Source organism: Pongo abelii, chromosome 13 (assembly GCF_028885655.2).
Source record: "Pongo abelii isolate AG06213 chromosome 13, NHGRI_mPonAbe1-v2.0_pri, whole genome shotgun sequence".
NCBI lineage: Eukaryota > Metazoa > Chordata > Mammalia > Primates > Hominidae > Pongo > Pongo abelii.
Window position 1 is genome coordinate 20,259,632 of NC_071998.2, and position 104,624 is coordinate 20,364,255.

A 104,624-nucleotide genomic window follows, 5' to 3' on the forward strand; every position below is an offset into this window, starting at 1 on the left:
ATACAGAATTTACTTTGTGGCAGGCATTATGCTAAGCGCCATACATACAACTAATTTAATACGTACTCCTAGTACATTGTCTGGCGGGTAGCCAATGGTCAGTTTGTTCAGTGAATGAACCCAGCCCCTACATGCTCATCTACAGGGTGCCTAGCACCCCAGGAAACTGCTCCTTACACTGTTAGATAACTGGTGCTCGCAGGAATCTTATTTACACTGTATTGGCCTTAGCATGCCTCCCTGCAGTTTCCACCCACTGGTTCTATTTCTGCCCCTTCTGGGGCCACGCAACACGAGCCTGAATCGTCCTTCCGCAAGCTCGCCTTTGCAGTACCCGAAGCCCCACGCGCCCCCTCCTCGTCTCCCTTCCTCCCGCCTCCCGGTGCCCCTAGTGCAGATACAGCTTTTCTGCGCGGTGGTCGGGAAGCCCAGCCCCGGCCAGCCAGCTGCTCCCGGCATCCTTCGCCGCCTTGCGCGTCACATGACGGCGGCGGCTCCGCACGATCCCCAGGCAGCTGTCCGCCCCTGGGCGGGGCTGGCCGCACGCCGCAATCCTACCGGTTGCTGCGGCTGCAGCGGGGGCGGTGGGTGGCTTCCAGGGCACCGGCGGCCGCGGCCCGGACTCCGCGGTGGGCGAGCGCCCTGCGAGGTAAGCGGCCGGTGCGCAGAGGCTGCGGGCGAACTTGCGCGGCCGGGGGAGGGGACCCGGGGCGCTTCCCCAGGCGACCGACCCAGGAGGCGCCGCTCGGTCCCGGCCGAGGCTGAGCGTCTGGTCGGGCTTCGGGCATCAGGGGTCTGGCAGGACCATGAGGCGTACCTCAGGCCGCCCGCGGCTCCGCGGTCTCCCGGCACCCTAGGCTCAGGCGCGCCGACGGAGAGCTGTGCCTTGGTTTACCCTCCCGTAAAACTACCGGACGCGGAGGATGTATCTCCGCGGTGCCGCGGTGCCTCCAGCCCTGAGATTTTTGAGTGTGTAAGTAAAGTCGAAGAAGAAGAAGCTGACTCTTGGGATGGGAAGAGCCTTCACCTAGGAACGTAGGGGCAAATATGGGGCTGGGCACCCACTGTGTATTTTATGCAAATCTCAAGCCTCTCAGACGGTTTTTTCACCTTTAAACGAAACGTGATAACCCCTGTCCTGCCTCGCTCTCAGGACTACAGTGAAGAGCAGAGGGAAAAGTCATTTGAGGAGCCAGAACTCTGGAGTCAGTTAGCTCTGGTTCAGATCCCAGTCCTGCCACTTACTGGCTTTGTGACCTTCAGCCAGATTGATTCCTCATCTGTGAAAAGGAGGTAATAAGCTCATGGGTTGCTGGGAGGATTAATTGTAAAGGGTTTAGCACACAGTGTCTGGCACAAAAGCCTCAGTAGATAATGCTGTTAATATAAGCATTATTAGTAAGCTAGAGATTGCCCCACGTGAAGGGTTTTTTTTTAGCAGAATAATCGCATTTGTTTCTATATTTTTAGTCCTGAAAACTGCCGTTTTGGTTTGTAAGACCTTCCCTTTTTCTCATTCTGGGCCCCCTTTGCCTTCTCTTTTACGATTGGCATATGAACCTGTTGTTCCTACCATGAGTCAGGCTGGATGGGAACATCAATTTACTTGAGCAGATGGGTATCAGATTCCCTCTGAGGGGAGAGAAAAGTGCCAGGCATGTGTAGCCACCAAAAAAAAACACAGTACGGTGATTGACTGTCAGAGCTGGAGGATGCCTGGGAAACCATCTAATCCAGCTGTCTCCTTTGCAAATGGAGAGACTGGACCCAGAAGGACGACAGGACTTTGATTTTGCTCAGGACCCAACAGAGTACTGGCAGTGGGTAGTGGAGAGGACGGACCTTTTACCAGGCACTGTGCTTTCCCTCAGTTCTAATCTCATTCTGCATTTATTCAGCAGCTATATGGAACCCCTACTCTGTCTTGTACACCTATTAGGATCTGGACATAGAGCTGTGAACAAGATACACATGGTCCCTGTCCTCAAGGGGCTTTTTCCAGAGCTAGCTATGTTAGTTTGAGGTTATATAATTATATATATATATATCCATCTCCCTGCCCGTTCTCAGTACATTTTTAAATAATAAGCTGCAGCTCCCAGTGAGCTTACCTCATAGCAGCTGGCCTCCAGGGATAGGAGCACACAGAGAGGCCTGAATTGTTTCATGATTCCCTCACACCAGTTCCAGAGCCTTCGCTGGAGCCTGGTGATATTTGAGAGACTGGAGAAAAAGCTGCTTTGTCAGGGCTTTTAAGAAAGGATTTCCTTCTGCCCTGGAGCACTTGGATTTCTTTGTCTTTCTGGTTTTAGGCCTCTTATTGTTTTTAGATTTCTGAGAAGAGCCGCCTTCACCGTAGTGCCATCATTTTGGTTGCCGTGGTTGTCAGGGGAATTGTATTTTTATGATCGCACAAGTAGCTGTTAAGCAATAAATGGTCAAGCAGTCACCAGGTCACCATGAGTTTCCATTCTCTGGTTTGTTTCAGTTGCAGTGCAGTTACTATCCCTTCCTTCCGTCCCTCCTTTTTTCCTTCAATAAACGTGCATTGGTGGCAGTGCCAAGAGGAGTGGGAGTGAGTAGAAATAGATAAAAACATACGTAGACTCTGGCCTTAGGGACCTCAGATTCTTTGGCAGGGATAAAACTGAGGGCAGATTAGTGGGGGCTCTGATGATGTAGATAGGGAGTCAGCAAGAGCTCTCAGAGATGGGAGGGATGGTGTCCTGGGCAACCAAGAAGACATCACTTGCTTTTCACAGGAAGATGTGAAGTAAACAAATTCCTTTTACCTGCTTCAGTCAGGAAATACATGGAACAAGTATTTTGTTCTTTCAGTTTGCCTTAATGAATGAACCTATTCTTGAGTTACCTGTCATGGGTTTTGTTTGAAATATCTGCTAATTTCTCTCATTACCCTCTTTCTGTTAGTTTAGTGATTATTAGTTTCCCACTCGTCTAAAATGTTTGATTCTGTATACATAAAGGAATGTATACAAAGAGACATTTGATTAAGGTTTTGTCTATTTCAGTTTAGATGTTTAACATATATGTCTCATTTCACAAGTTGGGTTTAAATTCACTCTTGTATTTCCTTATTTTTTTCTAAGTAGACTCCCAAGTCCTCTCTAATGCCCTTATTAGTGAGAATTCCAGTGTCTCCTTCTCCAACCTCTCTGGGGGCTTATACATTCCAATGGGGTCAGTCTTACTGTCACTCTCCAGAGGAGAGAGAACTGCATTGTCTGAGCAGTCCACACACGTTGTCATTCCTGACACAGCTATATGGCATCACTGTTGAAGAGCTGTCCTACACAGTCCACGGATGTGTGATCACTGCTGCTCAATGCCCTTATTGGACCAAATCTCTGCCAGCATGATTCCATGCTTGGTTTCCAAGGTTAGAGCTTGTTTCATTTATGCTTGCGTGCTCAGCCATTCTCCCCAAAGCACCTCACTCTGGGCTTTTGTTGAGCTTTTCACCAGGCTGGGTTCCCCTGGTCTCCTAGAGAGTTCTCTTTTAGGGCATTTGGGGCCCTTCCTGCTAGCAACCTTGGTCATGGCCATCTAGACCACCCAAGAGATGTCTCTGTTTTCAAACTTCTTATCAGAGTTTGTGGGTTCAGTCCCTTCTCTTCCCAACCTTAACCCAAATCGCTTTGGCAAATTGGTTCCGCATACTCTCCAGGGTTCTGCCTACCGAGGATTCTCAGGAATGACAGCCTTCAACAAGATAGCTACCCCAGGACTTTGGGTGCCTACTCACCTTACTTTTCCATATGTAAAGAGGGGTCCTCAGGTCACCCTGAGCCACATAGATTTAGGCATTCTGGAAAATTTACTTGGCATGTACCTTGTTAGGGATTTTGCAGGCAAGGTTTTAATTTAAAAATAAAGGATTTTAGTTTTCTCAATTTTTCTAAGAAACAATAATCAGTATATTTATTTCATTTATTTGTTTTAACTTTTTGAATATGAAATACAGCAAATATGCATGGTAAAAAACACAAATATATAGTTTAACAAATAACTCTAAAGGAAATACACATGTAATCACCAACATGTCAAGAACTGGAACATTGCCAATACTCAGTACCTGCTTCCAAGTCATAATTTCCTACCCCAGAAGAAATCATCTTGTGATAATCATTTTTTTGCTTCTCTTTGTAATTATATCACCTATGTATATATCCCTAAACAATATAGTTTTAAGGTTTTTAACTTCATACATATAGAATCATACTTTTGCATTTTGTGTTTTACTTCTTTTGCTCAACTTGTTTGTGAGATGCATCTATGTGGCAGCCTCACTTATTTTCGTTGCTAACAGTGTTTCATGGTATGACTGTGTCACAATAGATGTCAATAGATGTATTCATCCTGTGGCTGATGGATACTTGAGTTGCTTATAGTTTCTGACTGCCAAGTACGTCCTTAGATATTTTCTGCTGTATTTGAATAAGTTTTTTTAGAATAAGTTTTTTTAGAGACATATATGTTAAACATCTAAACTGAAATAGACAAAACCTTAATCAAATGTCTCTTTGTATACATTCCTTTATGTATACAGAATCAAATAATAAGTTTTTTTAGATATATGTTAGAAAACAATTGCTTTACTAGATAGTGTCAAACAGTTTACTTTCCTACCGGGAGTATATGAGAGTTGCAGTTGCTTCTTATCCTGGCAAATAGTTGGTTTTATTGGTTTTAATATTTTAACTATTTTCATGTGTGTGTCATGATATTTCTTGTGGTTTTAACTTGCTCTCCTTGGTTACTCTTGAGGTTGAGCACTTTTTTCTTTTTTTTTTTTTTGGAAACAGGGTCTTGCTTTGTCACCTAGGCTGGAGTGCAGTGGCATGATCATGGCTTACTGTAGCCTCAACCTGCTAGGCTCAAAAGATCTCTCCCACCTCAGCCCCCTGAGTAGCTGGGACAGCCGGATAATTATTTTAAGTCTTTTTGTAGAGACCAGGTCTTGCCATGTTTCCCAGGCTGGTCTCAAACTCTTGGACTCAAACTGTTCTCCCACGTCAGCCTCCCCAAGTGCTAGGATTACAGGTGTGAGCTACCATGCCCAGCCCTTGAGCAGTTTTTTGTTGGTTAATTGGATTGCCTCTTTTGTGAACTGCCTATTCATGTCTCTTGCCATTTTTAATTTTTTTTTTTTTTTTGAGACAGCATCTCACTCTGTTGCCCCAGCTAGAGTACAGTGGTGCGATCTCGGCTCACTGCAACCTCCGTCTCCCGGGTTCAAGCGATTCTCTTGCTTCAGCCTCCTGAGTAGCTGGGACTACAGGCACGCGCCACCACGCCTGGCTAATTTTTGTATTTATAGTAGAGATGGGGTTTCACCATATTGGCCAGGCTGGTCTCGAACTCCTGACCTCGTGATCCGCCCACCTCAGCCTCCCAAAGTGCTGGGATTACAGGCGTGAGCCACCGCACCTGGCTGATTATTAAATTTTTTAAACTGATTTTTCAATAAGGAAATATATAAAGGAAATATATATATATGGCTCTCTTTTCACCCTCTTAAATGGTGATATCTTAGATCCCATTCTGTAGAAGCAGGGCATAATATAGGGATTCTTGTATAAGTGAGACTGTGGGAGAAGCCCTCAGGAAGAGGAGTATGAGGAAAGCTGTACTGGGGGAGGAGAGGCACAGCTTGATGAGGGGGCAGTTGCAGTTTTCTGGAGAAAGGGACATCTGTGAGTTGTTCTCAGCTGACACCACATCTCAGTGACAGGTGTGCTAGCCAGTAGAGAGGATCTGGGTGGAACCAGTAGTATTCTCTACAGTCCACTTCTTGCACCGTACAGATAGGCTTGCTTCTTACATTAAGTTCATTCTATCCAGGTACAGCTTCTCCAGGATTCTGGTTAGTCACAAATCCTGGGAAAACTTATAAGAGGAAGATTAGTGAGACAAATTACAACCCTTGCTGCAGCAGTTGGTCCAGAAATCTAACAAATACCCATATCATCCTCTTCCACCATCCATTTTAGTTTCCCCTTCTTTGTCCCTTGAATGTATGATAGAACTTGGTGATGAAGCCACCTGGGCTTGGAGGTGTGTTTTCTTTGCAATCTTATTTTTGACCACAGATTCAATGTCTTTAATGGTTCTAGGGTGATTTTGTTTTTATAATTTCTTAGCTAAGTAATATTTTCCTAGGAGTTTATCCCTTCATATTTATTTGTATAAAGTTGTTTATAATTTTTTTTTTTTTTTTTTGAGATGGAGTCTTGCCTTGTCACCAAGCTGGACTGCAGTGGCACAATCTCAGCTCACTGCAACCTCCGCCTTCCGGTTTCAAGCAGTTCTCCTGCCTCAGCCTCCTGAGTAGCTGGGATTACAGGCACGCACCACCACGCCCAGCTAATTTTTGGTATTTTTAGTAGAGACGGGGTTTCACCACATTGGCCTGGATGGTCTCGATCTCTTGACCTCGTGATTCACCCGCCTCAGCCTCCCAAAGTGCTGGGATTACAGGCGTGAGCCACCGCACCCGGCCGTTTATAATATTTTCTTATCCTTTGGTGTACAACATCTGTAGAGATATCCACTCTTTCATTCTCATTTCATTTTAATGCTTTTTTTTCCTTCTTCTTTGGTTTTAGCAGAGATTCTTTTCAGAGAACCTGCTTTTATCATCAGTGATAGTCTTCATAATAAATTTGTTTTCTGTTTCATAAGTTCTGTTCTGTTCTTTATTTTTCTCTTCTATTTTCTTTGGATTTATTTTGTTCTTTTTCTGACTTCTTGAAATTGATGTTTAGTTTCATTAATTTTTATCTTTTTGATTCTTTCTATTTAAGGTTATACATTTTTTTCCAAATTCTGTTTCAGCAGGAGTTCACAAGTTTTGATATGTGGTATCTCTGTTGTTTATTTCTTTTCTTCTTTTTTTCCGAGATGGACTTTCACTCTTGTTGCCCAGGCTGGAGTGCAATGGCACAATCTCGGCTCACTGCACCCTCCGCCTCCCGGGTTCAAGGGATTCTCCTGCCTCCTCAGCCTCCCAAATAGCTGGGATTGCAGGCATGCGCCACTACGCCCAGCTAATGTTTTTGTATTTTAGTAGAGACAGAGTTTTACCATGTTGCTCAGGCAGGTCTCGAACTCCTGACCTCAGGTGATCCACCTGCCTTGGCCTCCCAAAGTGCTGGGATTACAGGCATGAGCCACTGTGCCCAGCCTTCTTTGTTGTTTATTTCTAAAAATATTCTAATTTCTATTGTAATTATTTCTTTAACCAGTAGATATTATATTCGAGAAATGTGTTTTGTAATATCCAAACATACTAACATTTTCTAATTATCCTTTATTTATGACTAATTATGACTGTGGTCAGTGAGCTTGTTCTGTTTTTGGTTTGTTTGTTTGTTTTTACAGTCTCACTGTCTCCCACATTGGAGTACAGTGGTGTGATCATAGCTAACTGCAGCCTTGAACTCCTGGCTCAAGCAGTCCTCCTGCCTCAGCCTCCCCAGGTAGCTGGAAAGACTACAGGTGTGAGCCACGGTGCTTGAAGCTGTATAATTTTAATCCTTTGAAATTTCTTGATACTTCTGTTAGAGCTCTGTTTATGGTCAGTTTTTATAAATGTTCCATGTGTGTTTGAAAGTAAAGTGTATTCTACAGTTATTGGATTAAATGTCCAATGAAATGCCATTAGATCAAGTTTATTAATGGTGTTCAAATCTTCTTTATCTTTACTGGGTGTTTTTTTTTTTCCTGTGAATTACAGAGGGATGTGTTTAAATATCCAAATCTACACAAGGTGTATTTTTTTCCATTAGTTGCATCTTTTCTGTAACTGTTTTAGGTAAGTCTCTTACGAATAGCATATAATTGGGTTTTGGTTTTTTAAACCCTGGGAAAACTTATAAGGAAGTTTTAAAGTCAGGGAAAACCCTGACTTTGTCTTTTAATTAGAACATTTAGTCCATTTTCATTAATAGCACCACTGATGTATTTTTGTTTAGGTCTGCCTTATTTTATGCTTTCAATCTGTTTGTCCTGACAGTTCTCCATTTCATTGTAGCTGTCTTCCCTTCTTTGGAGCTATTTTTCATCGTTCACCTTTTTTTTTTCTACTAATGTGGATGTTGAACACTTTTTCTTAATGGTTATGCTTGAAATTTCAATTTGACCAAAGTTGATAGATTTCCTTTATAAGTGGTGAATATCCTTACTCTTTTGGACAGACAGTACAGCAACCTTAGACCACATGAACTCCATTTATCCTTTTTCCACCTTAGGGTAGGGGAGGTGTAAATACAATGTATCAACTTTGATTGGAGTCTTACTAGCCTACAGAGAGAAAAAGGAAGAGAGTAAAGAATTTGCCTGAGAAAACAAAGTAAATTGTTTTCTTGAAAACAGGAAATTGCGGGGGTGGGGGTGTGTGCCAGTGGCTCACACCTGTAATCCCAGCACTTTAGGAGGCTGAGGTGGGCGGATCACCTGAGGTCAGGAGTTGAAGACCAGCCTGGCCAGCATGGTGAAACCCCATCTCTACTAAAAATACAAAAATTAGCCAGGCTTGGTGGCAGGCGGCTGTAATCCCAGCTACCCGAGAAGCTAAGGCAGGAGAATCACTTGAATCCAGGAGGCGGCAGTTGCAGTGAGCCGAGATCGTGCCATTGTACTCCAGCTTGGGCAACAGAGCAAGACTCCATCTCAAAAATAATATAATAATAATAATTTACTTGAGAAAACTGTGTATTTGTCAGGATTTGTTTGCTTGTAGGTGATCAGCTTAAACTATCTGAACTTGAAAAAGAACATCAGTTGGCTTTAAAAAGAAAATGTTAGTGTGTCCCTGGCCCTTTGATCTCTTGCAGTCTCTCACCTTGATTGTCTGAGTTTGGCTTCATTGCTCATATGGACTCTTTTGAGTTGCCCCATTCCTTGCAAGGGAATGGGGGATTCTTACTGTCTTCTTTGGGTCAAGTATCCATCCTATGAGGTAGAGGACTGCAACATTCTCAGTGGCAGCCCCAGCAGGACTAAATAGAGTAGAAGCAAGGTTCCCCTGAGGACGCAGAAGAGGGAAGGTGCTGGGCAGACATGGCTAAGGCCAGGTGCAGTGGCTCGTGCCTGGAATCCTAGCACTTTGGGAGGCCGAGGCGGGCGGATCACCTGAGGTCAGGAGTTCAAGACCAGCCTGGCCAACATGGTGAAACCCCGTCTCTACTAAAAAATACAAAAATTAGCCAGGCATGGTGCCTCCTAGTTCCTTTCTTGGAGTACTGGGGTTCCTAACTTGTGAAGTGATGATATAGGAACTTCTAGCCTCACCATCACATATATATAAACTCATAGATCATGAAATAAAAATGAATTTGATCCTGCAATTGTTATGCACTAAAATATCACCACACAATAAATGTTTACTCATAGGAATTGAGGATAAGCATACTACATTTTGGTTGTTATAAGTGCTCATTAAGATGATATGTAAGGCTGGGCATGGTGGCTCACGCCTATAATCCCATCACTTTGGGAGGCTGAGGCAGGAGGATTGCTTGAGCCCAGGACTTTGAGACCAGCCTGGACAACATAGTGAGACCTCATCTCTAAAAAAATAAAAAATAAAAATTTAGCTAGGTGTGGTAGTGTGTGCCCAAAGTCCCAGCTACTCAGGAGGCTGAGGCTGGAAGATCACTTGAGCCCAGGAGTTTGAGGCTGTAGTGAGCCAAGATCACATCACTGCACTCCAATCTGGGTGACAAAGCAAGACCTTGTCTCAAAAAAAAAAGAAAAAAAAAAAACAAAAACAACAACAACATATAAAAAGCACCTGGCATTTAGTACGCCCTCAAAACACCCTTGCCTGCCCCTTCAAGGACACGCAATAAATTTATGTGAGAATCAGTACTAAAACCCAGATCTGGGGACCCCCCTGCAACTCCCCTTCTGTCTCCTAGGTAAACCAAAATGAACAGGCAGTGCATTGAAAGGAGAGGGGGTCCTTATGGCTCCAAACCCACTCAGAAAGCACCATCAGAACAGAGCTTTCTGGTTTATGTCATCAAATTTCAAAGCTGAAAATAAGAAACAGATGGTTATTTCTCACGCTAAAGAGAGCTACAGTTTGAAGAAATGATGAAAAGCCCAGCTGAAGTTTTTCTCATCTTCAAATTTAAGTTTCGTCTCATTTCCAGGGCTCTTTGGGGTTATAATATTTTACTATTACTTTAGAACCGTTTACTCCACAAAACTAGGGACATTTACTTTGATTTGAAGAAAGATTTTAAATCATTAATCCATTACAGTTGCTCAGTTAATACAGTTTGTAGTTATTTACGTTGTGCCTATGAGGCTTGTGTGCCTCATAATGTTGGAAGAGAAATTTTTTCTTTTCCTGTCAATACTAAATAGAGTTCTGAGCAGCCCTTGATTTTTTTTTTTCACTTTTTTTTTTTTTTTTGTGACAGAGTCTCACTTTGTTGTCCAAGCTGGAGTGCAGTGGTGTGATCTCAGCTCACTGCAGCCTTCAGCTCACTGCAGCCTCCACCTCCCAGGTTCAAGCGATTCTCTGCCTCAGCCTCCCAAGGAGCTGGGATTACAGGTGCCCACCACTATGCCTGGCTAATCTTACTTTTTTATTAGAAACTAAATTCCAACACTTTGATACTAATGTGGCCCTCTGTAAGTAGAAAGTGTGTTTCCCTTGTTATACAAACGTGAAACAAGAGTTAAGTCACCTGCCCTCATGATGAGTCTGCAAGGGAGAGGCAGAGCCCAAACTAGAGTGTGAATGAAGCCTGCTGGGTCCCTTTTGTCAGAGTCATTTCAGCACGCATAGGGCCTTTTGTGCTGGGACTCACGGCAGCTCCCCATGGTCCCCCAAATTAACTAGAAACTGTTTACCTTTGGCTAAGGGTGTTCCATGTGAACTAATACAGGTGGCCTTTCTCAGTGATCCCTTCAGACTCCTGGAGCTGCAGCCAGACTGAACCTCCCAACATGTCCTAAGCCCAGCTGAAGATTTTCTACCTCAGGGGCTTTTGCTGATGCTGTTTCTTCTGCTACAGCCTCCTTTCTTCCTCCTCTGAATGTCCCAGTCCTATGCAAATTTCAGAGTCCAGTTCAGATACCAGCTCCTCCATGAAGCTTGGCTTAGTGGTTAAAACAGAGTCTTTGGGGACAGGCTGGGCTTTAGTGGTTCTGCACCTCTCTAACAAGTGATTGGGGCAAGTCATTTGTCACATAAAGTTTAGTTTCTTGAACTGAAAAATGAAGACAGTATTAATTTCAGTCATTGCTTCTCAAATTTAGGGTGCACATAGGTTCCCTGGTGATGTTGTTAAAGTGCCAAATCTGATCCAGGAAGTACAAGGTGGTGCTCAATGTGTGTCACTTCTGACAAGCTCCTAGGTCCTGGGAGCACATTTTGAGTTGTAAGGCTTGCAGAGATCTTCAGGGAATAAGATGAAATAATGCATGAAAAGCATTTAATATTATGCCCCTCAAATAGCAGTACTTAGTAAAAGCTACCTGCTGCTGTTTTTGTTGTCTTCCATTATTATTGGTTTGTTTCCCTAGCTGGAGGTCACATTTTTGTTCTTTAAACAAGGGCTTTCCCTTTTTTATGGCAGTGTATTAGTCTGTGCTCACGCTGCCATGAAGAAATACCTGAGACTAATTTATAAAGAAAAGAGGTTTGACTCACAGTTCCATGTGGCTGGGGAGGCCTCAGGAAACTTACAATCATGGTGAAAGGCACCTCTTCACAGGGTGGCAGGAGAGAGAATGAGTGCAAGCAGGGGAAATTCCAGAGACTTATAAAAGCATCAGATCTCATGAGACTCAATATCATGAGAACAGCATGGGGGAAACCGTGCCCCATGATCCAGTTACCTCTAGTTGTCCCTCCCCTGACAAATGGGGATTGTGGGAATTATAATTCAAGATGATATTTTTGGTGGGGACACAGCCAAACCATATCATTCTGCCTCTGGCCTCTCCCAAATTTCATGTCTTCATATTTCAAAACACAATCATTCCTTTCCAACAATCCCCCAAAGTCTTAACTCATTCCAGCATTAACCCAAAAGTCCAGGTCCAAAGTCTTATCCGAGACAAGGCAGGTCCCTTCTGCCTATGAGCCTGTAAAATCAAAAGCAGGCTAATTACCTCCTAAATACAGTGGGGGTACAGACATTGGGTAAATATACCCATTCCAAATGGGAGAAATTGGCCAAAGGGGCTACAGGCCCTTTGCAAATCCAAAATCTAATAGGTTAGTTATTAAACCTTAAAGTTCCAAAATGTTCTCCTTTGACTGCATGTCTCATATCCAGGTTATGCTGATGCAAGAGGTGGGCTCCCAGCCTTGGGCAGCTCCACCCCTGTGGCTTTGCAGGGTATAAACCGCCTCCTGGCTGCTTTCACAGGCTGGTGTTGAGTGTCTGCAGCTTTTCCAGGCACATGATGCAAGCTCTCGGTGGATCTGCCATTGTGAGGTCTGGAGGATGGTGGCCTTCTTCTCACAGTTCCACTGGGCAGTGCCCCCGTGGAGACTCTGTGTGGGGGCCCCAACCCCACATTTCCCTTCTATACTGCCCAAGTAGGTGTTCTCCATGAGGGCTCCGCCCCTGCAGCAAACTTCTTCCTGGACATCTAGGTGTTTCCATACATGCTCTAAAATCTAAGTCGAGGTTTCTATACCTCAGTTCTTGACTTCTGTGCACCCACAGGCTCAACACCACGTGGAAGCTGCCAATGAGTAGGGCTTGTACCCTCTGAAGCAATGGCCCGAGCTGTACCTTGGCCCCTTTTAGCCACGGCTGCAGCTGAAGCAGCTGGGATGCAGGGTACCATGTCCCAAGGCTGCACAGAGCAGAGGGTCCCTGTGCCTGGCCCAGGCCCATGAAGCCATTTTTCCCTCCTAGGCCTTGGGCCTGTGATGGGAGGGGCTGCCTTGAAGTTCTCTGACATGCCCTGCAGACATTTTCCCCATTATCTTGGTGATTAACATTCCTCGTTACTTGTGCAAATTTCTGCATTGGGCTTAAATTTCTCCCCAGAAAATGGGGTTTTCTTTTCTGTCACATCCAGTAGGCCAGTCATTAAACCTTAAAGTTCCAAAATGATCTCCTGCAAATTTTCCAAACTTTTATGCTCTGCTTCCTCTTGAATGCTTTGCCATTTAGAAGTTTCATCTGCCAGATACTCTAAATCATTTCTCTCAAGTTCAAAGTTCCACAGATCTCTAGGGGAGGGACAAAATGCTGCGAGTCTCTTTGCATAGCAAGAGTTACCTTTACTCCAGTTCCCAAGAAGTTCCTTATCTCCATCTGAGACCACCTCAGCCTGGACTTCATTGTCCATATCACTATCAGCATTTTGATCAAAGCCATTCAACAAGTCCCTAAGAAGCTCCAAACTTTCCCACATCTTCTTGTTTTCTGAGCCCTCTAAGTCTCTAGGAAGTTCCAGACTTTTCCACATTTTCCTGTCTTCTTCTGAGCCCTTCAAACCATTCCAGCCTCTGCCTATTACCCAGTTCCAAAGTTGCTTCCACATTTCAGGTATCTTTACAGCAGCACGCCACTCTCTGTGGTATCAATTTACTGTATTTGTCTGTTCTCATGCTGCCGTTAAGAAATACCCACAACTAGGTAATTTATAAACAAAAGAGGTTTAATTGACTCACAGTTCTGCATGGCTGGGGAGGCCTCAGAAAACTTACAATCATGGCAGAAGGCACCTCTTCACAGGGTGGCAGGAGAGACAATGAGTGCAAGCAGGGGAAATGCCAGATGGCTTATAAAACCATCAGATCTCGTGAGACTCACTATCATGAGAACAGCATGGGGAACCGCCTTCATGATCCAATTACCTCTACTTGGTCACACCCCTGACACGGGGATTATGGGGAGTATAATTCTAGATGAGATTTTGGGTGGGGACACAGCCAAACCATATCAGGCACTAAGCATTTTTCCCCTTGAATTGTGGGATTTCTTTGGTTTTCTTTTTGTCTTTCGGTTGTTTTTTGGTAGACATATCTTTGTTCTGCCAGACTTGAGAGCAGGGTCTTTATCTGATTCCCACTGACTCACAAGGTGCTAACCACTTGGTCTTACACACAGCAAGTGTTGAATACATACTTGGATTCTTATTTACTTCTTGTTTTATTCCACAGGGATCTGTGTGGCAGCAGGGAATCTATAGCTAATGATTTGAGTAGTCTCAGCTATGCTAATATACCAGATAATGATGAGGGTGATTATTTATTCAGTAAATGATTGTTGAGCACCTGCTATGCGCCAGGTATAGTTCTGGGCCTAGTACAAGCCAGTGATGCAAAGTTTCTGCCCTTCAGGAGCTTACGTTTTACTCAGGAGAGACAGACAATAAATGAAGAAAAACATTTAATTCCACAGTGAATTTCCTCCTAAAGGTGCCCAGCTCTGTCACCTGGCGCTCTGGGTCCACAGGTGTGTTTCCCTTTTCCCGTGGTTCATCCCTGTGGAATAACTCAGCACTTCCTGTGTCCCCTCTGCCCCCTCACAGATCCACTCACATAAAGGAATTTGTGAGTGACGGAGACATTATTAGAGAGCTTACAGGGAGCCAAAGCAAGGGCTTCACTTTATACTCAACTGTTAATACCAAAGCGTTCCCTGTTGCCACTTCCTCCCACCACACAGCTCCCAAGTGCAGATCCCTGAGGGATGTTTTTATTCCTGACCCCAGCCTGCCTGCCCATCTTGGTGCTTGGTGAACGGGCACATGGAGCCCACCCTTCCCAGAAGCAGTGGAGTACAGACAGCAAATGAACAAAGCAGCAGCCTTCCTTCCAGTGCCTCACAGGCGCAGAGCTCTGGACAGTGCTGTGAGGGAGGTTGTTCCCACTTTCCCCTTTACAGATGTGTTTCCATTTCATGCCGTTTAGATGTTAGACTGGCCAAGGGCTTGTTCATCAGATTGCTTCTCTCTCTTAACTCCTTCACTAGTGATCTCAGCCCATGCCATGGCTTTAAATGTCATTCAGGTCTCTATTCAAATGTCATTGCCTCAGAGACCTTCCTTGACAACCCTGTCTGAAATAGCACATGCATGCACATATACCCCTTAACCTGCTTTATTTCTCTTCATAGCATTTATGTTAATGTCTTCGTTTATTGTCTGTCTCAGAAGGTAGGGACTTTGTCTCATTTACTGCTTTTCAGTTCTTGGAACAATGCTTGGCACATAGTAGGCAATCAATGAATGTTTGTTGAATAAATGATTTTTTTCTCTGGAAATTCTCAAAATCTTCATGAGGTGTATCAGGCCAGCCATTGTCAGCCTCAGTTTAGAGGCAAGGAAATAGGTTCAGAAAGGTTCAAGGACGTGCTGAAGTCACAGGGCGAGGCAGCAGCAGAGGCTGCTTGTTGAGAGCCGAGTCTTATGGGACTTGCCTCCTGAGAGGGTGGCCTCCTCCTCTCCCACTGAGGCTGGGGACACCAGGTGGCCCAGAGGCATGTGGATACCTCCAGTGGGAGGTTAGGAGAGTGCTACACAGAAACTCTGAGTTCTAACACTCTTGGGACCATAAAAAAAGGAACAAGGCTGGGCATGGTAACTCACGCCTGTAATCACAGTATTTTGAGAGGCTAAGGTGGGAGGATCACTTGTGGCCAGGAGTTCGAGGCTGCAGTGAGCTATGATCCTGCCACTGTTTTGTTTTGTTTTGTTCTGTTTTTTTGAGACGGAGTCTTGCTGTTTCGCCCTGGCTGGAGTGCAGTGGCACGATCTCGGCTCAGTGCAAGCCCCGCCTCCTGGATTCACGCCATTCTTCTGTCTCAGCCTCCCGAGTAGCTGGGACTACAGGCGCCCACCACCGTGCCCGGCTAATTTTTTGTATTTTTAGTAGAGACGGGGTTTCACCGTGTTAGCCTGGATGGTCTCAATCTCCTGACCTCGTGATCTGCCTGCCTCGGCCTCCCAAAGTGCTGGGATTACAGGCATGAGCCACCGCGCCCGGCAAAATAAAAAGTTTTTTTAATCAAAAAATGGAACCACTTGGGGCCTACTTCAGGCCATACTCCCTCCATCCCAGACAGGCTTCCATCATTGTTTTTCCAGTTCTTTACAGGCATCACACTCCAGGTGCACAGGCTCTGGGGACATTTGTTACTTTTAATTCCACATGCAGAGGCCCCAGTGGTAAAAAGGAAAGGCAAAACTTGAATGCATTAAAAAAAATAAAATAAAATAAAAAGTATTACCTTGTTCTAAGAAATCCCTGTTGTTTCATGACTCTCCATGGATTAGTGTAAAGATATAGTAAATAAAGCCAAATGGAATGATAGGAAATGTGCATGTGTGCTTGGAGTCAAGAGGGAGCAATTGTTGGCTTCATTCTAGATACAGAGCCCTGGAGTTGGGTACACAGGCAAGTTTGGGGGAAAACAAGTGCTGAAGGGTTGACAGTAACCTGCTAGGAAATCCCCCTTCCCCTGAGAGGCCAGTGACTAAACCATGTGCTTCCTACTATAGGTGGGCTTCTTGGAACCCCAAGAAACCGAAGCTCCAGTAGTTTCTACGTCAGGTGGCTTGGCCCAAAATCCCCCAGACACCCTCACATCATCCTAAGGGAAAGAAATTATAATTAATATTTGCAAAATTGTGAGTTCGTGCCCTCACTGTTCCACCTAAATACCTCTCCTGGATGGATCTCCTTAAAATATAGCTCTGATCAGGCCACTTCCCTTCTGAGGAATCTATAATAGAGAAGTACAAGCTTCTTAGTCTGGCGTTCAAGGCCTTTCCCATCATGCAACTTGTGAAAGAGGGTCAAGCACCAGTGGCTCCAAGGGGTCAGAACTGACACCACCTGGGGAAGAGTAGTGAAGTCAATCTCAAGGTGTCCGAGGGCTTTAGAATAATGCCCTTTAGAGTTTCATATGCTCTTTCAGCCAGAAATGGCTGGGCTCTGCTATGGTAACAAACAATCTGCAAGTTCTTAGTGCCTTAACCCAAACAAAGGTGTATTTTTCATGCATGGTGTTTGTCCATCTTGGCTTGGTCGGGATCTCTGCTTACTCTAATCATGTAAGGATCCAGGTTCCTAGAGTAACCGTCATCTCAAATGTTGCCAGTTGCTGTGCCACAGAGAAAAGCAAGCTCTGGATGATCTTGCATAGGCAATGAAGTGCTCTAGTCGAGAAGTAACGCACATCTCTTCTACTCAAAACCCATTGGTTAGTACTAGTCTTGTGGCCCCATTTGACCTCAGGAGGGGTCAGATGTACAATGTTGTCACGTGCCCAGAAGGAAGGAAAACTGGAAGTAGTTGATGAAGAGCATTGATTCCCAATACAATGTGCATTCAATTTTTTAATCATCACAGCAAGCCTTTGGGGTGCTATCAAGGTCCCCAATTTATATATGAGGAACCTGAGGCCCAGAGAGGTTAAGTGACTTGTTCAAGGTCACCTGCAACTTGATCCCAGGTCTTCTGGCTTTGAAATGATTGGTCTTTGCATGATACAGAGACAGCTGCTTCACTGAAAGGGTTGAAGCTGAGGAAGAAGGATGCTGCATCAAAGTGTGGGTGGGGCCCTTTATCACAATCACCAGGGAGCTTGTTAAAAATGCACATAATTGGTTCCACTCCAGATATTCTGATTCTGGAGGTCTGAGATGGAGCTAGGAATAGGCCCCAGGTGATTCTTAGGTGATGATTGAAGAGCCACGATTAAAGAATCACTGCTATGGGAGGTCCTACTAAGTCTGGCTTAAAGATTTTCTTTTCTCGGCCAGGCGCGGTGGCTCATGCCTGTAATCCCAGCACTCTGGGAGGCCGAGGCGGGCAGATCACCTGAGGTCAGGAGTTCAAAACAAGCCTGACCATGGTGAAACCCCGTCTCTACTAAAAATACAAAAAATTAGCCGGGCGTGGTGGTGCGCGTCTGTAATCCCAGCTACTTGGGAGGCTGAGGCAGGAGAATCACTTGAACCTGGGAGGTGGAAGTTGCGGTGAGCTGAGGTCACACCATTGCACTCCAGCCTGGGCAACAAGAGCGAAACTCCATCTCAAAAAAAAAAAAAGATTTTCTTTCTTCTTGATCTCTATAAGCTGCAGTAGTGCTTAATTCTTTCTATCTCACATTGTTATTAGCTATGACAGTAAATGGTTGCTATCACCTAATGGGTGATACATTAATTATTCACCTAAAATTTGAGGTGGGGGCATGATGGGGGCTCATTTCTGCTTATTCATTTACTTAAAAACACTGTTATTAAGCGTGTACTTTGTGCTGCATATTGGATAGTATGTGGGGTTCTTGCTGTATTCTCTGTAAGTGAATTATGATAGCCTAGGGTATTCATTATTGATGAGCTACTATGGGAAACGGGGGATACCCATCTGGGACAGAAATTGTCAGTGCTGGGTACTATGGGATGTCACATGGGGCACACAACGCATTGACTGGGTTGAACACTTATATAGTAAAGTAAACTAGGCTCGAGTTGACAGAGAAGCAGAGAGGCATTTATGAGGGTTGGTGGTTGCAATTTGGGTCTCTCTTATAATCCCTCCTGAGACTTGGAATACTGACCATTAGCAATAGGTCCCAGGAGAACCCTAATGGAAAGTCCTGCAAAAGACCATATGGAAGCCTCTCACCTGGAAGGTTGTATAGGTTAGGTTCCTTTAGTGTTAGCTGATTCACTCTTGAACACCTGTCAGAGTTGCCCCTTGTAGAAGGAAAGAACATCATGGATAAAGCATCTCAGAAAGTGCACAGTATATGGTGCTCCCTGAAAGAAGAGTATACGGTTATACTCAGAGGAGCTCAGAAATCAAAAGCAGACTGTGGGGACGATGAGAACACAGATTCTAACAAGTAGGTCAAAGCTCTTAGCAACGATTAAAGATACTCCTTTCAGATGCAGCAGTTGGTCCTGGTTAAGATGAGATCGCCCACTGGGAGGAAATGTTTGGGTAGTTGATGGTTAGCATGCTTTCATATGGAAGGTTATGAAAATGGGGATAATGATGTCCTTCTGGTGGTTTTCAATTGAAGTGGCTAAATAATAAGGAAAAAAGAAACCAGGACAGCTAGAAAAGTATTATAGATGAGCCCCTCTTTATAGGGAGATAGATAAGAAATGTAGAAAGATAAATGTAAACCGTGTGGGGACATCGTATGTAAGCTGTTATGTGGGAGGGAGATTATCTGAGCTAGCTGGAAATGGACTGTGTGAATGGTCAAGGCCAGCTAGATGAAATGTAATATGTGAAGTCATTGAATTCAGAGAACCACATATAGGTCACCAAAACTTTATGGAAAGACAGCAAAATAACATTTTAAAACTACTTCTCAAGTGAGGCAAGCCAAGAACATGGTTGGAGGAGAGGGCCTAACTGAGGCTGAACTGCATCTACCCCACTCAGGGGTCCTGGCAGAGCTCCTTCCTCATGAGAATGACTTTGTGAAGAGAAAAGCAACATTCAAATTAAGAAAAGAATAATTAGAGGCAGAGCCATCCAAGGCCTCCGAGGGGGTAAAGAGGTCTGGGGTAAGGTTCAGAAGGGATGTAGAGTGCAAGGATATGAAGTTGTGAAGGAAAGAGTTGAGTTACGTGAGAGTTCAATATAAAAGGGTTCATTTGAGCTTCCAGAGGTACTACTGTCTTGTGATGATGGTCAGGTCAATTGTAAGTAATCATAAATCATCACTTATTGGCATCATTGCCTGAAAGAACCCATAGCCTGGGAAAAATCAGAATCCTATTCTCACAGTGCATGGACACGTAGACCCAGTGTTGGAATAATGTAGGCATCCTGTAGCTAAGAATGCTCTCCTTATCTTTTCTGTTGCCCTGAATAGTTGTAATAGAGAAAGGAGTCAACACCAGGTATTGAGTCTTCAGAGAGAAAAGTACCCAGTACCTATCATAAACAATCCAGTGGAGGATGCAAAAGGCTTAGAAACAATGACCAAGCCAGTAGAAAAAGCATCTCTAATATCCAGATTGTGGTTTTGACATATTCCATGAAAGAATACAGAACAGGCCGGGTGTGGTGGCTCACACCCGTAATCCCAGCACTTTGGGAGGCCAAGACAGACGGATCACCTGATGTCAGGAGTTCAAAACCAGCCTGGCCAACATGGTGAAACCCCTGTATCTACTAAAAATACAAAAATTAGCCGGGCGTGGTGGCACACACCTGTAATCCCAGCTAATCAGGAGGCTGAGGTAGGAGAATGGCTTGAACTCGGGAGACAGAGGTTGCAGTGAGCCGAGATTGTGCCACTGCACTCCAGACTGGGCAAAAGAGAGAGACTCTGTCTCAAAAAAAAAAAAAAAAAAAAAAGAATCCAGAACAAAAATATCCTCAACCAATTTATCATTTTTTGACAAAAGTACAAAAGCAATTCAATGGAGAAAGGATAACCTTTTTAACAAATGGTCCTGGGACAGTTGGATAACCATAGGCTAAAAAGAAAAACTTCAACTTACACTTCAATAAGAAATTAACTCAAGATGGACCATAGGCTTAAGTATAAAGTGTAAACTATAAAACTTTTAGAAAAAAACACAGGAAAAAATCTTCAGGATCTAGAGCTAGGTAAAAAGTTCTTAGACTTGATACCAAAAGCATAATGCATAAAAGGAAAAAAAAGTGTCAAAAATGTGGTGATACTGTGGTGCTGGTGTAAGGATTGACAAGTAGATCAATGAAACAATAAATAGTCCAGAAATAATCCCACACTACCATTGTTTGTTTTTTTTGAAAAAGGCACCAAAGCAACCCAGTAAGGAAAGGAGACTGTTTTCAACAAATGGTGCTAGAATAACTTGATATCCACATAGAAAAAGAATGAACCTCAACCACTACCTCATACCATAACAAAAATTAATTCATGGTGGATCATAGAACAGTATGCGAAAGTCAAAACCACAAAGCTTTTAGACAAGAGGTTATATCCATGACTTAGGAATTAACAAAGCTTTCTCAGACAGATAGAAGAAAATAATTATAAAAAGAAAGAAATGGTAAGTTAGACTTCATCAAAATTAAAAACTTCTCATCAAAAGATTCCATTAAGACAATGAAAAGGCAAACCACAGATTGAGAGAAAATATTCAAAGAACATGTATCTGGCAAAGGACATATAAAGAAGTCCTGTAATTAAATTAAAAAAAAAAAAAACAATTAAAAACAGACAAAAGGACCGGGCACAGTGGCTCATGCCTGTAATCCCAGCACTTTGGGAGGCCAAGGTGGGTGGATCACCTGAGGTCAGGAGTTTGAGACCAGCCTGACCAACATGATGAAATCCCATCTCTACTAAAAATACAAAAATTAGCTGGGCATGGTGGCGAGTGCCTGTAATCCCAGCTACTCAGGAGGCTGAGGCAGGAGAATCACTTGAACCTGGGAGGCAGAGGTTGGAGGTTGTGGTGAGCTGAGATTGCACCACTGCGCTCCAGCCAGGGTGACAAGAGCAAAACTCCGTCTTAAAAAAAAAAAAAAAAAAAGACAAAAGATTTGAACAAGTACTTCAAAAAGGTGATATATGAATAGCCAATAAACACATGCAAAAAATCTCAACATCGTGTATTATGAAGAAAATGCAAATTAAAACCAAAATGATATACCATTACGTACCCACCAGAATGATAAAATTTTAAAAACCAGCAACAGGCTGGGCATGGTGGTTTACTCCTATAGTCCCAGCACTTTGGGAGGCCGAGGCAGCAGGATCACTTGAGGCTGGGAATTCGAGGTTGCAATGAACTATGATCACACCACAGCACTCCAGCCTGGGTGACAAAGTGTGACTCTGCAAAAAAAAAACAAAAAACACCACAACAAATGTGGAGCAACTGTGTTTCTTATTCTTTCTTGGTAGGAGTGTAAAATAGTATAGCCTCTCTGGGAAAAGAACCTAGGAATTCCACTCCTAAGTATTGACTCAAGAAAAATTAAAACATGTCCACAAAAACACTTATATAAGAATATTCACAGCAGCATTATCCATAATAGCCCCAAACTGAAAGTAATTCAGGTTTCCATCGAGGAGAATTAATTTTTTTAAAATTGTGATATATTAACACTTAACACAATGAAATACTACTGAGCAGTTAAAAAGTAAACTACATGCAATGAAATGAATGAATCTCAAAATATTATGCTGAATGAAAGAAGCCTTACACAGAAGAATACATACTGCATGATCCCATTTATATGCAATTGTAGAACAGACAAAACTAATCTGTAGTAGAAAATCATGATAATAGGAATTTGAGGAGATAAGAGAAAAAAAACAGTGGTTGCCTCTTGTGGTCGGAGGTGGAACTTGATGGAAGAGTCATGAGAGAACTTTCTGGGGTATTCCATTTCTTGGTAGGGGGTTGTATTGCACATATGAATGCTATCTGTCAATTCTGCAAATACACACTACTGGATATGGTACATCCATAGCACGAAATAGTCCTCAGCATCATAAACAAACTATTGATGCACACCACAAGTAGGATGAGCCTCCACCGAATTACACTGAATGAAAAAAAGCCAGTCTCAATAGGTGACACACTGTATAATTCCACTTATATAACATTTTCAAAATGATACAATTTGAGAACTGGAGGACAGATTAATGGTTGCCAGTGGTTAGGGACAGGAGAGAGGAGGCAGAATTGAGAGGTGTGTAGTTACAAAAGGGCAACACAAGGGATCCATATGATGTTGGAACTGTTCACCGTCTTTACTGGTCATAGATACACAAAGTCACACAAGTGATAAAATTGTATAGAACTTAATACACATACACAAGTGAGTACAAGTAAAACTGGAGAAATCTAAATTAGACCTTGGACTATATCAATGTCACCATGCTAGTGTGATATTATACTATAGTTTCACAAAAGGTTACCATTGGGGTAAACCAAGCAAAGGATCTCTATTATTTCTTTTTTTTTTTGAGGCAGAGTTTCGCTCTTTTTGCCCGGGCTGGAGTGCAATGCCATGATCTCGGCTCACTGCAACCTCTGCCTCCCAGGTTCAAGCGATTCTCCTGCCTCAGCCTCCCTAAGTAGCTGGGATTACAGGCATGTGCCACCACGCCTGGCTAATTTTTTTTTTTTTTTTTTTTTTTTGTATTTTTAGTAGAGACGGGGTTTCTCCATGTTGGTCAGGCTGGTCTCAAATTTCCGACCTCCGGTGATCCGCCCGCCTCGGCCTCCCAAAGTGCTGGGATTACAGGCATGAGCCACCGCACCCGGCCAGGATGTCTATTATTTCTTATAACTGCATGTGAATCTACAATTTTCTCAATGAACATTTACTGCATGTGAATCTACAATTTTCTCAATGAACATTTTTTAAAGACAGCTTCTTAAAGAAAGAAGCTGTTATGGTATCTTGACATACCACATAGCAAGGAAGCTATCAAAGGGTACAGGGGTTGTGCCAGAAGGACTGAGGAACCAATGTGGGACCAAAGATAGCTTAATTTGAACTTTAATAAAAGTAGAGATTTCAAAGACTTGAAACCCATAAAATACGTTTCAGTCCATGACTTCATAACAATAGTTTAAAAACATACATGTGGCCGGGCGCGGTGGCTCACGCCTGTAATCCCAGCACTTTGGGAGGCTGAGGCAGGTGGATCATGAGGTCAAGAGATCGAGACCATCTGGCCAACATGGTGAAACCCTGTCTCTATTAAAAATACAAAAATTAGCTGGGCATGGTGGCACGTGCCTGTAGTCCCAGCTACTCGGGAGGCTGAGGCAGGAGAATTGCTTGAACCCGAGAGGCAGAGGTTGCAGTGAGCTGAGATTGCGCCACTGCACTCCAGCCTGGTGACAGACCGAGACTCCATCTCAAAAAAAAAAAAAAAAATATATATATATATATATATATATATATATATATATATATTCACACACACACACACACACACACAAAACCTGAATTGGTCACTGCTGTGGTCTGAATATGTCCCCCCCAAAATGTGTGTATTGGAAACCTAATCCCCAATGCAACAGTGTTGGGTGGTAAAAGGTCATAAGGGCTCTTCCTCATGAATGGAAGGGTTTGTGGGGATGCATTCTCCATCCTTCTGCAGTGTGCAGACACATATTTTCATCCCTCTTGCTTCTCTACCTTCCACCATCTAAGAACAGAGCAAGGACGTCCTCACCAGGTGCCAGCACCTTGATCTTGGACTTCCCAGGCTCCAGAACTGTGAAAAATAAATGTCTGTTCTTTTTTTTTTTTTTTTTTTTTGAGATGGATTCTCGCTCTGTCACCCAGACTGGAGTGCAGTGGCGCAATCTCGGCTCACTGCCAGCTCTGCCTCCTGGGTTCATGCCGGTCTCCTGCCTCAGCCTCCCAACTAGCTGGGACTACAGGCGCCCACCACCATGCCCGGCCAATTTTTGTGTGTGTGTGTTTTTAGTAGAGACGGGAATCACCGTGTCAGCCAGGATGGTCTCGATCTCCTGACCTCATGATCCTCCTGCCTTGGCCTCCCAAAGTGCTGGGATTACAGGCGTGAGCCACCGCGCCCAGCCATAAGTGTCTGTTCTTTACAGATTAGTCAGATTCAAGAATTCCGACATAGTTGCACTAAACAGACTAAGACATAAATTGGTACTGGAGGAGTGGGGTGTTGCTGTAACAAATACCTAAAAATGTAGAAGCAACTTGGAAACGGATAATGCATAGAGGCTGGAACAGTTTTGAAGCAAATGCTGGAAAATCCTTCACTGACATGAATGCCACATTAAGGGTGGTTCTGGCCAGGGCCTGGGGAAAGAAGGGATATAGGAGAAGCCTTGTTCTTCTTACAGATTGCTTGAGTAGTTGCAACAGTGAAGACTAGTCTGATGAGGTCTCAGACAGAAATGAGGAACAAGGTATTGGAAACTGGAAGAAAGGTTATCTTTCTTATAAAGTGGCAAAGAACTTGGCTGAATCAATGTCTGTGTCCTAGGACTCTGTAGAAGGCAGAAAAGAGAGAAAGCTAGAAAAGCTAGGTGATTTGGCAGAAGAAATCTCTAAGCAGCAGAGCATTCACGATGTTGCGTGGCTGCTTCTAACTGCTTATAGTAAAATGGGAAAAGAAAGAAGGATTTAAAGACAATTTATAATTAAAAGGGAAGCAGAACACAAAGATTTGAAAAACTCTCAGTCTGGTTATGTAAAGAATTTTTTAAATGGTTTAGAAGAGAAAACCAAGGGTGTGACCAAGTGACCATTTGATTTTCAAGGCTGCTTGTGCCGTCATAGGCCTTCAGTGCTAGTGCTATGAGGGCAAACCAGCTTAAAGGGCCAGGCCCGGGGCACTCTTGGAACCTTGGAGCTCATTGCTCAGGGACACTTCAGGCCTCTGTACCCTGGTCACCCCGTCTGTGGCTCAAGCAGGCCCAGGTGTGGCTGGGCTACAGATCCCAGGGCACAAGCAGTCTACCTTGGTGCTATCCCCGTGGGGCTAACTGTAGACTTGCAGAGTACAAGAGCTGTGGAGGCTTGTGTGCCTCTACCTAGATTTCAAAGGATGCTGCAGGGAGCCCCTATTTGGGCATTACCTGGTGGAGTCTTGGAAGCAGGGCTGCCCCCAAGACTCCAGACCTGTAGAGCCACCAGCACACAGCATCAGCCTGGGAAAGCCACAGGTATTGACTGCAACCCTTCAGAGCTGTGTGGGCTATGTCCAGCAATGCTGTGGAGGCAGGGCCTTCCAGGGCCTTGGAGACCCAGCCCCCAACCCATTGTGTCCAGAAAGTTAGACATGGAGTCAAAGAAGATTATTCTCCAGCCTTAAGATTTAGTGTTTGCTCTGTTCTGGACTTACTTCAGGCCAGTGACTTTTTTCTTCTTGTCTGTTTCTCTCTTGCAGTGGAAATATCTGTTCTGTGCTATCCCACCACTGTATTTTGGAAGCACATAGCTTGTTTGATTTTACAGGCTCACAGCTGGAGGGGAATTTGCCTCAGGATGAATCATGCCTTGACTGTCATCCGTATCTGATTTAGATGAGACTGTGGACTTAGACTTTAAAATTGATGCTGGAACAAGTTAAGACTTTTTGGGGCTATTGGGATGGATGCACTTTGCATGTGAGAAGAACATGAATTTTGAGAGCCAATCACCTTCAGAGAACAACAGGGAACCCATTCATTATCTTGAAAACTGAGAAATAGGCTGGGTGCAGTGCCCATAATCGCGGCACTTTGAGAGGCCGAGGTAGGTGGATCACTTGAGGCCAGGAGTTCAAGACCAGCCTGGCCAACATGGGTAAACCCCATCTCTACAAAAACTGCAAAAATTAGCCAGGTGTGTGGCGCAGGCCTATAGTCCCAGCAACTTGGGAGGCTGAGGCAGAGAATCGCTTGAACCTGGGAGGCTGAGGTTACAGTGAGCCAAGATTGTGCCACTGCACTCCAGCCTGGGCAACAGAGCGAGACTCTGTCTCAAAAAAAAAAAAAAAAAAAGGCCGGGCACAGTAGCTCATGCCTGTAATCCCAGCACTTTAGGAGGCTGAGGCGGGCTGATCACTTGAGGTCAGGAGTTTGAGACCAGCCTGGCCAACACAATGAAACCTCGTCTCCCTACTAAAAATACAAAAATTAGCCAGGCATTGTGGCGGGTGCCTGTAATACCAGCTACTCAGGAGGTTGAGGCGGAACAATCACTTGAACCTGGGAGGTGGAGGTTGCAGTGAGCCAAGATCATGCCACTACACTCCAGCCTGGGCAGTAGAGCGAGACTCCGTCTCAAAAAAAAAAAAAAAAAAAAAACCTGAAACAACAAAAAAAGAAAACTGAGAAATAAAATGAAAGCATTAAGCTGGCTCTTCCTGTATGTACTGTGCCACTGGATAACCAAATAGTGGATGAATAGAATTATAAAATCTCCTTGTAAAATTATTTCAGCTAATCAAAGCCAAATGAGTTTTGATTGGGGTTGGTTTTTGTTTTGTTTTGTACTGTTTTTAGTGTTCTTTGGTGAATTAAGAGTATTAACATTTCGTTACCACCAGTGAATTGCTGGATAGAGGCATTGAGCACCACTGGCTGCTAACATCAAAAAACAGACAACCAGAAATATGGCTCCTAATAAAAAGGTGCAATGCCACTTGTAGTATTGCTAAAGGGGTTGAACCTGAGTTTGAGCAAGCCTCTGGATCCAGCTGCCAGCATGCAGGAAGTGCAGGTGACAGGAACAAGTGAACTCTCCTTCAAGTAATGCGTGCAGTCAGCAAAATTCAGACCATGAGAAACTGATGAGTCAGATGAGTCAGGGTTTTCAACAAATAAATTGTAAAGAAAAGATAGAGGGGAACCGGCAGATGAAATGAGAATCAAAAGACCTATCAAGCCAAAAACTTAAGGACAAAACTAAAAACTATGGCCTCTAAGGATGCATACTGAGGTGATAAAACCATAAAGAAATGCTCAGATGTGATTTCTACACAAATCAAGACTGAACTTACTTTTTGAGGAAGGGTTGGAATGGGGGACACAGAGAGGATTTTAGGGGGCTGGCAAGGTTTTATGTTTGATCCAGGTGGTGGTGAACAGGATACTTGCCTTGTAAAATGATTCTCTAAACTACACATTTGCTTTCTGTGCTCTGTGTTTTGTTTCACACGTTTAAAATGTTGGCTAGAGCTGTTCTCCGGGTGCTATAGGAGCCCAGGGGGGGCACTTAATTTCTGAGGGGAGAGGATAAGGAAAGGTCCTCTGAAAGGTTATTATTGGGAGGGCGAGGGTAGGTCGGGAGGAATGTCAGAGATGAGGCTAGAGAAAAAGACAAGCTCACAACTGATCTTCTGTACTAGGCTTGACCCAGGACTCCATGGGGAACCACTGAGGAATTTTAAGCCAACAATTGACAAGATTAGAGGTGTATTTTAGAAAGATCCCCAGGTGCGGTGGCTCACACCTATAACCCCAGCACTTTGGGAGGCCGAGGCGGGTGGATCATGAGGTCAGGAGATTGAGACCATCCTGGCTAATACAGTGAAACCCCATCTCTACTAAAAATACAAAAAATGAGCAGGGCCTGGTGGCGGGCACCGTGTAGTCCCAGCTACCTGGGAGGCTGAGGCAGGAGTATCGCTTGAACCCAGGAGGAAGAGGTTGCAGTGAGCCAAGATGGCGCCACTGCACTTCAGCCTGAGCAACAGAGGGAGACTCCGTCTCAAAAGAAAAAAAAAAGGATCTGTCATAGTCATCCAAACCAAACAAGTAATGCAGGGACAGGGAGGATAGTGAAGAAAGTACTGATAGGAGAGATTGCTTAAGGAGGCAGAAACACAGGACTTCAGAGAGTATCTGGGGTAGAGAGGGAGGGAAGGAGGGATAAAAGAAATCAAGGAGGTTTCTCTAGTTCTGACTTGGGCAGCTAGGTGGAAAATGATGGTGTTATTAACCAAGGAATACAGTACAGGTGGTGGAGCAGGGATGGGAAGAGATGATAATATATACTATTTAAAAAATGGAGATGATGTTTACATGCAATGATATGCACAGAGCTGAAGCATACAATCCAGTAAGGTTTCTATTTTTTTATTTTTTATTTTTTGAGATGGAGTCTTGCTGTGTTGCCCAGGCTGGAGTGCAGTGGCACAATCTCAGCTCACTGCAACGTCTACCTCCTGGGTTCAAGTGATTCTCCTGCCTCAGCCTCCTGAGTAACTGGGATTACAGGTGCACACCACCATGCCCAGATAATTTTTGTATTTTTAGTAGAGGTGGGGTTTCACCACGTTGGCCAGGCTGGTCTCAAACTCATGACCTCAGGTGACCCACCCGCCCTGGCCTCCCAAAGCTCTGGGATTACAGGCATGAGCCACTGCGTCCAACCTCCGGTGAGGGTTTTTAGATGTATGCACCCATATAACTAACACACCAGTCAAGATATAAAACATTTCCTTCACCCTAAAGTTCCCTCGTAACCCCTTCCAGTTATTCTCCACCTTGCTGGCAAGCACTGTTGTGTTGTGTTTGTTTTTTGAGACAGGGTTTTGCTGTCACCTAGGCTGGAGTGCAGTGACACCATCAGCTTATTGTAACCTCAAACTCCTAGACTCAAGGGATTCTCCCACCTCAGCCTCCTGAGTAGCTTGGACTACAGGTGCACACCACCATGCCTGGCAAAATTTTTAACTTTTTTGTAGAGATGGGGTCTTGCTATGTTGTCCAGGCTGATCTCGAACTGGACTCAAGCTGTCCTCCCACCTCAGCTTCCCAAAGTGCTGGCATTACAGGTGTGAGCCACTGTGCCTGGCCTAAGCACTATTTTGATTTTTATCACCATAGACTAGTTTTGTCTTTTTTGTTTGTTTTGTTTTGTTTTTTGAGATAAGAGTCTTGCTCTGTCGCCCAAGCTTGAGTGCAGTGATGCGATCATGTTTCACTGCAGCCTTGATTTCCTGGGCTTAAGTGATCCTCCCAACTCAACCACCCTAGTCGCTGGGACTACAGGTATGTGTCACCACACTCAGCTAATTTTTTGTTTTTTGTTTTGTTTTGTTTTCAGAGATTGGGCTCTCAGTATGTTGCCTAGGCTGGTCTCAAACTACTGAGCGCAAGCAGTCCACCTACCTGGACCTCCCAAAGTGCTGGGATTATAGGCGTCTGCCACTACGCCCAGCCCCAGCATATTATTTTTGAGGTTCATACATGTTCTTGTCTACATCAATGGTTTATCCCTTTGTATTGCTGAATAGTACTCTATTGTACAAATACACCAGAACTTGTTTATCCACACTTCTGTTGATGGATGTTTGGGTTGTTTCCAGTTTGTTTGTTTTACTATTATGAATACAGCTGCTGTAAACATTCTTGTGTAAGTCTTTTTGTAAACACCTATTTTCATTTATCTTGTATAAATAACTAGGAGTGGAATTCCTGGGTCATAGGATAGGTATGCATTTAACTGTAGAAGAAACTGAAACACTTTTCTAAAGTGATTCTAAGGCCAGGCGCGGTGGCTCATGCCTGTAATCCCAGCACTTTGGGAGGCCAAGGCAGGCGGATGACTTGAGGTCAGAAGTTTGAGACCAGCCTGGCCAATATGGTAAAACCCCATCTCTACTAAAAATACAAAAATTAGCTAGGCGTGGTGGCACACGCCTGTAGTCCCAGCTACTCGAGAGGCTGAGGCACGAGAATTGCTTGAACCTGGGAGGCAGAGGCTGCAGTGAGCAAAGATCATGGCCACTGCATCCAAAAAAAAAAGAAAGACATCTCTAGGAGTTACTCCATGATTTTTCAACCTACTAGTGAAGGTCTTTTGCCAACTTTGTTTTGTCTTTCACTATGTCTTCTCCCCTCTTATTAAACTGTCAGCAACTTGAGCACAGAGACCATGTCTTAATCCTGATTTATTAATATTTTCTCTTAGGACCTGTTACATAATAAGGCTTAATAGATGTCTGTCAGATGAGTGAGTGAACAAAATTAAACACAGAAGTTAAGTGGAAAATTAGAATAAATTTTCGTAGCAGGTGATCCCTACTACATCCGATGAAGTCTTGCCCTGTACATGTGCAGCCCAGCCTTCAGCCTAGGAACTGCCCCTCCTCCCCACCCCCTCTGTGCTATTCACTCTATTCTGGTACCTTGCCTCACAAATGCCAGCCTCTTCAGCAGCGCAGAACTCATATCTGCCTGCTTGGTGGGACTGCCACTCTGCTTGGGCGCCGTCTCCTTACCCTATCATAGTAAGGAAGTGCCTCGGAATGAATGCCAGGATGTTCTTGGCACTCACCTCCTGTGTTTACTTTCTTTCAAAAATCACAGTCTTTTTTTTTTTTTGAGATGGAGTTTCACTCTTCTTGTTCCGGCTGGAGTGCAATGGTGTGATCTCAGCTCACTGCAACCTCTGCCTCCCGGGTTCAAGCGATTCTCCTGCCTCACCTCCCAAGTAGCTGGGATTACAAGTGTGCACCACCATGCCCGGCTAATTTTGTATTTTTAGCAGAGATGGGGTTTCACCATGTTGGTCAGGCTGTTCTTGAACTCCTGACTTCAAGTGATCCACCCACCTCGGCCTCCCAAAGTGCTGGGATTACAGGTGTGAGCCACCGTGCCCGGCCAGAAATCACAGTATTGAGCAGCTTGCTGCTCAGTGCCTGAAAACACATATTCACTTGCCTCATATATTTTGTCCAGCTTTATGGTTGTTTATGGCAGGAAGGGAATATCCAGTTTCAGTTATTCTGTCATGGCCTGAAGTGGAAGTCAGAGTTCCATTTTGGACATGATGTTGAGTTTTTGTTATCTATGGAGCATCCAGGTAGAAATGCCCAAAAGAGAATTGGGCATTCATGTGTGGAGCTTGAAAGATGACTGGGGCTAGACATTTGGATTTTGTAGTCATGCATTTCCAGTGGTAGTTGAAGCCAAGGGAATGGATATCCATTTTGCTCAGCTACAAAATGGATAGAGAATGAGTAGAAGAACAATTTTCTCTTAAAAAGCCTGAGAGGCCAGGCTCGATGGCTCACGCCTGTAATCCCAGGACTTTGGGAGGCCAAGATAGGCAGATCACGAGGTTAGGAGTTCGACACCAGCCTGACCAACATGGTGAAACCCCGTCTCTACTAAAAATACAAAAAAGTTAGCTGGGCATGGTGGTGTGCACCTGTAATCCCAGCTACTCAGGAGGCTGAGACAGGAGAATCACTTGAACCTGAGAGGCAGAGGTTGCAGTGAGCCGAGCGCCACTGCACTCCAGCCTGGGTGATAGAGCGAGACTCTGTCTCAAAAAAAAAAAAAAGCCTGAGAATGTATAACTAAAGAAATAAATGAAGAACAGGAAACATCAGTGTCATAGAAGCCACCATAAATAAACTGGTGTCCATCTTGGGGAGTGGCACATGTCAGGAGCCCAGCCTTTCCCCTATTATGCTTAACAGTCCAGAGCCCAGCTTTTCTCTCTTAGTAAAGTCTCGCTGGTGATCATTAGAGAAGAACCTACTCACCTGGGCTCCAGTACAAATCTGCAGAATTAAAGCCACGCCAGTCTTGAGGAAGCTCAGCATTTCTTCCAGACATAATCAGACATTTGTGCTCCTAGCCTTCTTGGGGCTTAGATAACTGACAAGTATGATTAGCATTTTCATAAAATTGAGAGGATACCCAAGGCCCTAGAGAGGTCAACAATTTGATGAACGTCAGTTGTTTCTAGTCCTACTTTATTTATTTATTTATGAGATGGGGTCTCACTCTGTCACCTAGGCTGGAGTGCAGTGAAGCGATCTTGGCTCACTGCAACCTCTGCCTCCCAGGTCCAAACGATTCTCCTGCCTCAGCCTCCTGAGTAGCTGGGATTACAGGTGCCCACCACCACACCCGGCTAATTTTTGTTTTGTTTTGAGACAGAGTCCCGCTCTGTTGCCCAGGCTGGAGTATAGTGGCACGATCTCGGCTCACTGCAACCTCCACCTCCCAGGTTCAAGCAGTTCTCCTGTTTCAGCCTCCTGAGTTGCTGGAACTACAGGCGCACGCCCCCAAACCCGGCTAATTTTTTTGTATTTTTAGTAGAGGCAGGGTTTCACTATATTGGCCAGGCTGGTCTTGAACTCCTGACCTCAAGTGATTCACCTTGCCTCGGCATCCCAAAGTGCTGGGATTACAGGCACGAGCCACTGCAGCCAGCCAAATTTTTGTATTTTTTAGTAGAGACAAAGTTTCACCATGTTGGCCAGGCTGGTCTGGAACTCCTGACCTCAGGTAATCCACCCACCTTGGCCGCCCAAAGTGCTGGGATTACAGGCGTGAGCCACCATGTCTGGCCATAGTCCTACTTTCTAGTTGTCTAGAGACTTGGGTTTCAGACTTGGAAGTTGCTCTAGGTCATCTACTTGGCCCCTTTGTTTTTTAAGTGGGAAAATTGACACTCATAAATGAGAGAACTTGAACTAGGTATAAAAACAAGTAAATGAAGCCAGCTTACATCATCAGGGATATCTGATGGCATTCAAAGGGCAAGGATAAAGCTAAGCTTTGAGAATAGACTAGAGCCATGACCTGCAGTGCTATAGAGAAACTGGACACCCCTTGCTTCTGCCCTTTTCTCTGCTTTTTTCTGTGTCTCTAATTTATTCTTCTCTCAATGTAGACCGGCTTCTTCTGTCTTGTCTCCTCCTATGCCCCAGCCTGGGGAAAATGATCACCAGAGGCTATTCCTGAGTTTATAGCTTAGAAAAGGGGCCACTCATTCCCCACCATTCAGGAATAAGGCCAGCCTGATTCTAGAATTGCAACTCCTGTTCTCCTGGAAAAGGGCTCGATGGCCCCTTTAGAACCATCCAGAGTCCAATCAGTTGCAGTCAAGAGGTTGGGGATCCTTTGTTCTACATATACATCTGCTGGGAACCTTACCTCTATAATCATGTGATATAAATCACTGGTAGGGGAGAAGAAGATTTTCCAGAAAAAGCAAGTAGGTAGATGGCTGGGCAGCCAGCCCATAGGTGTTCAGAATAACCAATTAACTGCTCAGGATAACCAATGGCAGAGCCAGGACCAAAACCCACAGCATCTGACTCAGCAGTAGTCTTTCCTGGGGCTGCCCCACATGGGGAAACAGCAATTACTTGATCTGGGAACAAGCAGGGACAGACAGATGGACAGTCACTGCCCCAGTTCTCATTCCTAATAGTGTGAAGAGATAGAGGTCTCTTCCCTGAGAGTGTAGGGGATCCAGAGCTCTAGGACCCTAACAGCCAAAGGTGGGTTCCCTCTTAGGAGTCCAGACTCTTCTAGTTGCAAGTCACAGAAACCCAAATCAAACCAGCTTGAGCAAAAGGGGGATTTAGTAGAAGGCCATTGGGATATCCTACAAAATTGAAGGAAGAACTGTAGATTCCAAGACATCTTTAAGAATCTGGAGTCAGTACTATCAGGACACACACACACATGTGGCTCACCTTGTTTTCTTCCTCTTTTTAAAGGTCATCTTTCTGTTTGGCTCTTATACCACAAGGTTTCCTCCACACAGTGGTGAACCTGGCAGTTCTGGAGTCATATCCTTTTTTTTTTTTTTTTTTTTTGAGATGGAGATTTGCTCTTGTTGCCCATGCTAGAGTGCAATGGCGCGATCTGGGCTCACTGCAATCCCTGCCTCCCTGGGTTCAAGCGATTCTCCTGCCTCAGCCTCCCAAGTAGCTGAGTTTACAGGCATGCACCACCACGCCCAGCTAATTTTGTATTTTTAATAGAGACAGGGTTTCTCCATGTTGGTCAGGCTGGTCTTGAACGCCCAACCTCAGGTGATCCACCTGTCTCAGCCTCTCAAAGTGCTGGGATTACTGGCCTGAGCCACTGCGCCCGGCCTGGAGTCATATCTTTATAACATCTGACCATAGAGAAAAGAGAGTCTTCCTTGCTAATTCCTGGTGGAAAAATCTAGAGTAGGATTCACATTGAAAGGATGGAGTCCTCTGACTGGCTGAGCCTTGTTTATTTGCTCACCCTTGGGCTCAGGAGATGGCAGGGGGTATTTTAAGAAAGGGACTGGAGGCTGGGTGCGGTGCCTCACGCTTGTAATCCCAGCACTTTGGGAGGCCAAGCCGGGCAGATCACCTGAGGTCGGGAATTCGAGACCAGCCTGACCAACATGGAGAAACCTGATCTCTATTAAAAATACAAAATTAGCTAGGTGTGGTAGTGCATGCCTGTAACCCCAGCTACTTGGGAGGCTGAGGCAGGAGAATAGCTTGAATCTGGGAGGCGGAGGTTGTGACGAGGCCGAGATCGCGCCACTGCACTCCAGCCTGGGCAACAAGAGCGAAACTCCATCTCAAAAAAAATAAAACGGGGACTGGTAAGTAGGATAGACAGAAATCTCTTTTGTTTTGTGTCTGTCTCCTAGGTGACCATGGAGGCTGGTGGCCTCCCTTTGGAGCTATGGCGCATGATCTTAGCCTACTTGCACCTTCCCGACCTGGGCCGCTGCAGCCTGGTATGCAGGGCCTGGTATGAACTGATCCTCAGTCTCGACAGCACCCGCTGGCGGCAGCTGTGTCTGGGTTGCACCGAGTGCCGCCATCCCAATTGGCCCAACCAGCCAGATGTGGAGCCTGAGTCTTGGAGAGAAGCCTTCAAGCAGCATTACCTTGCATCCAAGACATGGACCAAGAATGCCTTGGACTTGGAGTCTTCCATCTGCTTTTCTCTATTCCGCCGGAGGAGGGAACGACGTACCCTGAGTGTTGGGCCAGGCCATGAGTTTGACAGCCTGGGCAGTGCCTTGGCCATGGCCAGCCTATATGACCGAATTGTACTCTTCCCAGGTGTGTACGAAGAGCAAGGTGAAATCATCTTGAAGGTGCCCGTGGAGATTGTAGGGCAGGGGAAGTTGGGTGAAGTGGCCCTGCTGGCCAGCATTGATCAGCACTGCTCAACCACACGCCTGTGCAACCTCGTCTTCATGCCAGCCTGGTTCTCACCCATCATGTATAAGGTGGGTGTCCACATCAATAGACGGCCTTTCTAGTTCTGCCCCCAGAGGCTTGGCCTCTTTTCTAGGCTTTTAATCCCTTTTTTTGTTGGAATTCAAAGTTAAGAGTTATTATTATACTCATATTCCTCTGAGTGCTGAACCAGTTGAGAAACAGGCACAGTGATCAGTAGAGTTCAGACTTCTGCTTTATTCCTGGTAAAGCAGTATTTAAAAATGGCTTGGGCTTGGAACCAAAATTCTTTTGCACCTCTTCCCTTTCCAACTGGACCAACTGGAGCCACCAGTCTAGCAGCGGCGGGAAAGCCAGGTTCTGGGAGCGTGCCACTTGGTGACAGGAAGCAGAGAGCACATTAGCTGCTCATGGAGGCATGCCCAGAGTGACAGCCACAGAGGAAAAAGGCTATACAGGACTAGTCACCTTCAGCACATGAACCCCACCCTGTATGGGATCAAGGAAGGGCAGGCTTTTACCATGATTTGCTAATTCTCAAGGGCAATGGTGAGAAGGTCAGAAAATATTTGTCCAACATATTCCTTCCATGAACGCAGAGCCAGAAGATGGTTCAAAGTAAAGCAGGTATCCAGGTGTTGGTAGTTCCTGGCAGAACAGTCTATAGCTTATACATTGCCTAGAAACTTGGATTATGTAGGTAGTCAATAAAAATTACATTGCTTTCCTGCCTGCTCATAAAAAATAAAAGATTTTTGGCCAGGTGCAGTGGCTCACACCTGTAATCCCAGCACTTTGAGAGGCCGAGGCAGGCGGATCACCTGAGGTCAGGAGTTCGAGACCAACATGGTGAAACCCGTCTCTACTAAAAATAAAAAATTAGCCGGGTGTGGTGGCGCATGCCTGTAATCCCAGCTACTCGGGAGGCTGAGGCAGGAGAATCGCTTGAACCTGGGAGGCGGAGGTTGCAGTGAGCTGAGATCGTGCCATTGCACCCCAGCCTGGAGGACAAGAGTGAGACTTTGTCTCAAAAAAAAAATCATATATATATGATTTTTAAAAGTATATTGCCAATAACAATTGTCTGTCATGTTTGTAATGATCCTTATACCACTGGTCATTTATGACAGATGTAGTGTGTGCATGCCGTATGCCTTATAGCCATTATCTCATGGGTTCCTCTCCACATGCCTATGAGATAGGTAATGTCATCTGATTTTATAGATGAGGAAACTGAGGCTCAGCAAGATTAAGTGACATCAAGGTCTCAGACTTAGTAAGATCCAAAGCCTATTCATAATCTAGGTGACTTTCCATCTGTGACCTCATTGGACCCCCACAGCAAACATTTGTGTAGATGAAGTAGATGTGGTATACCTATTTTGCAAATGAGGGCTACTGGAGGTCAGAGTTGGTAAGTAACTTTCTCAAGTGGGTAATTAGGGAAGTTAGATCTCAAATTCAGGCCTTCTCATCTAAATGCTTATAAAATTACATCGTGCTATGTTACCTGAAAGCTTAAAAGCTTGTGTTTTAGCCCTAGAGTATTTCAGAAGAACTGATGAACTTCTCTGGTGCTGGTCTGCAGGCCCAGAAGGAGAGTTTGTTTCTAGAAAGAAATAATGTTCCAGACCCTTCACATTTTGTAATACATTTATTCTTAGAGTAATATTTTGATTTCAGCCTCTACTTCTCCCTCAGAAGTATAGCCATAGATCCTCAAGGGATGCGGCCTGGCGTTAGACTTGTTTGTAGCCTGCCCTCTGGCTTAGTGCTTAGCATATAACATATATTAGTTAGTATTCAGTCCATGATTGTTTTTCAACTAAAGGAGACATGGGGGCCTGGGATGCATCCCTTGCCTGAAAAATGCAAAGGCCAAGGCGATTTCACAGCAGTTTTCAGTGACTTCCAAGGAGAACCTTAGCAGTGGCTCTGCATCTCCAGAGAGCTGGCTTTTATCTTTAGAGAGAAAATGGATTTAAATAGCAAGGAAAAATTAGGTTAGCCATATGGAAGAAATTAGAAAAGTTAAGGGGGCTTAAATTCTGGGACAATCTATCAAAGGTCAATTTTAAAACTTATTCAAGGGGTAGGTAAGTCTGGATTATTAAATGGAATCATGAGATACTCCCTCATTTGATGGTTCAAATACATCTGATGAAATATGTATGAAATCCAGAAACAGCTCTTTTTCAGGAATAGAGAATGAATGGGCCTCACCAAGACTGCTTCTCAGTTGGGCCCAGATTGCTGAGGGGCCCAAATGAATTAGGCAGGCGAGATTGGCACTGCCCCATCCCCACTCCAGACTCTTGATGACACTCTGCTCCTTGTGTCCCTGACCCCAGATGATAATAACTGACTTTTATTGAGTGCTAAGTTTGTGCCTAGCATGGTGCTTTGTGAACTAGTGAGCCCCATGCTGCAGACAAGGAAACTGAGGCTTAAAGAGGTGAAGTCATTTGTCCAAGATAACACTTGCAGTCAACCCCCAGAGCCCATGCTTTTTTTTTTTTTGACACCGAGCCTCGCTCTTTCGCCCAGGCTGGAGTGCACTGGCGCAGTCTCGGCTCACTGCAACCTCTGCCTCCCAGGCTCAAGCTATTCTCATGCCTCAGCCTCCCAAGTAGCTGGGACTACAGGCGCGTGCCACCACACCCGGCTAATTTTTGTGTTTTTAGTGGAGATGAGGTTTCACCATGTTGACCAGGCTGGTCTCGAACTCCTGACCTCAAGTGATCTGCCCATCTTGGCCTTCCAACGTGCTGGAACTACAGGCGTGAGCCACCACACCTGGCAGAGCCCATGCTTTTAACCACTGTTCAATGCTTCCTGGCAATGGCAGTATACCTTGTCCCCTCTCTTTAGAGACATATTTTGCTGTGCACCGCGTGCATCAGTTGCTGCAGAGTCAGAACTCTTTGCCAGCACATGCGGCTAGGCCTCTCTCACTGCCTGTCCCAGCCCTGGCACATGATTGAGACTTGAGGTTTTAGGAGGAGCTGCAGTGTAAACTTTTCTGCCATCATCTACTTGTCTCCCTTCCTTTGAGATTAGAAGGATGGAGGTGCGGGCAGCTCCAGTTTCCCTCCCTCTCTGATGCAGAGCAGCTCCCCAGTTCCTTTTGGGGACAGCTGACATCCAGACCCCAGTGGGGAGGGGAAGATGATCAGCAGAACAAATGGCCTTTCCATGTTCTACCCTCCTTAAAGGGCAGCTAGAGTCCAACACCAGTCTCATCCTTCTTACAGCCATTTTATTTTCATTCCCCAGACAACATCAGGTCATGTCCAGTTTGACAACTGCAACTTTGAGAATGGGCACATCCAGGTCCATGGCCCAGGTACTTGCCAAGTGAAGTTCTGTACCTTCAAAAACACCCATATCTTCCTGCACAACGTGCCCCTGTGTGTCCTGGAAAACTGTGAATTTGTGGGCAGTGAAAACAACTCTGTGACTGTTGAGGGTCACCCATCTGCAGATAAGAACTGGGCCTACAAGTATCTACTAGGGCTTATCAAGTCCTCGCCCACTTTTCTCCCCACAGAGGACTCTGACTTTTTAATGTCCCTGGACCTAGAGAGCCGGGACCAGGCCTGGAGCCCAAAGACCTGTGACATTGTTATCGAGGGCAGCCAGAGCCCTACCAGCCCAGCCTCTAGCTCCCCAAAGCCAGGCTCCAAGGCTGGCTCACAGGAGGCAGAGGTGGGTAGTGATGGTGAAAGGGTGGCCCAGACTCCAGACAGCAGCGATGGAGGCCTGAGTCCCAGCGGTGAGGATGAAGATGAGGACCAGCTGATGTACAGACTATCCTACCAAGTGCAGGGCCCACGCCCTGTATTGGGGGGCTCATTTCTGGGCCCACCTCTACCAGGAGCATCCATTCAGCTGCCCAGCTGCCTAGTGCTGAACTCACTGCAGCAGGAGCTGCAGAAGGACAAGGAGGCCATGGCACTGGCCAACTCTGTGCAGGGCTGCCTCATCCGCAAGTGCCTCTTCCGGGACGGGAAGGGAGGCGTCTTCGTCTGCTCCCATGGCAGAGCCAAGATGGAAGGAAACATCTTCCGGAACCTGACTTACGCAGTGCGGTGTATACATAATAGCAAGGTGCTGTCATGACTTTAGATTGGTCAGGGGGCTCCTGTGGCTATGTGTAGGAAGGGTTTGATGGGGCTATTTTGCATTTTAAAAATAATTTTCTTTAAACTTATTCACACACGCTTGACGTCATGCCCATCATCTGATTTGGAAAGGACAGAAACACTTTTTCTCATTTCACAGGAAGAGAGGCCCAGAGAGAGAGCATGGCTTACTCAGGGTCACATAGGCAGTTAGGCAGAACTGAGACTAGAAACTCGGGTCTCCTGCCTCTTTTCACTATGTCATGCTGCTGCTCACATATCTCACCGTGTCGGAGTAGGAGAAACAAAGTCTTTGGCCTGGATAAGAGAAAATTCAGGGAGATATGATTACTGCCTTCACTCCAAACTGGAGTAGGGTTGTTGAGGAAACGTCTATGCTGGGTACAATGAGAAGAAGGTCCAGGGAAATTGGACACATGTGATGAGAAGGGGTGGAGAGTGAGGGTGTCCCAACAGCAGGAACATCCTGCGCCAGGGCCTGGGTGTGAGGTTGAATTTAACCATGCAGTGGGGGTAGGTTGAAGGATGAAGCTGGGGGTGAGCAAAAGCTACCTTACCCAGGCCTGGAATCCCCCTTGAGACATTTGGGCCTTATGCTAAGAACAGTCATTCTAGCCACTGCGACAATCAACACCTTGTATGTGCTGGGACTTAGGGCACCACAGGACAATCTGCAAATCCTGTAAATGGTTGATGACAGGAAGGCCTTCTGAAGGGAAAGACAGCCCATGCAGAAGAAAGCATGGCATAGCACCTAGATTTGAGTCTCACCTCTCCACTAACTCACTATGAACATGACCTTCACTTCCATAAAATGAAAATAAGCATCCCTATTTTTCTTCTCTCACTGGCTATTGGAAGGTCCCATGCTGGAAGTACTCAGTAAACTAAAGAACATTGTACAAAGGTCACTCATGAGTGTTGCAGGCTTCTAAAATGGCTAATAGCAATCACATTTTAATTAATTTAAATTTAATTGTGTTTTACCCAGCCCACTTCCAAAGAGGATTTCAGGTGATGTTACTTTGAAAGCATAATGCAAGACTCCTGTACACAGAATAAAAGAAAATGGCCAAATAAAAAGGGAAAGGTGATAGCTTTGCTGTTGTGAGTACCACAATGAAAGGATCTGGTTCAAGCCCTCAAGGAGGGCGTTCTTCCTTGCATAGTTATTGAGAATATGGCTTTCTAGTTAAATTCTGGCTCTGCCCCTTAAGTCCTGTGGACTAATGTTACTACCTTTCTCCAGGGCGTGATGAGGATTAGCTAAGGTCACATATGTGAAGTGCTTAGCAGTGTGCCTGTTATATAGCAAGTGCTCGATAAATGTTCTAATTAATTAATTTTTTTAAGACTACTGCAGTCCAGTTTGAGAGGCCCTATGATAGAGGTAAACCATGGGTGGCATAGAAGCCCAGAAAAGCGGGTACCTGACCCAGCCTCGAGGAACCAGAGAAGGTTTCTTAGAGGAATGGTGCCTGGACTGAGCTGCACAAGAAGAATAAGGGTTGGCAGGGTGAAGATGCGAGGCAAAGGAGGTGTGTGTGAAGGCCCAGAAGTAAGGGGAGACGCACCCTTTCACCCTTTCAAGCAAGGCCTTGATCCTTGCTCCTCCACAGAAGGCTGTCACCTGGCTCTGTCCTCTAGAACATCCCAGGAGGGTAAAGGCTGGCAGGAGGAGCCTGGTTGCTTGAGGCTCCAAGAAGAAAAGTGTCGGCCGGGTGCTGTGGCTCAAGCCTGTAATCCTAGCACTTTGGGAGGCCGAGGCGGGCGGATTGCCTGAGCTCAGGAGTTCGAGACCAGCCTGGGTAACACGGTGAAACCCCATCTCTACTAAAATACAAAAAAAAAAAATAGCCGGGCATGGCAGTGGGCACTTGTAGTCCCAGCTACTCAGGAGGCTGAGGTAGGAGAATTGCTTGAACCCGGGAGGTAGAGGTTGCAGTGAAAGCCAAGATCGCGCCACTGCACTCCAGCCTGGGTGACAGAGCAAGACTCCGTCTCCAAAAAAAAAAAAAAGTGTCACCAACTGTGATTTTCTTCTTTATGTGTCATAAATTTTAGTTGGAAGTCAGATATCTCATATAGGACAGTGGGGACTGAGGTCTGTAGTATTTAGTTTGGAAATGGGCACACCTCTTCTTTTGCCTGGCTTTGAGGAGGTCGATCTAGTTAGGAGCTGAGCCCATTTGAATTATGGTGATGATAGGATTATCCTCAGCGTCCCGTAGGCTTCAGCTCTCTCCAGCATTACCTCGTGCTAGTTTTCTCCGCTTCAGGTCGTCCTTTGCGCCTGCTCCTCAGAGGCGATCTCTGCTGCTCTCGCCCTCCCTCAGCAGTAGACTGCCATTATTTGTCACCCTACATGATGGCAGGGTTTCTCTTTTGTCCTGGGTCATCCTTAGTCTAGGTAGGTGCTGTGTCTGTGGTCTTGAGAGCGGGACTTTTTCAGTGACCCTGGCTCACCCCCAGCACTAGGGGACCTCTGATGATCTGGGCCTAAGTCACTTTCCTCCCAACACCCCCAGAGATAGTGTTTTCCCGCTGTTTCTCTGTGCATACGGTTTGTTCTGTAAGAGAGTTAGGGGGAAAGAACACAGGAGAGGGGCTTAATGCCTCTCTCACTTTTGTCCCCAGCCTGCATCAGGAGGGTGCTGTCTCCAGTCTCTCATCTGCCCCCAGTTTTCTCCATGAGCACCTAGTGAAGGCCACAGAGAAGTGAACAGGTGCAGCTACTCCCAGAGTTTCTGCACTCACACTAGTCTTTAACAGTGGTCTTTAACAGTGCATTGAAAATGTTAGCTGCGTTCTTACTGGCTTGTGTGACACATGCAGCCCTATATTCAGCAGGGAAGTGCTCAGGCCTCATCTCCTTGGAGGCGCCTGTCTTTTTGTAGCATTCAGGCTAGCCAGTTGTCCAGCAGCCTCAGCTCTGATGGGTTCCAGAAAGTCTGTGTTTGTGTATATTCTTTCTACTTTCTCCATCCTAAGCAGAAGCTGAAACCTTACAATTTATACTCTTGTTCTACTTCAGTCTTCACAGAATTTTATCCTAATGCAATATATTATTAGTAGTACACAATTTATAATAATATATTTTATGATTAATCTATAATTGTTTAGACAGCATTGATAGATGTATTCCAGATTTTTTATATATTATCATGCTTTGGTATCTGTGGGGGCTTGGTTCCAGGATACTAAAATCCACAGATGCTCAAATCCCTTATATAAAATGGTGTAGTATTTGCACCTAACCTGCACACATCCTCCCACACTTCAGTCATCTCTAGATTACTTATAATACCCAATACGATGCAAATGCTATGTAAATAGCTCTTCTACTGGGTTTTTTTGTTTGTTGGTTGTTTGTTTTTTTTTTTTTTGAGACAGTATCCACTGTTTAGCCCAGGCTGGAGTGCAAAGGTGTGATCTCAGCTCACTGCAACCTCTGCCTCCCGGGTTCAAGCGATTCTCCTGCCCCAGCCTCCCAAGTAGCTGGAACTACAGGCATGAGCCACCACGCCCAGCTAATTTTTTGTATTTTTAGTAGAGATGGCGTTTCGCCATGTTGGCCAGGCTGGTCTCAAACTCCTGACCTCAGGTGATCCGCCCGCCTCAGCCTCCCAAAGTGCTGGGATTACAGGCATGAGCCGACACGTCTGGCCTACACTGTTTTTTTTTTTTTTATTCAATTTTATTTTATTTTTGAGATAGGGTCTCACTCTGTCGCCCAGGCTGGAATACAGTGGCACAATCTCGGCTCACTGCAACCTCTGCCTCCCTGATTCAAGAGATTCTCCTGCCTTAGCCTCCTGAGTAGCTGGGACTACAGACATCTGCCACCACGCCTGGCTAATTTTTGTATTTTTAGTAGAAATGAGGTTTCACCATGTTGGCCAGGCTGGTCTCAAACTCCTGACCTCAAGTGATTCGCCCACCTCGGCCTCCCAAAGTGCTGAGAGTACAGACGTGAGCCACCACTCCTGGCCTGGTTTTCAATTTTATTATTTATTATTTTTAATAATGTATATTCAATCCACAGTTGGTTGAATCCGTGGATGCGGAACCCACAGACATGGGGAGACAACTGTGCTTATTAAATATAAAAAGAAAATGTAATTGGAAATATATCCCTTTATTAGCAGGTTGCTGGGTTATGGTACCTTGTTTGAAGGAGGCTTTGTTATACCATTATTTCTAATCATCCCAGAATTTGGAGTCTCAGTAGTTTTCCACCCCAGGGTGATATACCATGAAAGATTTAGGATGTGCAAGAACAGGCCTTTGTTTTATAAAGTGGAAGGGAGGGTGGGAGAGGAGAACCTGTGTGGTACCTTACTGTCCAGGCCATCTCAGACAGGTGGATTCTAGTGGAGGTGCATTGGAAGTGGTGGACCTGGAACTTTCATTAAAAGTAGCTGCACCCTTGACCCCTGGGGAAATCTTCATGCAAACTTAGTGCCTGTAGAGTTTGAAGACCACTCAATCCCATCTTCCCCTAAGCGTCCTTTCTATCCCATCATCCAGCTATGCAGCTTGCAAGTTCTGAATGTAGAGCACAGGGCCAAGCTTTGGTCCAGGTTTTAGTTAAAGGACCAGTGTGGGCCAGGTATAGTGGCTCATGCCTGTAATGCCAGCAGTTTGGGAGGCCAAGGTGGGAGGATCGCTTGAGCCCAAGAGTTCCAGACCAGCCTGGGCAACATCTCTACAAAAAATAGAAAAATTAACAACAAAATTACTCCAGCCCACATCCATAGTAAAAATAAAAATAAACAAAAATTCAAAAATTAGCCTGTAGCCCCAGCTATTTGGGAGGCTGAGGTGGGAGGATCACTTGAGCCTGGGAGGCGGAGCTTGCAGTAAGCCGAGATCATGCCACTGCACTCCAGCCTGGGCAACAGAGCAAGACCCTGTCTCAGAAAAAAAAAAAAAAAGAACCAATGTGAGACTGCTAAGGAGCCTGCAGGGCAAAGCCAGGTAGGGCCTGGAGGTGGCTGTGTCCTGGGAGCACACAGTGGGAGCGTGGCTGTGCCAGCACTGAGGCATTTCTCTCGCCTACGGGGTAAACTGAATGGATCAGGTGGTGAGGAAAAGACTCAGGTGTTCCCCCAGTGGTTTCTAAAAAAATATTTGTAACAGGAAAATAAATGGCTTTCTCTTTTCTGCTTAGATCATCATGCTCAGGAACGACATTTACCGCTGCCGAGCGTCAGGCATCTTTCTTCGCTTGGAGGGCGGTGGCTTGATTGCCGGCAACAACATTTACCACAATGCAGAGGCTGGTGTAGACATCCGGAAAAAGTCCAACCCACTCATACTGGTACTTTGTGTTCGTTCCCTATTCAGGGTGACTCTTGATTTTCAGAAACCATTTGTGAGGATATTTAAATACACGTTGCCTTCTTGTATTTACGTGCTTCCTGTTTGCAGGTGGCTCCTGCTCTGTCCTCTGTGTGTCCTTGTGACTCTGTGTCTCTCTCTGTGTATTAGCAGTGACTTTGGACAAGTCATTTTCTGGTCATCTCCCCGTTAATAAGGAAGAGGACCAGAAAGACAGGGAAACCTCACAGGGCCCTCAGCCCTCATATGCTGTGGTTGGCTTTGAGTTTGATAAGGATAAAGAGAGGGATGTCTGCCCTAAAGACACTTGGATACAAAAACAAACAAAAACAACAGCAGCGAACCCCACCAAGTTAGTTTATTCATTTGTGTAAAAGGACATTTCGGATATTTAGTTCTGAAGATTGTTTCGTGGTTATTGTGAGGGCATATTGAGTTTGATTTTCTACCAGTGTGAAAACCACTTAAAATCCTAGAGTATGTGGCCAATGACATGAGAGACCAGCTCCTTTTCTGCTCTGGCTCTTCCTAAGAAGCAGATTTGGGGTTTGGGGGTTTTTTATTTTGTTTTTACACAGATTTATGGGGTATGGGAGAAATTTTGTTACATGTATACTGAGAGACAGATTTCCCAGAAGTTGGGAAATGTAACAGACTTTTTATGGGCTTGAAAAATTAATAGCCACCATTAATGCATAATGCTTATTATACGCCAGATACTTTTTTAAGCACTTTGTAGATATTTACTTATCATTTAATGCTTACAGAACCCTGTGAAGAATTATTATTATCCCTATTTTATAGTAAAGATATAGAGCACAAAGAGGCAGAGGATCCTGCCCAAAGTCCTACACCTAGTGACAGAGCTGGGATTTGAATCCAGGCAGTCTGACTCACGAGTAATGCTGAACCCATCATATCTTGACTGCCCATAAAGATACAGAGAGAAGGCTGGGCACGATGGCTCATGCCTGTAATCTCAGCACTTTGGGAGGCCAAGGCAGGAAGATCACTTGAGTCCAGGAGTTTGAGACCAGCCTGGGCAACACAGCAAGACCCTGTCTCTATAAAAAACTGTAAAAATTAGCTGGGCATGGTAGCTCACACCTGTCGTCCCAGATACTTGGGAGGCAGAGGTGGGAGGTGGGAGGATCGCTTGAGTCTGGGAGGTCATGGCTGCCATAACTATGGTGTGGTCGTGAGCCATGATTGTGTCACTGCACTCCAGCCTGGGCAACAGAGCGAGACCCTGTCTCAAAAAAAGAAAAAGAAAATACACACAGCTAGCCAGTGTCTCCTGCCAACCCCTTCCCCTCACTGTGTTTCTACCATGCAGCTGGTGGTTGATGCATGGCCTTGGCTTAGGAAATTATTGCCCCTCTGGCTAGAGAGATGAGGGGTTTGCCCTTCTGAGGACAGAGGGACAGCAGGTGGAGGGGGAAGGGAGTGGTATATTTTAGTCCTGGCGTTGTGAAAGGGTGTAGGGATGGAAACGCCGCTGCATACTCCTTTTGGAGCTCTTCAGCCCTGTGCGGGACTTCTCTTAGGCAGTGGTTGCTCTGATGAGCCTGCCAAATCCTTCAGGAAAAATCTGGAAAGAGTAAGAATAAGGAGAGTTTGCACACACAACACTTTAAAACCAACTAGAACTTTATTTCTGCGAAATCATTTTGGAAGAGATACAGCTAACTTCCCAGTTTACAAAGTATAGAATTCGACTTCAGCTATAAATTAACAATTAGAGTAAGATAATTTTATTATTATTCTAATCTAAAAATATTAAGTCACTGTGCAAAAGCAACTAACTGGAATGGGAAAGAGAAAAACTAGATTTCAGATCTGGCTCTTCCACAAATGTACTATATAATCCTGGGCCTGTTTTCCCATTCGCACAAAGAGATATTAGAAATTAATATCTTGCCGGGTGTGGTGGCTCGCACCTGTAATCCCAGCACTTTGGGAGGCCAAGATGGGAGGATCACTGGAGGCCAGGAGTTCAAGACCAGCCTGGACAACGAAGCAAAACCCTGTCTCTACAAAAAAAAAAAAGATATCTCTTGGCATCCTGTAGCTCATACACTTTCTAAGACCTTATGCCCCATGGGACAGCTTGGCCCCCCAGTGTCTGCATCTTCCGCTGGCCCTCCCTAAATGAGAAAGGACTAGAAGTCAAACGACTCTGACCCCTCTCTGGATGTGGCCCCTTTAGGACTGCAGTTGGCCAACATTTGGTTGCACTGGGGTGCTGCCTTTCCCCAAGAGATGGCCTCCCTGGACCCTAGAAGTTATTGTCTCGCCAAATGATTATGTGTTTAGGGGACTCATTAGAGGCTCTGAAACTTTCAGTAGCCTGCCTTGCAGATGAAGACCAAGAGCCCTCCTAAGAGGCTGGGCAGCGAAGACTCCAGTCTTCGTAGTCTCCCTTACAGGTTTTGATGTATATACTGGTGCAGGAAGGGCGGGGCGGCAGCATGACCCATTCCCTTTGTCACAGGCTAGGGATCTTACAGTGACATCATTTTCTCCACTGTGTTCATCCCGCCGTGGAGGTGTGGGCGGCAGTTGGGCACTCTGCTTCGCTGACATGTCTGATCTGGCTTCTGTGGTGTCTCATTTTCACTTGCAGTGTAACCAGATCCACCACGGCCTTCGCTCTGGCATTGTCGTCCTTGGCAATGGGAAAGGCATCATCCGGAACAATCAAATCTTTTCCAATAAGGAGGCTGGCATTTACATCCTGTACCACGGAAACCCCGTTGTGAGGTGTGTGCTGCTGTTTCCCTCCTTCATCTTTGTTAACCTCCTCCCTGTCTCTCCTCCATTTGAAAACACTCTTTACGGAAACAACTGTACAGATGCAAGCAGAGAAGAGACTTCACTCATCATCCCACCCCAGTAACACAGCTGCTTTTGTGTTTATGTGCCCTTCCAGTTAACTCTGTGTAGGAGTTCTATTCGGCAGTCACTACTGAGCACTTCCAACATGGGCAGGCTCTGCTCCCTGGGAGCTTACTCTAGCCTGGAGAAATGGGCACAGAAGTACCCCCAGGCAGGGATGGAACAGAGATTTCAGCTCACCTAACAGTTTTAGTTAGTTGCTAGTGGTGACTGGGGGTGCTGTGTCAACATCCTGGTGCTGCACCTGGCCTCAGCACGAAAGCATGCTGTGGTCAGGGACTGATATAAGTGATAGGTGAGAGGCAACAGTGGCAGTCCTGGGACCTGTCTGCCATCCCAGCTCTAGTATGGGGCAGACTGTGATAAATGCTGTCAGAGTGGTACCAGAAGGAGAGACTCATTCTGACTAGGAGGATGTGGGAAGGCCTCATTTAGGAGGTAGCATCAGAGTCAGACTTTGGAATATGGGTAAGACTTGGACTCATGGAGATGGGGGTAGGGAGGGGTCGGTGGATGTTCCTAGTAATGGAACAGCATGAGCAAAGGCAGCAGGGCACAGCAGATTCAGGGGTTAGCAAACCGTTCATGGTGCCTTGAGAAAAAATCTGACATGGTGTGACAGTGCTATAGAATATTTTAAATTGGGATGGTCCCAGAATATCTTGGGCCCTGTGGTCACTGCAGTGTGACCCTTGACGTCCTTGTGGCAGCCCGTCTGTGCCACACAGCAGAGTGGAAAGGAATGATGGAAAGAAAGGCTTGGGCCAGATGAGGAAGGCCTTGCGTAGACCAAGCTGAGGCGGGGGAGCCTCTTCTGTCTACACAGCGGGGACTCATTAAAGGCTCTGAGCAGAAGACTCACACAGTTATGTCTGTGCTTTAGGAGAATAGCTGGCATGCATGGGCAGCAAGTATATTCAGAGCGCTTTCCCCCCTGCATTATTCCATAGGTATTTTGTCTCCATGTTGTTGCACGCATGGCCTTTACATTCATCACTTTGGAAAGTTTCAACATATTCCAGTATTTCGATATGCCATAATTTTTTAACCAGACCTAATTGCTGGTTCAAAAATTACGGAATATAATCCTATTTTTCACCGTTACAGACAGCTTACAAAAACAATTAGTGGTCATAGAGCTCTTTCCCTTCTTCTGCATTATTGCCTGAACAGAAGAGTGTGTATTTGTATGTGTGTGTGCTGTTCATTGAACACACATTCCAGCCACTCTATATAAGGGGGCAGTGATACACAACATGTACAAGAACAGTCCCTGCCCCGTGGAGTTGAGAGTCTCATGCTGGAGATGGACACACACTCACACAGCCATGATGGAAGACTCACCAAAATGAGCACTTTACTAGGCATTCATGCAGACTGACCAAGGAACTCAGCCGTGATCTCAGCTGAGCATGTCAGGAAGCTGACATTTGAGTTGTGCTTGAAAGATAAATAAGATTTTATGGCCAGGGAAAAGGCATTCTGGGCCAGAGGCAGTGAAATTCAGGGTATGTCTGAGAAAATGGTGAGAAATGTGGTATGTTCGGACACGAGATACCAGAGGGCTAGTGCAAAAGCAGGTTGCTGCTGGACCGCAGAGGACCTTGAATGCCAAGCATGATAGGCAGAATAATGGCCCCAAGGAAGTCCATGTCTTAGTCGCTGAACCCTGTGCATATGTTGCCTTACAAGGCAAGAGGAACTTTGCAGATTTGATTGACTGAAGGACTTTGGAGAAAGATGAAGGGAGGTTATTTTGGATGACACAGGTGGTCCCATTGTAACCACAGGCCCTTATGAGAAGGAAGCAGGGGAATCAGATTAAGAGAGCAGGGGCCGGGGCGGTGGCTCATGCCTGTAATCCCAACACTTTGGGAGGCTGAGGCGGGCGGATCACTTGAGGTCAGGAGTTCGAGATCAGCCTGGCCAACACAGTGAAACCCTATCTCTACTAAAAATACAAAAAATAGCCAGGTGTGGTGGCAGGTGCCTGTAATCCCAGCTACTCGGGAGGCTGAGGCAGGAGAATTGCTTGAACCCGGGAGGCGAAGATTGCAGTGAGCCGAGATGGTGCCACTGCACTCCAGCCTGGGTGACAAGAGCAAGACTCCATTTCAATAAATAAATAAATAAAAATAAATAAGAGAGCAGGAGATGTGAGGACAGAAGCAGAGGTCAGAGTGATGAGGCCACAGCCCAAGAAGTGCAGGCGGCCTCTGGGAGCTGGAAAGGATGAGGAATGGATTCTCCCCTGGAGCCTCCAGATAGAACACAGGTCTGCTGACACTGATTTTAGCCCTGTGAAGCCCATTTTGAACTTCTGACCTCCTGAACTGAAAGACAGAAATTTGTATTGTTTCAAGCCACCGAGTTTGTGGTAATTTGTTATAGTAACAATAGGAAACTAATACACCAAGCTGAAAAGTCTGGGCTTTACCTTGGGGATGCTGGGGAACCATGGAAGTTTTGGGTGAGGAATACCATAATTAGATCCATGTCGGGTTCTTAAAACATAGTCATCTTGAAAGAATAGGTTGTGCTTTTTTCCTTTGTTTCTTTGCAATGAGAGATAAGAATCTGGAGCAGGATACAGAATGAAGTTTAAGATCCCTGAAATGGCCTGGATGAGACAAACCATAGCATATATTTTTGCCACAGAAAGTTATATTTTTTTCTCTTTTTATATGTTATATACGTTTCTCTTTTTTCCTTGGATGCATAGAAGCACAGGACTCAAATTGTGCTCATCTGCAGTTAATATCCCATCCTGGGCTCTTGGTACACTGATCTGTCCCCTTCTTCTAAATGTTTTCTCATCCCTCCCATATCTTTATTCTGCTTGCCCCATGTACACACACACACACATTTCTCCAGGTGGCCATGGATCCTTTCTGGAGGCGAGATTTGTAGTAAAAATATGCCAGGGCTCAGTTACTCACGCTGGTAGTCCCAGCTACTTGGGAGGCTGAGGTGGGAGGATCACTTGAGTGCAAGAGGTTGAGGCTAGCCTGAGCAACATAGCAAGAACCCATGTCTTAAACAAAAAAATTGTAAACATTTTCTGTTTCAAACATTTGAGAGTTGGATAAAATACATATAAGGCCAGGCGTGGTGGCTCATGCCTGTAATCCCAGCACTTTAGGAGGCTGAGGCGGACGGGTCACTTGAGGCCAGGAGTTCGAGACCAGCCTGGGCAGCATAGCAAAACCCCATCTCTACAAAAAATACAAAAAATTAGCTGGATGTGGTGGCGCACACGTGTAATCCAGGCTGTGGCATGAACATCGCTTGAACCCAGGAGGTGGAGGTTGCAGTGAGCTGAGATTGTGCCACTACACTCCAGCATGGGCAACAGAGCAAGACCTCAAAAAAAAAAAATGTATATACATATATATGCATGGGTATATATGTAGATGACAGTCAAGTGAGGCTACAGTGAACTGGATATCATTGTGCGTGTATAGCATAGTTGGGGGTTTAGTTTTTGGTCAAGCTGTCCCAGTGACAACTAAACATTTCTATATGGCTGGCTTATAAAGGGACTTTAGGAAATGCTTTTATGCTCCTGTGGACTTGAGCCATAGGGAGGCTCAAGTGATCCTCCACCCCAGCCTCCCAAGAAGCTGGGACTACAGGTGCACACCACCACACCCGGCTAATTTTTTTGTATTTTTTGTAGAGACAGGGTTTCCACGAAAGAAGGCAGTCTCCTGGAAGCATGACATTGATGCCCTGGGCTCACCTCTTTGTTTTGTTCTCCTTCCACTTTAGCGGGAACCACATCTTCAAGGGCCGTGCTGCCGGCATAGCAGTGAATGAGAACGGCAAAGGCCTCATCACAGGTACGGATGGGAACTGCCTGGCACCTGGCAGCCAGGCCAAGGTCCCCTGGCGTCACCCCCCAGCTTCAGGACCTCACACTGCTCCTTTACCCCCACAGACTATGGCCTCTTTCTCTGACTGGTGGGCTGGAGCTCAGGGACGCCAGCTGCATGGTGGCTGTGCTTCTTACAGGAGGGCCTAACACAGAATGGGTGTCTGCTCCTTCCAGGCCCAGAGCCGACAGGCCCTCACAAGGTGGCTCACAGAACAGTTTCAACAGTTTCAGAAGCACTGATGCCCAACCACCTGTCCGAATCCCTCCTCTTGGTCTTTGTACGGACCTCTGCCTGCTCTGGAAACCTCCACCCGGCTAACCCCTGCTTATCCTTTGGGTCTTAGCTTAACTGTCACTTCCTCCCCATTGTACACGGATACACACACTATACCCAGGATGCCTCCTCTCTAGGGCCTTTGACTTAATTTCTTAGTGGTTTGTGGTGTCCATCTCCTCTGTTATAAAGCGGTAAATTCCACAAGGTGAGGGTCAAGTCCGTCTGGTACATCAATGTAGCCTCAGCACAAAGCAGAGCCAGGCCTGAGATATGAAAGGGATTCTGCAAATACTGGTCCAGGGAATCCCCCTGACTGAACTTATCAGACATGGATTGAGCACGTGTTGTATACAGACCGTGTTCCAGGAGCTACAGGTGCAGCAGTGAACGAGGCTGTCAGCCACTGACATTTTAGGAGAGGAAGTGAATAAATAAATAAAAGCCTACATATATGAGCAAAAAACATCCTATCTGAGGGTGACAAGTGCTCTATGGATAATTAAGGCAAAAGAGGGACTGGGTGGGCATTTGGGATTGTGTGGTCAGGGCAGCCCTCTGAGAAGGTGACAAGGAAACCAGACCCTGAGTGGGAGTGGCTGGAGGAGCTGGGAAAGAACCTTCCGTGTAGGGCCGCCTGTGAGAACAGACTTGGCATGGCCAAGTGGACATCGCTTGTGGGACTGGAGTGTGGTGCACAAGGGGCCTGCAGTCGGGGCATGCAGACAGGAAGAGGCCAGTCACACAGAGAGCCCTGAGCCATTGCAGCCATTGCGCCTCAGTCCCAGGAGGCTGTGTCTTCGCTGCCAGTGTTGGAGCAGCAGTGTCATGGACTACGCTTCTGACCCGTGACTCTTTCACCGACCCCAGAGAGGTGGTGGCTCCCAGGAGGAGGAGGGGATGGGTGTGGTCACAGTTCAGAGCTGAGGCTGAGAAGGACAGGCGAGCCTAGCACCTTCTCACAGGCTTGTGGGTAAATGGCCACATTCTGCCTCTGAGGACTCTAAAGCCAGTTTATTTATTTATTTTTTTTTGAGACGGAGTTTCATTCACTCTCGTTGCCCAGGCTGGAGTGCAATGGCACGATCTCGGCTCACTGCAACCTCCGCCTCCCGGGTTCAAGTGATTCTCCTGCCTCAGCCTCCCGAGTAGCTGGGATTACAGGCATGCGCCACCATGCCCAATTTTGTATTTTTAGTAGAGACGGGGTTTCTCCATGTTGGTCAGGCTGGTCTCGAACTCCCGACCTCAGGTGATCTGCCTGCCTCAGCCTCCCAAAGTACTGGGGTTACAGGCGTGAGCCACCGCATCCGGCCTATTCTTTGTTTTGTTTCCTTTTTGTTTGGTTGGTTGGTTTTTTGGACACCAGTGTCACTCACCAAAGCTAGTTTATTATTTTTTTTGAGGCAGGGTCTCAGTCTGTCATCCAGGCCATAGTGCAGTGGCACAATTATAGCCCACTGCAGCCCTGACCTCCAGGGTTCAAGTGATCCTCCCACCCAGCCTCCCAAGAAGCTGGGACTACAGGCACACACCACCACACCTGGCTAATTTTTTTTGTATTTTTTTGTAGAGACAGGGTTTCCCCATTTTGCCTAGGATGGTCTGGAACTCCTGGGCTCAAGTGATCTACCCGCCTTGGCCTCCCAAAGTACTGGGATTACAGGCATGAGCCATCATGCCTGGCCAAAACTAGTTCATTTTTAATCATCAGTCCTCAAGGCCATTGGGTATCGTAGGTGCCGGGGAGATAGGAGTGCACAAGATAGACACAAGCCTTGCGCTTGGGGAAAGGAGTCAGCAGATAAGTCCCTGAAACATCAGACAGCAGACAAGATTTACAGTGCTAATTGCTGGCAGGGTAAGGCCAGGGCCTTCTGGTCTGGAGTAGCCTTGATCAAAACTGTCCAAGTCCTATTTGCCAGCACTGGAGCTGGCCCTTGGGTACTGACCTTCTTTTCTGCTTCTCTCCATAGAAAATGTCATCCGTGAGAATCAGTGGGGAGGTGTGGACATCCGCCGTGGAGGGATCCCCGTTCTCAGGAGTAACCTCATCTGCTTTGGCTATTCAGATGGTGTGGTTGTGGGAGACGAAGGCAAAGGCCTCATAGAAGGAAATACCATCTACGGTGAGGAGCTTGTTCCCAACCCAGCCGGGGAGGCAGGAAGCCCAGGTTCCATCTCCAGCTTGTGGGTCCTGAGAAGGTCACTGCCTTTCCCTGTGCCTCAAAGACCTCATTTGAACAGGCACTCTCAGGCCACAGTCACCCAGGCCCTCTCAGAACAAAGAGCCTCTTACAAATCACATTGTAGTACAGATTGACCCCATGGGGTTAGCAAAGCAGAAGGCTTTATCCCCTTTTAAAATAGCAAAAGACAGGAGTTGTATCATGTCTTAAGGACAGGACCATTTCAGCCCTGGCTCATGTGCATCTAACTCCTCTTATCCTTTCTTTTGATCCAGAGAACTGAAAATATAATGGGAAAACAAGATAATCACAGGAAGAAAACTCTTCTCACTCACGCAGTGACTTTGGGCTGAGCCTTAATCTGTCTGGACTCTAGCTCTAATAATACAGTGATAATAATAAAGATGACTCAGGCCCACCTCTCTACTCGGCCCTTTCTACGCATGGTCACATTTAATCCTCGTGACTGCCTTCTGAAGGAGGCACAGTTATTAACCCCATTTAAAAGATGAGAAAACTGAGGGACAGAGAGAGGTCTGGTAACCTGCTCAGGATCTCACAGCTGGGAAGTGGTAGGGCTGGGATTCCAACTGAGGCTGCCTCCTATGCAGGGAGGGATTGGTGCCCCCTTGGCACTGTCACTGTGGGCTCATGTGCTTCTGATGTGGACATGTGGCCTTGACAGTCCTCAGAGCACTTTCACGCTGTGTGGAACGAGCCGAACTTGTGAGGTTCACCTGATCCTGATGACCTCTCTTGTGTGAAGGTGAAGTCTGCAGCTAGAGCCACCAAGTGGCTTGTCCAAGGTCATTAGCAAGTCAGGGACTCTCTCCCAGGCCAGTGGCTTTTGCTTCCCCTCTCAGGGAGACTCAGGTGCCGCTTCACCTGAGTTCAGTGTCCGTGACCAGCTCCTCTCACTGTCCCAGCTAACAAGGGCTGTGGTGTGTGGATGATGTCGTCCAGCCTCCCCCATGTCACCAGCAACCACGTCAGCTACAATGGCCTGTATGGAGTGGCAGTATTTAGCCAGAAGGATGGCTCCAGCGAGTTACCTCGAGGCCACAGGGCTCAAGAGAACTTCAGCGAGGATGGGGATGCCATCCTCTGGGAGACAGAGCTGGAGAAGGAGGATGACCCACTGCGCCGGCCCATCACCATAGCTCTTGTTGAGTCTAACAGTATTAATCACAATGGAGGTGAGTGCACCTCCTCAGCCCCTGCTCAAGAACCTTCCATGGCTCCCCACTGTCTTTTTTTTCTCCAATTTAAAACTTTTAATTTAATTTAAATTTAAAAGTAAACTTTAATGTCAAAGATGTAAACCTGGGTAGGGCAGAAAAATCACACACAAGGTTGCCACTTCACACTTGGAGGGTTGCACAGCGGCCAGGCAGAGGCGCTCCTCACTTCCCAGACGGTGTGGGGGCCAGGCAGAGGCGCTCCTCACTTCCCAGACAGTGTGGGGGCCAGGCAGAGGCGCTCCTCACTTCCCAGACGGTGTGGGGGCCAGGCAGAGGCGCTCCTCACTTCCCAGATGGTGGGGTGGCCAGGGAGAGGCGCTCCTCACTTCCCAGACAGTGTGGGAGCCAGGCAGAGGCGCTCCTCACTTCCCAGATGGTGGGGTGGCGGGGCAGAGGCGCTCCTCACTTCCCAGACAGTGTGGGGGCCAGGCAGAGGCGCTCCTCACTTCCCAGACAGTGTGGGGGCCAGGCAGAGGCGCTCCTCACTTCCCAGACAGTGTGGGAGCCAGGCAGAGGCGCTCCTCACTTCCCAGACAATGTGGGAGCCAGGCAGAGGCGCTCCTCACTTCCCAGATGGTGGGGTGGCTGGGCAGAGGCGCTCCTCACTTCCCAGACGGTGTGGGTGCCAGCCAGAGGCGCTCCTCACTTCCCAGATGGTGGGGTGGCCAGGAAGAGGCGCTCCTCACTTCCCAGACGGTGTGGGGGCCGGGCAGAGGCGCTCCTCACTTCCCAGACAGTGTGGGGGCCGGGCAGAGGCGCTCCTCACTTCCCAGACAGTGTGGGGGCCGGGCAGAGGCGCTCCTCACTTCCCAGACGGTGTGGGGGCCGGGCAGCGGCGCTCCTCACTTCCCAGACGGTGTGGGGGCCGGGCAGAGGCGCTCCTCACTTCCCAGACGGTGTGGGGGCCGGGCAGAGGCGCTCCTCACTTCCCAGACGGTGGGGTGGCCGGGCAGAGGCGCTTCTCACTTCCCAGACAGTGTGGGGGCCGGGCAGAGGCGCTTCTCACTTCCCAGACAGTGTGGGGGCCGGGCAGAGGCGCTCCTCACTTCCCAGACAGTGTGGGGGCCGGGCAGAGGCGCTCCTCACTTCCCAGACGGTGGGGTGGCTGAGCAGAGGCGCTCCTTATTTTTGAGACGGTGCGGCCGCCAGGCAGGGCCTTCTGCAGACTGATCCCAACTTGCCCTCAGGCCTCATCAGCCACTTCTTCCAGCCTGATCCCCAATCCCTCTATTTATTCATTAAACTTGAATCCATTCTTTCCCGCCTCCTAACCCGCTGGCCTTTCTCCCATCCACACGTCCCAAATTAACTTGAACTTCAAAACCTGCTGTGAATGTCCCCCTTCATGCCTTCCTCCTTTGAACTGGGGCCTCCCCATCCCCACTGGCACTTGTTAGGAGGCCTCGCGACTGTATTTATTTCTGTGGCTGTTTCATCAACACTGATAGGCCGTGAACTTTAAGACAAAGAACTGAAGCCCACCCAGCTCAGTGCCCCTGTCCCTGCAGTACCAAATCCCACCTCTGGCACCCACGCTTTTAATCAACTCTAGGATACATTTCTCAAAATTCAACATCTCCCATGAGAGGCATATCATGGTTTAATTGGCAGTGAGTTTTCCTTCTTAGAGAGGCGGAAAATAAAAGTGTTTTAAATCCATGTTATCCTAAACCTGATGAAGAATGGAGGCCAGGTGCCAGGGATCAAGCCTGTAATCCCAGGACTTTGGGAGGCCAAGACGGGGGGACTGCTTGAGGCCAGGTGTTCAAGACCCACCTGGGCAACATAACAAGACTTGGTTTCTACAAAAAAAAAAAAAAAAAAGAAAAGAAGGAGAAGAAAAAGAAAAATTAGCTGGATCTGGTGGCATGTGCCTGTGGTCCCAGCTACTCAGGAGGCGGGAGTATCACTTGAGCCCAGGAGTTCAAGGCTGCAGTGAGGTTTGATTGCACCACTGTACTCTAGGTGCTCAGAGCTCAGGAACGACAGGAGCAAAACCCTGTCTTAAAAGAAAAAAAAAAAAAAAAAAAAAAAAGATGGTAGAAGATGTTTGATATTTCTTGAATTAAAAAAAAAAAATTACTGTGTAGTTCATCTAACTCCAGGGCTCCCAAAGCTAGCTGATTATCAAAATCACTGTGGGGTGGGGGTTGGAGGGTAGGATGGATGGGTGGGTCGGGAAATGGAGGAACACTTATTCAGAACAGATTCCTGGGCCAGGTGCAGTGGCTCACACCTGTAACCCTAACACTTTGAGAGGCCAAGGCAGGAGGATCGCTTGAGTTTAGGAGTTCAAGACCAGCCTAGGCAGCATAGAGAGACCTCAATCTCTACTGAGAAAAAAATTTTTTTTTCAGATTAGCTGGGCATGGTGGTACATGCCTGTAGTTCCAACTACTAGGGAGGCTGAAGTAGGAGGATGCTTGAGCTCAGGACTCAGAGTTTGAGGTTGCAGTGAGCTATGATGGTGCCACTGCACTACTGCCTGGGCAACAGAGCAAGGCCCTGTCTCTAAAACAAAATTAAATTAAATTAAAAGAGATTCCTGGGCCTGGTAAGCACTTGCTTCTGGTAGTGGTAGAGGACAGGGAGATGGATAACCAGCAGCCCCAACCCACTTATTCGGAAAATGAGTTCTGTCCCCTCCCAGGTCAGAGTTTCCTCCATGTGGCCATGCTGTCTGTCCGGTACAACAGGCAAAGCCACCTACATTCACAAATACTTATTTTTGTTGTTCTCAACCAAGCCAGGAGAAGCAACAGGCTGGTGCCACCAAGAGATTTGAGCTTGCAGGCTCATGGCTCCAGTCACTGCTGCAGGGCCCCAGTCATCGTCCTGCACACGACCTCCCCCAGCACTGCCCCAACCCTTGTTGCTGTTGTGGTGGGCAGAGGGACCTACCGCAGAGCCCTCCCCTCCTCGACCCCGGGTCTGGCTGCCCTGCTTTCTTTTCCTGACAAGCCATGGGGCTCTAATCCTGCTGACTTGGGGCTTTTCTCCTCATGTACCTAGTGTCTCTAAGTACACACAACCGCAAGCGTCAGTTTTCCTTTCCCAAATTTCAAACACATTTTTGACACATATTACTCGCTTAGTAAGTTTTTGTACTCCAAAATTACAGAACTTACATTAAGAAGAAAATTTCCGGCCAGGCATGGTGGCTCACGCCTGTAATCCCAGCACTTTGGGAGGCTGAGGTGGGTGGATCACGAGGTCAGGAGATCAAGACCATCCTGGCTAACACGGTGAAACCCCGTCTCTACTAAAAATACAAAAAATTAGCTGAGCGTGGTGGTGGGCGACTGTAGTCCCAGCTGCTCGGGAGGCTGAGGCAGGAGAATGGCGTGAACCCAGGAGGCGGAGGTTGCAGTGAGCCAAGATGGCGCCACTGAACTCCAGCCTGGGTGACAGAGCGAGACTCCGTCTCAAAAAAAAAAAAAAGAAAATTTCCCCAAACAGTAGGGAGGCAGATTCCAGCTTAGTATAGGAAGGAGAGCAAAGCAAGACCCTCTAATGAGTAGATCTGCCTGTCCAGAGGGGGAGTGAGCAGCCCGTCGGGGAGGTGTAAGTGGCAGTAGGATGGCGGTGGTACAGGAGGCATTCAAGCACACGGTGGGAGCTCAGGCCAGAGGAGCCTTCTCACATCATGTTTCCCTGGCTGCACTGAATAAGGACTTCATGCAGAAGAACCAGAGTTTTGTTGACACACCTGGATATCCTCCTGCTGTTTCATCAGCTTGGAAGATGCAAACTCAAGGGTTGTTTCTGAGTGTTGGTACCTCTTCTCCACTCCGTTCTCCTGGAGTGCACAATTCAGGGAAGGTTTTTCCTGACTGGTGGCGTCAGGGCTGACCCTGGGACCCCTTGTGCTTTCCAACCCCTCCACCCATAGCCTCAGGACTCTATGTCCAGAGCAGCGAGGCACTGCATGTCATCACCAATGTGATCCACGCGAATGGGGACAGAGGCATTACTGTGGCCCAGAGCAGCCAACCCACTCGAGTGGCCAACAACAGCATCTCCTGCAACCGGCAAAGTGGGGTCAAGGTTGAGGCCCAGTGCAAAGTGGAGCTCCGGGGCAATGGTATCTATGACAACAGAGGCCACGGCATTATCACCAAGGGCGACAGCACCATCGTCATTGAAAACGATATCATTGGCAACCGGGGCAGCGGGCTGCAGCTGCTGCCCAGGTCCGACACTAAAGTGAGTATGTCTGCATGTGTGTGACGTGTGGTGCCCACACAGGGCACAACCCTGGGACAGTCCTCGTGGCCTCTGCTGAGAACAGAACTGTAATCACTCAGCACTACAAGGGACAGTATCCCTCCTGCCAGGACTCAGCCTGGGAAATGTGGGTGGGACTTCCCACAGGAGGGGACAGAGAAACTGAGTCCTGAAGGATGAACAAGGGCTCACCAGCAGGAAGCCAGGGATGGGGTGTCACCTCCTTGTCATGGCGTTGGGAGCCTCCCGAGGTATCTTCATGGTCTCCAGGTCAAGGTCAGGACTATTTCAGCTCTTTCCTTAACAGAATAATCATGCACAGTGCCTGGTGTACAGTAGATGCTTAATCAGGAGAGAGATCCTGCCTTGGGGCCTTTGCATACACTCTTCCCTATATACCCCACATACCCCCTGCCCCCCTTGCACTGCAGTCCTGCAGCTTAGCTGTGTCTTTGTTCAGGAAGAGTCCCTGAGCCCCCACCTCCCACCCCAGGCTGTTTGAGGTACCTCTTGTCTAGTGCTTTTGCCCACACATACCTCACAGAGCACTCCCCACAGGGCTTGGTCCTCACAGAGCACTCCCCACAGGGCTTGGTCCTCACAGAGCACTCCCCACAGGGCTTGGTCCTCACAGAGCACTCCCCACAGTTCTTGGTCCTCACAGAGCACTCCCCACAGGGCTTGGTCCTCACAGAGCACTCCCCACAGGGCTTGGTCCTCACAGAGCACTCCCCACAGGGCTTGGTCCTCACAGAGCACTCCCCACAGGGATTGGTCCTCACAGAGCACTCCCCACAGGGCTTGGTCCTCACAGAGCACTCCCCACAGGGATTGGTCCTCACAGAGCACTCCCCACAGTGCTTGGTCCTCACAGGGCACTCCCCACAGGGCTTGGAATCTCTTCCTTTACCTATTTGTCTCCCCACCGGACTGAGCTCTGAGCACCTTTCTTTGCAGAGCCCTGTTTCGTTGTGGAGCCAAACAGATCTTGTTCCTGCCCTTATGGAATTACGATCCCAAGGGCTCTATTTTTATTTTTAGTTCAACAGTTTTTGGGGTACAGGTGGTTTTTGGTTATATGGATAAGTTCTTTAGTGGTGAATTCTGAGATTTTGGCGCCCCTGTCACTCAAGCAGTGTACAGTGTACCCAATATATAGTCTTTTATCCCTCACCCTGCTCCCACCCTTCCCCCCGAGTCACCAAAGTCCATTATATCATTCTTATGCCTTTTGTTCCTCATTAGCGTAGCTCCCACTTATAAGTAGTGAGCAAGTAAGGACATAGGATATTTGGTTTTCCATTCCTGAGTTACTTCTCTTAGAATAATGGCCTCCAAGTCCATCCAAGTTGCTGCAAAGGCCGTTATTTCATTCTGTTTATGGCTGAGTAGTATTCTGTGGTATATATATACCACCTTTTTTTTTTTTTTTTTTTTTTGAGATGGAGTTTCACTCTTTTGCCCAGGCTGGAGTGCAATGGCATGATCTCAGCTCACTGCAACCTCCGCCTCCCAGGTTCAAGCCATTCTCCTGCCTCAGCCTCCCAAGTAGCTGGGATTACAGGCATGTGCCGCCATGCCCAGCTAATTTTGTATTTTTAGTAGAGACACCATGTTGGTCAGGCTGGTCTGAAACTCCTGACCTCAGGTGATCCACCCGCCTCAGCCTCCCAAAGTGCTGGGATTACAGGTGTGAGCCACTGCACCCGGCCTATACCACATTTCTTTATCCACTCTTTGGCTGATGGGCAGTTAGGTTGGTTGCATATTTTTGCAATTGTAAATTGTCCTGCTATCAATATGTGTGTGCATATGACTTTTTTTCCTTTAGGTAGACATCCAGTAGTGGGATTGCTGGGTCGCCTAAAGCCTCTTTACAGTTCTGCAGCTTCATGGGTTAGTGACTTTAGGCAAAGAGTAAAGAATGCTGGGGCTTTGCCTCTGAGCACTGCGGGAGCAGAGGAAGGGAGAGAGGGACACACTTTTGTCTCAGTTGGGTTGCCAGTGGCCCTGACTTCTGACACTACCTCCCCTCTCTGCCAGGCCTTTGCATATTGTTTCTCCTTCCTACAACAGCTCTCCCTGTTCTGCAGCTGATAAATGCCTACAACTTACCTATCACCTCTTCCAGGAAGGCTTCCCTGGCTCCCCCAGGCTGTTCTTGGTGCCCTCCTTTGAGCTCACAGGCTCTTCACTGACCTGCCTAGCATGTTCCTGCCTCTTGGTTTTAGAACTGATAATTCACGTGCCCAGCTCTCCCACTCAGTCTGTGAATCCCTGAGGTGTGACAATCTCTGGCTGCCTCTCCCAGGTAATAAAGAACCGGATCCACTCGTTCCGGGCCTACGGCATCGCAGTGCGGGGCCGTGCCAAGGCCCTGGTGCAGGAAAACATCATCTTCCAGGGCAAAACCAGTAAGACCATCTTTCAGCAGATCTCAAACAACCGAGAATGCATCATGCAAAACAACAAGTTCCTGGTCTTCAAGAAAAAGTGAGTGCTTGGGGTTGCCTGAACCAGTCCTCTAGAGCCACAGTAAGCTCCCTGAAGAAGCCAGGCCCACACCCATGGACTGTGGCTGCCCGGGCTCCCTGCAACCCTGCCAGCTGTCGACGCCAGTCAGAAAAAGGCCTGTGTCTGGCTCTATGTCAGGCCCGGGCTGAGGACTCCCCAGGAGGGAATAAGCTTTTTAAGAGTCAGGAGGACATGGTTTCAAATCTCAGCTCTGCAGGTTACTGGCTGTGTGACCTTGGGCAACTTACTTCACATCTTTGAGCCTTAGTAAAATCCACTTAATAAGATCACACTATCTGGCTGAATCTCTGAGGGGTTGTAAAAATGTTAGTTGATGCTGCTGCTGTCCTTTAGTCACTCTGCCTCAATGTATCACAATTGCCGCCACCCATCTTCCTCAAACCTCTCTGTCCTTTCACGTTCCCCACTTCAGCGACATCACCATCCACTCAGTGTTCTGAGAACAACACTTCTGCTCCCTTTTTCTCCCTAATCCGAAGATGTCCAGTCAGTCACCAGGTCTTGTTGATTCTGCTTCTAAAATGTTCCTTTTTCCAGCACCTCCTCTTCCCCAACTTCTGCCATCCTAATTCAGGTCTCAGCACCGCTCACCCTAACCTGTACTGCCTGTGTTACTGCAATGCACAGCTGTTCCTTCCAGTTGCTTCTGCTTGGGCTGTGTTCTGATTGGTCCATGCTTTCGCTTTTGCATTCTGGTTATAAAATCATACTGATATTTGCTGTAGTTGGTATCACTACTGCACCGCCAATGTCACCTGTCCCCCTGCAGCAGCCTCCTGCCAGTCTCCCTGCCCGTGGCCACCCCCTGCTCCACTCTGGAGGTTGTCCCATGCATCCTGCCAGGTTCTTCTTTCTAAGTGAGAGCTCTGGTCACATCACATCCGTGGTTAAAAACCTCTCATGGATCTTCATGTTCTGTAGTAATGATCTCCATACTTTTTGTATCACACACCCTCTCGGGAAAAAATATTCTTTGAAGAAACCCCCTGATGTAGGTATACCTAATATTTATTTATTTATTTAGAGACCAAGTCTCACTGTGTTGCCCAGGCTGCAGTGCAGTGGTACGACCTCGGCTCACTGCAACCTCTTCCTCCCAGGTTCAAGCGATCCTCCTGCCTCAGCCTCCTGAGCAGCTGGGATTACAGGTGCCCACCACCACTCCCGGCTGTGTTTTTAGTAGAGACGGTTTTGCCATGTTGACCAGCCTGGTCTTGAACTCCTGACCTCAGGTGATCCACCTGCCTTAGCCTCCCAAAGTACTGAGATTACAGGTGTGAGCCACTGCACCTCACCGGTATACCTATTTATAACTTATATGTGTGTATTCTAGCAGTATATTATTTACATTATAAACTATCCCCAAAATAGAAAATTTTAAAGTATAAAGTTAAAAAAAACCAAAATTCTAGTATTTTCTTCCCATATCCCAGCAGATTATATTGTGGACTCCCTGGGATCCACCTCCTCTTCCCCTTTGGAGACCCCAGGGCACAGGATACGGCCTGTACTTTGCCAATGCCAGCTCTGGTATTGTCCACTGTGTACCCTGAGGTCCTAATTGTCTTTTCCAACCTCTCATTTCATCACTCCTTTTCAGTTGTGCTCCCCTGCTGCCAAACTCAAATACATGCAGTCCTCCCGACATAGCTTAGGCCTTTTTACTCGCATGCTAGTAGCCAACCTCTGATTCTGTCCACACCTTTCCAGTCCTTTCATTGTAACATCGTTATCATAAAAATACATATAAGACAATGTGTTGCCTTAAGCAAATGGAGACTTAGTGTGTAAAGCTGGTTCCTTGTAACTCAAGCATCAGAAAACTCTGACCACAGCTTCACTATCATTTTTTCCTTGGCCCTCCATGCTGTCTACAAGAGTTTGGGTGACTGGAAACCCACCAACTTCTATCCCCCATAGATTTGCATTTTCCCAAATGTCATATAAAAGAAATTGTGGCCGGGTGCGGTGGCTCACGCCTGTAATCCCAGCACTTTGGGAGGCCAAGGTGGGTGGATCACCTGAGGTCGGGATTTCGAGACTAGCCTGGCCAACATGGTGAAACCCCGTCTCTACTAAAAATACAAAAATTAGCTGGGCGTCATGGCACACAACTGTAGTCCCAGCTACTCGGGAGGCTGAGGCAGGAGGATCACTTGAACCTGGGAGGAAGAGGTTGCAGTGAACCCAGATCGCACTACTGCACTCCAGCCTGGGTAACAGAGCAAGAGTCTGTCTCAGAAAAAAAAAAATTAAAAATTAAAAAATAAAAGTAAAAACAAAAAAAACCCAGAAATCCTGCAGTATGTAGTCTTTTGAGTCTGGCTTCTTTCACTTAGCCTAACATGCTGGAGATTCATTCATGGTGTTGCATGTAAGGCGTTCATTCCTTTCAATTGCTGAGTAGTCTTCCCCTGTGTGGGTGTACTGCACATTTATTCAGTCATCAGCTGAAGGGTATTTAGGTAGTTTCTAGTTTTTGGTGATTATGAATAAAGCTTCTGTAAACATCTGTGGTCATAGAGCTGAAAAGAAATGAAAGAGGAAAAGCTGGCACCGTGGCACACACCTGTAATCCCAGCTACTTGGGAAGCTGAGGCAGGAGGATCACTTGAGCCCAGGAGTTTAAGACCGGCTTGGGCAACATAATGAGACCCTGTCTCACAACAACCACCCTATGATCTTATCCAGGTCCTTATTTAAAGTGGGGAAATCGGCTGGGTGCAGTGGCTCAAGCCTATAATCCCAGCACTTCGGGAGGCTGAGGTGGGAGGATCACTTGAGCCCAGGAGGTTGAGGCTGCAGTGAGCCATGATCATGCCACTGCACCCCAGCCTGGGCAACAGAGTGTCTCAAAGCGGGAAAATTGAGGCCTACAGAGGGACCTTGTCCAAGGCTACATGCAGAGTTGAAGGCAGAGCTGGACGTGGAATGCAGGGCTTTTGCCCCTTAGTTTCTCAACAGCCCACCTCTTTGGACTAACACTAAACTGGAAGATAAAACCTACACCCAGATTTAAACACCTGGATCCACCGATCTGGAACCAAAGTTAAGACTGTGCAGGGCACTCAGCCAGCACTGCACGCCCCTCAGAAGTTCACTGACTTTCATTTTGCACCTCCAGGTCTGATACGTGGCGCCTGGTGAACCCACCAGCACGGCCCCACCTTGAAAATTCTCTCAGACGTCCCTCGGCAGCCCACAATGGGCAGAAGGTGACAGCCATGGCAACGAGGATCACAGCCCGGGTGGAAGGTGGTTTCCACAGCAACCGCAGTGTCTTCTGCACCATCCTGTGAGGACACAGACCTGCTTCAGGGCCAAGCCTGGATGGGTGCTCAGAGGAGCTAAGGTGGAAATAGTGCCTGAGAAGACTCCGCCCCTCCCCCTCCCCCTCGAACAAATGGGTCCCAGGCCTCCAAAACACGGTACCTCCAGAACACTTCAGCTCCACAGCCCATAGCAAGAAGAAAGTGGGCAATGTTTTTCAGGGAGAAGGGATAGAAGCTGGTGGGTTTCCAGTCACTCAGTCTATAAAGATTGTGAAGAGCTGGGGAAGCTCAAATGCTGAAGCTTTTGGTCATGATTTTCTCTGAGTTCTAAGGAACCGTGTTTTACACACAGCAAACCCAGACTCTTCTCAGGAAAGAGCAGATTTACTTCTGATGGCGGGAAGTGGTTCTAGTGAGGTGGAGAGAGACAACTGCTCCAGAATTTTCCCCTTTGCTAGACCTGTCTCCCTCTCAATCCCTCCAGGGACCCCACCACACCCTCCCAGCTGTCTTTGGAGGCTGGAGGAGTTGAGTTTGGTTGACTTGAGGACTTGGACATGGACCTGGGAGGGAGGAAGGACCTGGGAACAACAGGAGGCCCCATGGAAAGGCTGCCCCAGGGATGACAAGAGGGACACGCTGAAACGGGTGGGGCTGCAGCGTGCAGGCAGGTGCTAGGCTGGGTGGGCAGGGATGCACAAGGCTCTACTCCATCCCCAGAGAGCTCCCAAACGCAGGAGGATTCAAACCCCATGTGAGCGCGCCCACACCAGCCGCCCCTCCTGAGCACCAGCCTGTTCAGATGGGGGTACCTGGGCCTCTTGTTCGCATCTGTGTTCTCATGGCTGACCCTCCCAAGCCTGCCCACTCTGTGCCTTGGCTCATGCTCTTTCCTCCTCCCGGCCGGCATGCCCTTCTCCCCCATCGCCGTGTCCCCGTTCCTCAAGGGTTAGCCGAGACACTGCCACCTCCACATAGCTCTCCCTGCTCTTTCCGCCTCTGGGCCTCAGTGGCCTTTCTCTGCTCCCTCTCAGGGTACTGAGCACTTTCTGCCTTGTCCTGGAGCTCTCTGGGTCTATAGCCTGACCCCCCACTCACCTGTGTGCTCCCCGTAGGTAGGGCCACATCTGACTGTGTCCCCAGATCCCAGCCTGGGGCTGGGGTAGGATTAGTGGCCTGAGTGAGGAGAGGAAGGCCAGCTCCCAGAGGACTTTACTGAACCGTACTGTGAATATGTCCAAGTCCCAAAGCCAGGCGAGCTCAGACCCCACTGCTTGAGGAACGGGGCTGGATGCAGGGCCAGCTTAGCCTGAACAATCCCCTCCCACTCGGCCTTTCCTGTGGGGCCTTCACCAGCCTGCTGGGGTCACTGTCGTGCACTTGGCTGCATGGCTGGTTCTATTGGCCCTAGGTGCTGCTCTGTTGGGTGGGATGGGAGGGGGTAGAGGGAGCCAGGAGCACTGGGTTCTCCCTGAGAACATTGGGCACAAGAGTACTGGCCTCTTCTATCCCTGGCACTGTCCTTTGCACTTGTTTGGTGGCCCCAATGTGAGTCGCTGTACAAAATGCTGCCTTTACTATTTTCTAAGAAATGACTTTTCTGTGAACCAACAGTAACAAAAACCTCAGTAACCAAAATAAAGTTCTATATTTTAAAAAAGGCACTTTTGGAAGCCTTTCCTTGGTCTGGGCATATACTGGGGCTCCCAGCTGGCCAGGCCCAGCCCTGTTTCCTCTGAAGGAGACAGGAGAATCCTGGGGCCATCTTGTTGGGTCAGCTTGTTCCTGTGACAGTTCCAGATATAGGGCTGAAGGGCTCAATCGGGCTATAATTCCACTCCTGCCTGCTTGCCCAGTGGGGTTCTGTGAAGACAACAGAAACAGGCTGTTCCTGTGGATCACTGGACTGTCAGCTTAGGGACCTCAGACTCCAGAGCACACTTCCCCAACTTCACTTACTCAGCATCTTAGAATTTTTGCTATATCCATATGTCACCTGAGAAGTTAGTACTTTTTTCTTTAAATCTACTTAATTTTTAGAAGTTTTAAATATGCAAAAAAATTGAGCAGATGATTACTAGAGTTCCCATATCACCCTTGCCACCCCCAAGTTTCCGTGTTATTAACATCTTATGCTATCAGTGTATATTTGTAAAAATTCATAAACTAGTACTGGTACATTATTAACTAAAGTCCATAGTTTATTCAGATTTCTTTTTTTCTTTTTGAAACGGGATCTCACTTTGTTGCCCAGGCTAGAGTGCAGTGGCATGATCATGGTTCACCACAGCTTTGACCTCCCCAGGCTCACTCAGGTGATCCTCCCACCTCAGCCTCCTGAGCAGCTGGGACTACAGGCATGCGCCACCATGCCTGGCTAATTTATGTATTTTTTTTGTAGAGATGGGGTTTTGCCATGTTGCCTAGTCCGGTCTCAAACTCCTGGGCTCAAGTGATCCGCCTGCTTCAACGCCCCAAAGTGCTGGGATTACAAACATGAGCCACTGTGCCTGGCCTCAGATTTCTTTAGTTTGTTATCTAATGTCCTTTTTCCATTCCAGGATCCCATCCTACAACATGTCTTTTTTTCACACACTGAAAATACTTTTTGTATTACTATAAATATACATTAAACTATTAAAATGAAAATATTCATTGGTTTTGGTAGTTACTAATGTTTGCTGCCCCTCAGGGAGAGTAGCATGCCCTATCATGTTGCCACGTGACCTGATTTGCCCAGTGAATGTGGGCAGAAGTGGTTAATGGTTACTTCTGGGCAGAAGCTTTAAGGGCCAGCAGAACTTGCCCCGATCGTGTGTCCCTCTGCCAGTAGACCACCATGTGTCAGACATGGCAGCCTGAGTCCCAGGGTGAAGCTAAGCTGGAGCAGGGTCCCAGGTGCCTGCTGGCTGACAGACATGTGCCACAAGCAAATGAACTTTGTTGAAACCAGACATTTGAGGGCCATTTGTCACTTCAGCTTAGCCTAACCAGCAGAACACAAGTACTTTATTACATCCCTGAGCCACCAAAAATCATCTCAAGTTCTGTCAATAATATATTAAACATCGACTTGGTGAGGTCATTGTCCCCATTTTGGAGGCTGGGAGTGCTGATGCTCCTGAGATCCGGCAGGGGAAAGTTCCCTATCAGATGTTAAGAGCTTGTAGGCAGAGAGCTGTGGGGAGGGCTATTACCTGGAGCAAAGGTGGCTGGGAAGGGAACAGCTGGGACACAATTTCCCTCCAGGTCATCTGGAGGCAGAAGTGGGAGGAACAGAACACCCACCTTAGCTCTTGTGTTTGGGGAAGAATCAGGGAGTGCGGGTGCTTTGCACAACAGGCCAGACTTGCCCAAGAAAACTGAGCCCATGTAACTTTTTACTTAATTGAGCCAAAGTCTCTCTCCCTGGCTAAATTTTACCCCCTCCTTCAGAAGCTCCTTAGTCACTACCTCTATGGAACACCTTCCCGTCTCTGCAAATAACAGTTAACTGTGCCTTCTCCATGCTCCTGTGCCCACTCAGCCACATGCCACCTGCAGATGGCACTGAATCCTCTCTCTCTTCGGTCTGTTGATTGAGAGCAGGGACTTTGCCCATCTTGTTCACTGTTGATTCTCTATGCCCAGCACAGAGCAAAACTCACTAAGAGTTGGATGGATGGTGGACAGACAGGCAGACAAATGAGGAAACAAACTCAACCTCATTCCTAGAATCTCTACCTCCTGGGGCCCCCAAAGGACATCTCTTCACTCTGTTCTGTGACAGCTCTTCAGAGATTTGCAGGCAGCACCCTCATCCCCCTGGGGTCTGCTGCCCTCCTGGGTTCCTCTTGTATGTGCCAGTTTGCAGGGTGTCTCTTCACCACTCTGATCATTTCTCTAGACTCACTCCAGTGGCCTGGGTAGGTCTGGGAGAGCCCAAAGAAGCAGAGTTGAGGAGTCCTGTCCTGTATCTCAGGAGGAATGGCCCATCTCCATGGGCAGCACTCATGGATCTAAAGAGAATTCTCTAAGGCACTGTGTTTCCTTGGAATCATTTGCTTTCAGTCTGCAGTAGCTTCCCTCCCACCCACAGGAATACTACCACGGGTGAAGGCTTCACTCTGGTGCAGAGTTCACAAGAGGTTCCAGGTGACCTCTACCCAAGCAGCTTATACTGTGTCCTCCCTGGACTTCCCTGTTGGCCAGTCAGGCCCAAACACTGATGTTGCTGATGGGAATGTACAAGCACAGCAAACACCAGTATGATTTCATCATCTAGGCCTCCAGGTCTTGGTGAGGCCACTGCCCTGGTGCCCAGAGGAAGTCCTAAGTACAGCGGATGTGGACATGGTATGGCCAGACCAGGCAAGAGCCAGAGTTGAGCCTTGGAACAGCACATGAGCCTATACTGTCAACAGCACCCCTGGGCCCACCTTCTTCAATCTCCCTTCTGACAACACAGAGCAAGCTTTCTCTCCAAATGCATCCTCATGGTGGGCTCACGTGGGGCATGCTAGGCTTATTCCTACCCGGATCAGCGTCCCGACATAGGCATGCTCGCCCCATTGGTACCTTCTCACTACCCTCCAGACCTCTGCAGGGTGCCCTTCATGGAGCTCCTGAGCCCATCAGCTGTGGTTAGTGTGCTTTTTAAATGAAGTCAAACCTAGCATGGCCTCCTGGTGCAGCCTGAGCTACCCATCACAGAGCTGTCACCTCTACTCTGAGCCCAGTTCTTGCCTGAGTGCAGCTGAAGATCCCATCTGTCTGGTGGTCAGGATTGCATTTCACTTCCTGCTTCAGGCCCATCATTCATGTCATCCTCTATTCTCCGCTAAAAGGCCAGAGCTCCTTGGATAAAAGACTGATTCAAAGCTGGGCGTGGTGGTGCATGCCTATAGTCCTAGCTACTCAGGAGGCTGAGGCAGGAAGATGGCTTGAGCCCAGGAGTGGAGTGAGCTGACTGTACCACCGCTCTCCAGCCTGAGTGACAGAGCAAGACCCTGTCTCTAAAAAGCAAAACCACAACAAAAGACTGACTCCAGGGCTGCAGCAGGGAAAGTACAAGGTAGGCCTGGAATATCTTATGCCAGAAAGTAAGGAAGCACCCTTAAAACGATGGGATCCAGAAGGTTTCCTGAAGGAACTCAAGATTGGCCAAATAAGTACAATCTGGGCATCACAAGGAATCACAGTAACAGACTCCACATAGAACACGACTCTTGAGTCTATGCCAATAACTAAATGAACACAAAACTTCTAAGGTCGAGAAAACAAACTCTGCCTTATAAGAGCATGCCAATAATTAGAAGAAATGATAATGTTGCAAAATCGCCATTTTGCAACCATCTTGGTAATTGATTCAGCAAGAATCATCAATTGAGGCTGAAACTAGTAGGTGAAAGTTTGATGAGGAACAGGATACTTAGTTTCAAAGTATCCCTCCACCAATTACTTATTAAAAGGAAAAACAGTAACTTCAATGGGGAAAACACAACCTTAACTAATAAAAGTTAACACCAGCAAGGAAAGCCCAGTCCCACATCATGGGCCCCTAATGTGATGCATGTGGTCACAGCATCACTTCTGTGCTGTTCCTGCCAAAAATGTAAATCCTGGATCCGATCACGGGAAAGCCCCAAATGTAAACTGACAGACACCCTACAGAATAACACCTCACTCTCCAAAATGTCAAAGCCAAGAAAGGCCAATAAAAATCTGAACTGTTTCAGATTAAGCAAGATCAAAGAGGCATGGTGGTCAGTAAAATTTGAACATGAATTGCGGGCTAAGTCATAGTATTGTATTATTGTGTTATTTCCTGCATCTGATGGACTGTGGTTATGGAAGAGAAAGTCCTGATTCTGAGGATGTACACACTGAAAAAGTACTTATGGATAGAAGGGTAGGATGTTTTCCTCAAATGGTTCAAAAAGAAATCTCATGTCTAAAGCAAATAGTAAATGGGACAAAGTATTAATAGTTGGAGAATCTGGGTAAAGGATATACAAGAGTTCTTGCAAGTTTTCTCTGTGTGAAACTGTATCAAAATACTTTTTTAAAAGAGGAGACACTTGAAAGAATGTTATGTAATTCACTATTTTCAGGTTAGGGTCTCCTGCAAATGTGGTAACTATGCCTTCTTTGACCTCATCCCAATTAACAGTGTCCAACAGGTCAGGGCAGCAAGCAGAGACTTCCCTCCAAGGAACAGACTTCATTCTGTTAATCAGACCCTGCCAAGTTAAGACTATCCCACAAACTACAAATCTTCAGGGCACCAGCATCTGGCTCACAGTCCCCCTTTCTTCAATGAGGCCACCAGGAGACATTCTGGCAAATAGCTTGGTGAGATCAAGGTATCCTCTGGGAATCTATTAGTGAACAAATGGGTTTCTAGAGCCAGAAGAAACCCTAGTACAATCCCATTATTCTGCAAGTATTTACTACCTACTAACCCTGCCAAGGAAAGTACGGTTCATGCCAACTCATTCTGCAGACACTGACCACTTCTATGTCAGGTATTGTGCTAGGTGGAGCCCTCTTCTGAGCCTTTCCTAAGAACTCACAAATCTCCTAATGTACAGAAATTTGCTTTTTAGCCTCTTGGAATGTGTCCCCGACATTTAGCAAGATACACCTGTTGACACACATGCCAAGTATTTGCCCGCCTAGTCTTTCCCTATCCATACCTACAGTCATTACCACCTGCTTCTCCACTAGGTCAGAGGTTGTTCAGAGGGTCCCAGCCACATGCTGTGTCCAGTCATTCCCAGAAATTAAGCCTCCAAGTGTCAAACCCATCTGAATTTTAAAAGTAATCACAAAAGGCCGGGCGTGGTGGCTAACGCCTATAATCCCAGCACTTTGGGAGGCCGAGGCGGGTGGATCACCTGAGGTCAGGAGATCGAGACCAGCCTAACATGGAGAAACCCTGTCTCTACTAAAAATACAAAATTAGCCGGGCATGGTGGTGCATGCCTGTAATCGGGAGGCTGAGTCAGGAGAAGCACTTGAACCCGGGAGGCAGAGGTTGCAGTGAGCCGAGATCGCGCCATTGCACTCCAGCCTGGGCAACAAGAGCGAAACTCCGTCTCAAAAAAAAAAAAAAAAAAAAAAAAGTAATCACGAAAACACATTCTACCCTGAGGATGTATTAGAAATCCTTTTCTGAGAAATTATTTTTTCCAAGGAAGAGTCACATACTTGATTTTCACAACGGCTTAAAGAAAAACAAGAGACAAGTAGATTCCCTGCCCACACCTCTGCTGAAGGAAGACAAAGTATGCTCCAAGTGCCTCCTACCCAGGGCCAGAGGCAGATGGGGACAAAGCTGAGGAGCACAGCTCTGAGGGCATCCCAGAGCGCAAAGAAAATAAGGTGCACCTGCCCCAGAGTTCAGCCAAGACTCCTTTCCACCGTGACTCCCAAATGGAGGGCCCCAGGTGCTGTGTAAACTTCTCCTCTCAGAGGAGCTGAGTTCTGTCTCCCTCCTTTCACTGACCCGGCCTCCCAGGTACTGAGTGTCACAGATCTCAACTGCTCCCACTTGAAGCAGGACCCTGGAGATCTGAGACTGGGCCCAGGCCACGTACCTAAGCCTTCCTGTGTCACACTCCTGTCCTTATAGCACCCCCTCTGGACACAGCTTCTCCATCTCCTCAGTGGCACATACAATTGGTTGGCAGTTATAATCCACTCATGTCCTTCTAGAATGCCTCCTGTAACTAGAGGCTGGTGAGCTGAAACCTATTTCAAAGACTCCCTTTCTGCTAGGATTCTACATGCAAATCAGGCTCCTATATATGCGCACCAGAAGGAAGCAAGATGGAGGCCAGCTGCTTGACCTTTTGGCGGTCTGTGGTGACAAGGTGGTGGAAATACAGGACCTTTGAAAGCACGGGTAGGCTGGGCACGGTGGCTCACGCCTGTAATCCCAGCACTTTGGGAGGCCAAGGCGGGTGGATCATGAGGTCAGGAGTTCAAGACCAGCCTGGCCAACACAGTGAAACCCTGTCTCTACTAAAAATACAAAAAATTTAGCTGGGCATGGTGGCACATGCCTGTAATCCCAGCTACTCGGGAGGCTGAGGCAGAATTGCTTGAACCAGGCCATGGGGGGCGGAGGTAGCAGTGAGCGAGATCGTGCCACTGCACTCCAGCCTGGGCTACAGAGCAAGACTCTGTCTCAAAAAATAAAAAGAAAAAGAAGAAAGCATGGGTAGCTGAAATCAGCAGCCCAGTGTTGAATCTTCAGCTTCATGAATTCCAGGAGCAGTTATGGAGCAGAAGTGGCTTCTGAGTCCCCGATGGCAACCCCGGCAGTGTGTTCTTGAATTCAGCAGTCCTGACGGCAACCTTCCGATTCCCAGTCCTCTGGCCCTTGTCACAGTTCTACAGCACCTTATCCATATATTAAAATCCTTTCTTCTTAAGATACCTAGAGCAATTGATTTTCTGAACTGAACACTGACTGATTCATCCTCTTCAAAGCGTGGCTTTCATAGCTGACCCCTGCCTTCTATGTGGCCCCCGCCAGACAGAGAAATTGGGTCACCACTTCCTCTGACTTGGCTCCACCCCATTACAACGGGCTGTATCCTACTGGCCTGTGGCAGCCCCCATCACACTGGTGACCCAGTTAGCTTCTGATAAAGCCTAAAGTGTCATTTCCCAGGCGTGCTGAGCCAGATCCTCCTTCCTCACCACGTATTCCACTGGCCCTTCCAGACCTAAGCACGCCACTTCACATTTCTCTTTGGAAACCTTCATCCATTAGATTTGACTCAGCCTGGTGAGTCAAATTTGGGAGGGAGGACCCACCCTCCCAGATTCCCACAGGTGAACGAACATGAGAAACATCTGCCGTTTATAATCACAGCAATAATACCAACGGAGAGAGATGAAGTCCGACCCGGCCATCGCTTTATATTTCCGCGTAAGACAAGCACAACTGAGATGCTGGCTTCTGGCTTCATACCTGTGCCAAAGCAAGGCTTCTTTTTTCCTTATGTTACTTTTTTGAGACAAGGTCTCACTCTGTGACCCAGGATGGAGTGTGGCCACACAATCATAGCTCACTGCAACCTTGATTTCCCAAGCTCAAGTAATCATCCTGCCTCAGCCTCCCGAGTAGCTGGGATTACAGGCGCACACCACCAGGCCTGACTCTTTTTTTTTTTTTTCTCCGGTAGAGACGGGGTCTCCCTATGTTGCCCAGACTGGTTTCAAACTCCTGAGCTCAACGATCTTCCTGCCTCGGCCTCCCAAAGTGCTGGGATTTCAGGTGTGAGCCACCATCCTCGGACCTTTCCTTTTTAAAACATGCATAAAAATGGAAATGAATAGGACCAGCCAGTGGCTGTGATGCAGCCAAAATGCCCTGTCTGGAAAGCATGCGTCTAGGTAATCTTCCTCCGCTTTGCCAGGCGGTCTGAGGTCTGGGCTGGAGGCAGTGGGAGGGACAGGGTGCCCAGTTTGTGATCTTCACTGCCGGCGGCCACAGACACCCTTCTTTTGGAGATCTTCAGCCTCATGGCTTTGGCTATCTCCATCATCCTAAGGAAGACACAAACAGAACAACTGGAGAGACCCCTCAATGTGACTGTTCAGGGAGGTTTGGCGAAAGGCAGCAGCACATTCATGCTCCAGGCCATAAAGGCAGAATCGCAAAGGTTGCCAGCAGGCACAAAGCCCCTGGCAGAGAGGCAGGCAAGGTCCCCTCACCCGCTGGGAACCATCAGACAGCCAATTTCATTTTAATGCCCTTCAAAAGATCCATATAGATGATGAAAAACCAGGGTATCTAGAGCCCTGTGAGCAACTTTCTTTACCTCCCATAACCAAACTTTTAGCAACCAGGATTGAGCACTTGCTAGAATCTGACAGGTTCCAAGTACCTGTTCTCTTTTTTTCAGCCTCACTGTCTGTGGGAACACAGTTTGTGGACAGCCCTCAGAACAGTCCCTCCACGGACTGCTAGAGAGTCCAGACAGAGGTGTGTTCACAGGCTCTCCTAGACACCCTCTGGGCCCCTGGATGTCAGATGCCCCTAAATCACTGACAAAGATCAGCTGACCCCACAGTTCAGGTTCCTGGGCAGCTCTGCCCCTACTGTCTGAATCTCCTCTACAAGGCTAGACGGAGCCTAAAAGGTCACCTCCACCACCAGCTCTCCCAGTCGGGTCAGAGAAGTGCAAACATGACATCCCTGCCAAACAGCGGTTCCACCTGGCCTTGAACACCTCCCCTGGTAAACCCTTCCATCTGATTGTGAGGAAGCTCTTCTTACTAAGCTCAAATTGGGTTGTCCTACAACTTCCACCCTGGGCTGCACTCCTCAGAACCATACAGAATCCCTCTCCCCTGTGACAGCAATTGAGAGAATGGAGGCTGCCTGGTTATTCAGGAACAGAATGTTATGGAAAGGCTCAGGTCTCAAGGCCAGCTACTCCCCTCTTGGTTGTGTAACCTTGAGAAAGTCATGTACTTTTCTGAGCCTGATTCTTCCATTGTTTTCTAGGGAAATCAGTGAGATAATGACATAATTTATCCAGCACAGAGAAGGCACTCAGTAACGTCTGGTTGCTCATTCAGTCAATGATTCATTCATTGAAAACAGTCCTCTAGTTCCAAGTTGTTCCCACATTTAAACATCCTCATTTCCCTTGGTGGTACCTCATGCTTTCCAGTGGTACCACAAATAAGACATCAAGGCACCCTGAGGGAGCTCTTTATTCTGTTGTGCTCACCTTTTCTCACTGAGCTTCAAGTCCCTCTGTAACATTGTCAGGTCAATTTGGAAGTCATGTATGTGCAAGGCAAGTGTGATCACATAGGCAGTAACCTTCGCCTTCATAGAATCCGAAATTAAGTTCCGTAATCTAGAAAATCAGTGGCAATAAAGGAGAAACAAAATTAAACTCTCCAATAATTTCTCCAAAAGCAAAATAAGAACATCCAATCCTATTCTCATATGCACTCAATGTCTTCCCAACTTCAGGAAAGGAAAAGGAATGTGGGTGACTTTGCCCTTCCAAGGTTCCTGGGCCTCACACACAGTGGAGCAGTGTGCCAGTCCATGTTTCCCTCTGAGGCAGATAGAGAAAGCTGGGCCTACACTTCCTGGGCACCACTAGCGCTTTGAGCTGGTGAGGGCCCTGTGAGTCTGTCCCCGCCTGCCCAGCAGGGCTGCTGGGAAAACAATCATCCCGAAATCAGCTGTGCTGATTCTTGCAAGCACACTCAAGAGCAGAAAACACACTCCATGCAAATGGCAGGAAGGAAGCCCGGGGGGCAGTGCTTGCGGGTCTTTCCCCAGAGTCACCGAGTTGGGCTGCCCTTTTCTGCAACCCTGCCTTTCCGCAGAACACCAGCTCTGTGGGACATCAGGAAGGGCTCTTCAAAAGTATGTGAAGTAAAACAAGTCTTTATTGTAGGACTTCCCAGAGCTTCTAAGGTTCCCAAAAGGTAATACTTTCCCAAGAAGGGGAGAGTATGTCATATTTAGCATTTGCTAAACTTACTGGGGCCCCAGGAGCCCTCCAAATGGCAGCAGTCTTTTCAGCACTGCATCTCCGTGGACATGGAATTGAGTCCAAGCCCCTGCTCCTCACTCCCAACCCCCACCTACTTTCTCCTGCACAAGAAAAATCCCAGCAACCACCCTCTGACCTGCCATTGTTGTAGGTCAAGCAGGTAAAGTGCTTCAGCAGTTTGGTGTTGATGATGTGGGGAACTCCAGGTCCCAGAGCACCTACAACACAAAGTTGAGTTTCATCATTTTCTCTCAAAACCCTCAGGCCACACGTCAACCATGAGCTGAGAGAAAAGGCCAACATCTGGGCCACTGCCATGACCAGAACCAGCTGTTAAGAGAAGCAGGGCCCATACAAAGCAGAACAGCCACATCAAAATGAAAACATGCTTGGTGTGCTGCAGCCTGCAGTTTGCCCTGCATGAGAGATGCTGGTGATGGGGCAGTGACAAGAAAACACAGCCTGAGGCCTAAGGACGCAGATATAACATGACCTTAGAAAACAAAAATTGTGCTGAAAGCTCAGGGAGAGAGGGGGAAAGGTGGAAGTGGAATGTGAAAATAAGAACTAAGTGGCCAGGCGCGGTGGCTCACGCCTATAATCCCAACACTCTGGGAGGCCGAGGCAGGCAGAACACCCGAGGTCAGGAGTTCAAGACCAGCCCAGCCAACATGGTGAAACCCCGTCTCTACTAAAAATACAAAAATTAGCCAGGTATGGTGGTGCAAACCTCTAATCCCAGCTACTTGGGAGGCTGAGGCAGGACAATTGCTTGAACCCGGGAGGCAGAGGTTGCAGTGAGCCAAGATTGTGCCACTGCACTCTAGCCTGGGCGATAGAGTGAGACTCCATCTCAAAAAAAAAAAAAAAAAACAAACAACTGGCTGGGCATAGTGGCTCACACTTGTAACCCCAGCACTTTAGGAGACCAAGGCAGGCAGATCATGAGGTTAGGAGTTCGAGACCAGCCTGACCAACATGGTGAAACCCCGTCTCTACTAAAAATACAAAAATTAGCCGGGTGTGGTGGCGGGCGCCTATAATCCCAGCTACTCAGGAGGCTGAGGCAGGAGAATCCCTTGAACCCAGTAGGCGGAGGTTGCAGGGAGCCGAGATCAAGCCACTGCACTCCAGCCTGGGCGACAGAGCGAGACTCTGTCTCAAAAAAAAAAAAAAAAGAACTAAGCAAATACAAGCTGGGTGCAGTAGCTCACGCCTGTAATCCCAGCCAGCACTGTGGGAGGCCAAGGAAGGTGGATCACCTGAGGTCAGGTGTTCGAGACCAGCCTGGCCAACATGGAAAAACCCCATCTCTACTAAAAACACAAAAATTAGCTGGGCGTGGTGGCCCGCCTGTAATCCCAGCTACTCGGGAGGCTGAGGCAGAATTGCTTGAACCCAGGAGATGGAGGTTGTAGTGAGCCAAGATCATTGGACTGCACTCCAGTCTGGGTGACAGAGCGAGATCCTGTCTCAAAAAAAACAACAAAAAAAACCAAAACAACAACAAAAAAAGCATGACTAAGCAAATACAGTCATGTCCCACATTACAGTGTTTTGGTCAATGACAGGCCACATATATGACAGTGGTCCCATAAGATTTTTTTCACACAGGGTCTTGCTGTCACCGAGGCAGTGGTGCAATCATAGCTCACTGTAACCTTGAACTCCTAGGCTCAAACACTCTTCCTGCCTCAGCCTCCCAAATAGCTGGGAATACAGGTGTGCACCACCCCAGCTAATATTTTTATTTTTCTGTAGAGACAGTGTCTCGGTATGTTGCCCAGGCTGGTTTCAAACTCCTGCCCTGAAGTGATCCTCTCACCTTGGCCTCTCAAAGTGCTGAGATATAGGCATGAGCCACCATGCCCAGCCGGTCCCATAAGATTATAATATCATAGTTTTACTATTCCTTTTCTGTTTAGATATATTTAGATACACAAATGCCATTGTGTTACAATTGCCTATAATATTCGTATAGTAACATGCTGTATAGGTTTGCAGCCTAGGAACAGCAGCTTATAGCATATAGCCTAGGTGTGTAGTAGGCTATACCATCTAGGTTTATGTAAATATACTCTATGATGTTTGTATAATGACAAAATTGCCTAAGGATACATTTCTCAGAACATATCCCCATCATTAAGCGACACATGACTATACTGAAAAACAGGAGTATAGACTACTGGATGCCCAATCACAGTAACAACAACTAAATACACCTTGTGCCTAAAACCACAGACATCTTCTGGGTTTCCAACTCTGGGTAGGTATGAGGGTGTGACCTGCAAAGGGTCCTAGCTACAGGTGACACTGGGTTACCATCAGATTGACTTTCTCCTGTTAGAAATAAGCTGACACAACACAAACCTGCCACAAGCCTTCAAGATACATCTGTGTAACTCATAAGCTCTCTCTCTATACACACACACACACACACACACACACGCACACACATGTGGCTGATGTTTGTTCTAACAGTCCCTTAAAGTTTTCATTTTATTTGACCTGGATATTCTACTTTGACTCATGCAGAATAGAAGTAGCAAATGTTAGCTCTGGAAGGACCCTGAACTATCATATAATCCAACGTGACCCCAATTTTCAGATGAGAAAATGGGAGATCCAGAGAGAAAAAGGGGCCTGGCAAGTCCCCTTGACATGTCAGCAGTACCAGCAGGAATCTCACAGTTGACAATAAAGACTTGGACAGACATATCCATTTTCTTCCCTCATTAGAACTCATCTAAGAATTATAGACAAATAATATACTGGAAACAATTAGAATAAAATGTTTATCACAGACTTACTTTTCCGCTTAACTACCCTCTGAGCTCGAAATTTGATGAGGGTATCCAGAAACCATATGCATCGGGCCTGGCGGTCTCGGCTCTCCACATCTGATGGCAGAGACTTCAACGCTTCTATGACAAAGGTGCAATGGCTAAAACAAGGAAAAGAAAGGGAGGCCTGTGTCAGGGTAAGATGGGCTCTGTCAGGAACTATTTCCGTCTTACAACGAGAACAGCAGGCGCCTCTCACCCCGACACACTCAACAGCTGATGAAACCCTGGGCAACAAGGCAAGACCCCATCTCTACAAAAACGTAGCCGGCACGGTGGCACACGCCTGTGGTCCCAGCTACTTGGAAGGCTGAGGCGGGAGGATCACTTGAGCCCAGGAGGTCGAGGCTCCAGTAAGCTGTCTGCGCCACCGTACTCCAGCCTAGGTGACAGAGCAAGACCCTGTCTCAGAAACAAAAAAAAACAAATGAACAAAAGCAGCTGATGAAGGGCCAGTACACTCAACACTCCTTATAATAGGAGAACATGGTTTAGTGCAGGGATCAATAAAGGGCTAGACAGTAAATATTTTAGGCTTTGGAGGCCATACAACCTCTGTTGCAACTACTTGACTCTGCCATCGTAGTGCGAAAGCAGCCACAGATATTACTTCAGTAAATGAACAGGGCTGTGCTCCAATAAAACTTTATTTATACTTTACTTACTCACAGGCAGCAGGCCAGACTTGGCATGTGGGCTGTAGTTTGCTGACCTCTGTTTTTGTAGTCAGGAGCATAGACTCTGTAGTCAGCCTGCCTGGGTTTCAATCTTTCTCTGCCATTTAATGGCTTAGGCAAGTTTCTTTTTTTTTGTTGTTTTTTTTGTTTGTTTGTTTGAGACTGAGTCTCACTCTGTTGCCTAGGCTGGAGTGCAGTGGCGCCTTCTTGGCTCACTGCAACCTCCGCTTCCTGGGTTCAAGCGATTCTCCTGCCTCAGTCTCCTGAGTAGCTGGGATTACAGGCATGCGCCACCACGCCCAGCTAATTTTGTATTTTTAGTAGAGATGGGGTTTCTCCATGTTGGTCAGGCTGGTCTTCAACTCCCGACCTCAGGTGATCTGCCCGACTCAGTCTCCCAAAGTGCTGGGATTACAGGTGTGAGCCACCGCGACCAGCCGGGCAAGTTTCTTGACATCTGGTGGTGCCCTGTTTTCTCCATCTACAAATTGGGGCCAACGATAGTACAGGTACTCTCCTCCTATGGATTTTTTCTGGATTAAGAGACAATGCCAGTAAAGCTCTTAGAACAGTGCCTGGCAAAAATGTTAAGGCTCAGTCAATGCTAACTATTATTTTCAGGCACTGTTCTACTGCTAGCAAGACCCTGGACTCACAGAGATAAAAAGGCTCTTCAAGATCATCTCATAGATGCCTCATTTTACAGATAGAAAAACTGAGGCTTCAAGAAGGGAAGATAAGGGCAGAGCTCGGGGACTCAGTTTTCAGACTCCCCACTCAGAGTTCGTTCCTGCACCTGCCCCTGAGTCACAATCACATTAAGACAACTATGAACTAGTAATGAGCTCTTTTTTGGAAATAAATCTTTGAAGCAAAAAAAAAAAAAAAAAAAAAAAGTAATAATAACAGTAATAATTCCAAGGCACTGGAAAGGCACTGGATTTCAATGATCAGTAAAATTTTAAAACAAAAACTGGAGGAACAAACCTCAGATTGACAACTCTTTATCAAAATAAAATTTTTAAAAGAAAAACTCAAAAGCAAAAAAAAACTCACCATCATCATAAAAGAAGCTGTTTTAATGGGAAAGGGGAGGGAGAAGGAAATAATCTCTGAATTATTTAAAATATACAATATTTTAAATACATAAATTTAATGTTAGAAAAGCTTGCCTACCACATCATCACAGAGAAACCATCACTTTGGCCAGCACCCATTCCCGGGCCAGCATTTGGGCCCTGCCAGTGACAATCAGCACCAGCACGACACTGGGTGACACAGGCCAGCTCTAGTTCCCAGCCCCAGAGTAGAAGGCCTCACCACCCTCTGCCCTGTCGCAGGTCCCAAGCACTCAGAGACCAACCCTCTCCCTTGAATGTGACCCACAGCTCCTGGAAGCCCAAACATTCAAGAAAACACTGGCTTATTCATGTTCAAATGCTCCAGACACACCTCCTCACTGACTGACGCCCAGAGGACCTGCACAGTGTCTGACTACTGTTGGGTCCCAACAGCACTCCCCAGAATCCCCATCTGCTTAAGTCGGGGTACCTGTTCTCCTCAATCATCTTCAGTATTTCTTCTGACGTGACGTTCCTGAATGCTTCAGATGGGCTCTGAAGAGCTTCATACTCCGCAGGGGAAAGAACTAGTTACAGGTCAAGAATATAATCCAACCAAAATAGAAACATCCAACTAGCTAGATCATCTCATAGCAGCAGCATTTCACAGACAGAGAAACTGAGGCTCAGAGAGCCGAAGATCACACAGGGCAGATCACATAGGGGCAGAGTTTGGTGACTCAGTTCTCCAACTCCCAGCCCAGAGCCCGTTCCCTGCCCAGGCTTTTCTGCCTTTTCTCATCACAAAGCCACTGCAGGCATTTTCCTTCTGACCGGACCCATTGAGTGGTGAAATTCTAAGCTCCAACCCTTCCTTTAACAAAAGTGGTCTGCCCTAGACTTTGGGCATTTGGCTAGTTCAAAAGTCTTATTTTGACTATCCATGGAGAGTGAGCCCCACAGGTCTAAGCTGTGGGCATTTGGCATTTTGCTGAGGAATGGATTTGAATCCCAGGGGCTGGTCCCTCAGCTAGTGAGGAAGCCAAGTTAACCTCCTGGCAAGAGCACTGAGCAACTGCAAAGGTTTGGATGGAGCTCTTGTGAATGTCACAGAACACAGACACCCTCAGAGAACCTGACTGTGCACCCACATGCAAACATCTCAACTTGTGAAATAAGGCAGCTTTTCTACTGCAAGAAGGATACGATCTTCAAATTTATACACGTCTTCAGGCTTGGCTGCATCATCATAGCAGGGAGGAAGGTAGAGGGAGTCACCTTGCAAGTCATTGTGGATAGCATCGCTGACCAGAGCTTTTCAATAAAGAAACAATCCATGTATCACCCTGTTTGTTTCCGGTTCCCCAACATTCTTTTCAGTCTGTGCACTTCAGACCATCAATGGTCCAGAAACCCCAAGTCTGAACGCTTCTGCCAAAGTGACCTGGCCTCCCCATCAGGCTGACTGCTTCAGGACTGCCATGTTCACTCACAAACACATGAGCTAGGCACTGGAGAAGGTGGAGGTGGCAAGATTCCCCTCAGGTAACTTACAGTAGAGTTGGGATAGACAGCTGTGCTAATACATAAACATTTACAATATAAAATGAGAGAAACTAAAAGTGAGGAACGTCCAAAATAGCCTTTAATGGCTTAACTTCTAGAAAAATTTGCCACACATTGTAGGTGGAACAAAACTTTCAGAATATAACACTGTAACTGCCCTACAAGAATAACTACGCAGCCAGGTGTGGTGGCTCACACCTGTAACCCCAACATTTTGGGCGGCCAAGGCGGGAGGATGGCTTGAGCCCAGAAGTTTGAGACCAGCCCAGGCAACATGGCAAGACCCTGTCTCTCCAAAAAACTAAAAAAATTAGCTGAGCATGGTGGCACACATCTGTGGTCCCAGCCACTTGCTAGGCTGAAGTAGGAGGATCACTTGAGCCCAGGAGGTTATGGCTGCAGTGAGCCATGTCTGCACCACTGCACTCCAGTCTGGGTGACAGAGCAAGACCCCAACTCCAATCAATAAATAAATAAATTTGTGAAAGTGTTGAAATCTATATAATCACAGGGTATGGAAAGATTTTCCAAAAATTACTAGAATTTCATTCTTAATAGAAAAACTGCTGTGCCCAGGGCACAGTGGTATGCGCCTATAATCCTAGCTACCTGGGAGGCTGAGGCGGGAGGACTGCTTGAAGCCAAGAGTTCAAGATCAGCCTGGGCAACATAGCAAGACCTCATCTCCAAAATCAGTAAAAAGAAAAGCTACTCTTATACAAACTTGTCTGTGTTCTTATAATGTATTTGAACAATAAATACATTTAAAAATAATACAATTAAATACTCCAGCTGCTGAATACCGGAAACAGAGCCACTGATCCCAAAGTGAAATGCCACCTCTGGAGGCTCATTTCCATCAACACATCAGCCTTTTTGACCAAAGCTTCCCTGCAATGCACAAGGAGAGACCTGAGGCCTTCTCCCTCCTCTGTGCCCTGCAGGCCGTAACCCCAGCACCATGACCACAGCAGGCATGTATCCATTCATGCCTGTCCCTATACTTGACTATGGATCACTAGAAGACAAAGCCATGTCAGATGTTTCTTACTACTTCCAGAGCCTGTCCGTGAGAAGGCCTTCAGCAAGAGGCTGAAAGGAATCCAGCCCTAGCTCCCAGCATTCCATCTGTGGATGGGTAAAAGATCTCAAGAGAAGAGAAAGCTGTCATTATGGGCAGACTCTTAGCCCAAGTTCCAACTTCTTACCAGTCACACCCTTTGTATCAATGATAGTCTCTGCAGCTTTAGCCACTGCACGATTCAAAGATTCATTGCCAACTCTGTTCATTCTCCTGGTGTTCAGAGCTCGCTTCTGTTTGGTGGTACCAAAGGCTTCAATACAAGAATCCATCTGTTTACGAGATAAACCTGGTTACTGGGGACAGGACAGGTAGGTGCTGCCCCTCCTAGCTGTGTCACTATGGGGACACTCTCAGCATCCCAGAGTGATCACTACCTCACCTGTGAATAAGGCTGAATCGCACTATTTACCTCACAGGACTGCTGTAAGCACCAAATGATATTAACAGATTGATCAATCAGCATCATCGCCATCAGTAAGAATAAAGACTTGACTAGAATTAGGGCTGGCAAATCTGTAGCACACGGCTTACCATTCTCCCATCCTATACCCGTAACAGACAGGAATAGTAGAATGGTAATTCTCCCATCCTACACCCATAGCAGACAGGGCTAATAGATCACCGACTCCTTCCCCCTGAACCAAAAAGTAGCCTCACAACCCTTCTCAATACAGTGCTCCACACAGCACCAGAGATTCAATCAGTTTGCCATCTTGGGGTGAGATGACCTTTGTAGGGACCTTCTACATTGAAAATCCCCAAGTTTACTTTGTTTTAACGTGAATGTTTTCAGGCTACAACCAATATATTCTAAAACTTGGACTAAATCCTAAAAACAAGCATTATGCTACACTTGTATCAGCCCAGAGAACCGACTCCAAACATTGGCACAGAGCTGTGTTCAGCTGCCCCAGATGGGAGCCAGATTGTTCTCTGTGGGACCAAGGAGGCTTCTGCAGGTACAAACTAATTGTCCAGAGAAACAGACTGAATGAGCTGGGAGCAGCCAGGGAGACCCCTGAGTTCAACAAGCTTGTTTCACTGATGGAGAAACCCGAGGTGTAGAAGGAACTTGCTTAAGGTCCCACATCTTAATTCTATCACACTCACCTTTTCTCTGTAAGTTTTGGTCTGACTCTCTAGCGCCAGTTCACTCTCAACTGATACATCTATCAAAACACACAAAAACAGAGAGAAAGAAAAGTCAATTGGGAGGCCTACAAATAGTAATAGTGTTTAATATTCATTTGTCTATCTAAGAATAATAGATTTCTTTACTATAGGACTTCCCTGAGCCTAACATGAGTGTATACTGTGAATATTTAATATGTAGCTTTAGTATACAGTTAAAGAACTTGGAGAATAAATTAGCCAAATCAAGCGGTCACCCGGCCCAACCTCTTCATTTTAGAAACTAAAAAACAGAAGGCCCACAGATGAAATGACTTGCCCCAGGTCAGTTCACCAAGTGGCAGAGACAGGATTAGAAAACAAGTCCTTGGCTCTTTCCAGAAAATAATTTTGCTTTCTTGGTGAAAGACCTAAAAGCAGGTATAAACATGAGGTATGTGCTACTTACACGATGCTCTCCAATCATCTACAAAGTACTCAAATAAGGGCAGTATAACTTAGTACACAACAGTACAAGCTCTGGAGTGGCCTTGCCTGTTATCTCAGACATCACCCCTGATAAGGTCATCTAACTAACCTCTGTGCCAGTTTCATCACTGGTAAAAAAAAGAACAACAGTACTTACTCCAGAAGGTTGGTGTATGCATGGAAAGTGCTTAGAACAGTGACTAGCATATAGTAAGGACTTAAATGTTATCTCTGTGTGTGTGCTAGCTAGAATAAACTCATATTTACAAATTTCTTACATATAACAACAAAAATATGTTTAATCAACACATTAAATTACAATTTTCCTTGCCTCCTTGGATTTCACAAGAACAGTTGGAGGATGATTTAAATATAGTTATATATGTTTGCAAAGCAGGGGGACACCTAGGAAATTCACAGATGGGTGTCTGGACTCAAGAGACCTTTAAAATTACGTGTAAAATTTGGCCAGGCATGGTGGCTCACACCTGTAATACCAGTACTTTGAGAGACCAAGGTGGGTGAATCACTTGAGGCCACGAGTTTGAGACCAGCCTGGCCAACATGGTGAAACCCCATCTCTACTAAAAATACAAAAATTAGCCGAGTGTGGTAGCGCACACCTATAACCCCAGCTACTCAAGAGGATGAGGCAGGAAAATCGCTTGAACCCGGGAGGCAGAGTCTTCTGTGGGCCCAGATTGCACCATTATACTCCAGCCTGGGTGACAAAGCGAGACTGGGTCTCAAAAAAAAAAAAAAAATTATGTATAAAATCCCATATTAAAAAAAATTTCTATATGTATTTGTGTATTATGTATGTTTCTCAGAAGTAGGTCCGGGTCCTTAGCAGAGTCTCAAAAGGGATGGAAGCACTGCTTTGAGGGAATAAAGCTGGAATTAACGCCTCTGAGGTATCAGGCAGATTCACAATGCTCCTAATGATTCTTTCTTGTCTACTGCCCTATCCTGCCATGGTTCTCAGTATTTAAGGGCATCACTAAGGATTCAAGTTCTGAGATTTAAGGAACAGAAGCCCCTTGAGTGTGACCCTCTTATTTATTATTTTGGGAGATCTCACTCTAGCCCTGAGCATTCTAAGATGACAAAGCAGAGAAACAATGTAAATTCTTCTACTGGATTAGGGAAAAAAAATAGATCTTCCTCAAATTAGTGTAGAGACTTGTCCTCAACATGGAAGTTACTATACAACTTAATAAGCAATTTCCTTTGTCTACCAGAAATTCTAAAACCTCTTTACCCCAATTATAACAGTTAAGAATTAAGAAAGATCCCTTTCGGCCAGAACTGCCATCTTGCAGTAATTCATCAAAATGACAAACACAAAGGGAAAGAGGAGAGGCACCCGATATATGTTCTCTAGACCTTTTAGAAAACATGGAGTTGTTCCTTTGGCCACATATATGTGAATCTATAAAAAAGGTGATATCGTAGACATCAAGGGAATGGGTACTGTTCAAAAAGGAATGCCCCTCAAGTGTTACCACGGCTAAACTGGAAGAGTCTACAGTTTAGCATGCTGCTGGCATTGTTGTAAACAAACAAGTTAAGGGCAAGATTCTTGCCAAGAGAATTAATGTGCGTATTGAGCACATTAAGCACTCTAAGAGCCGAGAAAGCTTCCTGAAACGCGTGAAGAAAGATGATTAGAAAAAGAAAGAAGCAAAAGAGAAAGGTACCTGGGTTCAACTGAAGCACCAGCCTGCTCCACCCAGAGAAGCACACTTTGTGAGAACCAATGGGAAGGAGCCTGAGCTGCTGGAACCTATTCCCTATGAAGTCATGGCGTAATAGGTGTTTAAAAAATGAAAGACCTCTGGACTGCAAAAATGTTTCTCTTCATTGAGTAGAAGTGTGGTGTTCTCTCCCCCAAAGAAATATTGAAAGCAAACTTTAATTATGTCCTAGTTCATTATGTAATGTCTTTACTCTTCAAATTTAATGTATTTCTTGCTGAAAGATGTGAGTGAGCTTATTGTGCAACAAATTCCTCGATTGTTTAGAAAATGGCCAGGTATTACGTATGAAATATTTGTACTGGTTTGAAGATAGTCCCTCGAAATGATCAAGGAAGAAATAAAGTAATTTACAAAAATAAAAAATAAAAATAAAAAGAATGAAGGAAGTTCTTTTATGGAAAATATTTTATATCAGACATGTCCTCTAATATTCTGCTCTGATCATTGCTCAGATTGCTTTTATGAACCTCTGACCTCAAGTCTCTAAACACTATGGGGACAGGATCTGTGTCTGTCTTGCTTACTGCCACATCCACAGCCCCAGCTTGGTGCCTGGTACATTAGGTTATCAATAAGTGGTGTGCTGAATAAAAAACTCTAGGCCAGGCACAGTGGCTAGCGCCTGTAATCCTAGCACTTTGGGAGGCCAAGGCAGGTGAATCACCTGAGGTCAAGAGTTTGAGACCAGCCTAGCCAACATGGTGAAACCCTGTCTCTATTGAAAATACAAAAATTAGACGGGTGTGGTGATGTGCACCTGTAATCCCAGCTACTTGGGAGGCTGAGGTAGGAGAATCACTTGAACCCAGGAGGTGGAAGTTGCAGCGAGCCAATATCACACCACTGCACTCTAGCCTGGGTGACAGAATGGGACTCCATCTCAAAAACAAAAAACAAAAAACAAAAACAGTATGTATATAAAAAACCATTTTCTCAACACAGACAAAGCAGAAAAAACAGAATAAATAAATTAAAATAACTACAAAATGTGTTTTATAAATCTAAAACTCAAGCCAACTCATCCAGCAAACCCAAACTATGCATTATTTCTGTCAGCTTTCATGACTGGGACCTACCTGAAAATAGTGGCTGCATGTTGAACAATTCAGCATCATATACTTCCATTTGGCCAGAGGTCTTGTTCAAAATTCCCACAAAGTGCCTGAATAAAGAAGGAATAATACAAATAACAACGGATTATTCAAAAGCATTATTTGTACAGCTTTCTTTTTTTTTTTTTTGAGACAGAGTCTTGCTGTCGCCCAGGCTGGAGTGGACTGGCATGATCTCGGCTCACTGCAACCTCCACCTCCCAGGTTCAAGCAATTCTCCTGTCTCAGCCTGCCGAGTAGCTGGGATTACAGGCGCACGCCACCATCCCTGGCTAATTTTTGTATTTTTAATAGAGACGGGTTTCACCATGTTGTCCAGGCTGGTCTCGAACTCCTGACCTCAGGTGATCTGCCCCATCAGCCTCCCAAAGTGCTGGGATTACAGGTGTGAGCCACTGCACCTGGCCCTTTTTCCTGTTTAAAAGTTCTCAACCTTCTCTCTGCCCACACATCTGAGGAATGCATCATCTACTCATGGGTAACAATAATCTCCCCTACCCCTACCCCACAGCAATTCTCTGCACAGAGAGGGAGAAGGAAAGGATAGGATGGGATGGGAGGATATGAGGTGGTTCGGGGTGGGGAGGGGGGGAAGCTACCAGGTGATTCTGATAGTTGATCCCATTGGGGCTCACTGCTGTAGTGTAATGGAAAACTCTTTTGGGGTGTAGGAACCTAGAATTACACTAGAATGTATGGCACAACAGTTTTATGGAGGCAAAATCAAGTAAACGGGGAGGAGACCAATTGGAACTAGGGCATCTTTGAGGGGAGAGTGCAGGGTTAATAGTTCTCAGCACCTATACACCAATCTGACCTCTATCGGAGTATGGTCCACCGGGGCTCAGAAAGGGCCTAGTTTGTAGTTCATTGTTGGGTACCATCACAGGGCCCTGTCTGCATCATGCCAGCCCCTGAGAGTGACACAGTTCAGGCTGGACAATCTTCACTGTACATAGGGGGAGGCTGGGGGTCAATGATGCGCAGAGTTACCCAGCCACTCAGTCAATCAGCAGCACAGCTGGATGGGAATCCCAGGCTCCTCTTTCCCAGTCCAGAGCCTTCAACGCTACCAAGTTCTTTACCTGTCATTAGTTCCCAGGTAAACTTCACGCAAGCTTTGACCTACTAGTCACACATTCCAAATTAATGGAGAGAGCTGCCTTTTGGAATAAGACAGCTATAAATAAACAAGATTACAAATGAAAGAGGTTTTTAGGAAATTCAAGTTATCTTTCCTTTCCGGCAATGTCTACACATGCAGGGAAGAGCTCTGGGTCTAATAGGAACACAGGGATCACCGAGTAAACCTCTCTAGATGGCTCCTGCTACCCTTAAAACAGACAGGAAACAGCAGTGCCAGTGCTGCCACCACTCCCAACCCCATCACCCTTCCCACTGTCCCTTCCCCTGCCATTACCTGCACAAAGTGTTGCATTTGAGGGCTCCAGTCCCAAAATTGTTTCCCACATAAGAAAGCCTATCTGTTTCAGCTGCCTAAAATGCAGAGAGGGGAAACTCCATTTACAACCAATGTTGAAAGGTATTAAGCATCATTTCTCTTTTCTACATTTGCTGAGGCTTTTGAATCCAGACTCACAATGGATTAGAACTAGTTCATCTTTGGCAGATGATCCAGCCCCACTATCTCCAAGGGAATATGGGGTGTCCCTGCAGGGGAAACAAGACGACTTCTGGAAGAGAAGCCTCAGATGGTGCTAGCTTCTAAATGGTATGAAAAGCTCTTGTGGGAATTCTGCCACAAGACTTGAGAGAGAGGCCCTGGGCTTCTGGCACTTAAAAGAATGCAACAAAGTGATTCTGTAAGCAGTCTCTCTTTGGCCTGTTCTTTGTATACTCTCAGGATCATGGCTGATTCACTCCCCAATCATAAGCAAGCTTTCCTGCTTCTCTGCATTTGTCCTCGCTATCCTTTTTACTCGGAACATGAAACCTTGACTGCCAAACCCTCATTCCAGCCTTCAAGGCTCAGCTCCAACATGACCTCACCAAGGAAGGCATTCTGGCAGAGACCTCTCCTCCCACTGAGCTCACTCTACCCTGTACTCTTCCCCACGTGGCCTCAGAGCTTTGTGTAAAAGTGTCCCTCACAGCCAGTTCTCATCTCTCTAGAGCAGAGTTTCTCAATCCAGGGAAATCCACTCTGGTGCTACTGGCATCTAGTGAGTAGAGACTAGGGATGCTGCCCCCACAGCAAAGAATTATTGGCCCAAAAAGTCAATAGTCCTGAGGCTGAGAAACCCTGCTCTAGAGTATGAACTCTGAGTGGGGCTAGGCCTGATTTGGCTGTTTTCCTAGAAGCTTGCAGCACAGGGATGCAGAGGGGCGGGTTCCATAAATGCTTGTTGAAAGAACAAATGAATGAAAGATGGAGCCTGTCCCCACATCCCAAGCTGCTGGGCATCAGAGTTCTTCAAAGGTCCATTTGCTATTACTCCCCTTTTTCTCCCCTCACTCCCTCCCACATCCACCCACTCCCAGGGGCCTTCTGAGCCCTGCAGAGTGGAGACAGCTGGCAACTGCTTCATTTACCAGGATCCGTTGATTCCTCTTCCTGGGGTTGGTGGAATCTTTGTTCTCATACAAGGTAAAGCGCATGTTGCCTGGACTCTGTAGCTTCCCGTTGGAGAACTGGACTGTAAGAGTGCAGCCCAAGAATGAGATAAGAGCAGAAGGCCACACAATGTACGGTGGGACTAGACTGTCACTGGGAGGGAGTGTCAGAATGGGGATGGCAAGGAAGCTCGGGTCCTGACCCGAAGGGAACTGGAAGAGATCCGGGGCCAGCTGAGAAGGGGAGACAGGGAGGTGGGAGAACCCTGGGGAGGGGCTGTGACAGGAGGGAATGTCTCGCGGGAGGAGGCTGACGGCAGAGGCCTGGTCCATACCTAAACTGACAGAAGGAACCCCTGCCCAGTGAAGAGAGGGAAACGGGGGAGGTGGGAGACCTGGTGGGTGAGGGGGACAGCAGGGTCCTGGACACAGCCCTGGGGAGCGGGTGAGTGGGATGTCCTAATCTGGCTGGGAGGTAGTGACAGAAAGACGAACAGGGGAGCCCTGACCGAGCCCAGGGGAGTGGTGGAGACTAGAGGGGTCCCGGCCCCGCTGGGGAGAAGCCTAACGGAGGGCGAGAGGACAGCTGAGATACCGAGACGGAAGGGGAGAGGGTTAGAGGGGCACTGCTCCAGCTCCGCAGTCTTTACCCAGTACAGCTCTCTGGCTCCCGTCGGGCGCCCCACAATACTGCCACCTCGCACTCGGCAACACCTCCGCCGCCATCTCGCCTGTCTGTCCGCCAAGCACAGGAGTTAAGACAGCAGCAGCCACGAGCGCACTTCCAAACACGCCGGAGCCCAGGCCTCGCTGCGGGCCGGAAAAGGCGTGGCCCCGCCGGGCACCGCCCATAGCGCGCAAGCCGCGTGTCCCCGCCCCCCGCGTGGAGAGGCGTGGTCTCCGCCCACAAGGTGCCACACACCCGCTCGACTGGCCGAGGCGCAGCACCTGATTGGCTCAGCGCTCGCGTGCACTCTGGGTTTTGTAGGTCCAGAGCCCGAGGCGCCAAAGGGTCCTACGGCTTCAGGCTAAGCTTGCTGTGAGCCTTCTTCCGGCTCAGCACCTTCTAGAGAGTGTCGTCTCTTTCTCCTACCGTGACAAACTCATCTTCCCAAAACCTGAAAGACCAAGTTCAAATTTAGAATTCTCTGACAGGAACTGCTTGAGCCCCAACTAAATGTGGCCGCTGGCGAAGAGCCGCCCCTCTCTAGGGCTTCCCACCCACCCACGTGGACATCCAGCTCTAGGTACAAACTTTGTCCACAGTCCTACAAACAGCTCCCCGCCATGGGCTGTGGCGTGCACACCTGTGGCCCAATCAACCCTGAGGTGATGGAACAGAAGCCCAGCCAACCCTGGAGCCTTTGGGCAGGAGATTCTGGACTGGAAGAGAAGAGGGAGTCCGAGCTGATGGACATGTCCCTTTTTCACTGGGGATTCAACCCTTCTTCTGCACGGGGAGTTTTCAGAGCAGAAAGAAGGCGAAAGCAGGGCCTTTAAGCATGGACGCTGGCCGAGGCCCCCTTTGCCCAAAGATGCGTACTATTGAAGGGCAAGAACTCTGGTTGACTCCCCTCTGTCTTCCAAATCACCTTCTTTCAAGACTCTTTTCCTTCCACACACCCTCAACACCCGCCTCCAACACCCAGGATCCTAGGAATAACCCTAAAGCCTGCACGCCCCTTTGCCTGAGCACTTGTCACGCTTTTCTAATTACTCAACCTCAAACTTAAAGCAACACTGCAAGAAATGTTTTTGCCCTGAACCATTTAGAGTAAGTTGTCAACCTGATACCCTTTCAACCCTGAGGACTATAGTATTTCCTACAGACAAGGACATTCCCTAAATAACAACACAGCCATCAGAATCAGCAAATTGCCAGGCGCAGTGGTTCACGCCTGTAATCCCAGCACTTTGGGAGGGAGAGGCAGTTCTATCCCTTGATTCCAGGAGTTTGAGACCAGGCTGGGCAACATAACAAGACCCTGTCTCTACAAAAAATAATATTAGCCATGTGTGGTGGCGCACGCCTGTCGTCCCAGATACTCGGGAGGCTGAGGTGGGAGGATTGCTTGAGCCTAGGAGGCAGAGGCTGCAGTGAGCTGTGGTGGTGCCACTGCACTCTAGCCTGGGCGACCAAAAAAAAAAAAAGTAAACGGAAAAGAATCAGGAAATTAACACTGGTATATTACCACCATGTAATCCTCACATCCCATTTAAGTTCACCCATTGTCCCAACGTTTGTTGTTTGTTTGTTTTTTTAGACACTGTCTCACTCTGTGACCCAGGCTGGAGTGCAGTGTTGCAACCAGGGCTCACTGCAGCCTTGACCTTCCAGGCTCAAGTGATCCTCTCACCACAACCTGGGAATACAGGTGTGTGCCACCACACTCAGTTTTGTTTTGTTTTTTCTTAATTAAAAAAATTTTTTGTAGAGACTAGGTCTCACTGTGTTGCCAGGGCTGGTCTCAGACTCCTGGGCTCAAGTGATCCTCCCACCTTGGCCTCCCAAAGTTCTGGGATTACAGGCGTGAGCCATTGCAGCTGGCCCAATCATGTTTTTATAGCAAAAATGTCCTGTCAAGAATCATGTGTTGCATTTAGCTCTCATAGCCCTTCCTCCCTTGGAAGGCTACCTTGCTTGACCCCACCTCATGATTTTGGATTGAATTGTTCATGAAAGGAAAAGGGAAGAAGAAGAAAGAAGAAGGATGAATGAAGAAGAGCTTAATTGTGTGATTGTCTCCCCCACTGATTGTTTTCTCACTCAACTTATTTGGGGTTCACAATAAACACTTTGGAGGTTAATAAATTTATGTTTGTTTTGATCACTGCTTTGTCTCCAACTCCTGAACGTAGTAGACCCTCAATAAATATGGAATGAATTAATGAATGACAGGGCAAAGAGTGGGCCTGAATTATCACTAATCTTGGAAGCCTAGCACAGGGACTGGAACTCAAAGATGTTTGGTAATATTGGTTGAAATCAACTAGCATAGGGTTTACACATAACAGACTCTATAAATGTTTGTTGGTTGAATGAAAATATGAACAGTTAAATCAAAGTTAAAGGTGACCAAGATAACAGTGGCTACAATGAGTCAAGTATAGTTCTTAAGAGAAGTATCTTGTGATATAGGAACACATTATATGGCCTTGTTACTCATGATATAGGAACACATTATATAGCCTTGTTACTCAAAGTGTGGTCCATGGAAACAGCAGCCTTGACAGCACCTGGGAACTTGTTAGAAATATATGATCTCCAACCCTATCAAATCTTCTGAATCAGGATCCGCAGGTGAATCACGTGCACTTGAAGTTTAGGAATCACTGTTATACCGGACTGATTCCCTTTTAAGGCACATCTTTGCCAGTCAGACAAATTATGTGCAAGTGCCCTGGATTGACTGTTTTGTAGCGAGGACAAAGACTGAAGAGTACAACACACCCACTGAAGCAAAAACTCCTAGAATTACCACGGGCAAGAATTCCAAATGACAGAGATTCTATCCATGGAAGCAAAGTGTTGATGGTCAGGCAGCTGGGAAGGGGATCATAGTATACCCCTGTGTTGTTTAATTATTTAACAATTATTCAAAAGACACACCTATACACACCATGTACATATACATACATGCCTGTGTAACTAGGATGGGGCAGGATGGAGGTGGGATGGGGCAGGATGGAGGGAGCCCTACATAGGCATTAACCAAAATGCAAAAACCTATAGTGGCCTCTTTTATTTTATTTTATTTTATTATTTATTTATTTTTTGAGATGGAGTCTCACTCTTGTCGCCCAGGCTGGAGTGCAGTGGTATGATCTGGGCTCACTGCAACCTCCACCTCCTGGGTCCAAGCAATTCTCCTGCCTCAGTCTCCTGAGTAGCCCGGATTACGGGTGCCCACCACCACGCCCGGCTAATTTTTGTAGTTTTGTTAGAGACAGGGTTTCACCATGTTGGCCAGGCTGGTCTCGAACTCCTGACCTCAAGTGATCCACCCGCCTCAGCCTCCCTAGGTGCTGGGATTACAGGCGTGAGCCACCACACCTGGCCAGGTGGCCTCTTTTATATTCAAATTGTGGGTAATCACAGGCAAAATTTACCACATAATATTTTTTGGAAATTTAGTTTGGAAATAATTCAGAGACACCTGGAGTTCTCTTTTAGTATCATTTTTCAGAGAAGGAAAATGGTTTTCCAGAGGGCGAAAGGAGAGGGAGAAAAGCAAAGTCCTCCTTTCCTGGGGTAATATCTCCACCTGCTGGTGTTTCAGGATAACACTAACAAAGACCTGAAAAGGCGAGTCAGATTCCATACTGTTTGCAGTGACTCGCCCTGTACTCTGGGGAATGGCTTCTTTTTTTTGAGACAGAGTCTCGCTCTGTCACCCAGACTGGAGTGTAGTGGCGCGATCTCGGCTCACTGCAACCTCTGCCTCCCGAATTCAAGCAATTCTCCTGCCTCAGCCTCCTGAGTAGCTGGGATTACAGGTGTGCATCTCCTGCCCAGCTAATTTTTGTATTTTTAGTAGAGACGGGGCTTCACCATGTTGGTCAGGCTGCTCTTGAACTCCTGACCTCATGATCCCCTGCCTCAGCCTCCCAACGTGTTGGTATTATAGGCGTGAGCCACCGCGCCTGGCCGAGAATAGCTTCTTCTGTCTCACCTCTTCTCTTCCTTTCTTGTCCCTCTGCTTCTCTTTTTCCTCCCTTCCTTTCTTCTTCTGTGTTTGTCTCACTCTCCTGTTCTCTCCTCTGGTCATTCCCATTCGCTTCCTTCATATCCCTGCTGCAGACTCTCTTTGCATACCTACACACATGGATGACTCACTCCTTATAAGGTGGACTTCTCACCTTGAACAGGTTTTTTCCTTACATGGAGCTGACTCTACCTTCTGTAGCTTCTTCCTATAGCTCCAGTTCTTCACTCCAGGGTCCTGCAGAACACAACCAGCTCTTCTTGCCTGTGCCCTTCAAAAGCCTGGAGACGTCTATCATGCTTTCCTTGTATCTGTTCCTCTCCTCTCCTAGCCAAAATTATCCCTCACATACCAAAGTTTCTAGGTCCCTCCTCTTCCTGGTCACCTCTGCTAGACATATGCCAGTATATCTGGATCCTTCAGGGTTCCATACAGATCAGTACTTCAGCACTGGGCTGGGTAGCACAGAACAAGGAGAATTCATCACATCCCTTGTGCATTTGTTGTAAACATCTATACTGCTCAGTTAACTCACTGGGGTTAAGAATAAACAAAAGTTCTTAGCTTTGCTTCTGCTAAGTTATATCATCCTTGTAACTTTTTTTAAAAACAAAAATTCAGAGCTTTGTATTAAGGGCTGTTAAATTTACTCAAGTTAGATTCAGCCTGTTTATATATTTAAATTTTTCTGAATATGTATTAGATTAAAAACTTATCAAAGAAATACGTATTTGATGTTGAAAATACAGAAACATATTAATAATAAAATTACAGTAATCTATGATATCTTCCCCACAAAAAGGCAAAAATTATTCAATTTGGTTGTGTTTCTTTCTAGTTTTTTTCTCTGTGCATATGCACATTTATATAATTGATATAATACTGTATTCAATTTTGTACCTCCCTTTAAAAAAAATTTCACCCAGCGCTTTGGGAGGCCAAGGTGAGCAGATTGCTTGAGGCTGGGAGCTCAAGATCAGCCTGGGCAACCTAGACTCTGCCTCCACAAAAAATAAAAATATTAGCTGGGTGTGGTACATGTGCCTGTGGTCCCAGATACTGGGGGGCTTAGGCAAGACAATTGCTTGAGCCCAGGAGTTCAAGGATGCAGTGAGCTGTGACTGCACCACTGCATTCCAGTCTGGGCAACAGAGCGAGACCCTGTCTCAAGGGAAAACAAACAAACAAACAAACACTGTGCCTGCTATTTTGGATGAAACTCTAGGATTTGAATTGAACATGAACATTTTTAAAAGATTATTTTTTGTTTTAAGTTCAGGGGTACATGTGTAGGTTTGTTACACAGGTAAACTCATCTCATGGGGGTTTGTTGTACAGATTATTTCATCACCCACATATTAAGCCTAATATCCATTAGTTATTTTTCCTGATCCTCTCCTTCCTCCCACCCCCCACCCTCCTATAGGCCCCAGTGCGTGTTGTTCCCCTCTGTGTCCATGTGTTCTCATCATTTAGCTCCCACTTATAAGTGAGAACAGTATTTCATTCTGTTCCTGTGTTAGTTTGCTAAGGATAATGACCTCCAGCTTCATCCATGTCCCTGAAAAGGACATGATCTTGTTCTTTTAAAAATATTCTTTTTTTTAACACTTTATATCATTTATACATTAGATCTAAAATCTGCAGTTTCTAAGCACACCATGTTTAGATCTTTCAGATCCTTCTGCAGTTTTAGGTTATTTCTACAGAAGTACCTTTAAGTGAATGAATAACACATTCTATAATTCCTAAAAATATAGTACAGAGTGAAATGATTTAAATATAATTTAGGCACATATTGATTATGAAAATAGATTATCTCCCCATACAATACTTCACTGTCTTGGTAAAAATAATAAAGCAAAGAAAATAATTCATTTCTGAAGTTGCTTTCCTTCACTCGTAAAGGTCTGATCTTCTCCCACTATGCATAGGTACCCTTTACTGTTAAGGAAAGCTTTGCATATGTAGATATGGAAGAATAAGCTACGTAAATACTAAAGATATGTCATTCTCCCAAAGGAGACAAAAGTGGTTTTCAATGATTTCTTGCCTCATGTTGATGAGTCTGTAGAATTTAGAACCCATTTGGACACAGCTAATATCCCTGCTCTTGGGGTAGACATAAGGACACCAGGCCATTAGTAGGGAATACAGGCCCTTCCTCTGCTGCTGCAGAGAGATAATGACTCAAGAAAATTGGGCTAAAATTTGTTTTTAAAAAATAAAAAATATAAGTGAAAGAATCACAGATACTGACTGATTGGTATTACATCTTGGACCAGCCAAATGCCTTTATTTTTACTTTATATATATTTTTTGGTGGCTGTAATCAAATTCTGTTTAAAATTCCTCATTCCCCACTGTAGGATTCTAGCTGCAATTATATTACATTGCCTTTTAACAGGCAACTCTACCATCTTCATTCATATAGTATAAGCTTTGATTGCAGTAGATCTGGATTTAATATCTATTTCTAAGCTGGCCCTATGTAAACTATTTGGTATTTGAATTAAATGAATATTAATGATGCACCTTGGTTTTTTGGTTTTGAAGTATCTTCCTATGCTTGTGATGATTGTATTAGAAAACTAGGCTAAGGCCAGGTGCAGTGGCTCAGGCCTGTAATTCCAGCACTTTGGGAGGCTGAGGTGGGCAGATCACGAGGTCAGGAGATCAAGACCATCCTGGCTACCATGGTGAAACCCCACCTCTACTAAAAATACAAAAAAAATTAGCCGGGCGTGGTGGCAGGCGCCTGTAGTCCCAGCTACTCGGGAGGCTGAGGCAGGAGAATGGCGTGAACCCAGGAGGCGGAGCTTGCCGTGAGCTGAGATTGCGCCACTGAACTCCAGCCTGGGTGACAGAGTGAGACTCCGTCTCAAAAAAAAAGAAAGAAAACTAGGCTAATAGTATAAATAGATAGAATTTCTTGGTCTGGTGTTGAGTGGAACTTCCCTAGAATGAAATTCTGAGAAATGCTCATTTATAAGTGTTGTAGTGATAGGTAAGTTCTTCCTCCATCTGGAGTTCCACTGTACCTTTGGAATGACAGTGATGTACAATGATGTCTTTCTTTCCACTCTGCCTCAATCAGTAAAAACTGGATATTACTTTAATTTAGCTACATTTTGTTCTAAAAAGTAAACATAAAAATGAACCTGAAAAGAGTCTTAGGGAGTCTGATCTCACCATATTCATATGGTGTGACAGGTATTTAAAGAGGGGAGGCATCACTGAAGCTATTTATAAACCTGAGCAACCTTTTCCAAGTTTTCATAAAGTTTTAACAATTTAAATATCCATACCACATCTAGGTATTCAATAAATATAATTGCATATGTTGTGCTTTCCATAAATTAAAATTCTCAAATGCATCTCAAACCAAGAGGGCATTTCCACATCATGCCTATTTAAAAGCAAATACAATAGATACTATTCCTGGTCATAAAACCAGGTAAACTCCCCTACCCCGTTCAAAAGGCAGCAATATCTAGTTTCCCTACATCTATTAAATGAGTGCTTTTGTGTTAAAAATCAGAATATGGAAAAAAAAGTCAGTTTTTTCCCTTATGCACTGCTGAGAACAAGCATAATCCTCTAAATGATTTTTTTAAATTTCCTGACAGTGTTATTTCTTCTAGACAACTGAGTGGGTGGAAAAAGAAAAGTGATAAGGAAAACATTTTCATCTTGCACATCTTCCTTCAGCCCCTAAAATTCTCATCTGACACTGCGACATGTGTAGTGGTGTCAGCATTTCTTCAAATATAGCTCCCCTCACGTTGGACCCTCTCAGGTTGGCTTCTTGAAGATCACACCCAGATAGATCACAATTCTCTAAATCAGTTCCTGCCAGAGTTGCTCCTCTGATGTTACAGTTCTTCAGCTTTGCATTTTTTAAAGTAGACATTCTCAGGTTAATTCCTGTCATCTGACTCCCTTCCATATCCACACCTTTCAGATTAGCACCTTCTAAATTGGCTTTAAGACCAGAAGGATCCTCAAAATTACACACTTTCAGAGATGCTCCTTCTGCATTAGAACAGAGCATCTTGACTCCCTGGAGATTTTCACAGTCAAGCGCTGATCCAAAGAGATCAGCTCATTCAAGATTTGCACAGCAAAGATTTGCATGTGCAAGATTGCAGCAGTTTAAATTGGTGATTTTGAAGTTAATGTATCGAAGATCCAAATGAGAAAGATCAGCACCACTGAAGTTCAAACCCTGGCATCGCATTTCTGACTTGATTGGAGTTGCTAGCAAACATCGGACAAATTCCTTTCGGGATATTGGTGAATGATCCTCTGGTGGTTGAGAATTCTTTATTGCCACTTTTAGGTGTTCAATTAATGAGTCAATACCAAAAAATCTTGCTTCTTCTAACACACCCAATAAATCAATGCCATCATTTATAATGAGCTGTCCATGACGCAAGTAGTGCAAAATGGGTTCAAAGTACTCAGGACTTTGGTCAATTAAGAAAGCTCCTCTATGATCTTGCTTATTTCCCCAGACACCTTTGTCCTCAAACATGTGGGCCAGCATAATGTCAGGTTCTTTATTCACTAAGGTAGTTGTAAAGTACTGCCCTCCAACATTTAATGTTAGCCAGTCTGTGTGGAATCCTAACAATCCTTCAGGAGGCTTAGAATCTGTCTGAGGATCAATAAATGGCTCTCCCTCACACACAAATAAAACATCATCATCCCTGATCAAAACAATATCATCATTCAGTCCACCTTTCCCATTATACACACTGGTGGCTTTTATGCCGAGTTTACTGCTGGCCACAGACAGCAAATCAGATAAAGTTCCATATGCAGCAACCACCTTTCTGTTCTTGGGGCTGCCGTTCAGGAACAGGGTCACCCGCTTCATTGCGCTGCCCCCGCGGGTTCCTGAGTGGGCCGCCACCCTCCCACCTGGTCCTCTTCCCACTTTTTCTCCTCCCGCCCTTCCCCTTCCTCCACCTACTCCGATTCACCTCCCTTCGCCAAATTCCTGCCCTTGGGGACACACCACACACACACTCTGTTCGGCTGGTCCTCCTTCCCACCCCTAAAAAGGATTCTTAATACACAGTCAAATTTATCGCTGAACAATTTTCAGATGTTTTAAAATCCTCATGCTGTCTTCTAACATTGTACAAGACTTTTCAAAAGATATAAGAATTAAAATCTACGATCCTTGCCTTCAGGAACTAACTTCCTAGGAGGAACACAGAAAATGGAAAAAGCATACTATAGGGTGGATACTGCTGAGTCTCTAGAATTGCCCTTTTAGGTTCTATCAGGTTTTTTTGTTTTTGTTTCTTTGGAGACGGAGTCTCACTCTGTCACCCAGGCTGGAGTGTCGTGGTGCGATCTCGGCTCACTGCAACCTCCGTCTCCTGGGTTCAAGCAATTCTCCTGCCTTAGCCTCCTGAGTAGCTGGGATTACAGGCACCTGCCACCATGCTTGGCTAATTTTTTTGTATTTTTAGTAGAGATGAGGTTTTACCATGTTGGCCAGGCTGGTCTTGAACTCCTGACCTCAAGTGATCTGTCTGCCTTGGCCTCCCAAAGTGCTGGGATTACAGGTCCAGGGATTACAGGGAGCCACCGCACCCAGCCTGGTTCTGTCAGTTTTATTGGCTTCACATATTGCCATGGTTCGAATGTCCCCTCCAAAACTCATGTTGAAATGTAATTGCCATTGTGATAGTATTAAGAGGTGGGGCCTTTAATAAGTGACTAGGGGCAGGGCATGGTGGTTCACGCCTGTAATCCTAGCACTTTGGGAGGCTGAGGTGAAAGAATTGCTCAGGAATTCGAGACCAGCCTGGGCAACATAGTGAGATCTTGTCTCTACAAAAAAATAAACAAGGCTGGGTGCAGTGGCTCACGCCTGTAATCTTGGCACTTTGGGAGGCTGAGGCGGTTGGATCACCTGAGGTTGGGAGTTCCAGACCAGCCTGGCCAACATGGTGAAACCCTATCTCTACTAAAAATACAAAAAAAATTAGCTGGGCGTGGTGGCAGGTGCCTGTATCCCAGCTGCTTGGGAGGCTGAAGCAGGAGAATCGCTTGAACCTGGGGGCAGAGGTTGCAGTGAAGCGAAATTGTGCCACTTCACTCCAGCCTGGGCAAAAGAGCAAGACTCTGTCTCAATATAAACAAACAAACAAACAAAATTAGCTGGGTGTGATGGCACTCGCCTGTGCTCCCAACTACATGGAAAGCTGGGGTGGGAGGAATGCTTGAGTTGGTGAGGCTGAGGCTGCAGTGAGCTGAGATCTTGCTACTGCACTCCAGGATGGGCAACAGAGTAAGACTCTCTCTCTCTCACACACACACATACACGCGCATGCACACACACACACGAAGTAATTAGGTCATAAGGGCTCTGCCTTCATGAATTAATTAATACCATTATCATGGGAGTGGATTAGTTATCAGAGTAGTGGTTTTCTGATTTAAAAAAAGACTAGTTCAGCCCAATTTCTCTCTCCCTGTGTCTCATACACTGGCTTGCCTTTCTGGGCTGGAATCACCAGATTCCAATGCCATGCTCTTTGATTTCCTGGACTCCAGAACCATGAGCCAACTAACTCCCTGTCTTTATGAGTTACCCAGTTTTATGGTTTGGCTCTGTGTCCTTACCCAAATCTCGTGTTGAATTGTAATCCCCAGGGTTGGAGGTGGGGCCCGGTGGGAGGTGATTGGATCATGGTGGTGGTTTCTAATGGTTTAGCACCATTCCCCTAGTGCTATCTCATGATAGAGCTCTCATGAGATCTGGTTGTTTGAAAGTGTATAGCACCTCCCCCTTCACTTTCTTCTTCTTGCTCCCACCATGTAAGACATGCCTGCTTTCCCTTCACCTTCTGCAATGATTGTAAGTTTTCTGAGGCCTCCCCAGCCATGCTTCCTGTAGAGCCTATGGAACTGTGAGCCAATTAAATTTCTTTTATTTATAAATTACCCAAGTTTCAGGTATTTCTTTATACCAGTGTGAGAATGGGCTAATACACCCAGCCTGTGCTGGTGATCTGTTATAGCAACAGATAATGGGCTAAGATGTGTTTTGAAGCTTTGTTACTAGAAACATGTTCATTCAGGGGAATTATCTCTTCTTGATTAATTAACCCTTTTATCATTAGAATTGTCTTTCTTAATCTCTTGCAGTATAACTTATCCTAAAATCCACTTTACCAAATATTAATATAGTCACTCTGGTTTTCTTATGATTGTCGTTTATATGATATATCTTTTTCCATATTTTTTACTCTCAACCTATTTATGTCTTTATATTTAAAACAGGTTTTCTATGCACTGCATATAGTTGGGTCTTATTTTTTTATTCAGTCTAACAATCACTGCCTTTTAATTGAAGCTTTTAGAGCATTTACATTTAGTGTAATTATCAACATGGTTGGGTTTAAATCTACCATTCAGTTACTGTTTTCTATTTGTCCCATCCCTTTTTTATTCCTTTTTCCCACATTCTTTTGGATTATTAGAATTTTTTTAGTATTTATTTTATTTCCACTATTGGTTTATTAGATATACCTCTTTAGTGTTTTCAGTGGTTGATCTAGAGAAGGGGGTGGCAAATATGACTGTCTTAGTTGGCTTGGGTTGCTATAATAAAATACCACAGAGTGAGTGACTTAAACAACAGACCTTTATTTTTCACAGTTCTTGAGGCTGTAATGTCCAAGATCAAGGTGCCAGCAGATTCAGTTCCTGGTGAGGGCCCTTTTTCTGCCTTGTAGACAGCCACCTTCTTGCTGTATCCTCACATGACAGAGAGAGAAGCTCTAGTGTCTCTTTCTCTTATTTATTTATTTATTTTTATTTTTTAATTTTTTTTGAGGCAGAGTCTTGCTCTGTTGCCCAGGCTGGAGTGCAATGGTGCTATCTCGGCTCACTGCAACCTCCACATTCCGGGTTCAAGCGATTCTCTTGCCTCAGCCTCCTGAGTAGCTGGGATTACAGGTGTGCACCACCACACCTGGCTAATTTTTGGGTTTTTAGCAGAGACGGAGTTTCAACATGTTGGTCAGGCTGGTCTTAAACTCCTGACCTCGTGATCTGCCCACCTCAGCCTCCCAAACTGCTGGGATTACAGGTGTGAGCCACCACTCCATCTTCCTCTTCTTTTACAGCCACCAATCCCATCCTGGGTGCTCTACCCTCAAGATCTCATTTAAAGCTAATTACCTCCCAAAGGTCCCACCTCCTAATACCATCACACTGGGGGTTAGGGCTGCAACACATCAATCCAGGTGGAGGAGACACAAACATTCAGTTTGTAACAATGTCCCGATGGCTAAATTTGGCCTATTTTTATATAATCCTTGGGCTGAGAATGTTTATACATTTCTTAAGAGTTGCAAAAACAAAACAAAACAAAAACAAAAGGAGGAAGAAAAATATGTGATGAATATGCAACAGAGACCACTTGCAGTTTGCAAAGCCCAAAATATTTACTATCTGTCCCTTTATAGAAAATATTTGCTGACCCCTGCTCTAGGGTTTATAACATGCATCTTTGGCCAGACCTGGTGGCTCATGCCTGCAATCCCAGCACTTTGGGAGACCGAGGTGGGTGGATCATCTGAGGTCAGGAGTTTGAGACCAGCCTGACCAACGTGGTGAAACCCCATCTCTACTAAAAATACAAAATTAGCTGGGCATGGTGGCACACGCCTGTAATCCCA

General features: G+C 46.4%; 3 protein-coding genes and 1 pseudogene across 8 annotated transcripts; 2 read left to right on the top strand and 2 right to left on the bottom strand.

Annotated features, from left to right (window-relative positions):
- The first annotated feature begins 477 nt into the window (after window positions 1-477).
- On the top strand, window positions 478-67,076 carry FBXO10 (F-box protein 10). 4 transcript variants are annotated; one of them, XM_002819607.5, is made up of 11 exons: window positions 478-649; window positions 34,871-35,461; window positions 38,688-39,521; window positions 44,730-44,879; window positions 47,526-47,662; window positions 51,569-51,639; window positions 53,925-54,077; window positions 55,064-55,333; window positions 59,271-59,584; window positions 61,917-62,098; window positions 65,265-67,076. In XM_002819607.5, exons 1-11 carry the CDS (start codon window positions 482-484, stop codon window positions 65,437-65,439), a joined length of 3,045 nt encoding a protein of 1,014 aa, XP_002819653.5. In that variant the 5' UTR covers window positions 478-481; the 3' UTR covers window positions 65,440-67,076. The 4 variants fall into 4 exon arrangements, with proteins under 4 accessions (XP_002819653.5, XP_054375665.2, XP_063570212.1 ...); XM_063714142.1 differs by lacking the exon at window positions 478-649 and adding an exon at window positions 698-973; XM_054519691.2 differs by lacking the exon at window positions 478-649 and adding an exon at window positions 731-1,293.
- A 7,224-nt stretch (window positions 67,077-74,300) lies between these two features.
- Window positions 74,301-92,087, bottom strand: POLR1E (RNA polymerase I subunit E). 3 transcript variants are annotated; one of them, XM_002819608.6, is made up of 12 exons: window positions 91,861-92,087; window positions 91,190-91,293; window positions 90,057-90,133; window positions 88,601-88,686; window positions 85,276-85,334; window positions 84,290-84,434; window positions 82,722-82,829; window positions 82,006-82,102; window positions 79,745-79,878; window positions 77,071-77,152; window positions 76,149-76,280; window positions 74,301-74,955 (listed from the first exon to the last, which is right to left on the bottom strand). In XM_002819608.6, exons 1-12 carry the CDS (start codon window positions 92,060-92,062, stop codon window positions 74,799-74,801), a joined length of 1,383 nt encoding a protein of 460 aa, XP_002819654.3. In that variant the 5' UTR covers window positions 92,063-92,087; the 3' UTR covers window positions 74,301-74,798. The 3 variants fall into 3 exon arrangements, with proteins under 3 accessions (XP_002819654.3, XP_009242530.3, XP_063570213.1); XM_009244255.4 differs by lacking the exon at window positions 91,861-92,087 and having other exon boundaries at window positions 91,190-91,829; XM_063714143.1 differs by lacking the exons at window positions 90,057-90,133; window positions 91,190-91,293 and having other exon boundaries at window positions 91,861-92,026.
- Window positions 86,545-87,732, top strand: LOC112134896 (large ribosomal subunit protein eL21-like; annotated as a pseudogene).
- A 7,232-nt stretch (window positions 92,088-99,319) lies between the features above and the next one.
- Window positions 99,320-100,798, bottom strand: LOC100456985 (BTB/POZ domain-containing protein KCTD9). Its single transcript, XM_063714112.1, has one exon. It carries the CDS (start codon window positions 100,796-100,798, stop codon window positions 100,022-100,024), a length of 777 nt encoding a protein of 258 aa, XP_063570182.1. The 3' UTR covers window positions 99,320-100,021.
- Window positions 100,799-104,624: the final 3,826 nt, after the last annotated feature.

Bases quoted from the DNA above. Each gene is read 5' to 3' on its own strand.
- FBXO10 (XM_002819607.5), top strand. From the start codon at position 482: ATGACGGCGGCGGCTCCGCACGATCCCCAGGCAGCTGTCCGCCCCTGG. The intron at 51,640-53,924 runs GTACGGATGGGA...TTCTCTCCATAG, and splicing joins CGGCAAAGGCCTCATCACAG to AAAATGTCATCCGTGAGAAT. The intron at 55,334-59,270 runs GTGAGTGCACCT...CTCCACCCATAG, and splicing joins CAGTATTAATCACAATGGAG to CCTCAGGACTCTATGTCCAG.
- LOC100456985 (XM_063714112.1), bottom strand. From the start codon at position 100,798: ATGAAGCGGGTGACCCTGTTCCTGAACGGCAGCCCCAAGAACAGAAAG.
- POLR1E (XM_009244255.4), bottom strand. From the start codon at position 91,543: ATGGACCAGGCCTCTGCCGTCAGCCTCCTCCCGCGAGACATTCCCTCC. The intron at 85,335-88,600 runs GTAGGTCCCAGT...GTGTTTTGATAG, and splicing joins CATGCAGCCACTATTTTCAG to ATGTATCAGTTGAGAGTGAA. The intron at 79,879-82,005 runs GTACCCCGACTT...TCCTTGTTTTAG, and splicing joins AAGATGATTGAGGAGAACAG to CCATTGCACCTTTGTCATAG.